Source organism: Terrapene carolina, unplaced genomic scaffold (genome assembly GCF_002925995.2).
Source record: "Terrapene carolina triunguis isolate 2854851 unplaced genomic scaffold, T_m_triunguis-2.0 Scaffold111, whole genome shotgun sequence".
In the NCBI taxonomy this organism is placed as follows: domain Eukaryota; kingdom Metazoa; phylum Chordata; order Testudines; family Emydidae; genus Terrapene; species Terrapene triunguis.
In genome coordinates, this window is record NW_020664462.1 from 25,908,300 (window position 1) to 26,039,081 (window position 130,782).

General features: G+C 44.5%; 1 protein-coding gene across 2 annotated transcripts; it reads left to right on the top strand.

The window, feature by feature from the left end:
- The first annotated feature begins 7,505 nt into the window (after positions 1–7,505).
- Positions 7,506–85,128, top strand: ITGB1 (integrin subunit beta 1). 2 transcript variants are annotated; one of them, XM_024214441.3, is made up of 17 exons: positions 7,506–7,772; positions 41,426–41,495; positions 41,807–41,892; positions 43,956–44,178; positions 46,351–46,521; positions 46,834–47,072; positions 49,152–49,307; positions 53,769–53,864; positions 55,152–55,241; positions 56,046–56,186; positions 56,354–56,556; positions 59,901–60,139; positions 61,585–61,807; positions 67,218–67,450; positions 70,088–70,254; positions 72,251–72,331; positions 83,885–85,128. In XM_024214441.3, exons 1-16 carry the CDS (start codon positions 7,521–7,523, stop codon positions 72,323–72,325), a joined length of 2,664 nt encoding a protein of 887 aa, XP_024070209.3. In that variant the 5' UTR covers positions 7,506–7,520; the 3' UTR covers positions 72,326–72,331; positions 83,885–85,128. The 2 variants fall into 2 exon arrangements, with proteins under 2 accessions (XP_024070209.3, XP_024070210.3); XM_024214442.3 differs by lacking the exon at positions 72,251–72,331.
- Positions 85,129–130,782: the final 45,654 nt, after the last annotated feature.

The following is a 130,782-nucleotide window of genomic DNA, read 5'->3' on the forward strand; positions in this document are numbered from 1 at the left end:
GGAGCCCCTCAGCTCCCATTGGCTAGGAACGGCAAACCGCGGACACTGGAAGCTAAGGGGCTCCGTGCCTGCAGACGCTCCAAGTAAACAAAAAGTCCCGACCCGCCAGCGGCTTACCCTGACGGGCTGGGAGCCAGTTTTCCAACCCCTGAAATATAGGGTCGGCTTATAGGGTCATACAGTTTTTGCTATTGTTACCTAACCATCTTGGGGGGTCGCCTTATAAACGAACGGGCTAATGAACGAGTATATACGGTATATTAAGTTTGCATAAACAGCTCAAGGAATATATTCTCATGTTTTAGAACAGGGGTAGGCAACCTTTCAGAAGTGGTGTGCCGAGTCTTCATTTATTCACTTTAATTTAAGGTTTCGCGTGCCGGTAATACATGTTAACGTTTTTTAGAAGGTCTCTATAAGTCTATATTATATAACCAAACTATTGTTGTATGTAAAGTAAACAAGGTTTTCAAAATGTTTAAGAAGCTTCCTTCAAAATTAAACTAAAACGCTGCGGGAGCCAAAGTTTGCCGACCCCTGCTATATTTTAAAAGCTGGCATCACAAGAAACACTCAAAAGTTTTGCTAGAATTATTTTAATGTAATCTAACGAAAAATCTGTTGTTGTTATAATAATAACTGAACAAATATGTATTCACCTTCAAAATTACAGTCAATATTTAAAATCAGTAAATGGATATTTAAAACAAGTAACTTAGAACAATATGAGACTTTAAAAAGTCTTAACATCCTTCAAAGTCTGAATCAGTCTCTGATTCACCAAACAGTTCATTAAACTCGGCTTCAGTCACAGCTGCACCTGCATTGTCATTGTAGATGTCGGGAGTTTCGTCTTCAGAGTCAGATTCCTTCTCATCATCAGCTTCTGTTGTGTCATCATCATATATGGCATCATCTTCTGACCCGTCGAGTGCATTGCTGATACAGCATTTCCTAAATGATTTTTCTACCATTTCCGAGGGAATGGACACCCACGAGTCCTTGATCCACTGGGCGACCAGATTGATTTCGGGCTTCATATGATTCCTGCCTTCTGTCAACTTCGCCATGCCTGAGCACATCCATTCAGACCACATTTTGCGTAGCCTGTCTTTAAAGGGTTTGTTCAGGCAGACATCAAGCAGTTGTAGAACTGAAGTTAAGCCTCCAGGTATTACAGCCAAAGTAGTTTTCATATTTTTGGCCACATTTTTCACCTCATCTGTCTTGTGTGCCCTGAACATGTCCCAAACGAGCATAGCAGGTTTCTTGAAAAGTGCTCCTGGTCTCTTATTCCACACTTTTTCCAGCCATTCAATAGTCTCACTTTCATCCATCCATCCCTTTTCGTGTGCACATACGATGACACCAGCAGGAAATTTCATGTTTTTAGGCAAGGTTTTTCTTTTAAAAACAACAACAGGAGGGAGCTTTGATCCATTTGCCAAACATGATAAAACCACCGTAAAATGGATTTTTTCATGGCCACTGGTTTTAATTAAAACTGTTTTTTCACCAACACCAGTTACCGTTCTGTTGCTCGGGAGATCGAATGTCATTGGTGTTTCGTCCATATTTCCTATTTGTGACAGTTCAAATGCATATTCCTTTCGATATTTTATAATAAACCTTTGGAAAGATTCAATTTTTTCTTCCAGATCTCTAGGCAGCTTCTGCGCTATCTTTGTTCGCTGACAAAGACAGAGACCATGATGGCTAATGAAGCGAGTACAACAACCCGCTGATGCGACAAACATTGACGGCTTTACTGACTTGTATTTGTTGTCTTTTGACATTTGCAGAGCACGCAGGTGAATTCCAGTTCTAGTGACAATGTACCCATTTTGTCGACATTCAACAACCCAATTATTGAGATCTTTCTCTAGCTCGGGAAATGAAGCGCACCTCGTTGGACATTTTTTCTTGCTTCTTGGTATGTCTTTTAGTGTTGTTTTATTTTTTCACCATTCTCTTACTTGCTTCTCATTGATACAGAATTCACGAGCAGCGGCACAATTATTGTTTGCTTCTGCATATTCAACAACTTTAAGTTTGAACGCTGCATGATAAGAAGACCTTTTTCTTTTGATTTCACTGTTGTTCATTTTAAATACTAGTATGAAAATAGATTATTATGATTGCAGTTATTCCTATATAAAGTCCTACAAAATCTATGTCACCTGCTTTATCACTGTCAAATTATTATTGTTCTTTGTTTATTTCAAAGCAGCCCTGTAGCATGTCTGTAGGGATAACAGGCTATTTCAATTTTATTAGAGATTCCATCGATTTTGCACGTTATATATTCATATTGGCTTGAGACTTATGAGGTCCATTTCAAGCCAATCTAGTCCACTAAACAAAGCCTTTGCAACTTTAAAAGGCTGCAGTATTGACATAGACTCATAGACTTTAAGGTCAGAAGGGACCATTATGATCATCTAGTCTGACCTCCCGCATGATGCAGGCCACAAAAGCTGACCCACCCACTCCTGGAATAATTTTCTCCCTTGACTCAGCTGTTGAAGTCCCCAAATCATGATTTAAAGACTTCAAGTCGCAGAGAATCCTCCAGCAAGCGACCCCTGCCCCATGCTGCGGAGGAAGGCGAAAAACCTCCAGGGCCTCTGCCAATCTACCCTGGAGGAAAATTCCTTCCCGACCCCAAATATGGCGATCAGCTGAACCCCGAGCATGCGGGCAAGATTCTCCAGCCAGACCTTCCGGAAAAAAGTTCTCTGTAGTAACTTTTAATATCCCATCATTGACCATTGTTACTAATTACCAGCGATGGCACATTATTGACCTATTGACTAAAATCACGTTATCCCATCAAACCATCCCCTCCATAAACTTATCAAGCTTAATCTTAAAGCCAGAGAGGTCTTTCGCCCCCACTGTTTCCCTCAGAAGGCTGTTCCAGAACTTCACCCCTCTGATGGTTAGAAACCTTCGTCTAATTTCAAGCCTAAACTTCCCAACGGCCAGTTTATATCCATTTGTTCTCGTGTCCACATTAGTACTGAGCTGAAATAATTCCTCTCCCTCCCTGGTATTTATCCCTCTAATATATTTAAAGAGAGCAATCATATCCCACCTCAGCCTTCTTTTGGTTAAGGTAAACAAACCGAGCTCCTCGAGTCTCCTTTCATACGACAGGTTTTCCATTCCTCGGATCATCCTAGTGGCCCTTCTCTGTACCCGTTCCAGTTTGTATTCATCCTTTTTAAACATGGGAGACCAGAACTGCACACAGTACTCCAAATGAGGACTCACCAGTGCCTTGTATAACGGAACCAGCACCTCCTTATCCCTACTAGAAATACTTCGCCTAATGCATCCCAGGACTGCATTAGCTTTTTTCACGGCCACGTCACATTGCCGACTCATAGTCATCCTGCGATCAACCAGGACTCCGAGGTCCTTCTCCTCTTCCGTTACTTCCAACCGATGCGTCCCCAGCTTATAACTAAAATTCTTGTTAGTCATCCCTAAATGCATCAACAAATGGGTTGGCAAACTTTGGCTCCCGGCCTGTCAGGGTAAGCCACTGGCGGGACGTTTTGTTTACCTGGAGCGTCTGCAGGCCTGGAGCCCCTCATCTCCCTGCAGCTGCGATTGGCCGTTCCCAGCCAATGGGAGCTGCGGGAAGATTCATTTGGCATGCTGTGTTGCGCGGCATAACCAGGCTATGACTGAGAACAACATTAGCCTCTTTGAGAGAGTCTACACAACCAAACTAAGGGTATGTCTACACAGCTGACGTTAAAGCGCTGCCGTGGCTGTGTAGTCGCGGCTCCAGCACTGGGAGAGAGCTCTCCCAGCGTTGTAATAAAGCCACCTCCACGAGGGGAACACGGCTCCCAGTGCTGGGAACACCTCAACGAGAGGCGGAAGCTATGTCAGTGGGAGAGCATCTCCCGCCAACATAGCGCACTTGATGTAACTTACATTACTCAGGTGGTGGCTTTTTCACACCCGTGAGCGACGTAACTTACATTGACGTAAGCGGTAGTGTAAACAAGCCCTAAGATGTTATCTGCAATTGCCTCAGCTTCCTCAAACCTCTCAACCAAATAGAAATGCCAAATAGCATTCACAGCCACCTATATCTGCTAGGAGTCCAGAAGGTAGCCAATTAAGTGCTTTCTGCATCAAGTTTTAGCTGCAAGGACCCATCTAGAACACCTAAACCAGAAAAGACCTTTGCTTTTTATTAAGTCATTGCAGGATCTGTTCAATGTTGGTCAAGGATCACAAAATTATAGAGCTTTATTGAGATGCAAGGAATCAATACATATGTGGAGTTTGCCTGCTTGGTTTTTTTAAACTACGTTGCTGATTCAATCTGTCAGTTCCTTAAGACTCCCATCTTAGTCCTCATCCTCAGAAGAAACCTGCACAACACCTTGAAATGACAAACCCAGGAGCTTACATTCATCATTTTGCTAGATACTAAAAATCATGCACTGAATTCAGACACTGGATTTATGGTTTATTGCAACAATCTATATTCCACTTAAACCCCGACCCGCCAGCTTTTTTTCCTTCCCCCTCCTCCCATGACTGGAGAGGTGTTAATGGGCCACTTCACCTGGAATGGTCCCTTGAAATGTGTATTAACTACTTATGCTAAACAATCTGTTCCATCTTGCATGTAGCTTGACACTCTGAGGGCCAGTCTACACTGGCAAGGCTAAAGCTGTTGCGGCAGCGCTTTAACGTGCCTTGTGTGCTCGGGGCGCAGTGCTGGGAGAGCTCTCTCCCAGCGCTCTAAAAAAACCCACCTCCACAAGGGGCGTAGCTCCCAGCGCTGGTGCACTGTCTACACTGACGCTTTATAGCGCTGAAACTTGCTGCGCTCTGGGGTGTGTTTTTTCACACCCAAGCCAGAAAGTTGCAGCGCTGTAAATTGCCAGTGTAGACAAGCCCTAAGTCTGAGTACATTTCTCAGACCTGAAGAAAGAACTATGTATAATCTTGAAAGCTTGTCTCTCACCAACAGCTGATGATGATCCACTAAAAGATTAACTCACCCACTTTGTCTCTTCAAAATAAAGTTCACTTGTGGAAAATCTTTAAGGCAATCTTTATAAATCATAAAAGATTGGTCTAAGGTAAGGGCACAAATACATTTTCTTTTTCCCCTTTGCCGCTCACTTTTAAAGCAGGATTATTGGGCTTAGAAATGGTGATGAGTCAGAAACCAGCAGCATCCAACTATCAGCTGCTGCTTCAGGACTTTGGGACAATGTGTCCCAGGATGTTGGGTGCTCCCCGTATCATATTGCCTAAAGAGGTGAGACTCACCAAATACATAACCTGTGACTTTAAATTAGAGGTGGAAACTGGAAGACACAAAGCACAGTCCAAATTCTGACTAGTGACTGAAATTAACGTTACAAGGGAGAGACTGAGATAAACATTTTGTACTGCAATTATAAGGAAGTGTGGAAAGACAGTTCCTCAAATTATCAGATATACTAATGAAAAAGAAATGAAGAAAAACTGCCCAACTTTATGAGAAAGGAAAGAGACTTCAGAGAAAACGGTGTTTGACAACTTTGGGAGAAAGTTGAGAGAATACAGAGAGAGCAACCCCACCGGATCAGGGATAAACAATAATGACAAATAGCTATAGGACAAAACTCCAAAGACAATGTGAAGCCTAGGGAGACTGTACTAACAGCAATAATGCCAACTCTAGGTATTCAAAAAATCATGTGTCGGGCCTTAAAAATCATGAGATTAATACATTTTGTGTTCTTTGCATTTATTTTCTGGGTTTTGAGCCTTAGTGTGCAGTCAGGTCACATTTTCAAACTTCTCTCAGAGAAGTCAAACATTCTGCCAACTTTCTAATTGCTGAAAACCAAACACCCTTGCCCTGCCCCCTGCTCACTCCATTTCCCCCCACCCCATCGCTCGCTCTCCCCCACCCTTGCTCACTTTCACCGCAAGGCCCAAGCAGGCATAGGTGCCGACTCCATGGGTGCTCTAGGGCTGGAGCAACCATGGGGAAAAAATGGTGTGTGCTGAGCACCCACTGGCAGCCCCCATCAGCTACCCCCCACCCCCAGTGCCTCCCACCCACTGGCAGGCCCAACGGATCAGCACCTCCCCCAGGGACTACCAGGGAAGGGAGCTGCAAATTCAGAGCATCTCCATCTGACCCCTCCTCCCCAAGCAGCCACCGGCCGCTTGTGGAGAGCAGGGTCACTTAGCTGAGGCGGCTGTTAGGAAGAGCAGGAGGGTGCTTGGGGCTGGAGGTATGGGAGGGAGTTAGGGGTGCGGGAGCAGGGTGTGGGCTGGGGGCAGGAGAGGGTATGGGCTCTGGGCTGGGGGTGCGGGCTCCAGGGTGGGGCCAGAAATAAGTGGTTCAGGGTGTGGGAGGGGGCTCCAGGATGGGGCAGGAGGCTGGGGTGCGGGAGGGGGTGAGGGCTCCAGCTGAGGGCTCTGGAGTGGAGTCGGGGCTTGGGGTGCAGGAGAGGGCTCTGGGCTGGGGGATGGGGACAAGGGGTTTGGAGTGTGGGAGGGGGCTCCAGGCTGAGGCAGGGGGTGCAGGAAGGGGTGCAGGCTCTGGGGTGGGGCCAGGGATGAGGGGTTTGGGGTGCAGGATGGGTCTCCAGGCTGGGGCCGAGGGGTTTGGAGTGCGGGAGGGAGCTCAGGGCTGGGGCAGGGATTTGGGCTCTGGGTGGGAGCTTGGGATGTAGGAGGGGTTCAGGATGCAGGCTCTGGGCAGCTCTAGCTGGTGCAGTTCGCGGAGGCTCCTGGAGGCACTGACCTCAGGCAGCCCCTTCAATAGCAGCCGCATCAGCGCTGCCCTGCCATTTCCTGGGGATGGAGGAAGTCCGCGCGGCTCCCAAGAAGTGGTGGCATGTCCAGCTCCTAGGCGGAGTGGCGACCAGGGGGCTCCGCACGCTGCCCCCGCCTGCAGGAGCTGCTCCAAGCGCCGGCTCTGCCGCTCCCATTCTGCATGGACCTGGGCATGGAGCCTGCCTTAGCCCCGCTGCAGCCAACTGGACTTTTAGTGGTCTGGTCAGCTGCTGACCAGAGCTGCCAGGGTCCCTTTTCGACCGGGCGTTCCAGGCAAAAACTGGACACCTGGCAACTCTACTCTACAACCAGAAAGGCTAGACACTTTTTCTTTTAGCTGAGAGTCTCATACAATCACTTGAAACCAGGTGGTGGGGCCTATAAATAAATAAACAAACAAATGAAGAAAAACCCACCACCAAAAACCGCCAGGCTTGTAATTAAAAGCAGGAGTGTCAGCAACACACACTGCTGCAGCCTGGGAGGGGGATCAAGAGTCTCTCACACTTGGGCAGCACTTGTGTAACTTGCCCTGGCGATACAGTATTACGGAGTGGCGTTGGGGGGTGCCCCTAGGGGTAGGCGAATCGGTCGCACCAGGGCCCTATTCCCAGCTCCCGGGGCCTCCCTGCCCAGTGCCCACGAGGAGCCCCAGCCAAGCTGCCCCCCCGCCCAGGGGCCGGGCCTAGCGGGAGCGGGAAGGAATGCGCTTCCGGAGGCGAAGGAGGAGCGGCGGCTGGGCCCGCACCCAATTCCCACCCCCCTGCGGCCCGCACACGGGGCTCCCAGCGAGTGAGCGCGGCGGAGGGAGCGGCGCCGGGCAGAGACACCCAGGGAACAGCGCCAGGGGCCCCCGCTGCGCAGCGCCCAGCGTCGCACCCGGGGGGACAGACCTGAGCCAGCCGGGCTCCGAGCGCGCCTCTGCCGCCGCCTTCTCCCGCGGAGCCATGGCCAAGGTACGGGGCTGTGGGGCCGCGCTCGCTGCTGCTGCGGGTTTCCGCCCGTTTGATCCGCGGCCCAACACGGGCCCATTGTGCGGGAGCCCGAGCTGCGGGCCCCGCAGGGAGACTCGGGGCAAGGACTGCGTGACCCGCTGCCTGGGACGGGGCTGGCCGAGCGGGATGGGGCAGGGCACCGGCCGGTGCTGCCCCGGGGGCTAAAGTGTGGGGCGCTGCCCGGCTGCGCTGGCTCTGTCCGCCCCGGGGCGCGGGCGGCGTGCAGGGCAGGGAGCCAGTCCCGGCCGCCTCAGGGCAGTGCCAGCGCTGGCTCCCCGGCCCGCTGCAGGGCGGGGCTGCCCCTCACGGGCCCCGGTTAGTGTCAGCGTGGCCAGGGCTCCCGGCCCTAAAGCCAGACAGTGAAACGCCCCGGCTCTTTGTCCGCCTGCCGCCCAGCCATTCAACGCTGTGGGGGCTCGGCCCAAGGTGGCCGCGAAATACCCCGTGGCACTTTCCATAGGGTGGGGGCTTTATCCCACTGCCTCCCTAAAGGATGGGAGCGAGCCTCATCTGCTCTGCTCCCTGCCTTGTGGAGGGTGCTGCTTTTCTGTGGCATTTGTGAAATGCAGTGGGAATCTAGAGGCTGAAGGGAGGCGCTTTGTTAATCCTTGTTCAGTCCAGCAGTACTAGCTAACTTCTTAACTCACTTGGATACTAGCAGCCGTGTTCGTAAGGTGCATTAGAAACAACTAAAAAGACAAGGCCCTTCCCCACGCCCCGAAAAGGTTTTAGACACGGAGGCGACAGACAACAAGAAGGGAGGAAGGAAGGACAGAGCTACAGTAATAAGATCATATAGTGACTCCGTTTAGGAATTTGCAGATCTGGGAGGTTCCCTATCACTTTTAAAAAAATTGTGACATGATTTCCTTGCATGTATTGAAGTAAATCAATGAAAGCAAGCTTGTGTAACTTTTAAATCTGATTTAATACATTGTGATTTTGCCTGATGATGTGACATTCTGATTGCTTGATAGTTCAGGATTTGTTGTTGTTTCTCTCATAAGTGTTTGTTTTTCAGGATTTTATAACTGCCATATAAACTTGTTGCAGTCTGAAAGAGAGCAGGGAATGAATGCTAGGTCTCAGCATGTATTCAACAGATTACATGATTTTTGGAAAAATACTCTAGCTGCAGCAGTATGAAAGCAATATAGTCTTTAAAATATGAATTCTTTCCTCAGTATAGCCTGGTCCTTGGGGAAAATAAGGGGGAGGGGAATTTTTTCCTCAGTCACTGTAGAGCTACTATATATTATGTCAAAATTTGGACTAATTTGGTGGGAAATGTCTAACAAAAAATCCACCCAGTGGTCATTAAAAAAATTTAAAATAAAATCTGAATGGTTTGTTTTATCTACTGTATCTGCCCTTAGTATGCCAGTAAGGCCCTGCTCATGCCAGTACTTAAGCGCCTGAGTAATTCATTAGGTGAGCTGGACTGCTCATGTGCTTAAAATTGAGCAACAGCTTATGTGTTGGTGTGAGTAAGGCTTTACTAGAATACAAATAGGTCCAGGCCATCTCTGGTTTTGATGCATTAGAAATTCAAGAGGAAATGCGATCACATGGGAGAGGAAATTATTCTATGTTAAAAAAAAAAAAAACAGCGAGAAAACTTGAGAAGGATTGAGGTTTTGGATTTTGTGATTTTCCTTAAGTACTTTGACTAATGCCACTACCAAGTAAATTCAGAAATATCTAAATTTAAATAAGCCTTTGAAAATCATGAAGACATGGTAGCAAAGACATAGTTTATACATCCGCCCTACTGATGATAAAACTGATGATTCACTCTCCTGTCACACGCTAAAATTACTTACTTCAGGCAAATGGTTAAGTAGCATTGTGCAAGGCTGCCTAAAGCCGCATGTAAAGCCTATGAAAACAGTGAGCAACTAGCAATAGATAGGCAAGACCAGGTGAGTTAAGGATGACACATTGTTAACTTTAGGCTATGTCTACACTTGCAGAGTTTTTGCACTGTCAGTTTCACCAGTGATAGTGAACCGGTGAAAGAAAAGCGCTGGTTTGTGTACTCAATTCCACAGGTGTCAGAGAGTGTTTCCATTTGCTGCACTTCCATCGCGGCCAATGAGAGCAGCGCACTGAGGGCAGCTATCCCACAGTGCAGCTCTTTCCATTTTGATGATAGGTCTTGTGGGAAGGGGGGGTGATTGCCGGACATCTTGGGTCCCTGCACACTCTCCTCTCCCCAAACACTGATCAGCTCCAGTAGCTCAGCATTGCTCCAAGCAGGGGATCCTTTGCTCTGTGGAGCAGGCATTGTCACCTGGCCAGATGATAAGTGAGCACTTGCCAAGAAAACAGGAAGGGGAGTTTCAAAGTTCCCCGGGCTTTACTGGGGAAGGGGTGGATGTCTATTTACCTGACAGCAGAGCTGCTGGCCAGAATGGTCACCTAGGCACTGTGGAATATCCTGCGGAGGCTAAAAGCCCTGTAAATAAGAACGTGTCTTCACTTGCATATCACTGCAAAAGCATCACCGGTAAGAGCTGTATGCCTTTCATGGAGGTGGTTTTCTTTTTTCGATGAAACTTCTGAGTTTCACCGCAAAAACTCATTGGCAAGTGTAGACGCTCCGACGGTTTTTGCGCAAAAAAGGGACTTTTCTGCTTTAAATGCAAGTGTAGACATGCCTTTAGTCCTTTAAAATGTTTGAAATTAAATATATTGAGAAGTGCAAGATTGACAGCTATGGAGACCGGAATCCTGTCTTAATAAAATCTAGAGCTAGAAAACACCTTTAAGGTTTGTCAACATTTCAGTACTGGAGCTCTGGACTAATGGATTGAACATTCGACTGGTAGTTAGAAGAATTGGGTTTTTTTCATAGAATTATAGAATCGTAGGACTGGAAGGGATCTTGAGAGGTCATCTAGTCCAGTCCTCTGCACTCACTGCAGGAGTAAGTATTATCTAGACCATCCCTGACAGGTGTTTGTGTAACCTGCTCTTAAAAATCTCCAATGATGGAGATTCCACAACCTCCCTAGGCAATTCATTTCAGTGCTTAACCATCCTGACAGGAAGTTTTTCCTAACGTCCAACCTAAACCACCCTTGCTGCAATTAAAGCCCATTGCTTCTTAGCCTATCCTCAGAGGTTAAGGAGAACAATTATTCTCCCTTCTCCTTATAACAACCTTTTATGTACTTGAAAACTGTTATCATGTTCCCCGCAGTCTTCTCTTCTCCAGACTGAAAAAATTGGGTTTGTTTAATCTTCCCCCATGGGTCATGTTTTCTAGGCCTTTAATGATGTTCTTTGCTCTTCTCTGGCCTTTCTCCAATTTGTCCACATCTTTTCTGAAATGTGGCACCCAGAACTGTACACAATACTCCAGTTGAGTAACTTTTCCTGACTGTCATAGTTTTGCTGTGTGATTCTGGGCAAGTCGCTCTGCCTTTGCGTCATTAACCTAATCTGTAAAAATGTTAATTTGTATCTACCTTTGTAAAAGGCTTTGAGATCCAGTTGAAAAGGGCTGCAAGTTATTTTCTGAAGTAGTTATGCATCTTCAGGTATCGCAGTGAATGATTGTTCCCTGAGGTTTTTGTTCAGTCTGGTTTTAAATGCCCCGCTTTATTGAGCTTCAGCCACTTCACTTGGGAAATGATCCCGCAGTTGAATACACCTCAATGTCTGGAAGCTTTTCCCGATGTTCAGAATAAGTCTTCTTGTTCACAGTTTCATTCCTTTTCTCTTAGTTTTACTCCTCTTTACTACACTAAATAATTCCTGTATTACCTTTAGTATGAACATTCTTCAGTGTAAACATATTTGTAAACAGTTGTTATGTCTCCCTTCCTTCTATGTCCTGGCTTAGTAAAAGCTATGTGATACATACTGTGACAGACCAGTGGGGTACAGGAGTCTGGTAGAGGGCAAATATACTGGTCACTGGATGAGTAGTTTTCTGTTTCCTGAGTGACCAGAGCAGGGGCTGCTCTAGAGTAATCAGGAACCTGCTAGAACCAGTTAAGGCAGGCAGGCTAATTAGGACACCTGGAGCCAATTAAGAAGAAGCTGCTAGAATCAATTAAGGCAGGCTAATCAGGGCACCTGGGTTTTAAAAGGAGCTCACTTCAGTTTGTGGTGCGAGTGTGAGGAGCTGGGAGCAAGAGGTGCAAGGAGCTGAGCGGGTGTGCTGCTGGAGGATTGAGGAGCACAAGCGTTATCAGACACCAGGAGGAAGGTCCTGTGGTGAGAATAAGGAAGGTGTTTGGAGGAGGCCATGGGGAAGTAGCCCAGGGAGTTGTAGCTGTCATGCAGTTGTTACAGGAGGCACTATAGACAGCTGCAGTCCACAGGGCCCTGGGCTGGAACCCGGAGTAGAGGGTGGGCCCGGGTTCCCCCCAAACCTCCCAATTGACTGGGACTGTGGGCTCTTCCAGAGGGGAAGGTCTCTGGGCTGTTACCCAACCCACATGGTGAATCTCTGAGGCAAGAAAATCTGCCCATAAGCGCAGGACCCACCAAGATAGAGGAGGAACTTTGTCACAATACTTAATTCTTAAATCTTTCCTAATAAGTCAGTCTTTCTAGCACCGTGATCAGACTTGTTGCTCTTCTCACCTATGTAGCTGTCAATGTCTTTATGGTAACATGATATCTAGAATTGACATTTTCAGTTGTAGTTACACCAGAAAGCCCATTAAGTGGACTGTTAAATGTTTGCTCTGAGAGAGTTTGGTTTGTATAAGCAGCCCAAAACATTGCAAAACTGGTACATAAACAGGACCAATTCCTCCCAGTAGACAGATAAGTCTCCCTCCTATTTCTCATTACTCATTTGATAGGTTAGCTAGCGTTCAATTTACACACACATTCTTATCCACATGGCAGCAGGAGAAAATCACACTTGAACCAGTCTGGCAGAAAGTGGAAAGTCTACAGGAGTGTAGTCTGGGTCTTGGCACTGATAGTTTCTTGCACTAGAACCTTCAAATGAAAGGAACTGAGGGACCATTAGAGAGATGGGTTATTTATATCCTTTTTTTATAGAATATTGCACAACTACTTAGCTATCTGTGATGGATTCGATCACAGAGACCCCCTTGGGACTGTCACCTGATGTGCTGAAATTCCCTCTGAGCCCGTTTTTCCTGCCAGCTTGGGACTTCCAGAACTCTGTCTTGTTGAGCCAGATACGCTAGCCATCCTGCCCAATGTCCCATCTCCAGCCGTGATCATCCCTGATCCTTCAGAGGAAGGAGATAAAAAACTAAACAAAACAAAATAAGTTGTGGGGAGAAAATATCCCCTCCTGATCCCACAGGTAGCCAGCTGAAACCCCGAAGCAAAAGCTTTTAGGAATATAAGACGTAGACTGGAAGTGAACCCTAGGGCTGCTGAGTCTTGCTCCCCACTGTCACAAGTAATCCTGTCATACCGTTGCAGTCATATATTTGCTCATAAATTTCTTATAATTACCATCTGATAGAAAGTTTACTTATAGAAACTATGGCTCTTCAAGTATTGCCTCTGCATATTTCCTCTTGCAAGATGTGCCTCAGAGCCACTGTCAAGCTTGTGCTAATTTATCTGAAAGTAGAAAGATGGACTGGTGTTTGTTTAAATAAGGGATGCAGGATGGTTCTCCAAAGCAAACAGAACTATATGCAGATCAAGGGAGAGTAGTGCTACCTTTGTGTTAAAGAACTTTAGGTAACAGCCCCACAGATTTCATGATAGAGACATTCAAGAAAAGCCATTAGTGCCATCTTAGCTCTAGTAGAGTGAATTTCAAGTCCCTCAGGTACTGACATCCCACCTAAAGCATAACATGTTTCAGTGCATAATTCATTTAAACAGACCCTGAGTGGAATTAGTACCTCTCCTTGAATTTTTTGTAGCTGTTGGAAGTCACCTCACCTAAACTGTGACCCTAAATTCTTAGTCCTATCAAAATTTTAAAACTTAGCTATTATATAGTGTGTCTCATCAATAGATCTCAAATCCCTTTACAAAGGTGGTCAGTATCTTTATCCCCATTTTACAGAAAGGGAAACTGAGGCACAGAGAGGGGACTCAACTTGCCAAAAATCATACAGAAAGCTAGTGGCAGACCCAAGCAGGGAACTGAATCCATGTCTGAGTCAATCTTCACTGCACAGTTAGCCTGGTGATTGGCACCTGGGTGTGAGCAAAGCCATACTAGAGTTACTGTGCCATCACTGGTGTTGCACTTGCCCATGTGTGTTGGTAGAACCTCAAGGGGCATAGCGCTTTGTGCTGCAGTAAGCCGAACCATTCTGATTGTTTCCTAGTGTGTTGTGGGAGATCTCGCCTGTCCATCTGGACACACCAAGGGTTGAGGAGGAAGCTGGGATTAGTGGGAAGGCAATGGAGAACTGTCAGCACTTGAGTTGTTTAGCCTGCATCCTCACTGCAAAATGAGCACAATACCAGCCTGAGTAAAAGCGAGCTCTAGCCTACATTCAGTCTGGCCAGCTAGCCCAGGTTTAAAGCACTACCGAACTCAAGTGAAAGGGTTTGGTGTGTGGACAGGAAGTGGGATTAGGGTCAACATCTGGGTAGCAGCTTGAGTTAACTCTTCCGTGAAGACTTAAGAATGTGGTGTTTAGTAGTGTGATATAAAGAGCACTCTCCAAAAGGATCAAAAGGTGGTGTATCTGCATACTTTGCCAGCACTAAACTGAGATCCCGCATAAGGACAGGTTCTCTTAACTGGTACATTAACCAGACTTTGAAGAATCTCATGATGGTGGGATGGCTGAAGTAAGTGCCCAATGGACAGTGGTATGATGAGCTGGAACACAAGTATTCTTTCATTGATGAAAGGGTGAGGCTAAGAAAGAGACCACTGGGATGATAACTAGTCTGTACCAGATTGAATTAGGGTAAAGCAATACATAGAGACAGATTATTTGACGCCCAAAGAATAGAGTAGACTTTTTTTGCATGTTTTGCTGTTTTTTGTTTTCTTTTCAACCTGCAGCAAGTTACTCATAATTTGGAGTTTATCTTTTGGCTAGTTCATTCATCTTCTCTGAAGTCCTTTCTATATGAGCACAGCCCCGTTAAAATTTTGAACAAAAGAGGGACTGAACAATATTTACAAAAGTTTAGTTTTATACAAGTTTGATTTGGTGTTAACTGAGATACTTTATTCCTGCAGTTGGTTCAAGGTTGTCCTGGTCCTGAGATAAAGGTTGTATGATGCATGTTAGATCAACTCCATTAGTCATGGTAGGCAAGTAGTGCGTGAGCTGCATGCTTGAGGGGGGAATTTAATCTTGGTTCATTAAAGGTATGCTAAATATCTATCCATGTCTAGTTATTGTGTAAGGAGGCAACTTATGTGCATATGCAAAATGTCAGCAAATACAGAACATCTTAAGCACAGAATTTTAAAGTACTTGCCCATTGATTTTACTAAACAGTTGTGGAGCTAGTGTCTAATTATTTTAAAAATAGCCTCCACATGATCCAGAATACACAACTACAACGTTAAGCAGGAAGTTACTGTAATGTTCCTGAAAAATGCTACTTTAAGCAAAATGATGTTAAGCGAATCCAATTTCCCCATAAGAATTAATGTAAGGGGGGGGGGGTAGGTTGCCAGACAAAAGACTCTCTTTTTTTTAGATATATATATATATATAGAGAGAGAGAGTATAAGTTTTAAACAATTTAATACTGTACACAGCAGTGATGATTGTGAAGCTTGGTTGAGGTGGAAGTCAGAGAGTGGAAGAGGGTGGGATATTTCCCAGGGAATGCCTTACTGCTAAATGATGAACTAGCACTCGGCTGAGCCCTCAAGGGTTAAAACATTGTTGTTAATGTAGCCTCACACTCTACAAGGCAGCATGAATGGAGGGAGGTGAGTGAGCATGGCAGAGAGAGACAGACACACACACACACACAGAGAGAGAGACGCGCATTGCCCCTTTAAGTACGCTGACCCCAGTCTAAGTACACTGCCTTTTTAAGTAGATCACCAAGTTGAGCCAACAGCTGCTGACAGCAAGCTCCCTCCCTCCTGAGCCCTGTTATGTCCCCTGCTCTGTGGAGATGGGGCAAAGGAGCGGGGGGGGGGAGGGGGAGACGGAAGGGGACACTCTGACAGCACCCCTCTCCCCTCAGCCCTCACCCCTGCACAGCAAGCAGCTCCAAGGCAGAAGCAGCACACGGCAGTGGGGGGGAGGGTCAGCTGAACTGCCCAGATAGCCTGCTGGGTGGCTGCTGCACAGGGAATTTAGGGGAGCGGGGAGCTGATAGAGGGGCTGCCGCTCCACCCTGCTTCCAAGCCCCCACCAGCTAACTCCAACGGGCTGCTCTTTCTGCAAGCAGTGGACAAAGCAGGCAGCTGCCAAACAACCTTATAAAGGAGCATTGCGCAACTGTAAACGAGCATGTTCTCTAACTGATCAGCAACGTAATAATGTTAACCGGGACGACTTTAAGTGAAGAGTTACTGTAATTGAATTGCACAAAGGCAAGTCTACCACTGTGTGGAAAACAAGCAAGGATGTCAGTGTTACTTTTTCTTGGGTGTGGATATCACTGATCAGAGTAAAAAAAAAACCAAAAAACCGGAAATGACAAATTCTCTTTTTCTGAAGAACACGCTATGCAGGTTATTTGATGCAAATTGTTTAAATTGTATCTTAAAGCAGTATGCTTCATAAACATAGCAATGCCAATGCAGAGAGCTTTTTCTCTTATCTAAGGATGTGGTGGGCAGGCTGTGAATTTGCATCTTTGGGTGCAATTGCTTGCATAGCTTTTCAGAAAACAAACCAAAAACAAGCCATCTTGGCTCACTTAGTGTCTTGGGCTGTATTGATTCTAGCAGTTTTTGCGGAATATTTCCATCCTTGCTCTAGCATTAGTGATTATTTGTGTAGGTCAACCACTGGCATGTTTATGACTGAGGCTGCTTGGAGCTGGTGAAGAGGTAAAATGGCTTACATTAGCACTTACTGTTCCTAGCATTTCCAATGTAAGGAAGGCCCTAATTGTTTGAGTATGCATGTATTTTGGAATTTGCTTCTCAGGGGATGTCTGTTACAGCTGTCTGTCTCAAAGCAGTTTTTAATTGGAAAGGCTGTTGTGCCCACTTGGTCATATAATGTCCTATCTACACAGGGGGTTTCAACTGAGGAACCTCCATCTTATGCCTGGTTAAAATTTAGTTGTGGCTAAATCCAGTTCTAACTGTCTGGCTAGCGTAGATGGAGCCAACCTGAGTTTTAAAAAATGCTCAAGGTCTCTTTTGCAAACTAAAAATTATGCGCTAACCCCGAGGTCCCCAAACTGTGGAGTGCGCCCCCTGGGGGGGACGGGGACACAGAGGAATGTTCAGGGGGACACAGCCTGGGCCAGCCCCCATGGGAGGTGGAAAGGGAATGCTACCCAGCTCCATTCCTGGCTCTGGCTGCTGGCCCAGTGCCCTGGCTGTCAGCCATGCGCCCCAGCTGCCAGTCCTCTTACCCCTGTCTGTATACCCTCCTGGAGCCACAGCCTGGCCCCAGGTGGGGGTGGACGCAAGTGAGGTGGGGAGGTGAGGGGGGTGAGGTAAAGGTTACTTGTTGCATCTTGTTTCAGATTAGGTAAGACCACCTCTTGGAGAGTGACTGTCATTTTAAGTTTTGTAAAGCACCTAGCATATTGGGGCCCCAATCTTGATCTGGGCCTTTGGGTGTTGCCATAGTGCAAATAAATAACTTATTCAAAGGTTAAAGTTGGTTTTCTGTCAGATCAGGTTGTGCTTTCGCAAATAATCATACTAGAATTGTGGGATTACATATTTGTAGGAATCTAGAGTGCAAGTGTTCTGACACTTACAATCAGACAGCTATCTCCACCATGGAACTAATATTCACTGTGAATAGGTAACTGGTGCTACAACGTGTGCATATCAGACATTAGCTCATGGGGCCCTACAACCAATGTAACTGAGATCAGGAAGCAGAATGTCATTTGCTAGCCAGAATTTTAAGGTTATATGTATACATTGGGGATGGGGTGGTCTGAGAGCTTTTTGTTACTTAATGCTCAAATTGCTGAGCATTTACCCAATGGTGTGTGTGCATAGTCTCAGTGTTTCCTGCAAATGCAATTCTAAATCATTTTAGAATAATGAATGATTAAGTTTGCAGTTGAAATCTGGGAAATAAATATCTAATCTTAGCCTTTGAACAATTAATTTGGAGCCTGAAAAGGAACTGGGAATAAATAATTTCAGCCTTGTATTCTGTTCAGTCTCTACCCTGAGCTAGATGGCATGTTGAACTTTTATCCAACCCGAGTTAAACCCAGTCTGGCAAACAACCAAGTGTAGTTTATTAATGACAGTGGTTAAATTCTGTTGAAGGACATTAAGAAGGGGATTTGTTTATTACATAGTGCCTGGATCCCTAGTCAGGATCAGTGCCTAGATGCTGTGCAAACATGCCTAAAGCACTGGTGCTAGCTTTGCTGTAGACCAGCTTCAGGCAATTCACTGCCATATATAATGAAAATCAACTTCAGCTCAGCTGTACCATTACTGGGAAACAACTAAAAAACACTTAGCCATAGAATCACCCTTGTTGCTGTTTCATTCTGCAAATTCTGTGAAGTAGATGTGCTTAAACTTGCAAATTAAGATTGTGAAGATAGATTTTAAAGTAAGTTTGTGGCCTTTAAGTCTCTCTAGGCCAGTGTTTCTCAAATGCATGCACCGTGGCTGCATGTGGTCACTAGGGGCTTTTCTTGCTGCCAAAGCCTCCTGGGCAGTAATTGTGGGCTGGAGGGAGCAGCAAGGTGATGTTGGGCCCTGCCCTCCCTCTTGAGCCACAAACGTTGGAGGACAGTTCTCCCCCTTCCCGGGGGTGGTGGGGCTGTGGCTTCCGGCTTCAGCCCTGCTGTGGCAGGCAACAGGCTCTGGCCAGACGGCAGCGGGCTCTGACCATAGGGCTTTGGGATCTGGCTTTGGCTGCACAGTGGCAGCTCCGTCCCCTGGTCACTGGACTTCAGGCTCACCCCCCCCCTTATTGCACCTGGCCCCCCCACTGCCTCCCTACCCACCTCTCCATCCAAGGCTTAATTTGTCCCCCGTTTGCCAGGGCTGAGTAAGTCTGCTGTGAAAAGTGATAACTTGCATGTTTGTTAATATCACTTTTCACTGCCTCCCAGCTAGCTAACAAGTCTTTGCTCTGAAAAGTGATAACAACAAACATACAAATATCACTTTTCACAGAAGCAGACTTACTAGCTAGCAAGTCTTTAAAAAAAAAAAAAAAAAAAACCCAAAAGCAAAAGAAACAACAACAAAAAAGACAACAACAAGCAAAGCACCTTATTTGTGTTTCTATTCTGTTTAGTCCAGTAAAGAACAGAGACAACTGTATGTTGTTGTTGTTGAGTCTTCAAAAACACCCCCTCATAAATAAATTACTATGATCGGAAATGTATATGTGCATATGTATTTGTTTTTCCTAAAGTTAATTACATATTTTAGGAAAAATTGTCGAAGCGGCCACCCGCAAGAGTTGGTGGCCGCACTCTGAGGCCATCAAAAATTGTTGTGAAAACCCCTGCTCTAGGCAATCCCACTAAAATGGGATGTTTAATTGTTTCAAGGTTGTCTTGTAGCAGAAGAAGCAGTGAACATCCACTAGAACAGAGGTAGGCAACCTATGGCATGCGTGCGAATTTTCAGTGGCACTCACACTGCCCGGGTCCTGGCCACCGGTCCGGGGGGCTCTGCATTTTAATTTAATTTTAAATGAAGCTTCTTAAACATTTTAAAAACCTTATTTACTTTACATATAACAATAGTTTAGTTATATATTATAGACTTATAGAAAGAGACCTTCTAAAAACGTTAAAATGTATTACTGGCACGCGAAACCTTAATTTAGAGTGAATAAATGAAGACTTGGCACACCACTTCTGAAAGGTTGCCGACCCCTGCACTGGAATTAAAGAGGAGTTTTTTGTTAACTGCTACAGAACCACATTGATTTAATCTGGGGATTTGGGTTGTACCTAGGGTGACCAGATCGCAAGAGTGAAATATCAGGACACATTAGGCGGGAGGGGGTGGGGGGGTGGGGAGAGAGACGACGACAGACACACACAGGTGCACAGAGCCATGAGAGGGGGCCCTAGGAAGCTGCAAGAGGGGTTGTACGGCCCCTGCTGCAGCCCGCACCACAAGCCACAGGGCAAGGACTCATGGCCCCAGCTCCAGCCCCCAGTAGAAGCCACAGGGCCAGGGGCACAGGGCTCCGGCTCCAGCCCCCGGCTGAAGCTGCAGGACAGGGGCAGAGGATTCTGGTTGCAAAGTCAGATCCAGTTGCAGGGAATGGGAGTGAAGGGTTCCAGTTCTAGCTTTGGCTCCAGCCGCAGTCACAGAGGGGAGGCCCCCAGTCCTGCCTTCAGCCCCAGCTTCAGCCACTGACAGCTGAAGCAAACTACATCACAGAGGTCTGGAATCAGTGAGTCCTGCTGCAGCACCATAGTGTAGACACTTTCTACATCAATGGAAGGGGGCTTTCCATCACTCTAGTAAACCACCTCCCAGTGTGGTGGCAGCTAGGCTACTGGAAGAATTCTTCTGTTGACCTAGCTGTGTCTACACCAGGGTCTAGGTTGGCTTAATTACAGCGCTATGTGGTGTGAAAAATTCACACCTCTAAGAGATCTAAGTCTAACTTAATTTTAAATGTAGACCAGGGCTATGCCAGAGAAAAGAACATAAGAATGACCATACTGGGTCAGACCAAATGTCCATCTAGCCCAGTATCCTGTCTTCCAACAGTGGCCAATGCCAGGTGCTTCAGAGGGAATGAATAGAACAGGTAATCATCAAGTGATCCATCCCCTGTTGCCCATTCCCAGCTTCTGGCAAACAGAGTCTAGAGACACCATCCCTGCCCATCCTGGCTAATAGCCATTAATGGACCTATCCTCCATGAATTTATCTAGTTCTTTTTTGAACCCTGTTATAGTCTTGGCCTTCACAACATCCTCTGGCAAAGAGTTCCACAGGTTGACTGTGCGTTGTGTGCATCAGGATAGTTTGCCATTGTGCCTTTAATACTGTCTCCTTGAGAAACCCTCAGCTCTCCTGAACTCCTACTTCTCTTAAGATTTCCTCCCACCCCATTTTCTTCCCTACAAATTCTGAGTTTGTTGAAGTCTGCTTTTTTTGAAGTGCACTGTCCTTATTCTGCTGGTCTCATTCTTTCCTTTCTTTAGTCTTTACCTTCACAACATCCTATGGCAAAGAGTTCCACAGATTGATTGTGTGAAGAAATACTTCCTTTTGTTTGTTTTAAACCTGCTGCCTATTAATTTAATTTGGTGACCTCTAGTTCTAAAAACAGACAGAATAGCTAGTCCTTTTGCCACTAAAGCCTAGAGTGACTTTCTGGAAGGCTCAGGCTTATGGCCCACTTAGGACATTATAGTGACTAAAGCCTAGGGGCAGAGTGCTTAGTACCGTGAGTGGGTCCATTGACTTTCAGTGGGACTACTCACAGGAGTAAGGTTACTCGCATGTGCATTTGCAGGATCAGGCTTCAACTATTACCAGTAACTGAACACAAGTTTGTCCAATTAACAGCTTTGCTTAAGACCAGATTGCAACTTGCCCTTGTGCGGGGATGCTGGTGGAGGCACAAAACCTTTCCCCAATGAAGCCCTGCCAAATGGCCAGCCATAGTCACTGCATTTGAGGGACCACAGAGACTGATCCCTCTGTGCACACCCCAGGAAGATAAATCTCCTCAAAGGAAGAGAAGAAGGAGGATTAGAGCAGGATAAGCACAGGACTAGGGGTAGTAGGCTTATCTGGAAGTTCACAGATGGATTGTGTCTCCCCATGGTGAAATCCCTTGCTGAGCTCCCATAGGGGTGTTTCAGCTCTATGTATCTACTCAGGACTGAGGTATAAAGGCACAATCTAGCCCTTCATAGTCAAGTATTGTAAATTAATAGATTACATATCTGTTGCCCTTTCATCAATCTGAGCAACATTTCATTCGATGAGAAGAGTGACATGGCGCCTGTAGAAATCATTAGCAGAGAGTGTGTTGTTAAAAAAAAGAGGTGGCAGTTACTTCAGTGCACTGCGCTACTACAATCTTGTTTACAAGAATATTACATTAATGACAGACAATGAAAGTATGGAGAGTCACAGATTAGGATGAAACATAAAAGAGAGACGAGGGTGCAGTGGTTAAGGTGCTAGCATAGGACTTGGGAGACCTAGCTTCCCTGCTCCATCACAGACCTTGAGTAAGCCACTTAAGGCTTAGATCCTCAAAGGTAAATAAGCACCTAACTACCATTGATCTTAATGTGAGTTAAGGGCCTAAATACCTTTGAGGATCTGGGCCTTAGGGAACTGATGCACAGAGAGGCTATCTGTAAAATGGGGATATTAGCACTTCCCTGCCTCAGAGGGGAGTTGTGAGGATAAATATGTTAAAGATTGTGGAGAAAGTCCAGAGAAGAGCAAAAAAATGATTAATGGTCTAGAAAACATGACCTATGAGGGAAGATTGAAAAAATGGGTTTGTTTAGTCTGGAGAAGAGAAGACTGAGAGGGGACATAACAGTTTTCAAGTACGTAAAATGTTGTTACAAGGAGGAGGGAGAAGAATTGTTCTTCTTAACCTCTGAGGAGAGGACAAGAAGCAATGGGCTTAAATTGCAGCCAGGGCGGTTTAGGTTGGACATTAGGAAAAACTTCCTAACTGTCAGAGTGGTTAAGCACTGGAATAAATTGCCTACGGCTGTTGTAGAATCTCCATCATTGGGGATTTTTAAGAGCAGGTTGGACAAACACCTGTCAGGGATGGTCTAGATAATACTTAGTCCTGCCTTGAGTTCAGGCGACTGAACTAGATGACCTCTCGAGGTCCCTTCGAGTTCTATGATTCTATGATTGTGAGGTGCACAGATACCACAGTATTGAAGGTCATAGAAATAGCCAGGACAGTTTACCAAAGTCCAACAGGGAGTATTAATAAGGCTGTAAATCAAATTTACAATATTTTTTCCATGTGTGAGCACAATAAAGTGTTATAGTTGAAATAAACTGAAAGAAAACAAAGGAGCAGAGATTACAACCTATCTAGATTGTCATCTATTGCAACAGACATGGGCACACATTCAAGTGTCTGAGATATGCACAAATATTAGATAAACTTTCTTCTTCAGCAGTGTAATAAAGCCCCATGTCTGCCTCTGTCAGTGTTTAAATTATGGGCCATCTCCAGGTGTCGTCATATGCATGGAACACCTATTGAATTAAATGAGAATTTTGCATGTGAATTTGCCCCTTAATATAAAGATAAACCCAAAACTGGGAGAAAGGCAAGTGGCTTGTGCTGGTCTCCCCGCCCCGCTCCCTTCTCCACAGCCCCGAACCCTCCCTGGGAGTCCCCCCCCTTTGGCTGCCAGGTAAGGTTTCACACCTGCTTGGCCAGGAGCCCCCCCAGAGGGACCTACCGGGGGCCAGGTGAGTCCCAGCAGTGCTTACTTGCTGGAGCGGCTCCCAGAAAGCATCCAGCAGGCAGGTCCCTCCCTCTGGCTCCTAGGGTCGCATCGCGTTGCTCGTGCGGGTTGGGTTGAGGGGAACAGGGGGGCTCTCTGCCCGGCACCTGCTTCTGGCGTCTACAAGCCCGCCCCCGCCCCGCCGCAGCATGCAGCGGAGTGGAGACCTCCTCGCCACCTCTGTGTGCCTGGGGCTGCGGGGCAGGGCTGCACTCTGTCTGCAGGCTTCTGCCGGCCGGCGGACTGGCACCACCACGCCGGGAGCTGAGTTGCGGGTCGGGGGGGGGTGTGTGGCTCTGCCCAGCGCCCGCTGCTGGGGTCTACAAGCCCCGCCCCGCTGCAGCACACAGCGGAGCGGAGACCTCCTCGCCGCCTCTGTGTGCCTGGGGCAGGGCTGAACTCTGCAGGCTCCTGCCGGCCGGCGGGCTGGTGCCGCTGCGCCGGGAGCTCACCTGCGCTGCCCCAGGACCCAGGAGGAAGAGGTGAGTGGCGCCGGCGGCGCCGGCTTGCTGCGGTCCCCCCGATATCAGGACAAAGTGCATCCCGACCAATGTAAGGTCGGGACGTGGGACAAGTCCCCTAAAATCGGGACATCTGGTCACCCTAGTTGTACCTAAAATTATGGTTAAATGTAAGTCAGTTAAAATCTGGTATTTAGAAAAAAGAAGAGGTTACTTGATCATGTCTTTGCGCCAGTCACTGAAAGGTGAACACTGCTCTGTAAAACAAGATTTCTATTTAAATGTTGGGTTACTCTGTGGTCTGCCAACTGATCGCTTCCTTCAAAATGTCACTATGGTAATATGCAGTGAAATGTTTCTAGACCTTTTTGTAAGAAGCAAATAGCTAATAAACCTGGCTTGCTTAAGATTCTACAGTTTTTAAAAATAAAAATACATACTTTTTCCCTGCTATTTCTTTACAATGAAGGTAGGATAGATAGCTTGCCTTTATGAAGAACAAGGTATATTTCAAAGGCAGAACTGAGTCATGAGCACCAGTTGTGGTCAGCTGTGTAAGAACTATATTTATATGCTGAACTAAATATTGTGTGTGGATAAATTCAGCCTGTAAGGTACACAAAACTAAAATAGCCTCCTAATGGGAGGAGTGGAGGCTGGAAAACATAATAGGATTATTTTATATTGGCACAAAGGACATTCATGTATGCTACTAGAAAAGCATAAATTGCTATGTGGGATTTTTATCTTCTATCCAGCTGAAGTGGAAATGTTAAGATGGAATGTGTGTCTTGCAGGCTAACAAGGCCTCTACAGCCAGGACTTAAAGTGTTAAATACCCAACACAAGCGTCTCCAGAAAGTTATAGTGTCAAATTGCAAGTAAGACTTTAATTTACCATTCCTGGGCCACTTAAATCGAAAGACCTCCATAGGCAAATCCTTGCCCGTAATAGACACAGGTTCAGGATTATTTCTTTCCTGTGACTCATTTATATCAACCTGATTGAACAAAGCTTTAACATCATCCCCAATCAAAAGATCCTTAGGCAGTAACTTCCTTACACCAGCTCTAACTTCATGTTTAACACCATTCCATTTAAGATGGATTCTGGCTAAAAGCACGCTTACAGTAAACTCTCAGAGGATTATAATATTCACACTCTTATTTAGTAAATAATCTTCCTCTTTGACATGATCTGCTTTAACAAGAGTGATGTTAGAAGCTGTAATTTGTCCTAAACAGCTTTTACCATTGACTTTTACATTCACTGCACAAGTTATGGGGTTACCTTCACTCAAGCTCACAGTAAAAGTATTTACATAAAAGGTGGCAGTGTTGGGGCAAATTTGGTTACACACAGACAACCGCTTAGAGTCAAACAACATACCAACATCGTTACAAACTGGATAGATTCTATCACCATCTCTGTTGTTGAGAGGAGCTGGCTTTTCAGGAAGATACAGTTCCTGTTCCTTTATTCTCTTGAGTTGGAGCTTAAGTCTGTCCACTTTTGCCTTAGCTTCTAGTTCCTGCAATTGAATATATGCCATTCTTTGTTCATGTTCAAAACACAGGCGTTGTCTTTCAGCAACTTCTCCTTCCTTATCAACTATTTTTTGCTCTTGTTCAAGTTCTAGCTGCTGGTTTTTCACTGCAAGCATTTTCACTAGGTCTGCTTCCTTATCACTGGCAATTAACAGATTTTTTCAGTTCCTACTCTTGGGACTTTTTCTTAAGACAACCCCCTCTGCGAGCACAATTCTTCGAGGTTTTTTCTGTCAGGATCTTGATCATGGGTCACTCACTGTAGCTGATTTTTAACCCTTAAACTCTGCAATGTCAAAATTTAATTTTGACAAGTGTGTGGTTCTGATCCAAAAACACAACTAACCTGTGATAATGTGTATCCAACCACGACTACGCCACTGTGACCGGTGTAATAGGGGGTCCAGCTATGGTCACTCAATTAGGGTGAACTGCAAAGAATGGGGCGGCCAAATCCTAAAAAGCTGGTGGATATTCCAATACTTAGATATGCCAAGACAGCATAAAACAGCTTCTTTATTATCTTACTGGTTACTTAGAAGTCCAAACAACACAGTTCCCTTAAAATGATCCAGCGTCAGGCTTCTATTTAGGTACCCACGTCAAATATGATGATTTCTGAAAATCTTATTTCATCGTATAAAAGAAAAGGTTCTACCAATCCCAAAGGATCGGACACATTACCTCCCAGGTTATTGAATATTCCAGATCTTACCCAAATACACGCTACAGCCAAGTCTTAACTAAAATTTATTAAAAAACAAGAGAGAGTATGGTTAAAAGATCAATATACATACAGATATGGGTTCAATTCATTGAGGTTCAGATTCACAGCAGTGAGCTTTGTAGTTGGAAATAGTTCATAGGTCATAGTCCAATGTCCAAATCTCATATTCAGGGCGTACCAGCATAACTAGGACCTCAGTCTTGCGACTCAAACTTCCCCTGATGAAGACTAAGCAGATCTGAGATGACAGAATCAGGCCCCAAGGATCTTTCATACAATTTCATGTCCTCTTTGACAAGTTGGGATTTCCTCAAGGAACAAAAGGTAATTAAGATGACTTTTTTCAGAGTAGCAGCCGTGTTAGTCTGTATCCGCAAAAAGAACAGGAGTACTTGTGGCACCTTAGAGACTAACAAATTTATTAGAGCATAAGCTTTCGTGGGCTACAACCCACTTCTTCGGATGAAGAAGGTCCATCACCTGTACTGAGCTATACGAATTAACATAAGGCCATTTGCTTTTTCCTCCACCATTCACAGTACATTTCAAAGAGATGAATACCAAGATATCCTGTGTTTACAATTCATTTAAATGATATCCGAATACAGCATAGACAGGGACTGTTGATTACATTGTAGACCCTACTCATACATATGTAAATACACAAAAACACAAACGTTATCTCCCCACATGTCTTCTGTGGGTTATTTATTTTGCAGGATGTTTAACCCTTTCTAGCCATGCATCACATAAGGACTGACATTATTCTTGTAATAATCCCAGCCCCAAGGAGACTGCAGAATAACACAAGACGGAAGATAACGGAAGTGAGCTTCTTTCTCTTGTTTTCTCTCTAATACAGTGGTTGGATAAGTCATCTGAGTTCTAGGATAGCAAGGACTTTGCATTTGTGAAGTTCCAAAGCAGTTTTTGCAGCAAAGGATGCAGATGCTGCAGTTGAGATTAGACATAAACCACAAGTAAAATAATACATGAATTTGTATCACTAGCATTTTAATTAGATATAACTGGTGACCTCTGCCTGCCATGCTTTTGAACTGCATAGGCTAGGGAAAATATTCATCCTTTTCTTTCTTCACTTACATCTAAAGTACCTAAAATCCAGTTTTAAATGTTGATACATTCAGATTTTGATTGTTTAGAACACAGAAACCCAGAGCTTGTCAAAAGAGAAATGTAATAGTTAATAGAACTACAGCAAATGGCTAAACCCCTGGTTTAAGATATCCGAATAAGAGTAGAAGAAATAAATAGGGCTGTTGATTAATCTCAGTTAACTCACGCAATTTAACTCAAAAAATTAATCTCAAAAAAATTAATTGGGATTAATTGCAGTTTTAATCGCACTGTTAAACAATAGAATACCAACTGAAATTTATTAAATATTTTGGATGTTTTTCTACATTTTCAAATATATTGTATTCTGTGTTGTAATTGAAATCATAGCATTGCAACTGAATTCAAAGTGTATTCGCTTTATATTTTTATTTTACAAATATTTGCACTGCAAAAATAAGAAAATATTTTTCAATTCACCTCATACAAGTACCATAGTGCAATCTGTTTATTGTGAAAGCGCAATTTACAAATGTAGATTTTTTTTGTTTTGTTTTGTTACATAACTGCACTCAAAAACAAAACAGTGTAAAATTTTAGAGCCTACTTGTCCACTCAGTTCTACTTCTTATGCAGCCAATCGCTAAGAGAAACAAGTTTGTTTACATTTACGGGAGATAATGCTGCCTGCTTCTTATTTACAATGTCACCTGAAAGTGAGAACAGACGTTCGCATTGCAAGGTATTTACGTGCCAGATATGCTAAACGTTCGTATGCCCCTTCATGCTTTGGCCGCCATTCCAGAGGACATGCTTCCATGCTGATGATGCTCATTAAAAAAATGTGTTAATTAAATGTGTGATTGAACTCCTTGGGGGAGAATTGTATGTCACCTGCTCTGTATTTTACCCGCATTCTGCCGTATATTTCATGTTATAGCAGTCTTGGATGATGACCCAGCACATGTTCGTTTTAAGAACACTTTTACTGCAGATTTGACAAAACGCAAAGAAGGTACCAATGTGAGATTTCTAAAGATAGCTACAGCACTTGACCCAAGGTTTAAGAATCTGAAGTGCCTTTCAAAATCTGAGAGGGACAGGATTTGGAGCATGCTTTCAGAAGTCTTAAAAGAGCAACACTCCAATGTGGAAACTACAGAACTTGAACCACCAACAAAGAAAATCAACCTTCTGCTGGTGACATCTGACTCAGATGATGAAAATGAACGTGCATTGGTCTGCACTGCTTTGGATTGTTATTGAGCAGAGCACATCATCATCATGGACGCATGTCCTCTGGAATGGTGGTTGAAACACAAAGGGACATATGAATCTTTAGCGCATCTGGCACATAAATATCTTGCAACGCTGGCTACAACAGGGCCATGCAAACAAACGCCTGTTCTCACTTTCAGGTGACATTGTAAACAAGAAGCAGACAGCATTATCTCCTGCAAATGTAAACAAACTTGTTTGTCTGAGCAATTGGCTGAACAAGAAGTAGGACTGAGTGGACTTGTAGGCGCTAAAGTTTTACTTTGTTTTATTTTTGAATGCAGTTCTTTTTTTGTACATAACTCTACATTTGTAAGTTCAAATTTCACGATATAGAGATTGCACTACAGTACTTGTATTAGGTGAATTGAAAAATACTATTTTTTATTTTTCCAGTGCAAATATTTATAATAAATATAAAGTGAGCATTGTACACTTGTATTCTGTGTTGTAATTGAAATCAATATATTTGAAAATGTGGAAAACGTCCAAAAATATTTATATAAATGGTATTCTGTTGTTTAACAGCGTGATTAATCGCGATTAATTTTTTTAATTGCTTGACAGCCCTAGAAATAAAGTATTAACAATTGCACCAGGAATTAAGTCTCAATTCGGTTCTAATTCATTTCCTTTGTGCAGTGTTTATGCATAACTTATAAGCTGTAAAAATCCCCCATGTCTATAAGCAGTACTTCCCTTTCTAACATTGATATGTTTGCCAGAATAACTTCTTAAACCAGGGCCGGGCAAACTTTTTGGCCTGAGGGCCACATTGAGTTTCGTAAATTGTATGGAGGGCCGGTTAGGGGAGGGGTCATGGCCTGGCCCCCGCCCCCCCCCTCTCCTCCCCCCCCCCCCCCCCCCCGCCCCGGGACTCCTGCCCCATCCAACCCCTCCCCCCCCCCATTCCCTGACGGCCCCTCTGGAACCCCTGCCCCATCCACACATCCCTGCTCCCTGTCCCCTGACTGCCCCCGGACCCCCGCTGCCCCATCCAACCCCTCCTCTCATTCCTGACAGCCCCCCCGGGATCCCTGCCCCATCCAACCACCCCTTCTCCCTGTCCGCTGACTGCCCCCTGCCACCCCATCCAAACCCCCCTCCTTCCTGACTGCCCCCCCGGGAACGACTGCCCCCATTCAACCCCTTGTTCCGGACCACGCTGCCGCCGCCGCCACCACCACGCAGCACAAAGCACTGGGTCAGGCCGGGCACTGCAGCTGCACTGCCCCAAGAGCTCACAGCCCTGCTGCCCAGAGCATTGCGCCGGCGGTAGGGCGAGCTGAGGCTGCGGGGGAGGGGAGACAGAATGGGAGGGGCCAGGGGCTAGCCTCCCGGGCCAGGGGCTCGGGGGCTGGGAAGGACGGTCCCGCAGGCCGGATGTGGCCCGTGGGCCGTAGTTTGCCCACCTCTGTCTTAAACCATGGAATCTTGGCTTGAACACACATTTAAACAAAGCAGTATGAAGAAAGTATAGTATAAATAAGACCCTGTCCACATTAGGACAAAACTAAACTGTATAAACCTGGTTAACACTTACACTTATGCAGATTCTATTATGTTAAGTATTAAATTAAATTACTAGTATTATAGTAGCCCTTAAGAGCCTAAGTAATGAACCATCTCCCGTTGTGCTGGGCACTGTGCAACCATTAAAAACAGAAAAAAGGTTATAACGTCTTGAAGTAGGAACAGTGTAAACCACATTGCTCCTTCTAGGAGGCCATTCCAGTGCACTGAATGATGGGGCATATACTGGGATGCAGCCATTGTTCACTGGGCTCATAACAAAGAAACAGGCCTCTGCCAGTTGCAGCGTCCCCACATTGTCCCTTGCAGCCTAGTTCCTTCAAAGGACTGTTGTTCCCAGCTTGTGTGTGGCCCACTTGAAGTTTTTTCCCTTGCTCATTCTATTTCTGCCCTTCTCCCGCCCTGTTTGGGTTTCTCATCTTTCATACTATGCTAATTTTGTTCTCAACATTTTCTATGCCCTCCTTTCCTGTCACTCCGTCCTCCTTACTTCTTTCTGCTTCTCTTGCACTCCTTCTTTCTGCCTGTCATGTACCTATGTTAAGTTAGATACTTCATATTAGAAGAAATTCATAACACACGGTTTCTGTCAACATAAGGGATCTATTTAGGACGCTTCACCAGCTGCAATCATGACAATAATGTATATGGATGTCCTTCAAAGCTGACTAGTTATTATAGCTTTTGAATTATGTGAATATTTCTTTGGACTCTGAATTAGGTGAAGTTTAGCGTCTTCAATTCCATTAGACCAGGGGTAGGCAACCTATGGCAGATGTGCCAAAGGCGGCACGTGAGCTGATTTTCAGTGGCACTCACACTGCCCAGGTCCTGGCCACCAGTCTGGGGGCTCTGCATTTTAATTTAATTTTAAATGAAGCTTCTTAAACATTTTAAAAACATTATTTACTTTACATACAACAATAGTTTAGTTATATATTATAGACTTATAGAAAGAAACCTTCTAAAAATGTTAAAATGTATTACTGGCCCGCAAAACATTAAATTAGAGTGAATAAATGAAGACTCGGCACACCACTTCTGAAAGGTTGCTGACCCCTGCATTAGTCAGTGAATTTCATAGCTTGGGGGTGTGGGGAGAAGAGTAGGTGGGTGTGGGTGAGGGATATTTGGAAATACATAGAAACAAAGTGCCCTGAAGCTAAGTTTACAACTAAGGCAAAACAAATTAATTCTGACCACAATATTCAGCTGGAAAGACTGACTATGCCGTATCCATTCAAGAATCTTGAATATGGATAGAACTACTTTTGAAATCAATGACAGCAAGCCTACAGAGACTTTAACAGGAGTCTGATGATCAAGACATTGTAGCCTGTAACATGAGCTGTTCTATTCTGAACCAACTATATCAGGGGTGGGCAAACTTTTTGGCCCGAGGGCCACATTGGGGTTGCAAAACTGTATGGAGGGCTGGGTAGGGAAGGCTGTGCCTCCCCAAACAGCCTGGCCCCCTCCCACTTCCTGCCACCTGATTGCCCCCCTCAAAACCCCTGACCCATCCAACACTCCCTGCTCCTTGTCCCCTAACCGCCCCCTCCTGCCCCTAACCACCCCCCAGGACCCCACCCCCTATCCAACTCCTCTGCTCCCAGTCCCCTGACAGGTCCCCAGAGACCCCGTGCCTATCCAACCCCCCCGTTCCCCATCTCCTGACCCCTATCCATACCCCTGACAGGCCCCCTGGGACTCCCACATTTATCCAACCTCCCCGTTCCCCGTCCCAGAACCTCCGCCCCATCCAACCGCCCCCTGCTTCCTGTCCCCTGACTGCCCCCGGGACCCCCCGCCCCTTATCCAACCCCCCGGCCCCTTTACCATGCTGCTCAGAGCAGCATGTCTGGCAGCCCCGCTGCCTGGCCGGAGCCAGACATGCTGCCGCGCTGCCCTGCAGGAGCGTGCCGCGCTGCCACCCAGAGTGCTTCCTGTGCGGCTGCGGCGGAGAGGGGACAGCGGGGGAGGGGCAGGGGGCTAGCCTCCCCAGCCGGGAGCTCAAGGACCGGGCAGGATGGTCCCTTGGGCCGGATGTGGCCTCCAGGCTGTAGTTTGCCCATCTCTGAACTATATCCTACATATAAAAACCAATACTCTAGAGACTTCATTTATGAGTAGTTGCAATTCAGTTTTATTGAGCCCTGGTCTGAGTCTGGTGATGTTATAGACTGATATTTGTTTATATATGAATCTTCAATTATGACATCTGGGAATTGTGACACCTGGGAATCAAGATTTAGAAAGCCCCTTAATCCCATTAGGTTCTTTAGTTCCATTGATTTTCAGTGAGACTAAATCACTCAGGCACTTTTAAAAACTTTACTCCCCACATTACTTGTATTTTATAGCAATACATGATAGAACTGACAACATCACTGACTGTTCAGAAGCACAGATTCACATCTAATGATCAGTGCTTCTGATTAAGCTTCAGAGTTATGGACATAGTGCTTCCCTAGTAGGATCTACAGAACCCCTTTGGGTGGAAGGCGTAAGAAAGGGAGGGGGGACAGTTTGTAGAATACCAGAAATCTATTAGTTGGTGGTCTAGTGCTGCTATGGAACATAAAGTTGTTGCTTACAGAACTCACGTAACTTAAGGATACCCACAGTTAGTATCGAGGGTAGAGTAAATTGCAACAGTGTTGTACTCAGGATGGGCAAAAGGTCTTGAACACCTCTCCCACCACCTTAAAATAAATAAATAAATAAACCCTCAGGAATATAAATTCTCTTCTAGGGATTGCCCTGCACTCAGTTCCAAATTTCCCTGTCTCAGTATTTAGTAAACAAAAATCTCTAGTTTTCTCTTTCTTTCAGAAAGATAAACAGAAATCCCAAATTACCTTTAAACCAGGCTTCAAAACAAATTCATTCATTTTAGCTGGATCCTCTTTGAAGGTGGGTAGCCAACTTCACTCCCTGTAGCTGTTCAGCTTTCCTAGTGGTGTCAGCAACTAACTTAATGGGCTCCACCTGCTTCTGGTCTCTGCCCTGGGAAGTTAATGGGCTCCACCTGCTTCTGGTGTCTGCCCATTAACCTTTGCCTCCCAGAATCCTGAAGCTTCCTGATCCACAGCCCAGGCAGGTTGTATACTGTATCACATATACATTGTGTAAAACAAACTTTATATGTGTTAAGACTACAATACTTCCAACAAGCTGAACATATGAGAAGGGATGAGGTGGCTTGGAAAGGTTCATATTTCCATTACTCTTATCCTCTGTATCAAGCACATTTATGCTACCACTAATTTAATAAATGATAGCTAACTGTTTATGTAGTAAAGGAAAAAAAGTTTCAAGATGCCTGGGGTTTCCTGAGGGAGAACCTTGGCACCTAGATGTCACAGGAACTGGCACATTAAACAATATGCATATGTTGCATTCTCAGTTTAAAAATATTTACGTTACAAAGGAGCCTTTATCCTTTTTGTTCACTGACAACTTGAACACTCCTTATGAGTGATTACAAGTAGTAGCCTCAAAACTTTTTCTCTGTTATATTTTATTTTAAAAAACCTTCCAAGTAAACATAATACAGATAAATACAAATAGCAAGGAAACTCAGAAAGCCACATGTCCAAAGACCCAAGGCTATATACAAACCTTCCTCTGTAAAATAGGTACATACACACACTCTGCTAAAATACCATTAGACAGTTGTTAATGTGCAGAAATATTTTAAGTAGGGTTGCCAGGCATCTGGTTTTTGACCAGAATGCCCGGTTGAAAAAGGACCCTGACGGCTCCAGTCAGCACCGCCGACCAGGCCATTAATAGTCTGGTCGGCGGTGCTGTGGGGCTAAAGCAGGCTAGTCCCTACTTGTCCTGGCTGCGCACTGCGTCCCAGAAGCTGCCGGCAGGTCCTGCTCCTAGGTGGGGGCACCAAGGGGCTCCACGCACTGCCCCCATCCCGAGCACTGGGTCCGGACTTCCATTGGCTGGGAACTGCGGCCAATGGGAGCTGCAGGGATGATGCCTGCGGGCGAGAGCAGATCACAGAGCCTCCTGGCCCCCCTGCCTAGGAGCCAGACCTGCCGGCTGCTTCTGGGGTGCAGCGTGGAGCCAGGACAGGTGGGGGCTAGCCTGCCTTAGCCCCGCTGCGCCGCTGCCTGGGAGCTGCCCGAGGTAAGCCCAAGCCCCAACCCCCTTCCCCAGCCCTGAGCCTCCCCCAAACCTAGAGCCCCTTCCTGCACCCCAAACCCCTCATCCCCGACCCCACCCCAGAGCCTGCACCCCCAGCCAGAACCCTCACCCCCCCCCGCACGCCAACCCCCTGTCCCAGCCCAAAGGCCCCTCCCACACCCTGTGAACCCCTCATGACCCCCAGCCCAAAGGCCCCTCCCATACCCTATGGCCCCACTCGAGAGCCTGCACCCCAAGCCGGAGCCCTCACCCCCTCCTGTACTCCAACTCTCTGCCTCAACTCAGTCCCCTCCCGCACTCTGAATCCCTCAGCCCAACCCCCTAGCCTGGAGCCCCCTCCTGCACCCTGAACCCCCTCATCCCTGGCCCCACCCCAGAGCCTGCACCTCCAGCCAGAGCCCTCACCCCCTCCTGCACCCCAACCTCCTGCCCCAGCCCGGAGCCCCCTCCCACATCCTGAACCCCTAATTTCTGGTCCCACCCTGGAGCCCGCACCCCCAGTTAGAGCCATCACCCTCTCCAGCACCCCAACCCCCTACCCCAGCCCAGTGAAAGTGAGTCAGGGTGGGGAAGAGAGAGCCACCTAGGGAGGGGGAATGTAGTGAATGAGGGGCGGGGCCTCAGGGAAGGGGCAGGGCTAGGGTGTTGGGTTTTGTGGGAGTAGAAATTTGGCAATCCTAATTTTAAATCAAGTTCTCATGAGGACATAGTTTAAACTGTTTTTGTAGGAAACCGGATGATTTGATAGCTGGAAAAATTTCTGTAAATAGCAGTGAGGATTCAACCTTTTGCAGGTTTGGTCTTTTTAAACTTAAAATGGTTAAATCAGAAAAAAAAAATCATAGCAGCATTTTAAGAAAAAGCAGATTTATTTAAAAAAAAAAAAAAGTGGTTTATTTAAAATACCTAAACAATGCTCTCATGCATTTGCTGTAGCAATCAATTATATTCTGGGACAGAATCGTGTGGTTTAGTGCTGTGAGGAGCTTGGAGCTTGAGGGTGCTTGTGACTTTGCTAGGAGTGTCTGGATCCATAATTATCAGAGATACAAATCTTTGTTGAAATGTTTTATTTAACAGCCCAGATGGAAAAACTATTAAGCAATACAGTTAAAGGAAGTGAACTAGTATGTATAGGATGGGTAGGCCATTTGTTTCAGGAGAGGCATTGGCCTTCCCATATATGGAAAAAGACATTTTAGTTGTTAACTTTATGAGGAATCTATGCCCAGAACTACATTCATCATAGGGCTGCACTTCCTCAGGAATGTTTCTGTTCCAAGCTGTCTTAGTCATAGCTTCAACAGCGTGTCACATCTTTGTAGACTTATTTATATAGTCTGCATGGATTTGCTGTTCGTCCACAGTTAGGCTGCCCTAAAAAGGTGATCTGCTTAGCATTTCTCATTTCCACTAACGGTAAAGGCTGTGTGGTGCCAGCAATTTAATTCTACTTATTGAATTTAATACAATGAAAAGAAGCAGCATATATTATACGTAAACTGAAGCTTTTTGTAAATTAATACTCAAAAAACTTAATTGTGAAATAGGATTTCTACATGCACAATATATCTGGTACAAACCCACAAAAGCAAGGAAATGCAAAGTTACCTAAGAATACATACCTTTCTCTACCCACAGGCACACTCATTACCATTACCACAGGTACGGTACACCACAGACTACATACTGCAACCTTAACTCTTCCCTTCTATCACACTCCGCACAGACCCCTTTATCCAATTATTTCCCCCAAACATTAATAGTTGTGGATGTTAAGTGACAGACCTGCGGGTGGCAATTTTGCAACAGAAAAGCTTCAAAAACAGACTCCAATGAGAAACTGCGGAGCTTGAATTGATATGCAAACTAGATACAATCAGCTTATGCTTGACTAGAGACTGGGAATGGCTGAGCCATTACAAACATTGAATCTATCTCCCCATGTAAGTATTCTCACACTTGCTTCTTATCAAACTGTCTATACTGGGCTATCTTGATTATCACTTCAAAAGTTTTTTTTCTCTTACTTAATTGGCCTCTCAGAGTTGGTAAGACAACTCCCACCTGTTCATGCTCTCTGTATGTGTATATATATATCTCCTCAATATATGTTCCATTCTATGCATTCAAAGAAGTAGCCCACGAAAGCTTATGCTCTAATAAATTTGTTAGTCTCTAAAGTGCCACAAGTACTCCTGTTCTTTTTGCGGATACAGACTAACACGGCTGCTACTCTGAAACCTGATGTTAAGTGTGATAGTTGGTTTTTGAGAGGGTAATTTGGCAAAGGGTGCGTATGTGCACATGGGAAGTTAGAGGATGAGGGAAGGCTCACACCCCTAGTGGGGTAGAATTCAGGATGCAGTGCATGGTCTCTGGTGTACAGTAGTCGGATATTGGTAAGGTGTGTGGGACTTAAAGGATTATGCACTGTTAGGTAGCTTAGCTTTCCATTTCTTTTTGTGTCAGGTATATTTTGTGTGTGAGAGAGAGAGAGAACCCTAACTGCTGCACAGTTTTTTGGTTTTTTTTTTTTTTTTTTTGGTGTGTCTTAATTTCCTAGTTTTTTGTTTGTTTTGTTTGTTTTTAATTAATGTTTAAATTAGGGTTAGCAGTTTGATGGGGAAGGCAATTCTGTTGGGGACAGAAATGCAGCTCCTGTGGCAGCGTGTGAAACCTTTTCCATTGTAGTATAAAATTGGATAAAAAAGTGTAGATCCTGATGGAGAAGATTTTCAGTCCATCTTCGGTGCACCTATTCCCTATCAATCAGGCTTGGGTACAGAGTATGTAAACTTTCAGTAGCAACTAAAAATGCTCCTAAATCCTTTATAGAAAACAAAAAGCCTATCCCCACTGCCCCAGATCTACTAATAATTCTCTTCTCTTCCAATATTTTTGAAAAATAGACAATTTTAAAAAGAAATCTGTCAGCAAAGAAATGTAAGCCTGCCAAAGAAAATGAGCAGCCAGAGCCCATTTTCAAATAGTGTAATTTAGGGTTACCATACGTCCGGATTTTCCTGGACATGTCCAGCTTTTTGGGCTCCAAATCCCCGTCCGGGGGGAAATCCCCAAAAGCCGGACATGTCAGGAAAATTGGGCCAGCGGGGCCGGGCCGGCCGGGCCGGGGACCGGCAGTGCTGGGCGGGCCGGGGGTGCTCGGCCGGAGGCTGGCCCGGGGCCGGCACCCCAGAGCCCGAGCCGACCCAGGCTGGAGACGCCGGGGGGGGCCAGACTGGGCCGCGCCTCCTCCCCCCACACCCCCCTTACCTGCTTGAGGCTTCCCGCGAATCAAATGTTCGCGGGAAGCAGGGTAGAGGGCGGAGTTGGGGCGGGGACTTTGGGGAAGGGGCGGAGTTGGGGCGGGGGTGTGGGCAGGGCTGGGGGCAGGGCCGGGGCCCGGTGGAGTGTCCTCCTTTTGGAGGCTCAAAATATGGTAACCCTATGTAATTTCTGTTAAAAGTGTTATGAAGCGAAACCAGATAAGAATTACATAGAAAATTTAAAGTGCCTAAGAACTGAAATTTCCCACTGATTGGCTATATGCTTGTAGAGAAAACAGGATCATATGCACCATTTTAGAACACTATGAAATTACTACCAGGTGTTTCCATAATAATTAGGGAAACTAGAAGTCAAATAATTTTCTGGATACAGTGGTTTATAAGGATTCAAATCCTGTTCTTTTCTTATAAAATATGCATAATATGTAGCTTACTCATATTTTTTTAGGGATATCTTTATTAAGATTTGTAGTGCAAAGAAAAGACTTACTTAATCCTTTTTTGTCTTGCCTGATTCCTGACATTTTCAGATCCATTTTAAAGTCATTTTAAAGTCACTCAGAATGAGACATTTCTTTTGTAAATAGTTATGTGAAAATTTTGTTTGTGTTTTTATTTGTAACTGATCACTGAGTCTTATTTTTAATAGTTTCTCTGAGTTTTTACATTTGCACAGTAAAATATCTTACTAAATTTAATTTCTTCCTGCCTAAATTCCATTACATCTAATTTTGGTACTTTGAAGATGTCTGGGAGGGCTTCAAATAACTACCTATGGTATGAAACCATGGAAATAAAAACATTTCATACCTATTTATATTCCAACAGACTGTGGAGCATTATTGTACACACTAGAATCTGCACTCTAACCTGGGATTATCTATATTATGACCTTCTCCAACCTTCATTCTGAGAACAGAAGGAGTAATTTATTTTGAAGATGGTGCATTTATTTAACTAATTTATGGCCATTTGGACTAAATGAAATGACAGGAAAAGAGTGTTTTCATCACTGTGATATCTTCCTAAAATAACAATTGACTGGTAGCTGAATAAGGAGGGAAAACCTGTTAGGTCATATCAAAATGCCGGCCTGTTCTCTTTAGTATATTATACAGTGCCTTTGTCCAGTCTGATTTTAAATAACTGAAAAATGATGCTTCCACAAATTTCCTTGAGAGACTATTATTCAGTCCAACATATCACAAAATCAGGGCATTTTTCTAATGTTTAGTTTAAATTGGTGGGTCTGCTCGATCACCAGGGATAAAGGGACCAATTAAGGATGTTTATAAAAAACTAAATGATTTCTGTGCATCAGTCATCACCACAGGGAGATAACTGCTCTTTTTTCGTAATAAAAATGAGGTACCAGGCCCAAATGGTAAGCTCCATCAAATCTATTGGATGCATAAGTATGAAGTGGTTGAAGCATGGTGGATTGATTTAAATCCACCGATTTTAATCATGACTTAAATTGGCAAGCAGGGAACCTTGATTTAAATAATTGATTTTAATCTTGTTTTGGATTTGTACTTTTTAATTCTTTACCTAAAGAAAGATTGATTCTCGTTGGCTTTTAACCATTACATCATGTTGTTTTACAGCTAAATATAGCCTTTACACTAAATTTAATGCTTCTTTTTGGTAACCAGGAGGATACACAATAACTATACATATTTATTTAAGCAATTATGAAGCATAATTTGCATTTATTCAGATTCTTAATTTTTACATTCTTTTTAATTATGGTAGAAAAAACGCTTATTTACTAGATTGATTTTTTTTTTTTTTTTTTTTATTTTTTGTTTTTTGTTTTGTTTTTTTTGTTTGGAATTTAAAAATCATTTAAAATGCACAAACAGCATTTTTAATTTTGTATTGATTAAATAAAGCTACCTTAAATGAGCTAGATACATTAGAAAAAAAAGTGAGTTAATCAAAACATGTTTTGCATTTAAAATTAACCAATTTATTAAACAAATTAAATATGATCTGTAATTAGTGAATTGAGCTGTTTGTTTGGTCACCATGTCCTTCAAGTTTTTAGAACTAGTCGCTAGTTTAGAACTAGACACACCTAGTTTTTATTCATAAATTGGAAGAGGGAAAACAAGTCTTCCTGCTTTTTCAATTTCCAATTGTTTTTTTAATTTTGAAGGAGCAAGTAATTGAACTGAATTAGTTGAATAAACTGAAATGAAGAAAATATTCTCTGCACCTGCAGGGCCGGCTCTAGCTTTTTTGCTGCCCCAAGCAGCAAAAAAAAGCGCTGCCCCCCCCCCCCCCCCCCCGAGCGCCCCCCGGACCCCCCCCCCCCCTCGTGCCGAGCCCCGCGCTGCTCCCCTGCCGAGCGCCGCGCCGCCAGAGCGCCCCTCCCCCCCCGGAATGCCGCGCCGCGCTCCCCCCGCCGCCCCTTACCAGGTGCCGCACCAAGCATGTGCTTGGGTGCCTGGTGCCTGGAGCCGGCTCTGTGCACCTGCAGAAGAGGATGCTGCTGTTAAAAGCTTGTTTATCATTTCAACAAACTCTGGTTCCAGGTGTTTAGCCAGTGACTTCTACCAGCTCAGTGGTTTGATTTTCTTTAAAACTTAGCAGCAAACATGTACTGCCTAATTTTATTTTTTATAATTAAATGATGTTAATAAATTATAGTAAGTTTAGGTATTAACATAGGTTGATATAATGTCAAAATCAATTTTAAACCCCTCTATTTGATTTAAATTAAAAAAAAAATAATTTTTTAAAAAATCATCTACTTTTATCCAGAGAATTATAGACTAGCAAGCCTTACATCTATACTTGGTAAATTTGTTGAAACAATTAAAAACAGAAAAATAAAACACCAGGAAGATCATGATATGTTAGGTTCTAAAGAATGCGGTTTCTGCAAAGAAAAATCATGACTCACAAATCTGTTAAAATACACTGAAAGTGTCAATAATATAATATATAAAGGAGAACCAACTGACATAATTTATTTATGCTTTTGAAAAGCCTTGGATAAGATCTCTAACTAGAAGCCACTAAATTAATGAAGCTGTCCTTGCATGAGAGGCAAAGTATTGTCATGGATCAAAACCTGACTAAGGGACAGGAAACAAAGAGTAAGGAATAAATTAGCAGTTTTCATCATGGCAAAAGGTAACAGCAGGATATCTCCAGGTTCTGTACTAAGTGCAGTGTTTAATATATGTATTAACAATCGGATGGAGGGGTGAGCAGTGAGGTAGCAAAATTTTGCAGATGACAGCGTTGATTAGGTTAGTCAGTTCAGAGAAGAATGTGAAGAACATCAGAGGGAGCTAACCAAACAAAATGAATGGGCATCACAATAGCAGATGAAGTTCAGTGTTGATAAATGCAAAGTAATACATATTGGAGGGAAAAAATTGTGCTACTTACGGCTTGTCTACGTGAACATTTAGTTTTCGGCAAGCTAGAGTGTGAATCTATCCCTCACTAGCCTGCTGTTCACTAACTGTTCATATAGACCCTGAAGACTTGCACTAGTGGTTAGTATTCTTTGCTCTACTGCTGTTTCAAAGCAGAGTAGATCAGAACACACTGAGGAATTGTTAGTGTGTATCAGCAGGGTCCCCATGGACAGTGAGTGCTCAGCGGGCTAGGGAGGGGCAGATTCACACTCTAGCTTGCTGCAAACTGAATGTTTATGTAGGAAAGCCCTCATATTCCTTACAGGGTGCTAACTTCACTGTATTAAGTCAAGATGAGTTTTAAAAAAATAATTTTGAAAATAAACTCTCCACAGTGGTACCTTCCTAGTATAACATCCAATCTGCATATACTAGAAGTACAATCATATTTTGTTTAACCAGGTCATAACACACTCACCTATCCTATTTGACAAGATTAATTGAGGCATGTCATCACAATAATGTCTGAATCACATTTGTATGTCCATATTACCATGCTGTCCTACTATGTTTGGTATATTAGTAGCTCAACTACTTACATTTTATTTTCCAGACAAATTTCAACTCGCTCATCTGGGTTGTACTACTATGTTGCTCGATTTGGCATGGATTTGCCCAACCAGGTACATCTAAATGTTGTAACAATCTTGAATTCAGCAATAGATTGATTTAAAGTAAAGTTGAACTGTATATTTTTACCACGGTTTCATTTAATATAAATAGCACACTTTTGCCTTCATGTACTTCATGGTAACATGTTAGAGAAGCAGTAATAATAATAAAATAATAGCTCATATTTTGCTTTTTCTTGGTGGCCTGTTTGAACTGGATTAATCTTGAGTTACATGGCTAGCAGCGAGGAATTTATTTAAAATTAAGTGTGTTATTACCAGCATATTTTAAAATGAAATAATTTATTTTTGTTCCCTGATAGGTGGAAGTGATTGTATAAAAGCTAATGCAAAATCATGTGGGGAATGTATACAAGCAGGACCAAACTGTGGCTGGTGCAAAGCGCAAGTGAGTATATTTGTGAAATGCTTTCTCTGATGTTTTGTCTTAGGTGTTTTAGTACCCTAAAAACTATCTATTCTTACCCTATTTTAGGATTTTCAATAGTAGCCATTTACTTCAATGTCTAAATCAAAGCTAAAGAACAATTTAAGTATCTTATGCTAAATAACTGGATGAAATCTGGATTGGCTAGGTCTGCCCATCAGAAAGTGCCAGAGATTTTGATCTCTCTTTCATTGCCAAATGTTAAGGGCACACAGACTTTAGGAGATCTGTCTCATAGTTATTTAAAATCATTCCAGCCTGGAGTCTGTCTGGATGTGTTTAATTATATTCTCCCAGTGACATTAGAGGATTGGTAATTTTAAATACAGACATACTGGAAGAGGGAAGCTGAGAGGGGGAGGTTTAAGAGGTTTAGATAGGTTTTAAACCTGAAATGTTGAAGTTTCAGTATTTGATTCTTAGGGTGGATTGGTGTTTTTGGTTTATATTTCATACAAAAAAAAAAGAGGAGAGAATGCAAGGTTATGTAATTAAGTACTCAAGTCAGGAAGTGCAAAATTTAAGATTGAACGTACAGGGTCTGATCTTATGTATCAAATAATACAATATAATATCATACAATTTATTCTACAGTCTTAGCCACATATGTTGAACTGTTTGTTCCAACTAAAAAAAAAAAAAAAACCTGAACAGGGATCAGGTATGGAAAATCTTAACCTGAAATGTAAATGTTTCAGAAAACTATACAAAACTGAGAACAGGACTTTTAATGGAGAGTGTTTTACGATTTTAACTAGCGTGGTTGCTGCCAAATGCAAGTTTATAATGTAAGTTTCCTGATTTTTAGTAATAAGACTTATACTTAATAAGACAGGAAGCCTTACCTATTTACTGCTCCACACACATACCCTCCGTAAATATTGGAATATATTTAGTAAACTTCAACTTTGTCGTTTTGGTTGCAGATTCATGTAGCTCCTGGCCAGTTTCACATAAATAAATATGTCTGACACATTTTAGGAGCCATGCATAAATATCATCAATTTTTGCTTATGTATTGAAAAAACTTCCCCTTTCTTCCAGTGATTAAAAATGCCTCATACTGGAAGCCATATGAGTGCATGTATTCATACTGTATTTACAGGTCAAAATGCTTTTGTGGATTGTGGGATGGTAGCTTTTGTTCAAGACAAAGTTGTCCAAGACTCTTTAGTTCAGAAGTACATTTCTGACTCTTCCTCCTCCTCATTGAACTTTTCCCAAATGTGTCAGGGGTTGTATACATCACTAAAGAGAGAAGGTGGGTGAGGTAATATCTTTTATTGGACCAACTTCTGTTGGTGAGAGAGACAAGGTTTTGAGTTACATAGAGCTCTTCTTTGGGTCATCAAAGCACTGTAATTCTGTTATAGTCTACCCAAATACTGTGATGTACTATTTAATTACAAGGTTTCCAAAAAAAGCAAAACTAAAGTTCTGTTGCCGCACATATCAATTAAATATGTTCAGTTTCTTGTAGGCTAGTTGAGGAAAGGCAGATTTTCTCATTTGTTGTTGGTGGTTTTCGAGCATCTCAGAGTAGTTAATTGAATAGTGACTTCATGTTTCTGTTGGAAGAATGACTTTGAACACTTTTTTTTTTACCTTGCCTCAGTCACATGCACAGATTTACTTTAGTAAAGTTAACCATGAGCTGCTGTACTGGATAAATTTTTCACTATAGTCATTACTAAATTTAGTAAAACAATATATTTCAGAGTTTTATATTTTACAATTTAAAATACACTTTTTTAAAAAATTGCCAGTGTGTCTTAGGGTGACCAGATATTCCGATTTTATAGGGACAGTCCCAATTTTTGGGTCTTTTTCTTATATAGGCTCCTATTACCCCCCACCCACTGTCCTGATTTTTCACACTTGCTGTCTGGTCACCCTAGTGTCTCAAGAGGTTCTTGGTGCATAAAAATAATGGGGTAAATACCAAAAGTAGTGTTATGTGCTCAAGCCATGTGTTACAGATTGTAAATTGCTGTGAGTTTGATGTTCTTCCCCATATCTTCTAGAAATTTTTACAAGAAGGAGAGCCAACTTCTGCCCGATGTGATGACTTGGCAGCACTAAAGAGTAAGGGCTGCTCTCCAGATGAAATAGAAAATCCTAGAGGTACCAAAGGAGTCCTCAAAAATAAAGAGGTAACAAATCGTAGCAAAGATACTACAGAAAAGCTCAAACCAGAGGACATTACCCAGATCCAGCCACAGCAATTAGTACTGAAGCTGCGAACAGGTATGGAGATTATTAATTCTGATCTTCATATATTTTTTAGGCTTTCAGTATTATTTATGAATTTGATATTTTGAATGCTACATATATGCATTTCTGCAATAATGATGATTGTTGCTAGGAAGCACAGAGATTTGAAGAAGAGCAGTCCCATCCCTGTAACTCCAGGTGCTCAGATAACCTGTGAATGAAAGTAAAGCTTAGCTAGATGGGCATAATTTACACAGAACATTGAGATAAAAACAAAAGATAACAAAGAACATGTAGGGGGCTTGCATTAGTAAATCTATTCCTACGAAAAGACTAGTCTACAGATTAAGACAAAATTGTCCCATTTTGTAGTGCTTTTGACCTGTCATCCTGGAGTGTGTCCATCTGGAAAATAGAGTAGTAGATTAATAATAAAAGCGAGGGAAGATGAAAAACACACAGAATGAAAAGTTATGAGAGTACTGCTGTCTGCCAAAGCACTCTGTGCCCGAAGGCGAAACTATTTGAGAACTAGTTTTTGAGGTTTGGTAACCATGAGAGCAGAAGGCCAGCAGCCAGATTTGCCGATTTCCATATAAGATACCTTGTTCTAGGAGGCCAAAGAAGTGGATACAGACCTAGATGAATGAGCACAAACCACAAGGTAGTTATGTAGCCATTTTCATCCCTGAAATAGAGACTTGGCTCCTTTTGGACAGGAAAACAGAGTTCTTACAAGAGAAAATTATAATAGTACTCCAGAGATCTAGGAATCTGGTAGGCTCAATGAAAAGTCTTGCCATCTTTTGGATAAAATGGAGAATTGATTTAGGAATCAGCTCATCCAAGAACTACTTTATCTGGGTAGAACTAAAGTTAGTTTGCAACTGTCTCAACTAGAATCCTAAGAAACTCTGCAAGACAAAGTAATGGCTGCCAAAATGAGACTTTAAGAGTCAGATGGAGGAGAGAAACTTTGTGAGGGTTTGAATGGTGGCTTCATGGGAGTTTGTGAAACTAAAGTGACTTACCATTGCAGGTGGCACTTTGACTTGAGGCTTCACATTGGCAATAACTTTCAGGAAGTATGAAGGGAAACGGTCAATGTGTCTGTCTTCCTGAGTTTCAGAGCCTCAAAGGCATGGCCTTGGCCTGTGGGTAATTTAAAATAGTCAAGAAGAAACTAGAACCGACTTGTATGGCTCATGAAGGGGAACTAGATTTCACTCTTAACACCAGTAGTAAAAGGTTTTCCAAATCCTTCTGTAGCATCTTAGGGTAGAATCTTTTCAAGACTTTAGAATATCAGTAAGGTCCCGAGCATAGCCCTAAGTTCCAAGTGTCAGTTTCTGTACTTCCAGGCAGAAACCTTCACATTGGTAGGATCTGAGTATACAGAGCCCTAATGAAGCCTATCCAGATCTAAGGGGGACAAGCTGCAATCTTGGAAACCAGTGTTTCCTTGGCCAGAGTTGGCAGTAGAATTCTAAGGATTAGTTTCACTGTGAGACACTCAGTCGACTATATTAGTCAATGTTTCTGCAAAAAGGAATCTTGGAATAAGTCTTTCATCCTTGAATTTTTTCATGTAAAGGGGATCTATCTTTGGATTTTTTTTTTTTATTACATGTTATATAAACTCACCCCATGTTTTAAGACTGTAATAAGTAATCACAACAGGGTGAGATGGGATGAAAGGTAAACCAACTCTTAATTTACTTTAAGTTTTTTTTTACCTCCTTAATTTTACATATGCATAGTCTTTTGTGTTTGTGTGTTTTAGTGGTATAAAAGGAAAAAAAGCTATGCTACTTATCTTGCAGGAACATTATTTGTTGAAATTAATATGTAGGTCAAGATTTCAAAAGTGACTACTGATTTTTGGTGTCACAGATTTTCATGTATTCAACATAAGACAACCTATAGGGACCTGATTTCAGAGAGTTGGCCTTCAGACCTTTCTGAAAATCAGGCTTCTTTAAGGTGTTTCATATGGGAAATGCAAAATTGTTAGCCACTTTTGAAAATCCTGGACATATTAATTTGCAGTTAAACACTTCCAGTTATAGAAGTAACCTTATTCATGGTTGGGGTGAACCTTTTTTTAGGACATTGGTGAAAGACCTTCAATTAAGAATGTATATTTCATGTCAGTTCGGTTACTCTGCATTTTGTAATGAATGGGGTTTATTTTTGTTGGTTTAGGTGAACCACAGACATTTTCCTTAAAATTTAAGAGAGCTGAAGACTACCCCATTGATCTTTATTACCTTATGGATCTCTCTTACTCCATGAAGGATGATTTAGAGAATGTGAAGAGTCTTGGTACTGCTCTAAAGACAGAAATGGAGAAAATAACTTCAGATTTTCGAATTGGTAAGAAAGATTTCATTATTTATGGGCGTGGGAAAAGGGAAAAATCCCATTTCTAGATTTAAAAATAATAAAGTTGAATTTACTGGTGTGTTTTTTGTGTTTTTTGGATTGTCTGAAAAATAGTAAAAGAAAAATGATCAATATTCATATTATTGCTATTCTTCTAGTAAAGGACAGTTTAGAAACTGTTCCAAAAGAATACTTGGAATATTGAGGGGGGAAATTGAAATTTTTTGAACTGTGCACTATTCCATCATGATTATATATACTAGAATTACACTCTGACTGAGGGATTTTGTTGTTCTGTCTTAGGATTTGGCTCCTTTGTGGAGAAAACTGTGATGCCTTATATAAGTACCACACCAGCCAAACTCAGGAACCCTTGTACAGGGGACCAAAACTGTACGAGTCCATTTAGTTACAAAAACGTGCTCAATCTTACCAGTGAGGGAAGACTATTCAATGAACTTGTAGGTAAACAACACATTTCTGGCAATTTGGATTCTCCTGAAGGTGGATTTGATGCAATAATGCAAGTTGCAGTTTGTGGAGTAAGTGTATATCAATTTTATTTACTACTATATTAGATCAAACTATTTTATTGCAATCTGAGTGTATCACTGTTGTTGACCTGAAGTTTAAAAACAATTCTACATTTCACTTTACCAATCAAGACTGAAAGATTTATCCTTAGGGCAGCAGGTGGAGACAGAGCAAACAGAATTGGAAGCATGCACTGACATTTTACAGTATGTACATTCCACTCACTGAAGGCCCCTATTGGGAAATTTGAAATTAGGAATATGAGCCCTCTTTGGAGGGGAGGGCAGTTCATGAACATTATCTTCCCAGAAGTTTCTGTAAAAGAAGAGTCAAAATCATGAAATCTTTGCGGCACATGGATGTTTTTAACAAGATAAAACAAGTGTTCTCAAATGACTTTTGCATGTAATGTATCCTTCATAATTTTCTTTTAAAATATATGCAAAACAATTCTGTGTATTGCACTTTTTTACAAGCTACTTATACTGAGTAGATGGAATTTAACTCTTTTTAATTTTTGCTACTTTTTGGAGGACTTCTATGGACCAGTGGATTCAGAGTTCAAAACGTTCACATGGGAGCTTGAAAAACAGTTGCTTACAAAACTTCCTTGGTTCCTCAGTAGTTTGTTCTGGTTTGAGTTTGGCCAGGGCACAACTTTCTACACTTTTTCAACCCCCTCTTCCTTTTTTAATCTGTCATCCTTATTCAAGTAATTACAGCCTTAATGCCCCAGTAGAGATAACAAAAGGAAAGTGACATCTTAAGTGTATAATAACCTTCTCTTCCTTCCTACTCAACACACTCACAAAAAAATAGGAAAGACCTGTTAGTAATAAAAATATTCTAGAAACCTTTACTTAGAAGCTAATGTAATATGTCATGCCGCTAGCATTCTGGACATAGAAATGTAGATACTCTCTGTCACACAATACTTCTAAAACCACCAACAAAAAAACATTCACTACAGGCCATTTCAATAGTGAAACTCCAGCACTTATTGATATGTACAACCATCGGGTCTACACTTGAAGCTCTAAGTTAAACATAATACTATAAAATAAACCTGAGAGACTGTAATGTGCCTCCTTCTCATTCTGTTATTTCCCAAACAATTTCACCTACAGTTATTGATACTGATACACACCTGCACAATGCAAAATTCCAGAACACAAGCACGAGCTATTGCTTTTTTACAATATCATTGTAATGTTAAACTAGTAAGTCAGAGTTAAGGTTGCTGTTGTTATTTAAAGGAGAAGCCAAAGCATTATTTTAGAATTTCAGCTTTAACTATGAATTTTCTGAGATTCTAATATGGGTATTTTGCTTTTTTTCCCCCTCCTTCTTCAATGAATTAGGACCCCAATCCTGTAATAACTTCTGTAGATGGCCGGGAAAATTTACAGGATTGAGCCCCATATTTATAGGCTCAGAACTTCTGCTGTGCCCAATTTGCAATGGATGGAGTAGAGAGGAGAAGAGCGGATGTCAGGGATCTAGTTATAGCTCCCCTGATTCTCTGGCCGTTCTATGCTGGCTGTGGAACCTGTGCAGTTTAGGGCATCCTAGGGGTTTCTTTAATATCCACTAGCTGATAATGGTCCCCTTGGAACCATCTGACAGTAAGGGCTTGCCAGAGCACACTGTGCACTTTTACCCCAAACATGCTCTCTATCATTGGGCTACAGGGTAGTGGTATGGGAATTGGTTATGTCAGCATTATGTCTTACGGAAACTTCACAGTTGGGGTGATATGGGCAGTTTCTTCATCCTTTGTGCCACTCAGGTAGTGCTTAGAGAGCAGAACAGACAAGAGTCTAGGTCAGAAAGTGTTTTGTTCTCCTGTGATGAAAGGTGCTATACAAGTGCTACTGTTGTTGATAATATTACAGGACAGACTTGAGCAAAATATGTGCATAAACTAACTATAACTTTTTAAGGCTTATTTTAGGGTTGTTGTTTTTTTAAATATTTGTCATGTCTGCCGCCTTGTATTTAAGTCTAAGTGTATGTTGCAAATTAGTGGGGGGGATTAGTTTTTTAAAAAATGAAATAAAAATCAAAAAACTTTTTTTTCCCCTAAGACACAAATTGGATGGAGAAATGTGACACGATTGTTGGTATTTTCTACGGATGCTGGATTCCACTTTGCTGGAGATGGTAAACTTGGTGGAATTGTTTTACCAAATGATGGGAGGTGTCATCTGGAAAATAACATGTACACAATGAGTCATTACTATGTAAGTATTCATGCCTAAACCAAAGTAAATTAATAAAGTTTAAGGTCAGAAAGGGATCATTAGATCATCTAGTCTGGCTGCCTGTGTATCACAGGCCATTAAATTTTACCCTGTTCCTCCGTATTGAGGCTAATAACTTGTGTTTGGCTAAAGCATATCTTCCAGAAAGGCATCCAGGTGTAACTTGAAAAGAGAAAGAGATAGAGAATCCACTGTGTCCTTAGGTAGTTTGTTTCAAGGGTTAATCACAGTCACTGGTTTAAAAAAAATTGTCTGATTTGTAATTTGAATTTGTCTGGCCATTGGTTCCTTGTTATGCTAGATTTAAGAGCCCTTTAGTAGCTGGTATATTCTCCCTGTGAAAGTACTACTACACTGTAATCAAGTCACCTCTCAATTGCCTTTTTAATAAGCTAAACAGATTGATCTCTTTAAGTCTCACTGCAAAAGCATTTTCTTCAGCCATCAAATCTTTTTTGTGGTTCTTTTCTGTATCGTCTCCAATTTTTCAAAAACCTTTTAAAATGTGGCCATCAGAACTGAATACAGTATTCTAGTATCTGTCTCTCAAATGCTATATACAGAGGTAAAATTGTCTCCTTACTCACTACTTCCTTGTTTACACAAGCATCCAAAGCATCACACTAGGAGCTCATGTTCAGTTACTTGTTGACTATAAGCCCTAAATCCTTTTTAGAGTTGCTTCTTTCCAAGATACAGTCCCCCAAATCTGCAGGCATGGCCTGCATTCCTTGTTCTTAGATGTGTAACTTTTCATTTTGCTATATTAAAATGTATTTTGTTTGAATAGACCAATGACTGCCCCTTCCTCATCACTATTTACCATTCTTCTTTGCATGATTGCACATGTGCACACCACTTGTGCACCAGCATCCGAGATCTTTCCCTTAGCCTTACCTCTCCAGGTGGTGCATGCGTCCTCGGCTGCTATGTGCTTCTCTGTGATGTTATAAAGGATGGAGCCAACCCTTACTCCCCCTCAGTTCCTTGTTGCTGCCCATAATTGGTAGTTGGAGTGTGTTAGCTTGCTTTGGCAATGTTTTCCCTTTCAGGAAAATTATTTCTAGAGTATATAGTTGGTACACTTTTTTTTATAAAGTTATAGTTAGTTTAGTGTATGTTTAATTTTTTAAGAGTTTAGTAGATCTGTCAGTTCCCGCTTTTTCTGAGTACTGACACCTGGTACTGGGGAATGCCTCGTTCTCTGGGCTGTACACCTTGCACCAGCTGCAGGAAATCCATGTCAGTAAGTGACCCTCATTTTTGATGTGTGAAGTGCCTTGGTGAGGGTCACATCCAGGACAGGTGCCAGATGTGTAAGGAATTTAAGCCCCGAACCAAAAAAGATACAGAGGTGAAGCTTTATCACTTCTTAAGGTGGCTGTTCCGAGTGATGTCTCGGCAGCACTCTCCTCCCCCAGGACCAAAAAAGAAACACTGGTGGGGTACTTAAAAGGATTCTTCCTCCAAAAGATCAAGATCCCCAGCACTGACATCCAGTAGGCATGCTGGGAAACAGGGTAGAGTGTCCTCGGAAAGGAGGCACTCCCCAGTGCCAGTAGTACCTCATGAAGGTTCGTGGATTCCAGCACTGGGGCCTGTGGCATTAAGACTGACCGCTGCTGGAGCACTGTACCAACCCCTTCCATGCAACAACAACAGCATCAGGTCAGCCCTCTCGGTCCCAATCACACCAGAAGCATGTGATGTGGTGAGATCTCTAGTGCCTTTCGGTACCGGATTCTGTGGTGGTGCAGGAGTTGCTGATCCATTATCAGCTGATATGTAGTCTTTGTTGCACTTACCTACCCCTGTTATTCAGCTCCAGTACCTACTTCAGACTGTCTGGCACCTCCTCGCCAGACACCATCAAAAGGCAAGCCCAGCAAGCTTTCCCTGTTGCTTAAGTCTTTGGAGACGCACTGCCAAACCTTGTCACTGTGTGGTACGGCACCTCCCTGGTCAGGAGACTCGGTCTCTTCCTTAGAATCAGAAGTAGGTTATTATGCCCCTCAATCTTGGGATCGAAGGCATTGTTCACCTTCATCAAGAGAGTTGCGCTCCTGGTATGCTACAGAGGGTCCACATTGGTCCAGAGATTTGGTTCCATGCTCTAGTAGGGGGGTTGGGGACCCCATGCCCTACCAGTGGCTGTATTCAGGACGTTGTTCCCAATACTGATGTCAGTGCCAAGTGAGATCAAATGAGCCTCCTGGAGCCTCCTGCAAAAGAGGTTGAAGAGACTTCTTTTCAGCCACCTTTGCATGCAGCCTCCTCATTACTGGATGATGCAGTGATGTCTAGGGCAGGGGTCTCAAGCACGCGGCCCACGGGCTGCATGCGGCCCATGGGGTTCTTTCGTGCGGCCCGCCAAGCTCCCCACAGCCCACCCCCCCACCTACCCTGTGCTGCCGCGAGCCACGCACTGCTCCCTGAAGCGGCTGAACTACTGTATGTCCCTGCAGCCCCGGGCAGGGGAGTGGGAGGCGAATAGAGGGCTCCGTGCTCTTGCAGCTCCCATTGGCCGGGAACTGGGAACCGCGGCCAATGGGAGCTTTGGGGAGGTACCTGGAGGAGCAGCAAGAGCAGCACATGGTGCCATTTCCCCTCCCGCCCCACAGGGACTTCGGCTGCTTCCTGGAGCGGAGCGGAGCGGGGCTGGGGACAAGGCAGGCAGGCAGGGAGCCTGCCCTTGCTGCAGTGCGCGGCGCTGCCACCCCGGATCCGCTCTAGGTAAGCGGCGCCGGGCTGGAGCCCGTACCCTGCACCCCTTCTGCACCCCAACCCCCTGCCCAGAGCCCCCTGCCGCATCCCACACCCCTCCTGCACCCCAACTCCCTGCCCTGGGCCCCCTGCCACACCCTGCACCCCTCACCTCTCCTGCACCCCAACCCCCTGCCTGGAGCCCCTTGCCACACACTGCACCCCAACACCCTGCTGCACCCCTCACCCCTCCCGCACCCCAACTCTCTGCCCTGAGCCCCCTGCCGCACCCTGCACACCTCCTGCACCCCACACCGCAATTCCCTGCTGTACCCTGCACACCTCCTGCACCTCAACTCCCTGCCCTGAGCCCACACCCCTCCTGCACCCCCTGGGGGCATGGAGGTGGCAGAGTTGGGGTGAGGACTTCAGGGAAGGGGTTGGAATGGGGGCAGGGAAGGGGCGAGAAGAGGTGAGGCGAGACAGGGGCAGGGCCTCATGGAAGGGGTGGAGTGGGGGCGGGGCCAGGGGCAGCAAGTGGGGGGTGTCAGTGATGCGGCCCTCGGGCCAATGCACTAGTCCTCATGTGGCCCTCAAGGTCATCTGAGTTTGAGGTCTAGGGTGTCCTCCCCTCTGCAGGATGACTACAAAGCATGACTACAAGGGTGACCTCGTCTTTGGACATACAAGTGGAGATGGTACAGGATTCCTCCCATAGACTAGTGGACATATTAGGGTCAGCAGGACCTTCCCGTGTGGCTCTATAAGTTTTTCCATAAAACCATGTTGACTGGCATTAGTATTCCTATACTTTAATTATTTATTAATTGAATCCCAAATCAGCGTTTCTATTATTTTGTGTGGCATTGATGTCCGGCTGACTGGCCTACCATTACCCAGGTCATCCCACTGCCTTTTTTAAATACTGGCACAATGTTAGTACTCTTCCAGACTTGTGGAATTTCCTCATTATTCCAAGATTTATTATAAATTAACATCAGTGGGCCAGAGATCTCTTCAGCCACTCTTTTAGGACTTTCAGGTGCAAGTTATTCAGGCCTGATGATATGTAGCATGTAATACGTTTAAGACAAGAGTGTGGTTAACAACTATGGGTTTGTGGCTTTTTGGTAAGTAGATAAAATAAAATGTGTGTAGATAATTAAGTACTTGATTGGCTAAAGACAAGTAGCTGTAAAAAGTGTGTGCATGTACACGTTCCCAAACACATTTTACATAGATTAAAATTGAAACGTTTTGTTTAATACAAGACTACATTTGCTTCACAGTTTGTTTCGTCTTTAAATGGATAAAACACCACACAAGGCTAATGGTTTTGATTTAAGTCAAAAGTGTTATGAAACATGATAGGAGATATGTTTGAGGACACTAATGTTCGAGATTAAATCAGACTTTATAGGAAGTGATTAGGAATGTGAAGATTTGATTTATTTTATATTTATTTTATATTCTAGTCTTGTCTAAAATGTGTTTATACAATACTCAACTGCTGGTAGACACAGTGCTGCCTTAAAGGGTTTTGTGGATTTTTTGTTTTTGGGGGAGTTTTTTGTTTGTGTTTTTAAAAAAGCTTGCCCTTTAGTTAAACTATTGTTGTCTGGTTGGAAGCCTGTGCTTTTTAAATTCAAAAAGCGATTTAATATTATGTAAGATGAAAAAAAAAGATTGTTCTGCATCTGCTAAATTTTGAATTAAGTTTCATGTCTAATTTTACAGGATTATCCCTCCATTGCTCACCTGGTACAGAAGCTTAGTGAGAACAACATTCAGACAATTTTTGCCGTTACTGAGGAGTTTCAGGCAGTTTACAAGGTAAAAAATTTTTTTTTTTAAATCACGTGAGATAAGCTTCTGTATATTTTTCCAGACAGTTGAGAGGCTGATTCTAATGATCCAGTATGCTATCATCAAAACTAATTTGATTTGAAATTAAAATTTGTGTGAAAATGGGTGATCATGAAAGTGATTTTTGCCATGCCTGCTAATTAATAAGCACTCTCTCTTCTTGAGCAGTTGCCTATCCCAATATCAAACCTACCAGTCTGCTTTTATTTTTCAAGCAGAAAGTTATTTAATCTTTCTTATTTTTAGATTAGAAATAACAGTGCAGGACCTACTTTTTGCTTCAAAATACCTGAGGGGCATGGGGAAGCAGAGTCAAAGGAGAATTGTGGGAGGGGCAGAGCTGACCTTAAGGGAAAGGAGTTTTGGAAAAACACATAACTCTTAAACATGTTTTAAAACTAGTCCTGTCAATACCTGATTTAGAGTGCTTGAAAAGGTGGTTTTGCCATTTTTTGTATTTTATGATTTTACCAACAGAACTAACTTGTTTTCACCTTCATTTGATGACAGTTGATCTCCCTCTCCCTATCTGTTTTAATGCAGCAGAAGCAAATATGGCTTATGGCTCTAAAACCTTTTATAGCTACAGAAGTATCTTCTTAATTAAATACTGTCTGAATTTTTTTTAAGTTAAATGAGAGTATTTTAAAAAATAGTTTTTAAGGAGAATAGCTTCCTTTTTTATTCGATCAAAAGGTATGAGAAGGATTTTAAAAGATTGCAGAATTTTCTTTCCAATATTCTAGTCACTGTTTTTATTCCTTCACAAGTTACTGAAACTATTGGCAACATTTTTGTCTTGGTCTTGGGAGTTGTTCCTGGCTGTATACAGTAGAACGTCAGAGTTACGAACATCCTGAGAATGGAAGTTGTTCAAACTCTGAAATGTTCATAACTCTGAACAAACTTTATGGTGGTTCTTTCAAAAGTTTACAACTGAACAATGACTTAACACAGCTTTGAAACTTTGCTATGAGGAAGAAAAATGCTGCCTTTCCTTTATTTTTTTTAAGTAGTTTACGTTTAATACAGTACTGTACTGTATTTTCTTTCCTTTTTTTTTTTTTTTTTTTGGTTTCTGCTGCTGCCTGATTGCATACTTCCGGTTCCAAATGAGGTGTGTGGCTGACTGGTCAGTTCGTAATTCTGGTGTTCATAACTCCGATGTTCTACTGTATCTCTGTACATAATAAAGAAACTTTTAAAGTTTTATATTTGTGTGGAATTTACACTTTCTACTTTTAATATTAAAAGGAACTGAAAAATCTGATCCCAAAGTCAGCAGTTGGAACTCTGTCTGCAAATTCCAGCAATGTGATTCAACTGATTATTGACGCCTATAATGTAAGTTTGTTTTTAATTCACGTAGCTTTTATTTTTGTTCCTCTCAAACTATATTGGCATCAGTTTCTAGAGAAGCCCTCTGAGGTATGCTCTTTTTTAAAAACCTTGTGAATGGAGTAGAAGATGGAATGTTGATAAATGCATAATCTTGTCAAATTCCGATGAAAAGTGCACAGCTGTGTGTAAAGATTAGCATTCTCTCTGCATAATCTTATTGATAAGTCTTTTTTTCTTATTTGATACTTATCTTCTCTTTTCAAACCCATCTAACATTAATTGTATTTTCTTGCATCTGATGTGATCAAGAGGACATGCTTATTTTCCCCTGCATGATCTTTTCTTATTGGCAGAAGAGGAAGAAAGCTGTGCTTTTCTTCACCGCAGCAACCTTTATGTTTAATAATCTTTGAACCATGTTGTTAAGTTCTGGAGGGAAGCTACATCTGGTCCTTGAATGATGATGGTAGTACTTCAAAGAATAGTGAAAGTGGGTTATAACAGAAGCTGTGAATCTTTGGGAACTGTTAAGAAAACACCTTGGGTTGAGAAAGGACTGATAAAACCTAACGACCCTCCACAGAACATTTTGAAAAGTGTCTTCTAATAAGGATATTGTATGTGCAATTTTATTCCTTTCCAGATTTTGTTCTCCTTTACTGTTCTTGAGGCTGGTGTGTAGAGAATGTATTTTTGTGAAAGTCTCTCTTCAGGAAATGCCCATTTAATAGGCTCCACCTTTATTTGTTAACTCTTTTAAAGCTACATGGTAGTTATTACTTAACTAATAACTAATTTTTGTTTTAGTCCTTGTCTTCAGAGGTTATCTTGGAAAACAGCAAGTTACCAAAAGGAGTAACAATCAATTATAAATCTTACTGCAAGAATGGAGTGAATGGCACAGGAGAAAATGGCAGAAAGTGTGCCAACATTTCAATTGGAGATGAGGTAATTTTTCTGTTCGGTTGAAATATACAATACATAGCTGACAACATACATTTTTAATATCTAAAGAATTGAACAAGACTGCAGTTCTCTGAAATATTTTACTTTTTAATAATTTAGGCAGAGCACCTTTTAGTACTGATGTAAGAATCCATTTATTTTGCTTACAGGTTAAATTTGAGATTAGTGTAACCGCTAACGAGTGTCCAAAGACAGGACAAAATGAAACCATTAAAATTAAGCCACTGGGTTTCACTGAAGAAGTGGAAATTAATCTTCAGTTCATCTGTGAATGTCAGTGTCAAAATGAGGGAATTCCTAATAGTCCAGACTGCCATCAGGGAAATGGAACATTTGAGTGTGGTGCTTGCAGGTAAATAAATGGACCTTTTATTCTTTTTGGCAAACGGGAAATATGAGCACATAGTTTCTTTAATCAGACTTTTTTTTATTTTGGGCAGGTTGGCTGGGAGAAACATTTACAGTGCTTGGTCATCTTAGGGCCTTACCCGTGTTGAATACTAACTTGTCTCCACAAATAGTCCTACTGAAATAAGGGGGATTATTCATGTAATAAGGCACTTCCGAGCATGAGTCAAAGTATCAGAATCTGGTCCTTCAAAGAATATGGAGGCCTTAGTATTTTTCCTGTTTCCTTATTTAAATGTTAAGACCCATTTAATATGAAAAATACTGCAAGGATCAAATAAAAGTGGAGCGTAAATCATAATATTCTTGTGAGCTTTAAGAATGACCTAATTTTTACCTTTGTGACATGAAGTCTGGATTTTCTTCCAAGGAGTTTTACAATGCATTTTGTAGCTTCTTGGAAGGAGTGCCTGGCAAGCTGGCACCAGCTGTTCAAGACCAGTGATGAATGAAAATTCAAGGCCAATCAGTATTAACAGACAAGGCTTTTAAGATGCTGTGATTTTCCTCATCTATTTTCTTTATTTTATTTATGCTTAATGTTTGGGGCTCTAATTATGTAGATATTTTCAATTTTTACATGTTTTAAAATCCCTTAGGCTATATAGAACTATGTGTTTATATGTATATTTGAAATTCCCTTTCATTAATTATATTTATTAGTGTTTGGTACAAGCTATGGAAATTAAACTGTAAACCAAATTCTGCTTTATTACACCAGTGAAAGTCAGACTTAATTTGGTTGGCTTTACTGGAGTTGCACTGGATTTTAAAAGAGCAGCATTTGGCCCTAGAACTGGACCAGTTAGACATCAACCCAATAATCCCAGTTTGGGCTCTTCATTGTCAAAGAAACATATCTAAAATAAAGATTATTCCTTCTAGAAAACCTGGAAGACAATCTGACAATGTGGCTCAACTCCTAAGAACTTCACCTTTAGGGAAGCAGGATCCAAGCTCTCAGAGAGTAGTGAACAACACTGGTGTCTGGTCAATACATTCCAAACATTATTTGTATGCAGTATTGTTCTAGTCAGGTTGGTCCCAGAATATTAGAGACACAAGGAGGGTGAGGTAATATCTTTTATTGGACCATCTTCTGTTAGTGAGAGAGAGTCAAGCTTTCAAGCTTACACAGAGTGCTCCTTCGGCTCTGGGAAATTACTCAGAGGATATGTCTACACAGCAAAGAAAAACCCATGGCTGACCTGTGCCAGCCAACTCAGGCTCGTGGGTCTCAGGCTGCAGGGCTGTTTCATTCTTGTGTGGACTTCTGGGTTTGGGCTGGAGCCTGGGCTCTAGGTTCGCACCCCGCAGGGTCCCAGAGCCCAGGCTCCAGCCTGAGCCCAGAAGTACACACAGCAATGAAATAGCCCTGTTGTCTGAGCCCCATGAATCCGAGTTGGATGGCACAGGCAAGCCACAGATTTTCTTTGCTGTATTGACATACCCAGAGTGTCACAGCTAAATACAAGGTGCAACAGATTGTTTAGCATAAGCAGTTAATTCATATTTCAAGGGACCATTCAAGGTGACGTGGACCATTAACACCTATCCTATCATGGGGTGGGGGAAAGCTGGATTAACCACTTCTGCTAAATAAACTGCTCCACCTTGTATTTAGTGTAACACTGGGGCCTGGTCTATACCAGAAAATTAGGTCAGTTTAACTGCATCAGTTAGGGGTGTGAAAAATCCACATTCCCGAGTGGCATTGTTAAACTGACCTAAGCCCCTGTGTAGACACCAGTAGTGCCACCGTAGCATTTTAAGTGTAGACATACCCTAGAGTACATATCTGAGGGCTGGTCTACATTAACGCTGTAAGTTGACCTAAGTTACGCTACTTCAGTTATGTAAATTGCGTAACGGAAGTTGACGTAACTTGGGTCGACTTAGTGCGGTGTAGACACCGCTGTATGTTGACAGGAGACTCTCTCCCACTGACTTATCTTCCTCCTCTCGGGCAGGTGGAGTACAGACGTCGATGGGAGAGCGCTCTGCCATCGACTTAGTTTATCTTCACCGGACCCACTAAATCAACACCGCTGTGTCCATCGCAGCAATGACAATTTAGCTGGAAGTATAGGCAAGCCCTGACACCCGAAGGAGAGCTCTGCGTAAACTTGAAAGCATGTCTCTCACCAACAGAAGTTGGTCCAATAGAAGATACTACCTCACCCATCTTGTGTCTCTAACCATTATTTTTAAATTACGAAGTTTTCAACCCCTTTCCCAGCTCCCTCATATGCAGTTATTTATTAAATACAAACAGCAATAGGTATTGATTTAATGGAAAGTTTTCTGGAGCATATTTAATGTAGGACCTGATTTTGCCAGGATACTTTATATGGAATTCCCTTTGAAGTCAGTGGAAGTGGTGTGTGCACTGAATGCTTGCAGATTGGGGCGTGTTTCTCTAACTGGTAAGCATTTGGAAAGGGGGAGTCATCAAATATTACCTGTCTGAAGTACTACCTGCTTCACTTTCAAGAGAGTTTTTCTCCTCGTTCCCTTTGGATAAACAAAGCAAAGTTCCTATGTTTGCCAGCGGGGGGGAGAGAGAGATTACTTTTATACATCACTGTCACTGATATCTCTATGACTTCACATACAAAGACAAAAAGGATAATGGATTCAGTATTAAGAATAGTTCCTTGCTCTTTTCTACACTTGAATGATTTCCTGATTAAAGCTTCATCTCTGGTTTAAGTGGCTCTCAGATTTGTTTGTGATAACCATAAGAACCCACCTTTTATTCATAAACACTTGTTCCTGATTTTCTGAAGTGCTGAAAACCCATCACTGCAATTGAAATCCTTGGGAGCTGCGGGTGTTCAGTACCTCTGAGAATCCAGCCCTCGAATGCACAGTGTCTAAGCGAGAATGTTTCCTTGATGGAGACTAAGTGGGGTAGAGGTTAATAGCCATAGTAAATAGCCACTGGCACTATTTTTATATTAAAAATAATAAGTAAAATTTCTCATTTTACAGAAATAATGGCTACATAGCCATGTTGTCATAGGTTACAGGACTCAGCTTTTCACCTGGAACAAGTAAGCAGCTCAGAAACTGCTTAATGGCACAGTTAGGTCCCAAGGATGGTTACACTTAAGTCTCAACTGGTATCTAGTTTGAACCTCAAACCATTCCCTGCAGAAACAGTGACTGTGACCACTGCCTTCTATCCTGTTGAATCTATTTCTTGTATATATTATTGTGTGTAAACATTTTCAGTTCACATGAGTTTTACTCAGTTTAAATCTTAGGCATATATTTTTCCTCTAGGTGTAACGAAGGACGTATTGGAAAGAAGTGTGAATGCAGCACAGATGAAGTAAATAGTGAAGATATGGATGCTTACTGTAGAAGAGAGAACAGTACAGAAATATGCAGTAACAATGGGGAGTGTGTTTGCGGACAATGTGTATGCAGGAAAAGGGGCAACACCAATGAAGTCTTCTCTGGCAAATATTGTGAATGTGATAACTTCAACTGTGATAGATCTAATGGCTTAATTTGTGGAGGTGAGAAATATAATTCATAGTTGTACAAAACTTTGCAAATATGTTACAGGGTGAGGCTGACAAATTTGAACAGTGGCTAGGTGACTTAGAGGATGTAATAAATGAAATATAGAGCCATTTGAATCTGGCCTGAGCAGATAGTGTCTGAAAATAGTTACCTAATAATATAATGGCCATCAGTCTATAGCCAAGGGTATGGTATGTACTAGTAGAAATGCTAATACTTCAGATTTAAATATCTTCCCTGCCATCACAGCTTCAGTCTATGATGTAAAGTGAATTTGACAAAAGCTGTGAAATGCTATGAGAACTTCAAAAATTTAAAATTTTGTCTTTTAAAAGGAGACCAGAATTTATTGTACATCTCAGGCAAATACGTACAATATGTATTAATATAAAATGATAAAGTAAATTATAAATGATTAAAAGAGCTGAAATCATAAATCAAGTTTATTATTTGAAAATTTCCAGTGCAATATTTGAGGGAGAGTTTTGCACCTGTTTTTACTACATGTCCCATCTAAGAAACTTTGGGTGGCTCTGACAAGATGGGTATGGTAAATGCTGAGTCAAGTATCTTGATACTGTACTACTACACTGTCTTACTGTAACCTCTACCAGTACAAAATGAGCTGGTAATCTTAGCCCAGATACTAGTGGATATTGTTCACATTGTATAAACTACTGGTGACTATTTGGTATCCTTCCGAGCAGTCTGAGAAGAGGCCAAGGACTTAATCAACCCTGAATAGTAACTGACCTTTTGTCCTGAGACTTAAGCTCTTCTAAGACAAGGTTGAGGTGCAAATTATGTTGTTTACCATATGTTTGTATAGTGCCTAGCAGAGTAGGGCCCCGACCTGATTGAGGCATCTAGGCTACTAGCTTGATATAAATGTTAAATTATTATTAGAGAGAGGTTGCACTGATGCTGCCAATATGCTGATTACCTATTGTGGGGAGGGGGCTTCATTTTATAATGGTCTCCACGAGTGACCTTTCATCAGCCACTCCGGTTCTTTGGTTGTGGTTTTGTGAGGAGGGAAGAGAAATGTCGTTAACTAAAAAACTCTCGAAGGAGGCAACATTCGTTCTACTTGTCATCTTTTTATCTTTGCATCAGTCAGTTTATATTTCTAATATTCCCTGATGGCAAACATTATTCAAAGTGACAGGTTTCAGAGTGGTAGCCGTGTTAGTCTGTATCAGCAAAAAGAACGAGGAGTGCTTGTGGCACCTTTGGGACTAACAAATTTATTTGAGCATAAGCTTTTTGTGCATCTGATGAAGTGTGCTTTATCCCTGGAAAGCTTATGCTCAAATAAATTTTAATCTCTAAGGTGCCACAAGTATTGCTCGTTCTTTTTGCTATTATTCAAAGTATTTCTCAGTGCCACAAAATGCATATTTACTTAAGTTTACTAAAATATCTTTTTAACATGCAGGAAATGGTAACTGCAAATGTAGAGTATGTGAGTGTTACCCCAATTTCACTGGCAGTGCTTGTGACTGCTCTTTGGATACGTCTTCATGTATGGCTTCCAATGGGCAAATCTGCAATGGAAGAGGAACCTGTGAGTGTGGAACCTGTAACTGCACAGATGCCAAATTCCAAGGCCCCACGTGTGAAATGTGTCAGACCTGCCTTGGTGTCTGTGCAGGGCACAAGTAAGTGTCAGTACAACAAAGGCGAGGCTTTTAGAGATGCCGTGTATATGTACATTTTTGGTATTTACATATTCTCAACTTTGAAAATGAGGCCCTTGATATTCATTGCTGCTTCATTCTCATATTCCGATCTGAAATACAGGGATATAATCCCCAGGGGCAGTAGGAGAAGATTAAATAAATTTGAGTCACAAATACACACAAAAAATACACAACTTCAACTAGTTACCTTAGCTAAGATAGTTTAGTCCTTAACTTTCTTCCCTTTATATCACAATGTGCTTTGTGATAAATAAAAATCAGTTCAGACTGGCATTTTTTTGTATGACTCTATTTATAGGACAGTGACTGCTGCATCATAGTTAACCTTGCAACCTGGTTTCTATGTAAAGCCAAAGGTACCCTGGATTGCATCCAGGAGATTGAGTTCAAATCTCCTCATCCAGTGACTGCAGTTAATACTTCTGTGTATTTCACAACCGCTATTTTTGACTAAGGACTCCTATGAGGAAGTTCTATGGCCTGTGCTATACAGGAGCTCAGACTAGATCGTCCCTTTTGGGCTGAGAATCTATGAATATTCCTACCCTAGGGGCAAGGGACCCTCATTTCATAGATAAGATGCCAGAGATTCTTCTTTGCGTAATGTCCAACCTGGAGTGCATGCGCCTTTGATCGGAGATTTTCAGTAAAGTGCCCATTCAGCCAGCGCATGTCCTTTATGCCTCCTCGTGCCCTGCACCGAAGCTATATCGGGCTGCATGGGTGGGCTGTGCTCAGTTCCTTGTCAACCACCTCAATCTGAGATGGAGCCTTTAGTGTGCCCGTTTATAACTGTTCAGAGTTTATTCTTTAGACTAATTATTTTCTGTAATTTTTTTTATATCTCTTATTTTGTAGCGGTTTGCTTTATAATCCCTTCTTCTTAAGAGGGTTTTTTTCCTTTTGGGATCCCTGTTGTCTTGGGATATGCCAGGATCTCTTGGCTTCAAGTGTTGTTTTGCATCATACTGGGAAGCCATCCCAGCTAGTTATGGACACTTCCAGTATATCTGCTGTTAGGGGGAGTTGGATGTCCTTCAAAGCAGAGCGATGAAGAATTGGGAGGTGAAACTTAAGCTCTTAATGATGGAGCATTCTCTCCATCCAGCATCGCATCCAAGCCCAGAGACCCCCACGGCCTCTGAGTGAGCATAGTGCCCCCATCATCATCCGCACGCTCACCCGGACCTACACAGAAGGGGGGGGGGGGGGGGGGAGTGGCCCAGGAACAGCCGACTTCAGTCTGGCTGTAGCACTGCCAGAAGCACGGTCAGCGTGTTGTATCTGGATTCCCTGCTGACCCAGTGGCGGACCACTCCACCACTGTTAGGGCCTTGGATCGGGGCCCGGTGGAGTAGGGTGAGCCTGGGCCCCACCAGCCACCCCACCCATGGGTGGCAACCTCCCCTCGCCAGGTCAAGAGGCCTGCATTTGTCGACCGTCTATTGGAGCTAGGACACTGACCCCTGGGTTTCTTCTCTGTCCCTGCACCAAGGGCCCAGAGCTAATTGACTCCTGGGGTTTTGCTCTGCCCCGGTTTAAAGGGCTCAGAGCTTAATTGACTGTTGTGTCTGCTCTGGCCCCTGCCAAAAGGGCTCAGAGACCACAGACTAAGGTGTTTGCCTGGCCTCTGCTTAAAGGGCAAAGGGGCTATAAACGATTGGCTGCTCAGCCCCGTTAGACCGGTTAGGACCCTAACGCTAATTCCCCTGATACTCGGCGGCGGTCCCAATGGCGTGGTGAGGTAGTGTGGCCTCCCTCCGATCCAAAGGGGGAGGGACGACCACTACATACGCCTACATGTAAACAAACGTTTAGCTGATTTCAAACAGCACAAAGATCCTGTCCCATTTAATTTTCAGGATTTCAAAGTCACACAAAGCTGTCCAGAAAGAAGCCAAGGTTTCAGAGAAAGATCTGTCTGTGACTCAACCATCTTGGTCATAAAAATGACAGTTTTGATGGATTGGTTGAGAGTCTGGAACCACCCCACGTCACCAAGCTGCAACTACACCATTCAACCCCCCCCCCCCCCCCCGCCCTTGCAGACTGTTGCTCCCATTTTCAACTTGTGTGGGAGTAGATTACATCTGACAAGTGGGTGAGAGATTATTAAGCCATGTTATTCCATCCATCCCCCTTCTATGTCCCTTTTCAGCGACCCTTCTCATGAGCACTTGCTGAGACAGGAAATTTACTTCCTTCTATGCATAGGAGCCATAGAACCAGTTCTAGCTCAGCACAGAGGGAAGGAGTTTTACTCCAAGTATTTTTTGATCCCAAAGGCAGACAAGGGATAGAGATCGATTCTAGATTTAAGACTCTTAAACAACTTGGTGAAAAAACAAAAATTCAGAATAGTGACTCTCACTGCTATAATTCCATCGTTGGCATTGGCAGATTGGATCTCGACCTTCAGAACATGTACTTTCATGTCACAATTCATCCTTCTCACAAGAGATTCCTTTGGTTTCTGGTAGGGTCTGCCCAAGAAGCATGTCCTCACATTAACCTCCTAGAGTTGAGGGCAGCCAGAAATGCTTGTGTTCACTTCCTTCCATTAATCAAGGATAAATCCATAAAATTCATAACACAATATAATCTACATGCTCTACATCAACCAGAAGGGTGGGTGGGTAAGATCCACTTTCCTTTGTGCTGAAGCAGTAAAGCTATGGAACTAGTGTATAACCAATCACATCCAATTACCTTCCAGGCCTATAGAACACCAATGATCTCAGTTAGCACTTCTTCCAAGATTATGAATGGGGAGTTGGACTCGTGAACTCTGAATCACATTTTTCTGACCTGGCGATTTCCAGAAGTGGACCTCTTTGCCGCCGCCACCACCAACAGAAAGTGCAAACAATTTTGTCTGAAAGGAGGGTTGGGGTCTCTCACTCTGGGAGATGCTTTCCTTGTTCTGTGGACGAGGGGCCTTCTTTATGCATTCTCTCCAATGCCTTTGGTATTAAAGATGATAAACAAGATCAAGCAAGACAAAGCCAAGATAAAAGGGCATTACACTTTCTTACACCTCTTATATTCATTTAGATAGAATATATGGGCCATAACCCACTTATTGTCCAACATTAAAACAGTTTTAAGCAAGGTTCGGTTTGTTATAGAAAGACCTCACCCTGCTTAGTACCATGGCAAACCCTTTAAAAACTTTTATTAAAGATGCAGAAGAGAAAGAAAAAAAGTTGAAGCATTGTAAACTATTAAATAAGGATTTCATTTTAACAATATCCTTTGATCCCTTTCCCTTTAGATGGAGACAGGTTTTAGAATAAAAAAACCCTTGTTTGACAGTCTTTTAGATGGTATTAAAGAGAGAATCATAGAATATCAGGTTGGAAGGGACCTCAGGAGGTCAACTAGTCCAACCCCCTGCTCAAAGCAGGACCAATTCCCAACTAAATCATCCCAGCCAGGGCTTTGTCAAGCCTGACCTTAAAAACCTCTAAGGAAGGAGATTCCACCACCTCCCTAGGTAACCCATTCTAGTGCTTCACCACCCTCCTAGTGAAAAAGTTTTTCCTAATATCCAACCTAAACCTCCCCAACTGCAACTTGAGACCATTACTCCTTGTTCTGTCATCAGGTACCACTGAGAACAGTCTAGATCCATCCTCTTTGGAACCCCCTTTCAGGTAGTTGAAAGCAGCTATCAAATCCCCCCTCATTCTTCTCTTCTGCAGACTAAACAATCCCAGTTCCCTCAGCCTCTCCTCATAAGTCATGTGCTCCAGCCCCCTAATCATTTTTGTTGCCCTCCGCTGGACTCTTTCCAATTTTTCCACATCCTTCTTGTGGTGTGGGGCCCAAAACTGGACACAGTACTCCAGATGAGGCCTCACCAATGTCGAATAGAGGGGAATGATCACGTCCCTCGATCTGCTGGTAATGCCCCTACTTATACAGCCCAAAATGCCGTTAGCCTTCTTGGCAACAAGGGCACACTGTTGACTCATATCCAGCTTCTCGTCCACTGTAACCCCTACGTCCTTTTCTGCAGAACTGCTTCCTAGCCATTTGGTCCCTAGTCTGTAACAGTGCATGGGATTCTTCCGTCCTAAATGCAGGACTCTGCACTTGTCCTTGTTGAACCTCATCAGGTTTCTTTTGGCCCAATCCTCTAATTTGTCTAGGTCCCTCTGTATCCTATCCCTACCCTCCAGCGTATCTACCACTCCTCCCAGTTTAGTGTCCTCTGCAGACTTGCTGAGAGTGCAGTCCACACCATCCTCCAGATCATTAATGAAGATATTGAACAAAACCGGCCCCAGGACCGATCCCTGGGGCACTCCATTTGAAACTGGCTGCCAACTAGACATGGAGCCGTTGATCACTACCCGTTGAGCCCAACGATCTAGCCAGCTTTCTATCCACCTTATAGTCCATTCATCCAGCCCATACTTCCTTAATTTGCTGGCAAGAATACTGTGGGAGACCGTATCAAAAGCTTTGCTAAAGTCAAGGAATAACACATCCACTGCTTTCCCCTCATCCACAGAGTCAGTTATCCCCTCATAGAAGGTTAGTCAGGCATGACTTGCCCTTGGTGAATCCATGCTGACTGTTCCTGATCACTTTCCTCTCCTCTGAGTGCTTCAGAATTGATTCCTTGAGGACCTGCTCCATGATTTTTCCAGGGACTGAGGTGAGGCTGACTGGCCTGTAGTTCCCCAGATCCTTTTCCTTCCCTTTTTTAAAGATGGGCATTACATTAGCCTTTTTCCAGTCATCCGGGACCTCCCTGAGACCTGAACTGAGAGTAATAACTGTCCTTTTTTGAAGAAAAGAGAAGTAGTTAGTTAAGATGGGCTGGAGCTGTCGTTCCTGTTTTCTTTAAATCGGGTCCTTTTTCCTAGAAGACAAAAACAAGACACACACAAAATAAAATAAAAGAGAAAAGAATAGCAAAGATAGAAAATGCAGCTTTTGTCTCACTTGTAATCTCACTGCTGGAGAAACACAGGCAGAGCACACAGTTTTACCAGGACTCTAAGACCTATCAAACTTGTACCAGCATCAGGCTGTTTAGGGCATTGCTTTTAGTTTCCTCTTTATGGTCACAAGTTTACAGCAATGTTGCAAAATATACAGTCTTGGTCAGCTAAGCCAGACTCTTATTAGACCGAAGTAAAAAGGAGAGTGATAGGAAAGAGATGAGGAAGAAAAAAAAACACATGGGGTTGGGGGGTAGAGGGAGGGGGAGATGATGGATGACAGTCTCACATTCCAGGTGATATTTCTGCCTTCTTTGCCAACAGATTTTTCAGTGAGATGGAAATTAATATACTAGAAATCTCCCTTTCATGAACGTGTTTAAAAGTGGTGTTACTAATTTGTATTTCAACAGGGACTGTGTTCAATGCAGAGCTTTCAAAAAGGGAGAAAAGAAGGACACATGTTCTCAGGACTGTATGCATTTCAACATGACACTAGTGGAAAGTCGAGATAAGTTACCACAGCCTGGCCAGCCTGATCCACTGTCTCACTGTAAAGAGAAGGATGTTGATGACTGCTGGTTCTACTTCACATACTCCGTCAATGCAAACAATGAAGCCATTGTCCATGTGGTGGAGACACCAGGTACAAACCCCTTATTGCATGTTTCCTTCACCTTTGTGACCAACTCTCTGTTGTTCCTTCTATACTCAACACAGTTACATTGACTGACCTTTCTGAACCTTCAGACTGTATCCAAAAGTAGTATCCCTGCTCCCTGCTCTGAAACTAAGGCTGCTTGAGACTGGTGTTTGTGTCTCAGATATTGACACTGTTTACAGACTCCTACACTGGCTGAAACAGATTTGCTCAGATGACTTGCTGTATATGATATATTTAAAGTTTTTTTCTTCCTGTTGACATACTTTAAATCGTGTTTGTATAATGTCTTTTAATCAAGTCCTAAATACATTGATACAAATCTTTCTGGTTTGGCTCAGGTTAGAAACGTGTTACAGGTTAAAACAAAAAAACACACAATTAAGTAAAATGTCACAGTATATGTTGAGCTTTGTACAGAATAGCAAAAACCTCCTTTTGTTTATGCTTGATTATTTCTCTTATCAGTCCTTGCTTTACTCAGACCACTTACCTTCAAGGATGGTTCTGACAGGCCTTTTATTGAATTAATCCATAATACTCAGACTTCCTGGAGGTGGTTTCATCAAATATCTGCTGGCAGAGGAAAAATTGATTCAACTGTGGTTTGATCAATGGTTTGTTATTTTCCGGGAAATTGGCTAGTTTAGATTAGTGGGCAGATGGCTTACTGTCTAATCAAGCTAACATCCCTTCTGAAAAGGACCTTTGCTTCCAACCATACTAGTGGTTTCCTGACTGAGTTAGTGACTTAATATAAAATATACCTTTTATTAATTGTACACGATAGGTAGAAAGCTATGTCTCATTCTGCAGGATTATAGGAATTGATAAATCAGACAAGATCAATAGTCTGCTTAATTCAGTGTCCAAAATCCCCTGTTTCAGACATAAATGTGTTAATGCCCATAATGCATATATTTGTACAATGCTGCAGCTTTGAATGACATCCCTTCCTCAGTTGGTGAAATTTATGCCCTGAAGTGTGAGATTTGTTTATCTGTTTTTTAATTTAATTTTAAATGTTATTTCTGTTTAATGGGAAATTATTGCAAATATCTGCATCAATCTATCTACTCAGTGAAGGCCAGATTTTCCCCTAGTTGCACTAGTTTAGTATGATGTCGACCCAGAGAGCTGTATGTGTTTTGCTCAGTACAGCATTTTAAAGATTCATGGAATAACTTCTCTACAATCGTGAACATTGTATGGAAACTTGCATTAACTCACTATTTTTTTGGTAATGTTCCCAAAATTTCTCCTTTTATGGTTGAAATTTTCCATGGTGAGGAGCATAATTTTGTATACGTTAAAGACAGCTATTTGCTAACTCAAATGACTGAATTTAAAAGCCAACAGTCACTTAGCCTATAGCTGTTACTACAAAATATCTGACCTGGCCACTTAAGGCTCCCCTAGATGGGGAGCAAAAGGGATCAGAGGGGATCAGGAGAGAATAGGGAAAGGAAGAGGAGGAGAGGCAGTCTGTCACTCTGTGCTAGGTGCTGTGCCCATGTGTAATGAAGGTAAGCCTCGTCCCAAAGAGTTTAAGTCTCAGTAGAATGTTCATTTGTCTCAGCTGACTGTCAAAATGTTGTAAAGTTCATTAATGGACTTTCTCATTTTATTTCCTTAAATTTTTTTTAAAAATTGGTTAATAATGTTAGCATTCTGTAGGAATCTCAGGCCAACCAATAGGAGCAGGACTCAAAATCCGTGTCCCTTGGAGTGATTCAGTACACTAACTATGCACCTTGACAGATTCCAGCAGTTCACTTGGGGCTTGATCTTTCACCAGTAGAGTTAATGGGAGTTTTTCCATTGACTAGAAGGGGAGCAGGATCAATCCCTTAGTTTAGGTGACTATTCAGAATTCTGCATTTAGCAAAACAGGTAACTTTTTTACAAGAGTGCTAGTTACCCTTGCCTTACCTTCTCCATACAAATAACTTCCTTTGTATGGTTTTAGTTAATTTTACAAGTATCATTTTTGTTCTGCAATTATTCATCCTTATGAATGAAAATGTCAATCATTTTTGCATCTCCTAGTTCAACAAAGCACTGGATTCCCATGCTGAAGAAGTCTTGTAAAAATCTGTTAACATTCTAATTCCTCTGCTTCAGGGGATCATGCTATTACAATTTGGCTTTGTATAAATATTGCAACTTGAGGTAGAAACAAGGCCACACTTTTTCTATAAAGCGAGGAGTATTTTGGGACTATCTGGTTAATCCATATTTACACTCATAAAGTCAATTTCCCCCCATCTTGTTCATAAGTAGTCTAGAGGTCTAATCTTAAGGCTTCAAGTGCTATGAAATTCTTAGCTCTGTGTGGTCTTAAAAGCTGATTTGGTCAACAGAAGTCATTTCTCCATGGCATCAAAACTTGCTTTCTCACTATCTGTGTGTCTCAAAACTAGAATAAGAATCTTTATATATCTCAGTAGCTCTAATTTAGATTATTATTCACAGATGCATTTTACATGTGAGAAATTATTGTTAGCATTGCTCTTGACAAGTTGGATGCTCTGAATGTTGTACAGTATAATTTAAATTCTTCAGCAATTGTGCTTCTTTTACATTGTGCTAAAACTGTACTGTAATTATTCTATTCCCCAGAATGCCCCACTGGCCCGGACATCATTCCCATTGTAGCTGGTGTGGTTGCTGGAATTGTTCTGATTGGTCTTGCTTTATTACTGATTTGGAAACTACTTATGATCATTCATGACAGAAGAGAATTTGCTAAATTTGAAAAGGAGAAGATGAATGCGAAGTGGGACACGGTGAGTCATGGAACTTAAATTCAATAAAGCTACTGTTGTTACGGAAAGTACAAAAGTTTTTGTTTGTGTGCCCCAAATATTTCAAGGTGCTCCTCTATAGGATAAAAACTGGAATACAAAAAACCTTTGTTTAGAGTTGGTCGTGAACATGTCCTGTACATACTGTCAATAGTGATGAATTGTAAAAGAACATCTTTCGCCTAGGATGTATAACCTGACTAAATAAGCCAGCATGTACTCAGAGATTTAGGTTTTGAATTCTAATTACTTAAATAATTTGGGCCAAGCTTGTAGAAAAGGAAACAGACTGAAGTGATAGTGCTAGACTAGCCCAACTTTGTTACTGTGACATCAGAGTACCGCACCCTGTCTGTGGACCAAATTGTTACCTCAAATAATCAGACCGCTTCCATTAAAAGTTGATGGGAGTTGCATTTACATACTGTAGAAGAGCAAAAATCATCCTCCTTGTTTGAGTGCTTACACATGTTCATTCCACTGTAGGTGTATGCGCATCCTGAGCACAGTCACCAGAAATTTTTCCCTCAGTGGTACCCATCGGGGCAGCTGAGCGTCCTCTGGTGCTGTGTGCTCATAGCACCGTATAAAGGGCCCAGTTGACCCGGCGCACCCTCAGTTTCTTCTTACTGACTGTGACGATTGCTGGAACTGTTCTCCTTGCTACGGCAAGCTTTCTCAGTAGAACCTCCGTACAGTCTTGTTTGGGGATTAGGTGCAGTTATGTCCTCACTCTAGCTTCCTCCCGAAGGTGGTTTCCAAATTTCATAGCAATCAGGCAATCTTCTTACCAGTTTTCTACCCAAAACCACATGCAAATAGCGAATAACAGCGGCTTCATTCATTGGACGTAAGACGTGCCCTAGCATTCTATGTAGAAAGGACCAAACCATTTCGTAAATCCATCCCAACTGTTCATAGCCATAGCTGACAGGATAAAAGGTCTCCCCATCTCTATGCAGAGATTTTCTTCTTGGATCATATTGTGCATTCTCATGTGTTACAAGCAGGCGGGTGTTCCGCCACCAGTTATCCTGACTGTCCACTCCATGAGCGCATACACGTCTTCAGTGGCATTCCTACCACAGATTCCTATTCAGGACATTTGCAGAGCAGTGACTTGGTCGTCAGTACATACGTTCTCTGCTCATTATGCCATTACTCAACAGTCTAGGTATGATTCCAGATTCGGTTGAGCTGTTTTGCAGTCAGCATGTCCATGAACTCTAATCCCACCTCCTATGCAACTGCTTGGGAGTCACCTACAGTGGAATGGACATGTGCAAGCACTTGAAGAAAAAACGGTTTCTTACCTTTCCTGGACTGTTGTTCTTCAAGATGTGTTGCACGTGTCCATTCAACGACTCGCCTTCCTACCCCTCTATATCAGAGTTGACCAGCAAGAAGGAACTGAGGGGGTGTGGGGTCGGCTGGACCCTTTATACCAACACTATGAGTGCATGGCATCAGAGGGTGCCCAAGCCGCCCCAACGGGAACAAGTGAGGGGAAAATTTCCACTGACTGTGCTCAGGGTATGCACACACCTACAGTGGAATGACACGTACAACACATCTCAAAGAACAAGTTGCAGAAAGGTAAGTTTTTCTTTTTTGTTTTTGCAAGGAGACCTTAAATATATATATTCATTAGGGTCTGTGGGGAGGGTCAGTAATGGTTGAACATCAAACCTCAGTGCTGATGTACTGAAATCTTGTGGGACTAAACACCCACGCATCCTTATAAGCAGAGTTATGCTTCAGTTATTTCCTTAAAAGGGCTTTATCCTTGTTTATTGATCTGCCAAGGGTTTTTCAAATTTGTATTAGAGTTCCACTGCCATATAATTTTAAAAGAAAATTACTAACATAATTTCCCTTTAGATACAGCATGATCTTTCCCATTTTTTATGATAGTTGAGAATGTTGTTTTCTTTTTTTCTGTTGAATTATTCGACATTGATCATTTCTTTCACTTCAGCAAGAAAATCCAATATACAAGAGTCCTATTAATAATTTCAAGAATCCAAACTATGGACGTAAAGCTGGTCTCTAAGTCTCAGTTTGTATTTTCTTTTCAATTTCTTCTTTTTCTTTGCATGTCACTTTTAACTCTTTTCAGACTCAGTGTCATTGCCAATTAATCACAGTTTGAGCCTTATTCTGTTGATCTGCTGCTGCTTCAGTTCTGAAATTGTACAGAGTGGAGCTTGAAAATCTTTAATCTGTATTAACAGCAACATTGCTTATTTATTAATATCCTAGTACTTGCTTGAGAACTGAGTTTATATGTGAAGTTGAAGAACAGTATTTTATATAAAGGAAAATAGAATAACAATTTAGATTGGTAGTGGACGAATGAGAATCTCTTTGGGCTTTTCTACAGTAGGGGGTTTTTGACTGTCAATTAACTCAAGGTATTTTTTAGGGACTGTCCAGACTAGCCTTTATAGTTTATCTGGGATACAAATGTTTGTGGCTTTACTGGAACAAACTTTTGGGGAGCATCCAGACTAGCATTTACTAATGTATTAATTACCTCAGTTAATGGGCAGTCAGTTAGCTCAAGGTAAAAAAACAAAAAAGCCTGTCTAAACATACCCTTTAAGTGTGAAATATGTTCATTAATAATTTCATGATTAGATATGCAACCCCTTCCTAATTTTCCCATCACAACTGGCAATATCATAATCCTTTGTCTCTCGGGTGTCATCTCTGGCAGGTGTTGGCAACCTTCGGCACGTGGCCTATCAGGGTAATCCGATGGTGAGCCGTGAGACGTTTTGTTTACATTGTCCGCAGGTACAGCCCTCCACAGCTCCCAGTGGCTGCAGTTTGCTGTTCCCAGCCAATGGGAGCTGCGGGAAGCAGCGGGCCACAGGGACATGCTGACCACCGCGGCCACTGGGAGCTGCAGGGAGCTGTGTCTGCGGACAGTCAACATAAACAAAATGTCTCGCGGCCCACCAGCAGATTACCCTGATGGGCTGTGTGCCAAAGGTTGCCGACCCCTGATCTATGGGAATGAGGGAAGGGCATTTTCTTCCATAGCCAACTGTTAGTCTCCTTCTGCCTCCCTTTCCCTCCTGAAACTATGGCTGAACACTCCAACCTTCTGCTTTAAACTGTTGGCTGCAGCTCTGTGCTGCTGACTGCCCCTGCTCCGCTGTTATAACAGCCACCAGCCATGAGGCAGTGAAGCAGGAGCTGCATCCTTCCATTTGGCTCAGCATTAAGCCCATCACAAGGAAACTGGATTCTGAGATTCTTAGCTCCCATGTCAGATACTGAGGAGAAAGGCAGAAGGAGGTGAATGGCATCAGCCCAAAGATCTTATTTCTTCAACCCTAAAGCACAAGAAGCAGGGACAGTGACAGCCAAACGCTGATGTACAGGTCAGGAAGCCAGAGAGGATGGATTGTCTAAGGGAGATTAGAAGGAAGGGTTCTTAAGTGAGATTGCTCTCCTCCTTCCCCAGGGTCTCCAGAGAGGGGGATGAGAATAGAGAGGATGGGTAGGGAAACAGATGACAGGAGAGAGGTGGGGGAGAGGGAAAGGGGGAGAAAGATGGAAAATCTTGCAGGGGGGGAGACAGAAGAGGGGTCTAATAATGCAAATGGAAAAGGAAGAATTTGTCCATCACAATAGAACCTAGTGCTGCACCTTTTATTTCAAAGTGGTGGGGGTTTTTTGTCGGGAAAGGCTCTGGACCCATAACTTGATTTTCTCCTACCTGGTCTCTTCTCATTTTTTATGTGGTTATACCCTGGTATTATCATCAACTCCTCATTCTCTCCCAGTTTTTCCTTTATATCTCCAAAATCCTTCCATTCCAACCATAAAAAACCTTTCCCAAGCCCTGATTATTTCTTCTCAACTATTGTAATCCTGTCTGTTTTCCTAAACTCTCACCTCATGAAACACACACCTTTTCAATCTATCCAAAACCTAGCTGTAAAAATCATTTACCTTGTCCCTCACTCTGAACCATATCCAGCTCCATTTCCAGTCCCTTCACAGCTCTCCTGAGATTTCTTGAATGACGTTTCCTTGTCCTCCCTTCTAAGACTCTATAGAATCCAGCTCCTGCCTACTTCTTTATCATTCCTTTCCCCCTTCATTGTGCACAAGCCAAACATCTAACTACCCCCTTGGTGTTCTCTTTCCACTCTGTTCCATGCATCTCTGTATGGTTGGATCCCTCTTGGCCCTGCCATGCCTTTTTCTGATTTCTTTCAAAAGACTACTACTCTTTCGTTTTCTCCTCAAGCAGGTGGTAAGAACCAAGATAAAAGTATCTTCACTCTTTTTAAAAAAAAAAAAAGTAAAATAAAAGTCTTGGTTGGCAGATCTCAGATGGTACTAAATGTCATCATTCAGTTTTATGGCTTGGGTCATTTTTCCACCCCCTTTCTTTGTTGATGAGTTATCTGTGTATATTTTAAATTCTTTGAGGCAGAGGCCTTGTATTTCTACCAGCTCATTTTGGCTTGTACAGTGCTGGGGCTAAACAAATGATGATATTCTAAAAAAAAAAAAAAAATTGTTTTAACTTCTAAAGAACAGAGACTTTATTGCAATTTTTAAACCATTAGTGTGTCTTAAATCTTGAGTAAGCTGTTGAAAGTTGTTAAATCAATTTATTACATTTAGCTTATCTGCAATCATGTCTATTGTGAGCAACTTGATTAGTTAGACAGACATCTCTAGGGTATACAAAATGAGCCGAAAATGTTTATTTCCCAAGCAATTCAGAAAACTTTGACATAACCTTCCTGCTGTTACCTAAGAGACATATAGCGTTTTTTTTAGATTGGCTTCTGCCTTTTTGCTGCTTTATTGGCACAAGGAGGCTTGTTTTTTTAAAGTTAACTTTTTGTCTTTTTCTTAACTTTAGAAATATCAGGAATGTCTAGGTCTTCCCTGGCTTTGCAGGATGGCCTCAGCTCTATTGCTGTGAATCTGTTCAGAGCAGGGGACGAGGGTGCCATGGATAGACTGGGTGGGTTTTCAGGAAGGAAATGGAGTGTAGAGAACCTCCCCAGAAATGGATGCTTCACTCGAGTTTACAGTAGCAGTAGGCTTCCATCAATAACTTTTAACTCATGCGGATCATAGTGGTTCCTCTCAAACACTTTGGAGGAGAGTCATATACTGTTGCCATGGCAGGGAAGCTGGCTGCTGTGTAACCACAGGAAGAAGCCACTTCACTCTACTCCTAGGGTTTCCTTCTACAGGGCCTTACCACACGTTCTTCACTGTGATGCTCAGTTTAGATCTGTGTCAGTGAAAAGCACCCTACCTTATCCAAGGGGCTAACTCCTGGCCTCTAGCCTTCCAGCCATGCTTGGTGTGTCTCCTCCTTTCTGTATTCTCTGAAAAAGGGATATGCCTTTTTTGGGAGGGGTGCAATTTCCAACATTGAAGCTTGGCAGGGGATCCACATAATGGTGTTAGTCAAAAAGACCTGATGATATTTGTGAAATGGAGTAGATAGTGAGAACCAGTTCTTGAGCAAATGTCAAAAGATTCTAGAGATAAGTTTCCCACAGTAACTTGGGTCATAACTCAGACTAATTGCACATATCAAGCATATAGTTTTTGTGATTAGATGTTCTGTGATTTGTTTCAATTTAAACAATACGTCAATGGAGAAAAAAGTAGTAAGAAGGCCAATGAAACATATTGTATATAGCAAGGTATTTAACAAACAGTAATCTAAAATGCTACACACTGTGTAATGTAGCAGAGAGAATATTGTTGCAGGAACCTTAATTATATATCTTGTGAGCTTTAAATGATCTATCCTAGGTTTTCTATATCACCTTGATATCTAAGAGGTAGTTAATAGTTTCTTGCATGAACTACAAACCAGTGAAGTGCTTAAAACAGTACTGTTTGGAAGGTATGAATGGAAAAATTACTTCTGCAGTTATCTGCAGTGTTGTAACAGTGTTGGTCCCAGGGCATTTCAGAGACAAAGTGGGTGAGGTAATTCCTTTTATTGGACCAACTTCTGTTGGTGAGAGAGGCAAGCTTTCAAGCTTCACAAAGCTCCTCTTCAGGTCACCTGTGAAAGCCCAAAAGCTTATCTCTTTCACCAACAGAAGTTGGTGCAGTAAAAGATATTATCTCACTCACCTCGTCTCTCTTATACAGCTATGGCAGTTGCAGTTTCCTTTTAAGAATTTTAAACAAAATGGGTGGGAATCCACAAAGAGACTTAGGGATTGCAATGCTGGGCATCATGGCGCCTAGAAAATCTCAGGAACAACACTGAGATTCACACAGCAGGCTCCCTGTACAATGTGAATGGGGGAAGAGAGTCATCTAAGAATGCGATCCACAAAAACAAGCATATTAGGCAGGGATATTAAGCATATTAAGCTAAGCAATGGGAGATGCCAACTGGAGAAGGGGCACTAAGTCCCGCCCCCTCTCAGAGATGGGTGCTTAAGTCTAGGCTGCAGGGAGGATTTTAAATGCCTTCTTAGCACGGCTACCAGTTGGGCTCCACATGCAATTTAAGTGGCCAAATGCCTGTCTTCCCCTGGTTCGTGAATCACTCCGGGGCTTAGGTGGGAGATAAGTGTCCAGATGCTTGTAGGGAGGTAGCAGTGCACATAATCAGATTCAGAAACATAAGCACCCAGGGAAACTTTAACCTGAAAAACTTAGGTGCTGAGTGAGTTTAGGCACCTATAGATTTGACAGGAGTTTTGTGTATTGCAGTGGAGCCAAAACTGGGATTTGGGCACCTAAGTCTGGAATTTAGATACCCAGATCTTTCTATGGATCCCTCCCAATGTGTTAGAGTTTTAATGAGAATATTTTTAGCATAATTTGACTTATATATATGGGGGCAAGTTAATGCTAAAAAATTCTATCTTAGCCAGCCAGTCAGAATACATGTGGGATCTAGACTAATACAGTGTTAAATTTGTAAAGTTTCTTAACTTTTTAGTCTTACTGTATTAAAGATTCTATAAATTAACAAAGTTAAATTAATGAGGCAGATACGAATCTAAATTAGTTGTATTTTTTTTATAATAGAGGATTTCTAAATGGAAAGCAAAAGCTATTGACTTCTGCTAATCCTTGTATAAAAGTGAGCATTATTGATGTGATCGGTATGCCTAGATCAGTGATTCTCAAACTTTTGTACTGATGACCCCTTTTACACAGCAAGCCTCTGAGTATGACCCTCCTTATAAATTGAAAACACTGTTTTTATATTTAACATTATTATAAATGCTGGAGGCGAAGCAGGGTTTGGGGGTGGAGTCTGACCGCTCAGGACCTCCCTTGCAATAACCTTGCAACCCCCAGAGGGGTCACGACCCCCAGTTTGAGAACCCCTGGCCTAGATACTGTTTCAACAGGTGTAGTGTCTATTAACCAGGAAACTACACCAAAGCTCCAATCTTGCACTGAAAAACATGGTCCGTCCCTTACACCTGCATGCAGCCCTTTTTGAAGCCATTGGGGCTCTGTGACATCACAGTGGTCTGCCAGTGCAGTCCCGTTTAAAATGGGACTACATGATCAGTAGGGAACTTTTAGTGCACTCCAATAGGGTCCATCTGGGCAAGTTAGTGCATGACACTCTGGTGAGCTCTAGAATTTACACCCCACCTGGTGCACACTAATGCACCATGTAGATGAGCCCTAAGATTCTTGGTCTCAAGTGAAGTGTAATTAGTTCTACTGTATGAATACGGTGTGAACAGCTAGTGTTTCTAGAATCATTTCAATTAAACTGTGCATGACGTTTAGGTGGGCATGTGATAGAAATGGTTTATCTGCTAAATTTGCATGTTAAATGTGTGCTGATTTTGATTTACACTGTTTTATAAATGAAATATATATCTTCCTTAAATAAAAACTGCAATACACTTATCTCAGAAGGTAAGATATTCTGTGGAACTCCATAGCTAAGAGGTTAATAATGGAAAATAATCGTTCACATCTTAGTTATCAGTCAAAATTCAGCACAGATTGGTAATAACCAAAAGTTGGTACCATCCAATAGTAGCCAATGCGAAATGAGTTTGATCTAGTGAACAGTTGTCCACTACTACATTGTTAGTCTTAACAGAGAGGCTACTGATCGAGTGGGTCACAAGAGACTGAATTATTTGCACATTCCTAGGAGTGGTTACTCCAGCTCAGATCTGAGAGACACAGGTCGGGTAGCATGAGGAAGTTTGCATTATTGTTGCCTATTATGTACTTAATAGAGGACATCAGTCTCTCGCTGGCACTGCACCTAAACACTAAATTCATACAAATGTAAGAAAAGCACAGATATTCTCTGACTTTTTCCCCATCATTGGTCATCTGCTAAATGAAGGGGTATATAAACTTCAAAGCCTCTGATCTCTCTTTTTACAGCATTGTATTTAATATATATCAGCTGATCATCTATTTCCAGAGGATATATGTAGACCGAATATGGATTAGACTCTGGGAACTCCTGAGTTCTAATCCCAGCTCTTACACTGATTCCTATTGTGGCCTGCTGCAAGTCATTCAACCTGTTTGCCTCAGTTTTCTTATTTGTAAAGTGGAGATAATGCTTGCTTACCTCCCTGGGGAGTGTTGAGGGTAACTTATCTGTAAAGTGTTTAGAAGATTTAAAAAGCTACATAAGGGCAAAGTTAAAATATTTATATTGCCTAAGCAGCTTGAGATTCTCCTTCCTTACTAAGGATTATTTGCATATCAAAATTGTTTGCCAGAGTCTGATATGAATGGAGACAGCATCAAGACTTGCTTTGTTGTGTGCAAGTGCATCACTGTTATTGAAGTGTGTATGTTTTATCCCCCTACTACATGTAGTATACACACACTGTACTATAGCCTTCCTTTGTTTAGTTAAATATGAACCCAGACTTCTAGAAATCAATAAAATGACTTGTTCTTTATTGTACTAAGGTCCACAGATCCATTACAAAGGGTTTTTCAGCTCAGGGGAAGAACCCTTTTAGGGACTGGCAGCAATGGAATGCCCCGACCCCTGAAGTTTCTTCCATTTTTATCACTTCCACAGTATCTTAGCCAGACCTCTCTGCTGTAGAGCTTATTATTTCAAATTTCCAACTAACAGTTTAGCTGGCTAATTCCCAGCCATGTCACAGGGCTGCATTTGCCTTTTGCAGAGATTGCCCCTCAGCTCCACTTCAACTTCTGAGGTGTTTGCAGCAGCTGGTGCTTCTGTGGGTTTTAGGGAGAGAGCTTGGCCACAAAAGGCCAGAAGCAAAAGAAAAGGTCTATGTTGTCTGCTTTTACTGCCTGTTAGGTGTCTTGTTGAGGAGCTCAGTCAACTCTGTTGGCAGTAAGCAGTTCCTCCCTCAGCCCAGACCAGGTGGGGTCACCTAGGATCCCCCTTCCACAGGCAGGAAAGGAGCCAGATAGGATTGGAGACGCTAACTCTACTGGGCAAGATGCAGACAGCATCTCAGCAGCCCAATTCAAGTTGCATGGCCAGCAAAGGAGGCAGGCACGATTAGAAAATTTATCTCCCGGGCAAGGAGCTTCCTCTCTCCATGAGACAATGTGGTCTGGAAGCCCTTGAAGACAAATAATGTGTCTTATCGTGAGTTGGCCAGTAACCTCGGTGGAGAGTAAGCGGCTGCAGGGGATGAAGTGGGCCATGTAGGGAATTCCACATTGAAGTTTAGTGAAATGGATATCTAAGGCTTTGCAGGTATTTCTGGGGGGACCAAAGTACCAATGAGCTTGGTTCGAGGTGCTTTGGTATGGACATAGAGTTAACATGAATCCATACAGGCTTGAATTTTGGCCCTCATACAGGGCCAGTAGAAAAAGTGGGAGGTTGCAAAGGAATGCTTAATGACCAAAGTGTGCTGCCAGTGGGGTATCGTGATAAAGATGTAGCATTTCAAAGCCGGGGGAGGCCCTCAGAGATACATACATGCACCTGTTGAAACATGTTACTCCATCATGTTCAGAGTAGTGCATCCGGGTCCCCAAACACTTGAGATGTGGTCCCCAAGCAAGGGGTTCTCCTTAGAGGTGGATCAAACAAGGGAGATCAGAGATCAGATCTTTGTGAACTGCCATGTTGAGAAAATTACTAGCTTTGAGGCAGTATGCTGGCTAAGCAGTTGGCTCCTTGCCTTCCTGGTAGTACTCTCCTTTTTGAAATAAGGCATTGGCCTTCCCATTTTGGGACCCAGGCAGGTAGGTGATGGTTAACTTGAACTCAGAGAAAAACAGGACCCACCTTAGCAGCTTTTTGTTTGAAATTTGGGCCTTTCAGAGATACTCAAGGTTCTTATTGTCTTTGAACACCTGTACAAGTGGCCAAGCCCTCTCAAGGTAGTGGCATCTCTCCTTGGACCTGGTTTTAATTGCAAGCAACTACTTATCTAATATTCTGTCATTGTGCAATCTTATGTAGGAGTGAAATTAGGGGAACTATTTTTCCTGAGAAGTCAGCAATAAATTGCTGATAAAAATTGACACAGCCCAGTGTGTGTTGTAATTTAAGGGGATTCTGGGTAGCTGACCAGTCACAGATGGCTGCTTTTTTGAATCTGAACACCCCCTGGAAAGATGATGTAGCCCAAAAATTTGATGTAAGACTGGTCAAAGAGGCATTTTTCCAGATTGGCATACAAACCATGCTTCCACAGCCTTTCTAGAACAGATCAGATGTGGCAACAGTGTTGTTCTTGGTTCTCTGAGAACAGTAGGATATCACTGAGATAAATGATGACATTCTGCTCCCCTGTGTCCCTGAACACATAATTCATGATGTGTTGGAAAGTTCCAGGGGCATTGGTTAGGCCAAATGGCATTACTAAATATTCAAAGTATCTGTATCGTGTATGAAAGATTGTTTTCCACTCATCCCTGACTCTTATGCACTATTTGTAAGCTCCCTGATGGTCTAGCTTCATGAGGATTGTGGTTGTTCACACACAATCTAGCAATTCCAGGATAAAGAGGCAGAGGATATCAGTTGCAGATTTAGGGCTCGATAGTCCCTGCAAATGCAGAGCACCTTGTCCTGTCATACAAAAAGGACTAGTGCCCCTGCTGGGGAGGAAGATTAACAGATGAAGCCCTTCTTGAGATTTTCTTGAATATAGATGCATAGTGCTTCCACACTCTGTTTTGGATATGGTGTATATTTGTCCATAAAAGGCCTTCACCTTAAGCTGCAATCTACGGGACAGTTATAGTCCTGCTGTGGGGACAGGAGAGATGTGGGTTTTTTTCTCAGAAATGTTAGTGTATTCCTGGTATTTCTTGGGGAGATGGGGTTCTGGGCTCAAGGTAGTTTCTTTCTCACTGGCCCCCACTGTTTTTCCTTGGGTAGTAATATCTGTTCCTGGGGAATAGACATTGGCTAACACAGGGGGTCGCAGGCCTGCTTTTTGGCAATAATCGGAAGAAAAGTCAATGCTCTTCCCTCTTCAGGAGATACGCGGATCACGCTACTCCAAACACAGTATACCAAGTATTAGTGCTGAGAGCTGATCACATTGAAGTATAGTAACATGCGGTGCTCTCCCACTGTGGCCTCTAAGGGAATGTCTACACTGCAGTTAAAAACCTGTGGCTGGCTCAGGCTAAGAACCCTGCAAGCGGGGAGGGTCCCAGAGCCCAGGCTTCAGCCTGAGCCCAAATGTCTACACTGAAATTAAGCAGCCCCTTAGCCCGAGCCCTGTGAACCTGAGTTAGCTGGCACAGGCTAGCTGCAGGTTTTTAATTGCAGTGTAGACATATCCTAAGAGAACAATTTCCTGGGTTACTGGATCAGATGATAGGAGTGACCCATTGATTGTTTCTACCAGGTCTAGTTAAGATTTAGGCCAAAGAGGAATTTGTAGGTTCTGGGCAGCCATTGCATCTATAAAACTATCAATGGCATGAGAGTCGACCATGGCTAACTACAGGGGAATCAACTTCAATCCTCCTAGGACACATAAGTGCAGTGGTACCTGTAAGTGTGGTGAGGCTCTATGCGGTTTAGATTTGGTTCTCTTTAAAGGTGGGGGAACTAGCTTAGGGCTTGGCACTTGGTGACACCCAGGCTGTACCCTCTTACTGGGCCTGGGCTGGTTCATTTCCTGATTTCAGTCTGGATGGACAGGAAGTGAGGGAACATTCTGAAATTCTGCAGTAGAAAGAGAAGTTAAGTTTCCAGTGGTATTCCTTTTCCTCCAGGGTCAAACATTTGCAACCCAGATCCTAAAGATTCTATAGATCTGGGTGGAGTGTGTGTGTGTCATTGGGCCCCCTTTCTCTCACACAGTGAGGTATCAATACAAAAGACAAGATCAATGAAGGCGCTGAGTCTGGTGGGCTCTCTACATGAGCTAGCTCATCTTTTACCGCTTCGCTGCACTGGAACTGGTTGAGATATGTTCCAGCAAGAATCTAGCTGTGTCATTTGTTCTGACATCAAGGATAATCAGTGGATTCTTTCCTGCTCCCATTAGTATCCTCTTCAGCCTCACGTCCACATCCCATATCTTAGCTCCCGGCAGACAGCACACCCTTCTGTTCTCCGAACTTTGTCATCTGGGAACAAAGTCAATCAGAACTACAAATGCGCAGTAACTGAAATTCAGGCAACTTTTATTTAAGAGCCTAACTTCAAGCATTCCAGTTCAAAAAATGTTGAGTGAAATACTCCCCGCAACTCCTTCACCAGTATGTCATGAGATCGAAGATGTAGAGCCTTCGCCTGACCATTGAGCCCTCAGATGAGCATGTGTGGTTCATAAACTATAAGGGAACCATGTGGCGTATCCTAACATAGGAACAGCCATATTGGGTCAGACCAATAGCCCAGCTAGCCCAGTATCCTGTCTTCCGACAGTAGCCAATGCCAGGTGCTTCAGAGGGAAAGAACAGAAGAGGTCGGGATGGCATACCTGAGCCTGAGAAGGAGCCAGAATTTATCTATGTGCATTGCCAAAGAGCCACAGAAATATGTCAGCAGCCCTCCCCATCAAGGCCCCCCCCTCCAGCCCCCAGCACCTTCCACCTGCCGGCAGCCCTGCCAATCAGTGCCTCCCCCTCTCTCCCCACACCTCCCACCCACCGCAATCAGCTGTTTCACGTGTGCAGGAGGCTCAGTGGGGGCGGAAGGGGAGGAGTGAGGGCATGGAAGGGGCAGGGGCCTTGGGAAAAGGGTGGAGTGGGGGCAGGGCCTGCAGCAGAGCCGGGGGTTGAGCAGTGAGCACCCACCAGCACATTGGAAAGTTAGCTTCTGTAGCTCCAGCCCCGGAGTCAGCACCTGTGCAAGGAGCTGCTTATTAACCTCTGAAGAGCCACATGCGGCTCCGGAGCCACAGGTTGGCCACTCCTGGAATGGTAGTCATTGAGTGATCCTAAAGTAGAGATGTGTCCTAACACCTTAGCGTTTATTAGCTAAGCATGCCTTTTACTAAAGTTGATAGAGAAAATCTTGCTCAGTTTAGATGATTTAAGCTAGTATTTACTTACAGCATCTGGAAACACTACAGATCAATGCGTAATGTCATAAAATATGTTTTTGTTTGTACAGTTGTCATAAATGTAGTGCTCGTTGTGTGTACTTTTAATACTAATGTGAACATTTTTCTTTTTTTAGGGTGAAAATCCTATTTACAAGAGTGCAGTGACAACTGTGGTCAATCCTAAATATGAGGGGAAATGAACACTACTTGTATTACTTCACAACACTGTATGCAACGTAGCAATTTTTGTAGTCACAGTAAGATAGATTTAGGGCAATTCTGCAGTGATTTTACTAACTCATTACATATAGGTTTGTTTCCTATGCAGGTTTTTAAAATGTACAATATGTATTTTTTTTTTTTTTTCAAATAAAATAATCAGTGCCAGGGGACTGAGAGAAAACTTGAGACTGCATAGCCTAATCAGCTAAGGTCACATGGTGCCTTTTTGACCTTTTCCTTACTGTGTTGTTCAAATGTAGGTCTTCTGTGGGAAGTGTACGATATTGCTGTTATGTGACTGGGAGGGAAATGGTGAAATCAATCAGTATGAGGGCTCTGCCTAGCAACTGAGTATTAAAAATTAAGTTTTAGCTTTACAAGGTTATCAGGGCTTGAGTTTGCAGACATAGTTAAAATGTTAACTAAATATTTCCTTGCAAACTCTCAGATTTTTTTTTTTTAAGTTGATCAATGACTGGGTATCTGTTAGATATATCTGATTAGAAACAGTAAGATGAATAGGCTTGAAACAAATGGTGCAAAAGGCTGTGAAAAGTGTCTGCATACCTATTATTAAATTGTCAAGTGCCAGGTTATGGACAAATTGAAGGGGTTAGGAAGAAAATTTTAGGAAGGAAAAGCTTTAAAATTTGTGCCATTTTTCAAGAAGTTGCTGCTTAGTATCTTGCATATTTTTTCTTTGTAAATTCAAGCCCTTGCCAGCCTGCAGTACCATGAAGCACTCACCAGGACATCCTCTAAATACATGAGGGCCTTAATTCATATAGTGTCCTTTTTGGTAATGTTTCCTTGCTTTAAAATCTGATGCCTGTCACCTTTCTAATCTTTTAATGTATTTGGTTGCAATTTTTGTAATATTTTTGTATCAGCACAACTTTATTTTCTTTTGCAGTCTTGGCTGTACATTTGCCTTTACCCTGTAGCTGAGATTGCATAGTTTGTACTGTGACATGACTGTCACTGTCAGGTTTCATTTTTGACATGTGCCATGTATATTTGCCTTTGAACATTAAGATTGCATCTGTTCCAAATTGGTTTGTTGTTTTAAGTGCCTTTTTATTTTAACAGATGTTCACTTTTTACAGTGCTATTACTGAAGTTATTTATTAATTAAAAGTACCTAAAAACACCTAAACCGCATCTTGTCTTTCTACACTGGGGATATTAATACTGTTCAAGCAACCTGTACAATCTTTATAATGTACAAAATTGTATCAAACTTAGGGTTCCTCAAAGATTTTTTTTTTTTTTAATTCTTAAATCTAGCTGCCTCAATAGTCAATTTTAGAGTTGAGGGAGGAGGAAGAGAAGTTATATTTATACCAAATATACTTTTTGGACCAAGTATCAGGAAAGTGAGTTAATTATACAAAAGTAAACTCAAAATTATTTGTTCAAAAATAAAAATAAAAGAATTCTTACACTGCACAAAATGAAGGTTGGGTAAGTGTAACCAGAGTTCTTTGAGGTGACTCTGCATACTCCCACTTATGGGTGTTGCACCACCTGGTGCTACCTAACACTATAACCTTCTCCAAGTTGTTACCATTAGAGTGCACATGTGCCCCCTCTCCTCAGTGTTTCTGAACTTTTTGAGGGAGAGGCTATGTAAGGGTGTACTGTGCCCTCTGCTGCCTCAATTCTTTCCACTGCTGTGCCAGAGAAGCTGTCAAGGCTGGATCCCCACTTTGAACTTTAGGGTTCAAATGTAGGGGCCTGCATAAAAACTTCTAAGCTTATCTACCAGCTTAGCTTTGGTCCGCTGCCACCATCACAAGAATTCCCTCCCTGGGAAGCCTTGAGAAACCTTTCACCAATTCCCTGGTGAACACAGATCCAAACCCCCTTGGATCTTAAAACAAGGAGAAGTTAACCATCCCCCCTCCTTCCTTCCACCCTCCTTTCACCAACTCCTGGTGAATACAGATCCAAACCCCCTTGGATCTTAAAACAAGGAGAAATCAATCTGGTTCTTAAAAAAGAAGGCTTTTAATTAAAGAAAAAGGTAAAAATCATCTCTGTAAAATCAGTATGGAAAAGAGCTTACAGGGTAATCAAACTTAAAGAGCTCAGAGGACCCCCCTCTGTCTTAGGTTCAAAGTACAGCAAACAAAGATACACACTCTGGTAAAAAGGTACATTTACAAGTTGAGAAAACAAAGTAAATCTAAGACGCCTTGCTGTCTTTTTACTTACTAGTTTGAAATAGGAGAGACTTGTTTAGAAAGATGGGGAGAACCTGGATTGATGTCTGGTCCCTCTCAGTCCCCAGAGCGAACCACCCGTTAAAACAAAGAGCACACACAAAAGCCTTTCCCCCCCCAAGATTTGAAAGTATCTTGTCTCCTTATTGGTCCTTGGGTCAGGTGTCAGCCAGGTTACCCGAGCCTCTTAACCCTTTACAGGTAAAAGGATTTGGAGTCTCTGTACACAGAGAGCTGTTACCCTTCCCTTTATAGTTATGACAGAAGCCATAATGGGACTCTGAATAAGAGGGGAATGTGGATGGGAAGCGTGACTATGCAGAGTCATTTTGAAGAACTCCAGTTACAGATAAAGCAAGTAACCTTCACTACTTCTTTGAGAGTGTCTGCATAGTCCCACTTATGGGTATTTTGATAAGCAGTACAGAAAACTCAGGAGGTGGGAACAGTGCTTTAATTGAAAAATAATTCAAGTATTGCTCTGCCTAATTTGGCATCTGCTTTTGAAGCCAAATCTAGACCATAATGTTTAGTGAATGGATGTAGTGACTTCCGAGGAGCAGTCTTGTAAATTTCTAAAATAGGAACATATTAAGTGCTGCTACAGCTCTAGTAGAATGAGGTCATAGGATAGTAGGCACAGAAATATCTGCTAACTTGTAACATTCGGTGATATATTGTTTAACCCATCTAGAATAGTCTGAGCAGACACACTATGACTAGAGCCCTGTGCGGATACAAAATATGTATCTGCAATCCACAATCATGGTCCACGGATATCCACATATTTGCAGGGTTTTAGATATAAAATTTGGATCTGCATCCATCCGCAATCTGTAAACATGGTCTGCAGGGCTCTAACTAACCCCATATTATTCTTCGCATAAGAAACAATCTACATGATTGTAAGAAACTCAGATGCTATTTTTGGTAAAAACCTGGGGGATCAAGTCTAAGAACTACCTTATGAAAATCTGTAAATGGCTCATCACCCATTACAGCATGCAATTCACCCTTCTGGATGATAATATAGCAATAATGAATACTGTTTTAATAGATAAATAAAATAAGGAACATTCCACCAAGGTTTCAAATAGTGGTTTCATAAATATAGATAAGACCAGCAAAAGATCCCAAGAGGGAACTGTATCCCTCAAAGGAGGATACATATTAGGTACCCCTTCATAATCTTTTAACTGTATCATCCACAAACAGCAGTCTATCGCTGACCAAAAAACGGTAAGCTGAGATAGCTGCCAAGTGAACTTTAAGAGGAATTAGGTAACTCTTGAGATTTTAAGTAAATTAAATACTCCAAAATACAGGGTGTAGAAGCTGAAACTGGAGAACTAGTTTCCCCTCATCGAAGCAACACTTTCTAGTAGACAGCTTTCTAAAACTGAGCAGTCTGTTCTGCACTAAGAAGGATTGTTCAAGATTAGTCCAAGTCCAATAGCTTAGGCAGTCAAATGAAGAGACTGAGGGACCTGCCTTGCTATTGTGGCAAGAGATTTGGAGACAGAAATGCATCAAACTCTGTGTGACAGCTGAAGCAGGTCCAGATACCACTGCTGTCTTGGACAAGCTGGGACAGTCAGTATCGTTCTTGCCCTGTCCTGATTAATCTTCTTCACCACTTTCAGAATTAATGGAAATGGAGGGAAAGCCCCTTTTCCAATGCACAAGAATGGTGTCTGAGATGGACTGACTGCCCTTCCTGGTCATGGACAGAAGAGACTATACTTTTTGTTGAATCTTGTTGCAAATAGTTTAACAGCAGGCCAACCACAACTGAAGATGTCTTTTATTACTTGACCTTTTAAGGCCACTCATGCCTCTGAAAATTGTCCCTGCTGAGATGATCTGCTAGCACATTACTCTGCTCTGTAAAATGCAAGCCCACCAGATAGACCTTGTGAAGAATGCACCAGACCCATAATCTGACCACTTCAGCACGTAAGTGGAAAAAATGAACACCCCTGTTTGTTCACATAATATGTAATGGTTGTGTTGTCTGCGGCTGCCTGAATAATCTCCCCCTCTACATAAGGAAGGAAAGATCTGAGGGCCAAATGAATGGCTCTTGACACCAACACATGTATATGCAAGCTCGTTTCCTGAAAAGCCCTTTGGCTTCTGATTATGAAATGGCCTAAATGCATACCCCATCCTTGTTGGATACATCTGAAGGTGTTGTGACTGGTGGTGAAAGGGGAATTGAACAGGATGCCTCCAAGAACATTTGGTCTGTCTGTCTATCATCTCAACAAATTGAGGACATTCTGAGGCATGATAACTGTCACGGGGCAAGCACGCCCCATCCCTCTTGGGGTAGGGTCAGGGTAGTTATTTCCCCATGGCTGAGTCTATATGATTCCCCCTTGCCTCAGGATAGTGTGGCATAGAGGTAAAAGTCAATATGGCTGCCCTTTCTCAGGGCTGCATGTCCAATGGTCAGAGTTAGTTTGGCTGCCTTGTTCAACAGGGCTGTGTGGCCTAGTAGTGAATCAGGGGTAGTAGGCCGCCAGCTAGGGGTGGGTGGCAGCTGGGTAGGAGGACCCAGGCCCTCCCTGCTCCACTGGATCCCAGCTTAGGGCCCTAGCAGTGGCAGGAGCACTCACCGTTGGGTTAGCGGGGCATCCATCCGAAACACGATGACGCCACCCAGCACAATGACTAAGTCCCCCTGAACTACTTCCTACCCTGTCCCTGGTGTGGTAGTCCTGGTGTCTCCAAAGTCCATAGGCTCCTCAGCCTGTGCAGCTGTCAACAGCTCCGTTGGCCCTTGGGCGTCCACAGGAGCTTGGGCATTCGCCTGTGTCACGGTGTCTCTGGCCTCCACCGTCTAGTGACTCAACAGTACCTGGACTGGAGCCTGCAGCAGGCATCCTCCTTCCTCAGCGGTCAGTCCCAAATGAGATGGGCTGCTCCCTTTTATACTGGTCTCCAGATGGAGCATGTCCACCAGGGCCGAGGGGGCATGGCCTTCTCAGCCGAGAGAGTAGAGTTCACCCTTGCCGTACCAGTGTGGGCAAGCACACCTTGTCACAACAACAAACATTTGAAGACTGTGACTTGAGACATCTGTATCAGCCTCATTCTGAGATGAGTAAACGGAGTTACATAAGTTGTAGCTGCCATCAAACTCATGAGATCCGGGAAGAGGCCCTCTTTCTGGGTTTGTCAGGTTCGCCTTTGGAAAACAGACTGCTCTATTTTCAGAAACCTGTCCTCTGAGAAAAAGGCGTTCGTGGATATTGAGTCCAATATAGAACCTATAAGAAGAATTCTCTAGGTTGGGCAGAGATCTAATGGTTTTTGTTGTTGTTGTTGTTGGTTTTTTTTGGCATGCAGAAGCAGACCCAAATCTGAAAGGAGAGAGGTTGTAAAACTGATGGGACATAACAGTTCTTCTTTGCATAATGGTCCCTATTGTATTCCACTGAGAGTTAAACGCACAATGCACTCCATGTGTCCGGAGCCAGAGATTTTGAAAGCAGTAGTGTCTGTTGGTCCACACACATGCCCTTGCTTTACCTCCTAGTTTTGCCAAGGCAATAAAGGGCAAGGTGGCCCGACCATGTTCTCAGTTCCTTCTCACTGCTGCATGGTCCAAGTCGGAGCCTCTGCTGTTCTCTCATCTCTTGTGATACACTTTCTAAAACAGATAAAAGACTGTTTTACTCTTGTATATAGGTAATATTTTTGTTGTTTAGGTAGTAGTTTTTAGTGTAGCAGTAGCATTTAGGATTTAAGAACTTTGGACACTGTTTTTCCAGCCACCCATTCACCCCTCAGTGCCCTCACCTGGATACTAGCTTATGCCGAAGAAACCAAGGTTCAAGATCTGCACCTCCTGCTCTTGCACAGTCTCTGTCAGTGACGAGCACCAACACTGCCTTTTCTGCCTGGGGGAAGTCCACATTGCATCCAGGTGCAGTATCTGCCTCTCCTTCCCAAGCCATACCCAGGAAGGCCAGGCCCTCCACCTCAAGAAGCACCTCATGGAGGTCACCATAAGGTGCAGTTGGATCCAGGCCAGGGAACACCCACCCACCCCGTACATCAGCCTGAAGAATCGAAGCATGCATCTCCTATTGAGGCATTCAAGTCTGGTTCCACTGGAGCTATGTATCCCATGACAGGGCCTAGTCATGAGGCTAGGAAGCATATGCATAAACATGGCAGTAAGTCTTCCTCAAGGCTCAAGAAGGACACTGCATGCTTCACAAGTTCCAGCCACGGAGACGTGGCGTGTTCCAAGGCTCACAAACATGACAAGAAGTCACACAGAACACTGGACCTACTGGTCCCAGTCATCAAGCCGTGTACCCCTTCCAGATCAGCACTGCTGAAGTCAAGGGAACTTTTGGTTCTGGGACAGTCCTCTGTTCCAGTTCCAGTTTTGTTTCCGACTGCAGAGTACGTGCTGCTGACACCGGGGAGGCTCGAGTCAGCATCCAGACTTCATGAACTCTTTGCATTGGAAGAGGTGAGGTCTCCATGTCTTCGGGTGCATTAGCCACCTAAGAGAATACACTCCCCTGCTTTGGACTTACCTCCTTCGGGTCATGTTCCTGACCCCCTCCTCTGACTCCCAGGGTTCCAGTGGCACCACCATTTGAACAAGGCTCTGACTTCTCAGCATCAGAGGACTCGGATAAAAGGCAAGGTCCGCCTCTCTTCTTGTACCATCAGCATGACTATCCAAAGGTTCCACCGGCTCAGTGGCAATACCCTCCCTTGTCTCAGCTCAGGAGTCATGGGTACCCCTCTCTGTGGGGCCCTCTGCACCAACTGCCAGATCCTCCTAGTAGGCCGTACTGGGGGTCTTGGCCCCAATATCTGCCTTTGGAACCTTCCCGATCAGCCCAAGAAGAATCCCCCATCTTGCATCTCCAGCCTTCATCAAGTAGGCATTCAGAACTGGGGGCTGGAGGATGCACTGCTTAGCCCAACTCTAATGGTAGCACTGGAACTAGAGCGGTTCGCTTCATCTTCTCCAGATGCAGCAGCATTATCTACTCGTTCCTCCCACGCCGGATGACTACCGTCAGTTCCAGGAAATAGTTACGAAGAAAGTCCCTCACATTCCACTGGAGGAAATGCGGGAGAGCCAAAATCGGTTACTTGATATTGCATGCATCGGTACCTCCCAGAGTGGCACTACCAATCAACGATACCATTCTCTAACCAGCCCAAACTGACTGGCATACTACAACTACTTGCGCACTGACCTCAAAGGGTGCGGAAAAGAGCTACTATGTACAAGCAAAGGGGTCTGAGTTCTGTTTTCTCACCTCCTGCCCAATTCCCTGGTTATACAAGCAGCAACAGAATGGGCCCAACAGCAACATCCGCATTCTGCTCCAGCATACAAGGAGGAAAAGAGACTGGATGTCCTACGTCGCAAGGTCTTTTCTTCATCCAGCCTTCAGTTTCAGATCTCCAAGTACCTGGTATTATTAGCTAAATATGACTTTCTAAATTATGGTCAGTAGTGGACTTTGTGGACAAGCTTCCCCAGCAGGACCATGCTTTCTTACAGACTCTCTTAGAGGAAGGCAAACTGGTCGTCAGAATGACACTGCAGTCTCTGGTGGATTCGGCGGACACATCTTTGCGTACAATGACCACAGGAATTGTAAGGAGGAGGGAATCCTGGTTGCATTCATCTGATTTCCCCAGGGAGGTACAATATACTATTGAGGACCTCCCTTTCGATGAATCTCACCTCTTCAACCAGAAGACTGATGATTCCCTGCAGTCCTTCAGAGACTCCACAGCCGCGCTGCAATTGCTGAGTATCTATACACCAGCACCCATGCTCAAGTTTTACCGCTGCCTCCTGCACAATGGTTCAGAACTCCTCAATTCTTTCATCAGTGCCCTACGAGCCTCCTTGTGAGCATCAGAAGACCTACTGGTACCATCCTCCTGGTCCGTCCACGCAGTTTTCGACACCACACAGTATTCACATAAGCAATATTTCTGAGTGCTTCTGCTGCCAGCTTCTCTGGAACTGCTCACACAACACAATGGCAGGATTGGGCATCCCGACCCACAGATGCTTCACCTGAAGCTTGGGTTTTAGATGGGCAACTTTGCTAGAATGGGAATGTTTGATCGCAGCATTGATGAAATTGCCGTGTGAACCTCTTGCGTCTTGCTCTCTGTCTCTCCTCTCCATGAAGGTCAGCCTCCTGGTAGCTATTACTTCTGCAAGAAGGGTAGGTGAATTGGGGGCCAGGATGGCAGACAACCTCCCCTTATCATGTTCCATAATGACAAAGTTTCCCTGAGCTTGCACCCCAAGTGTCTGTCAAAGGTTGTATCCCACTTTCATCTCAATCAACCCATACACTTACCTGCTTTCTTTCTGAAGCCACATGCGTCAGCAGAGGAACAGTGCCTTCACTCCCTCGATGTCCACAGGGCCCCAGCCTTCTATCTGCGGAGGATGAGATCATTCAGGAAGTCCCCTAAACTGTTTATCACTATAGCAGAAAAGATTAAGGGCCAAGCTATCTCTACTCAGAGGATTTCTAAGTGGGTTTCGGGGTGCATTACACTGTCAATTATCAGGACTGTATCCCTGCCTTGGGGTATGTGCCTGCTCCATGAGAGTGCAAGCATTGACCGCGATTGCACTTCATGACGTACTGCTTACTGATATATACGGCAGCCATGTGGAGTTCAGTATATACCTTTTCTTCCCATTACACCTTGGTGCAAGACTACGATGGATGCCTTGTTCAGCATGGCTGTTCTCCATTCCACGGTTCCATCATCTTACTCGCACTCTTAAATTGGTACTGCATGTTAATCACCCTCAGTGAAATACAGTAGGGGCCATCACAACCCTACTGTAGAAGAGGAAGTTACTTACCTGTAACTGCAGATTCTTAGAGCAATTCCAATCCCGCCCTTCTTCCCTCTGCTGCAGATTTCTTGGTTTACCATGGATAAGGAACTAAGGGTGTGGTCGATCCACCCTTCCTTTTATCACCTCAGACGAAACCATGAGGTGGAGCAAGGGCACATGCATGAACCAATGGACACTACTACTTTCAAAATCTCCGGCTCCAGACGGATGGCATATAACCCTCAGTGAAATACAGATAGGGACCACACATCTTAAAGAACCTCCAGCTACAGGTAAGTAACCTCCTCATCTTTGTGTATGGCAGCCTTTACCCATATTTGAATGATTGCTAAACAAAAGTACCCTGTTTTCTCAGATGTGCCACTACCACAGAAAGGCATTTTATAAAAACTCTTGATGCTGTGGTCAGGCTAAGCAGGAGGACTTTCTACTGAAAATGCTGTTGGGCTATTACAAAATGAAGATTTTTTGACTACTGTGTTGGATAGACATATGAAAATATGCACCCTTTAAATCGAGAGTTGAGAACCAGTCCATAGTTGTAAGTGAGGGAATTGAGACTAGGGTTAACAAACATCTAGACATTCTGATTTCATATCTGTTCAATTTTCTTAAATCTAAAATAGGATGAAAATGCCATCTTTTTTCTGTCCTAGGAAGTACTTTGAATAAAAACCCTGACCACACAGATGTTTGGGTATCTCCTTGACAGCTCTTATCTGGAGCAATTTGTATACTTCTGAAAGTAGAATAACCCCATGAGAAGGTTCCCTAAATAGGGAAGCATAGGGGGAATGGAAAGAAGGTTGATTTTTTTTAAACTGAAATACATAGCCCTTCTCTTTAATTTCAAGGACCCATAAATCCAATGTAATCAGCCTTCATTTATTGATGAATTGGGCTAGCCTGTCTCCAAATAAAAGATAGGTTAAGTCCTCACTAATTGGCCCATGACTCTCAATCCTCACCTCACATCTGAGGCTTAGTATTCAATGAAGATGAAGAAGGAGGAGCAGGCTGTTTCATCTTAAATCTAGAGACAGACCTCTTTTTGTGCTGGCTCTGGAAAGAAGACATAGGTGGCTGATGCTGTTGCCCAATATCTCTGATTTGAGAAGAAATAATAACAACTGAGAGTAAAATTGCCTCTGTCAAAAAGGAGTAGAAGTTCTCCTTTTGGTTGAGGGATAAAGACCCACTGAATGAGCAGTGAATCTAGTTTCCTTTAATTTTTCCCACAGTTCAACAGTTTTATTGCTGAAAAGACCACCCCCTTTTAAGGAGAGATCTTCCACTTTAATTCTAGTGTCTTCAGCCATGAAAGATGAACAGAGTGAAGCATGTCTCCTCAAAGTAACAGAAGAGTCTGAAGCATTAAGTGATGCTCTGTGGGCATGCTTTGCCACATTCTGTCCTTCTGTCAAAATAGCATTCACCAGTCTTTTATCATCGCACAAATCTTGGGCAAACACAGCCATCCTTTCCCATAGATGGAACTGATGATACACCTGGACCGCTTTGATAATTAGCCACCCTAATAGCAAGAGAAGCAGAAGAAGTTGCACCAGTGTGCAACTTGCCACCATCTAGCACAAGGTGTTTTTGGAAGGGTTTGCAATGCCTCATTGGGGCAAATGAGTCATGCAGGGATGACTGTGAACATTGTTTCACCATCCCATGATGCAGTTTTCTCCATCCCATAATTGTATCTGCATCCCAGAATGTTTTGTGCCTCTTTTCAAAAGCCCTGTAAACCCGCATATCTGCTATCTCTGTGAGAAGCATGGATCCTGCACAGCTCTGCACTACTGTGATAAGCATTGCGAGCACAATGTGTCTGATCCTGAAGCATTTGCAGAGCTGCCAGATGAGCCATGGGGAACATGACGATGCCTTGAAGTCTAGCTTGCTGTGGGACACAGAAAGAAACAATTCAAGATTGTTAAGTATCAGAGGGGTAGCCGTGTTAGTCTGGATCTGTAAAAGCAGCAAAGAGTCCTGTGGCACCTTATAGACTAACAGACGTATTGGAGCATGAGTTTTCGTGGGTGAATACGTCTGTTAGTCTAAGGTGCCACAGGACTCTTTGCTGCTTTCAAGATTGTTGGCATTCATGGAGCAGCTGCAGACAGTGCAGCACTGGTTCTGGGCCAGAGAAACAAACACTGACTGGTGGGATTGCATCGTTATGCCGGTATGGGATGACAAGCAGTGACTGCAGAACTTTCAGATGTGCAAGGCCACGTTCCTGGAAATGTGTGTGGAGCTCGCCCCCATCCTCCGGTGTACCGACACCAAAATGAGAGCTGCATTGACAGTGGAGAAGCAAGTGGCGATCGCTGTGTGGAAGCTTGCAATGCCAGATTGCTACTAATCTGTTGGGAATCAATTTGGAGTTGGGAAATCCACTCTAGGGGTTGCTGTTATGCAAGTGTGCACCTTGACAGCAGCAAGAAGCGCTTCAACTACAGGCTCAGCAGGTGCAGAATGACAGTTGAATGTGCATTTGGCCATCTGAAAGGCCACTGGCACTGTCTACTCACAAGATTAGATCTCAGTGAAAAAAATATCCCAATGGATATAGCTGCCTGCTGTGTGCTTCACTATATCTGTGAAGGAAAGGGGGGAAAGTTTCTGCCAGGATGGAGGGCAGAGGTGGAATAACTGTCTGCTGATTTTGAGCAGCCAGATACCAAGGCTATAAGAAGAGCTAAACAGGAAGCTATATGGCTCAGGGAGGCTTTGAAAGACCAGTTTAATAGTCAGTCACAGTAACATGTGTTGCTGCAGTGTGCTCTGCCTGGCATTGATTTTTTGTATCCTGGTATGAACCTTGTAATGAGTGCTGTATATTAGTAATATAACATTGCAAATGCACCAATTGCTATTATGTGTGAATAATGTCAGCCCCAGCCAGCATATGTTGTGAACTAATAAAGATTATTTAAGTTTCCATAAATAGACTTTTATTCCAAACCCATGCAAACAGACAAATCTGAAACTAAATGAAACTTTAGAAATGCAGGGGAAAGAACCTTTGAAGAAGAAAGAAAATTCATTTTCATTTCAAAAACACGTTCACCAACCATCTCTCTCACAGGTCTGTGTATGTGTGACTATGATTGCACTCTTCCTATGGTGTGGAGCGGTAGGGGTAATGCAGTGGCCCTGGATGCCACACAGAATGTTAGGATGGGGGTGTGTGCAGGGAGATCACAGAATGCAATCCTCTATGGGCTGCAGAGTGTGGTGAGAACGGGACTGTTGAACCTGAAGTCAACAAGAGTCTCCAGCATGTCTGTTTGCTGCTTGAGAAATGCTAGCATCTCCTGCTGTACATCTCTCCCCTTTTCCTGTACTTTTCTCCTATCTGTTCTATCCCTGTCCATTCTGTCTGTGAGGGTGATCCTCCAAGCCCTGTGCTTGGTATCCGAAGCATCAGAGTCTTGCAGGATCTCTAAGAACATGCCCTCTCGTGTCCTCTTTCTTCCTCATCTGACTGAGCCGCTCCACTGGTGTGGATGGAGAGATCCTCAAGGCCACGTTTCCAGCTGCATGGAAACGTGGTGTGCTGAACTCACTCTCCTTGATCCACACAAGTTACAAGCGCTACATTCTCACTTCTCCTTGCGATTCATAGAGCATGGCGGCAGTCCCAGCTATGATGAGTACAGCCGGGCAAAAGAGGTGAAACTCGCAGGCATGAGTATATGTGGATAGGGCTGTTGAACTGAATACTGGCACCATTTTCCACAGGCAGTGGTGATTTTAGTTGATGCCTCACTCTTGAGAGTAAAAGAGGCTGAAATTGAACAGATCCTGCATGCATCCGTCTGCAGACCAGGTCCATATGCTGCTAGTTTGTAAGCTGCAATGGTGCCTGCTGAAGTAATTGCTGAATGGCATGGGAAAGTGTCCTACAGTGGTGGAAGAAATAAGGCAACCCTCTCCAGAAACCTTCTGCAGAGGATTGCAAACTACCTTGAGGAAAGTTTACTTCAGATCTCTATAGAGGATTCATGGGACATCCTGTGCACATAAACAAACTGTTCTGCAGGGCCCCCTCTGCCTACCTGTACACGGGAATGAGAAGCAGATAGTGACTCTACCTCTATTGGTTATTTCACTACCTTTTCTAGCATGATTAAAAAAAAGTAAATGAACACGTGTCCCTGCAATATCAAAGCAAACTGCATACTTACCAGAGGTTCCTTCTCCTGCATCAGGCTTGCCTGTGACGTAGTATAGGGACTGGCTCAACTGCTCTGGAATCAAAAACAGGTCTGGCTCACTGTGCCATTGGATCCCCTGGTCGCCTGTTCCCCATAGTCCTCCTCTTCCTCGTCGAACACCTCCTCCTCACTGTTCATTCCAAGGGCCTGTGACTCCAGCTCACCCAACGTATCCAGGGGGCTCATAGCGGGGGTGGTGGGGTCTCCACTGAGGAAGGCATGCAGCTCTTTGTAAAAGCAGCATGTCTGCAGCTCCGCACCAGAGCGACTGTTAGCCTCGCTTGCCTTCTGTAAGTCTGCCCACAGCTCCTTGGCTTTCACATGGCACTACTGTGGGTCCCTTTTGTAGCCCTGCTCCCCCATGCCCTGAGCATTCTGCTCCTAGATATCGACATTTCTAGAGCTGGACCGGAGCTGTGCCTGCACAGCCTCTTCTCCCCACAGACCCAGGAGATCCAACACCTCCTGTGTACTCCAGGCAGGAGTGCTTCTGCAGCATGGAGCTGGCATGGTCATCTGGGTAATTGCTAGGTGAGCTCTCCACACTGAACAAACAGAAAATGGAATTTCAAAAATTTGCGGGGCTTTAAAAGGGGAGGGGCGTGTACCTGGCTGCCGGGTAGCGGAGTTCAAAACGGTGACCCGAGTGGGACATTGTGAGACACCTCCTGGAGGCCACTAAAGTGGACATAAGTAACGCAGTGTCTACGCTGACACTGTATCGACCTAACTACATCAACTTAAGTGCTACACCTCTCACAGAGGTGGAGTTAAGTCAGAGTAGCAGGCGAGTTATATCGGTGGGAGTGACATTTGAATGTAGATGCTTACAGAGTTAGGTCAACATAAACTGCCTTGTGTTGACTTAACTCTGTAGTGTAGTCCAGGGCTAAGCCTGGTACTGGCTGCAGCCACAGCCAGGGAATTAGGCACAGGATGGGTATGAAAGTAAGAAAACCCTTCGTGGGGTATCCGATACAGTTTCTTCACTTTTTTGGAAATAAGATGGCAGGAAGCAGGAGTTGACCAAACAGTCGTAGCAGGCTGCAAAAGACCATCCAGAAACTACATCATATTTGTGGCGGTAGCTCCAAGGATGTCAAATAGTGGGTGGGAGGTTTCCTCCATAGCTACTGAAGTTAAGTTCAGTGGGGATACCATGCAGTCCACCAAATCATGGAACTGCAAAGCATCCTCAGAAGTGGAAGAAGCAGAAGCTATGCCACATGTTGATCAGGTGACAAATCAGGAACTCACCAATGATGATCCCAGCTTCCTGAAACCTTTAGACAGCTCAGCCTTATTGGAGTAAGCTACCAGAGCTAAAACAGGCTTCTTAGTTTTGGATCCAATGATCTTCGGGAACAGGATGGTTTAGAAGCAAAAGCCCCCTTAAGCAGAAGCACCTGCAGCCTGTTCTGCCTCAACTTGTGCACTCTGAGAAATGAAAGTCTGGCAAATAGAACACCCAGAAGGAGAGTGGTCTTCCCCGAGGCACATAAGGCACCTAATGTGGTTGTCACGGCCAGGGAGACAACTGGGCATGAAGCACATCTCTTAAAACCTGGTTTCTTCCTCTATTCTGGTTCTGCCATTATGTGGAACTGACTTTACAAACTATACTAAACTATCTTATACTAAAAAGAAAGGACAACTATAAATCATCAAAGGCACTTATAAATGGGGAAAAAACACCCTTGATCCCAATGGCTCACTTCCATCTGATGCAGAGGTTGGAAGGAACTGAGGCTATAGAGGGCACAGTGCCACCTTATATAACTTTGTCCACAGAATGTTCAGATATGCTGAGGAGAGGGGTAGGAGAGAGTGCATGTGCACACTAACAGGTACTGCTTGGAAGGTTCTACCATCAGGTTCCACTTGAAGATGATGCATAGAGTCTAACACAGCAGTGTTTATGCCGTATTCTATAGTAATAACTTGTGTAACGTGACCACCTTTTGTTTCATTTACTTCAATCTTAAATTAGTCCTGAAAAGTCTATTCTAGTAATTATACCATTCTTTTCTGTTTGTGAACTGGTACTCTTGATTATAGGGAAATACATGAATTATAGTGGTGACAAAAAAAACAGAATAATGCAATGTGAAGAGTATTGTGGATTTAAATGTGGTGATTTTGTTGAAAAAAATGTATTCAATATTATACTGTAAGGCTTTGCATATCCAATTTGTGCTGTATACAAACCGAGATTTTTCTAACTGTTAGTACTGCAAGCTTCTCATGATCCCTGAAAGTGAGATTCATGAAATCCCTCCTATGCATTTATTCAGCAGTAATATTTGGCATCTGAAACAGTTATTAATATGGTTTATGCACACTGTAAAGTAGCATGCAACTTGCTCTTGAGTAATTGTCCACATGGATCCCATTTCTGGTGTGCATATGCCCCCTTCGCAGGTCCTGCTGTGGCGTGGAGCCCCAGACAATTGCCCTGCTTGCTACCTCCTAATACTGGCCCCGGCTATTATATGCAGAAAAGCAGTTGTGGTGGCACAGATGGGCCATGGAGTTTTTTTAGCATGTTGGGCGGGGCTCAGAAAGAAAAAGGTTGAGAACCCCGATCTAGATAGTATAGTTGTTAGTTTCTCTGATTATTTTTATGTCTGTTGCCTTAAAAAAGAAAAGATCTGTTAATATTAAGGGCTTCCATGGTAACAGGACCCATCGGCTCCACAGTAACCTCCATGGCTAAAGCTAAGTTCCTGGAGTTCAAATTTGCCTCTTCTTATGATGTGGCTAGTCCAATGAACAACTCTCGGTATCTTTTTTTTTTTTTTAATCCATTACCCCCAGTATGTATTCAATTTGTCTTTCTTTTTCTAAAAGAACTGAGAAGGTGAGAGAGGCGTGCCTTAAACTTAATATTCCTGGAGTGTTCTATCAGAACCTCCTCAAATCCAGAGGGAAAAAGCTCTAATAGGCTTCATTCCTGAGTGCTCCTATGAGCTACAGCTCAACTTTGAGCTCTCAAGCTCATTTGTCAAAGAAGTGCTTCTGAGAGTGGCAGAGCAACTTCTCCTCCAGAACCAAGACTTAAGTCACCCCCTCTGGTGTTTATGAAAGCAAGACAAAAAAAAATATCATGTGTTAGTCTAATCTCAGATGCCACAGTCAAAGAAGTAGCCAATGGCCTAAGATGGGTCCTTCTGATGCCTTAATACTGACTGTGAAACAAGTGCCTGTGCTATCAGCTAAATCTGCAGACCACATCTGTCCTGGCACCAACTTCCCAGTACCATTATCACCACAGTACTGCATGAAAAAATTGTGATACTGGTACTAGCTCCTTCACCCTCACAGGTAGAAGAGATATGGGCACACTAGCACCCCAGAAAAGGTGGCCCCAAAGGCTTTGCAAAATAAATTCTAAAACAATCACTCTTTGCTTTAGCCAACATACACACACAAAAAATACAGAGCCAGATAAAACATCTATGCACACGGCCTTGCCCCTGTACCCTCACTACTCTTGACCATACACAATTAGATTGACTTACAAAGCAAAGTGGAAGAGGTTTTTCTATTTGGGTATCCAAACATCACCTGCCTCCCTTGAAAAATCCTATTTCTGCTGTTTTGGTCTAGTGACACCTTCCATCAGTCTATAACGATATATTTAGCACCAATTTCTGCAAACTCCCGACAATGTTTCCCCTCCTGGGGTATGCCCGGGTCTCCAGGGTTTAAGCTCTGCGAGGTCTGTGGCAAGTTTATGACCAAGAGTGATCCTCACTCTTCCTGCTTGCGGTGCCTTGGTGAGAGTCACCAGAAGGAGAAGTGCCGTATCTGCAAGGGTTTCCATCCCAGAACCCTCAAAGACCGTGAACAAAGACTAAAACTTCTGTTGATGGAGGCGGCATTGAGGCCACACTCCAACCCGGGACCCACCGAACCAGCACCGAGCATGTCCTCATCAGTGTGCAGCGCTCCAGCACCAACGGCACGCAAAACGGCCCCGACTAAGGACTCTAAGGCCCCCCCGGCACCGCAACGGCTCAAGCCATAAGAAGTCGGCCTCAGCACAGCACCGCTATCCATCCCCGGTGCCAGTAAAGAAGAAGAGGCCGGTAAGGGGTCGATCACCCCTCTCGAAACCTAAAGGGTCTGTGGCGTCCACGAGTGTGTCGGGACAGACCATCCCCTCCTTGCTTCCGCCCAGGTCTCATCGACGCCTGCCCTGGCCGGGGTCCAGTTGAGAACCCTCCTCGGTCCCTGGACCACCAAGGGGACATACAGCTACCGTTGATACCGGAGGCGTTCGAGGCGGCTACAGACCTGATGCACCTCCCGGTGCCATCCTCCCCACAGAGGAGGTGCAAGTCGCCGGTGACCGTGCGCCCCCCGTTCCACTCCAGGACCCTGACCCACCATTCTCCATCACCAGCACCCCTGGCACCGCCTGCACAGACAGAAGGGCCGCACCATTCCCCGGCTTTGTGGCACCGCTCGCCGGCGACCCAGGGTCCTGCTCCTCCGTGGTCCTCCTACTCTGAGACCTTGGAGTCGGAGGCGGACTCTTACCGCTCCAGCAGATTGCGGAGCAGGAGGTCCAGGTCTTGATGGAGTTACCAGCCATACCCAGCACTGTGGCAGCAACAGTGTCAGCCGTCTGCTCAATGGCCCTTCTGGACACCCTGGGCTTACCATCAGAGCCAGGTTCAAGTCCACGGTCTGCGATCCAGGACTGCATCGGTGTCTTTGGCATCTTTTGTGCCACAGACAGCGCCAGCACTGCCACCAGAGGCACCATCGTCCAAGAAAGTGGCACCTCTGGCCCAGTCAGCTCCGGCACCATCTCTCCAGGCAACGGCACTGCCGAGGACTCCAGCTTTGATCCCGCTGGCACTATCGGACTTGGCACCGCTGGATTTGTCGGCCCCGGCACCATCAGCACCGGCACCGCAGCTCGAGTACCGTATGCCGAGAGACCCCAGAGGGGCCGAGGGTAGTGAACAGGGCCCGCTACCAGTCCTCTCATCCTTGTCTTCACCTGATGAAGCGGTCACGGGGACATCGACGGCCCCGGCTCCCGAGGTCAACCGTGTTCTCCAGCAGCTATTGAGATGGGCAACTCAAAGCCTGGGGATATAGGCCGAGGAGGTGGAGGAGGATTTGGACCCTGTTGTGGACATCCTTGCTCCCTCCAGCCATCCAGGGTTGCTCTGCCACTGATAAAAACAGTAGTTGACACGTCCAAATATCTGTGGCAGACCCCCGCTTCTCTGGCCCCTACGGTCAAGAAAACTGAGCGGCGCTACTTCATACCATCTAAGAGGTATGAACACCTTTATACCCACCCTCCCCCAGATGCTTTGGTGGGCGATGCGGCCAATCAGAGAGAGCGCCAGGGGTTCCAAGGCTCCACCCCTAAAAACAGGACACTAAGAAGCTGGACCTATTTGGCTGAAAAGTCTGTTTGACCAGGGGCCTGCAGCTCCGCATAGCCAACCAGCAGGCCATTGTAAGCCGCTACCGACATAACACCTGCTCAGCAATGGCTAAGTTTACAGAGCTCCTTCCTCAGGACTCTCGGGTGGAGTTCTCCGCAAGCAGCTCTGGACGCGGCGGATGCAGCCTCGCATACACTGGCCACAGGGGTGGTGATGAGGTGAAGCTCCTGGCTACAGCTCTCCGGACTGTCCCACGAGGTTCAGCAGACCATACAGGACCTCCCCTTCCAGGGATCCTCCCTTTTCTCTGAAAAAACAGATGAGAGACTTCACAGTTTGAAGGACTCTAGGGCTACTCTGCGCTCGCTGGGGTTCCACACGCCAGCTACCCAGCGCAGACATTTTAGGCCTCAGCCTGCCCCTCGGCCTTACCAGCTGCAGAACTACCAGGACGCTCTGCGTAGGTGAAATAGGAGTGGTAGGAGGAGGCAACATCCCTCCTCTGGGAAAACTGTGGCCAGCCCAAGCCTCTGCCCGGGCCTAGACCACCCTTTTTGAAGGTGCGGTCGAGGAGGGCTCACCAGTACAGACTCTGGATCCTTCCCTCTTACCTTCTCATCCCGTCTATCCCCTTTCTACCATGCCTGGTCCCGAATTACTTCAGACCGCTGGGTGCTCCGCATGGTAGAGAGGGGATATTCCATCCAATTCTGTGCCCCCCCCTCCCCCGTCCCTCTTCAGGGACCCCTCTCACAAGCAACTTCTAATTCAAGAAGTGCAGTCCCTCCTTTCGGTGGGGGCAGTGGAGGAGGTTCCTCAGGAACTAAGGGGCAAGAGGGTTTACTCACGGTATTTCCTAATACCAAAGGCCAAAGGGGGCCTCAGACCCATCTTGGACCTGCGGCAGCTCAACAAGTTTGTAAAGAAACTCAAGTTCCGCATGGTCTCACTAACCTCCTTTATCCCCTTACTGGATCCAGGAGACTGGTACACTGCTCTCAACTTGAAGGACGCATATTTTCACATTGCAATAGTCCCACATCACAGACGCTACCTCAGATTCGTGGTGAGCAGTGGCCACTGTCAGTTTGCCGTCCTCCTGTTCGGACTGTCAACAGCTCCCCGAGCATTCACAAAATGCATAGCAGTCGTCGCGGCATTCCTGCGCAAGAGCCAGATACAGGTTTTTCCTTACCTCAATCACTGGCTGATCAAGGGTCGCTCCAGAGCCCAAGTGGAGGGTCAGGTCAACTTCATGAGAAGAACCTTCCTCGAATTAGGTTTCCTCCTAAACGAGGCCAAATCTACTCTGTCCCCGATGCAGAGGATAGAGTTTATAGGCGCAGTCCTAGACTCAACTCAAGCCAGGGCATACTTCCCAGAAGCCAGGTTTCGCTCACTAGGGGACCTCAGGACTCAAGGCCTCTGGTCTCAGGTGGACCTCGCTCGGCACATCAATGTCAGAGAACTGAGAGCGGTGCGCCTGGCATGCCACGCTTTCAAAACCCACATAGCAGGCAGTCCTCACGAACAACACCTTGGCGATGTTCTATATCAACAAACAGGGGGGTGCACGCTCCTCTCCCCTTTGCCAGGAAGCCCTTGCGCTCTGGGACTTCTACATAGAGCACTCGATCCACCTGCAGGTGTCATACCTCCCAGGAGTGCAGAACGAGCTGGCGGACAGTCTCAGCCGGACCTTCCACGGCCACGAGTGGTCCCTCCGGCTGGACGTGGTGAGCTCAATCTTCCGTCTCTGGGGCTCTCCCCAGATAGACCTGTTCGTCACTCATGGCAACAGGAAATGTCAGCTATTCTGCTCCCTCATGAGTCACAGTCCGGGGTCCATTGCCAATGCCTTCCTTCTCCCGTGGGGGGGGGGGGCCGGCGGCGCCTGCTCTATGCTTTTCCACCAATTCCGCTGCTCCACAAGGTGCGCCTCAATATCCGCAGGGACCGGGCCCGAGTCATACTGAGAGCGCCAGCGTGGCTGTGCCAGCACTGGTTCACGTTGCTCCTGGGAATGTCTGTAGTGGCACTACTCACTTTACCATTGGTCCCGGATCTGATCACGCAGGACCATGGCCTACTCCAGCACCCGAATCTAGAGTCGCTCCACCTCACGGCCTGGATGCTCCATGGCTAAACACCGTGGAGCTTTCCTGCTCGGATCAAGTCAGACAAGTCCTCCTTGGTAGTAGAAAGCCCTCCACCAGGGCAACCTACCTTGCCAAGTGGAAAAGGTTCTACATCTGGACAGAGCAATGCAGTCAGTTGCCGTTGCTCGCCCCCATACCATTCATACTGGACTACCTCCTTCACCTAAAACAACAAGACCTGTCCCTGTCATCAATAAGGGTCCACTTAGCCGCCATCTCCTTCTTTCATCTGGGCACAGATGGCTTCTCGGTCTTCGCAAACGCTCTAGTCAGTTGTTTCCTTAAGGGCCTGGACAGGCTCTTCCCACAGACGCGTCAGCCTGTCCCAGCCTGGGACCTTAATCTAGTTCTCTCCAGACTTATGGGCCCTCCATTTGAACCACTGGTGACGTGCTCCCTGCTCTATCTCTCGTACAAGGTCGCATTCCTCGTGGCAATTTCCTCGGCTAGACGGGTATCGGAGCTCAGGGCCCTCACGTCCGAGCCCCCTTACACAGTTTTTCATAAGGACAAGGTCCAACTCAGACCTCACCCAACCTTTCTCCCTACGGGTGTCTCCCAGTTTCATATGGGCCAGGACATCTTCCTCCCAGTGTTTTATCCCAAGCCACACTCCTCCGATAGGGAGCGCAGGCTGCACTCACTGGATGTACGTAGGGCCCTAGCCTTCTACATAGAGAGGACTAAGTCGTTCCCAAAGTCCGTCCAACTCTTTGTGGCTGTGGTGGACAGAATGAAGGATCTCCCTGTCTCTTCTCAACGCATCTCGTCGTGGATCACATCCTGCATTCCTGTGTGTTATGGCCTGGCTAGGGTGCCCGCCCCGCTGATTACACCCACTCTACCAGGGCCAAGCCTTCTCGGCGGCGTTCCTGGTGCAAGTCCCAACCCAGGAAATCTGCAGGGCAACTATGTGGTCCTCAATACATACGTTCACAACGCACTATGCAATTACACAACAGGCCAGAGACGATGCGGCCTTTGGACATGCTGTGCTCCAATCCGTGCATGACTCCGACCCCACCTCCTGAGCTTTGGCTTGTGAGTCACCTGATTGGAATGGACATGAAGAATCACTCGAAGAAGAAAAAACAGTTACTCACTTTCTCGTAACTGTTGTTCTTCGAGATGTGTTGTTCATGTCCATTCCAATACCCACTCTTCTACCCCTCTGTCGGAGTAGCTGGCAAGAAGGAACGGAAGGGGTGGAGGGTCGGCAGGGCCCTATATTGGGCGCCATGAAGGCGCCACTCCAGAGGGCGCCCAGGCTGACGCTACGGATGCTGCTCAGGGAAAAATCTTCTGGCTGGCATGCACGCAGCGTGCACACACCTGGTTGGAATGGACATGAACAATACATCTCGAAGAACAACAGTTACGAGAAAATGAGTAACCGTTTTATATATTGAGTGCCTGGATGCCTATAATTTGGCCCAAGCTTTTTATTTATTAGCTTGGAAAGATGGTAAGGAAGGGGAAAAACCCACCACATTCTCTTAGCCACCTGCATAAAATACAGCATATGTTGCAGCACTTCCCAATTTGCTGTGATATAGTCTTCATGTACAATAGCTGTTTTTCTAAAATCAGAAGTATTTGGCAAGAAAGCATTTAAGGACCATAGACTTACTTCGGAACCAACTCTAAAATATGTATTCTCAATCAGTGTCTTATCCTAGGGCAGGAGGTGCCATACATGACACAAAAATGCAAGTCTGGTTAAGAACTAGTATAATCAAATCAATTCTGTTAAATCATTAAAAATAAAAGGATGGCTTTACTCAGCTTTTGTGTTCAGGTTCTGTCTGTTATAATTAACATTTCTGTGCAAGTAGTTTCTTCCACAACTGTCATAAGAGCACTGAGAGCCAGATTGATCTATACGTTCATATGTAAAGTAATAAGGCTTCCAAACCAGAGTACAGTGACAATTGACTTTATTTACACTATAAGCTTGTAATCATTGAACTGTTCTGCAATGCGCAAGTAAGATAGAACCACCTCAGTAATGTTTTGGATCCTTTTTTAATTCTGAAGACCTTGAGCTCGGCACACTATAACCCTTTCCAGAAATACAAAGTGTTTCCTGAAAACAAAACAAAGTTTTGCTGTATTTTACAGAACTGCAAAATGTACAGAATACCTGAATATATATTTAAAACCACACAGTTTACTTTCTCACATAAAAAAATTGTCTAACAGCAAAGGTTGCTGTAGTGAATAATGACTCAGAGGGGTTATTGTATTATTTTGTTATTGTCTAACTCAGTGGTCTCCAACCTTTTTATGCCCAAGATCACTTTATGAATTTAAGGGCAACCCAAGATCTACCCACCCTCTTACCCTTCGCCCTGCTCACTCCATGCCCCCGTCTATCGGTCTCTCACTCTCGCCCACCCTCACTCACTTTCACCGGTCTGGGGCAGGGGGTTGTGGTTCGGGAGGGGGTGTGGGCTCTGGGCTGGGGCCGAGGGGTTCGCAGTGTGGGAGGGGGCTCTGGGCTGAGCCTGGGACAGGGTTTGGGGTGCAGGAGGGGGTGAGGGGTGCAAGCTCAGAGGGAGATTGGGTGTAGGAGGGGGCTCCAGGCTGGGGCAGAGTTTTGGGGTGCAGGAGGCGGTTTGGGTGAAGGAGGGGGTTTTGGGTTGGGGTGCAGGAGTGGTTATGGGGTGCAGAAGGAGGTACGGAGTGCTGGCTCTGGAAGGGGGCTCAGGGCTTGGGGTGCAGGAGTGGGCATGGGGGGCTGGCTCTGGGAGGCTGCAGATTGGGTGGTGGAAGAGAAATGCTGGTCCAGCAGAGCTGGGCCTGATGTACTCATGCTACTCCTGGTCTTAATGCTGCAGAGCCACTCAGAACCTGCCCATTGAAGGGGGCGGCAATTACCTCGGGTGGCCCCGATCCCACACCGCTCCCGGAAGGGAACAACGTGGCTCCGACCCCTCTCTGCAGGCACCGCCCCCGCAGCACCCATTGGCCACAGTTCCCTGTTCCCGGCCAATGGGAGCTGCAGGGGTGGTGCTTGCAGGCAGGAGCATCATGCGGAGACCCCTGCCCCCCACCCCCAGGGCCCCAGGGCTGCGCTGGCTGTTTCCAGAAGCGGCGTGGGGTCAGTACAGGCAGGGAGCCTGTTTTAGCGGCAGCCTTGCCACACCACCAGAGATCACACCTGCACTCTAGAAGTCTCACACCACCCTGCACCCTAGTACACACGTACACATCCAAAGGCATAAAGGGCAAAGCAGGTCCAACCATCCCTCTGTTCCTTCACCAATTCAAAATCCCAAAAGAGTAGGGCAGTTAACAGAAAGATACGGCAGGTCATGGAATCTATGTGGACAACACATCTGGAAGAACCAGAGTTACTGTAAAGGTAAGTAATCCTTTTTTCTTTGATTGTCCACATGGATTCCACTCTTGTCTGTGTGCTTGGAGATGGGTACTAGGTGTCCTACTTAAACAATGACTGCAAGATAACCCTACCATCCGAGCATCCAATCTGGAATTTTCTGCCAAAGAAAAATATCTTGTGAATGTGTCGTCTGAGGTTCAGGTAGCTGCCCTTCAAATTTCAGAAACAGCTGCATTCATCAAACAAGCAGCAGAGATGGCCTGAGCTCTAGTGGAATGAGTACTAATGTGGTTAATGTGGATCTAACTTGGCTGTCTTGTAACTTGTTCTTATATAGTTGGAGATTTTAATGAGGATATTGTCCATCCTTAACCCTATCAGCAAAGGCCACAAACAGTCTAGGTATGTTCCTGAATAATTTTGTCCTGATATGGTAATATAACAATGCCCTTACTACATCAAATGTATGGAGATTCTTTTCCCAGGGTTGAATGAGGCTTGGACAAGAAAACTAAGAGATGAGTAAACTGATTCACCTGGAACTCTGAAACAGCTTTTGGCAAGAACTTGGGATGAGGCCTGAGAGTAACTCTGACCTTATGAAATGCTATATAAGGGGGACCCACTATGAGGGCCTGAATCTCCCCCCTCCTTTGAGCTGATGTAATGGCTACTGTCAATGAAAAGTGCTTTTTAGTTGGTAAAGAGAACAGATTGCTAAGGATTCAAAGGGGAGAGGGAGCATCAGCCCTATTAATACTATACTGAAGTCCCAAGGAGGAGACTCCTGAACTGTGGGGGAAAACATGAATAAGGACCTTATGGAATCTAGCCACTGTAGGGTGAAAAAGATACATTGTGGGCCTGGATTGGAAGATTATTTGCAGATATTGCTGCTAGATGGACTCTTATGGATCTAACAAAGTCCAGATTGTTCCAGCGTTAACAAATAGTCCAATATTCCTGAAATGAATGTTCTCAAGGGAGACAGCTAGCACTGAGAGTCCCAAATAGAAAACCTTTGCCACTTAGTTTTATAATGACAGGTTTCAGAGTAGCAGCCGTGTTAGTCTGTATCCGCAAAAAGAACAGGAGTACTTGTGGCACCTTAGAGACTAACAAATTTATTAGAGCATAAGCTTTCGTGGGCTACAGCCCACTTCTTCGGATGCATATAGAGTGAAACATATACACACATACAGAGAGCATGAACAGGTGGGAGTTGTCTTACCAACTCGGAGAGGCCAATTAAGTAAGAGAAAAAAACTTTTGAAGTGATAATCAAGATAGCTCAGTACAGACAGTTTGATAAGAAGTGTGAGAATACTTACAAGGGGAGATAGATTCAATGTTTGTAATGGCTCAGCCATTCCCAGTCCTTATTCAATCCTGAGTTGATCGTATCTAGTTTGCATATCAATTCCAGCTCAGCAGTCTCTCGTTGGAGTCTGTTTTTGAAGTTTTTCTGTTGTAAGATAGACCTGCGGGTGGCTACCTGCGGGTGATACTGTATATGCCCTGCATACTGAAACACTAGGTACCAATGTGCTGGGAACCCAGGAACATGATTCTGAGGTGACTGATACCGAAGCACGGGATACTAAAACACCAGGTACCACAACATCTGTACCAAAGGGTTGATGCAAGAGAAACACAGTCCACAGCTTTGGTGAGGGCCACTGATGCTTCAAACTGGGTGCCAGAGGGGGCTTTTTTAGGTTATTATCCCTTCAACTGTTAATCCCGATATGAATCAGATGCATACTAACTCTTGGGTCTCAACTTGATAGGCACCAGAGAGGGTGACCCATCCCTTGACAGGTTTCTGGAGTGTTGCCGTTTCCAACCCTGAGGTCATCAATGACTGAATGGAGGTGGACAAGGAAAGGTTACACACCTGTACAGTAACTTGAGTTCTTTGACATATTTTGTCTCTCTGGGTGCTCCACCATAGGATGTGTGCACACCTGTGCACTCTTGACTGGAGATTATAAATAACAGTGTCTGCAGGTCTGGATCTGTGCAGAGTAGTGCCTTGCACTCCCATAAGAGGGCATATAATGAGACACGGACCTACTGTCACTCTAGCTGCTTCTCAGCCATGAAGCCAAAGACTCCACAGCAGATGGGAAGGAGAGCAGGACAGGGGCAAAACATTTCAAAGCATTCAAGTTACTGTACAAGTAGATAACCTCTCCGAGTTACAGTGGAGCACAAAAAGGGACATATAAAGACTCCCAAGCAGTAATTTAACATGGAGTGAGTTCTCAGGCAGTAAATCCAAGACAGTTCAGAGGACTACATCACCAACGGTAATCTCAGCCCCAGAAGCAGGTAAGATGGCATAATATTTGGCAAACACGTGAACGGAGGATCAAATTACAGTCCTGCATATTTCTGCTATGGGAATATCCTTCAGAAGGGCTGTAGAGGTGGACTGAGTGAAGTGAGTTGTCACTCTATGAGGTGGGCATACCCTAGCAGCTTCAGGGTAGGCCAAGATACAACCCGGAACCCGGTTCGACTGTCTGTGAGTAGAAAATGGCTGTCCCTTCATCCTTTCAGCAAAGGATACCAAGATTCTGGAAGAAGCCCTAAAAATCTTAGTCCTGTTGCGGTAGAAGGCAAGAAGAGCCCTCCTGTCATCTAGTGTGTGGAGAGTACCTTGCTCCCTCAGAGAATGAAGCTTTGGATAAAATACTGGAAGACAAATCTTCTGATTGATATGAAATTCCAATGAGACTTTGGAGCGGAAGCGAGGATAGGGGCATAGCGTGACAGCATATGGAGCGTTTGTCATGAGTGCCCTAAGTACCCCCATTATTCTTGCTGATATGATAGCTATTAAAAATGAAATTTTCAGGGAGAGATGAAAGAGAGAGCAGACAGGTAGTCATTGGCTCGAAAAGACAGTTACCTTTTTCGTAACTGGTGTTCTTCAATATGTGTTACTCATGTTCATTCCATATTAGTTCTGTGTGCTCGCCATATACACCAGTGCTGGAAGTTTTTCCCTCAGCAGTATCCATAGGGGACTGGCTCTGGCACCCTCTGGAGGGGCACTGCTGGCTCCCTCCTCTCCCAGTTCCTTCTTGCCAGAACCTCCAACAGTGGGGAAGGAGGTCAGGTTGTGGAATGGACATGAGCAACATATCTCGAAGAACACCAGCTACGGAAAAGGTGACTAACGGTCTTTTCTTCTTCGAGTGCTTGTTCATGTCCATTCCATATTAGGTGACTCCAAAGCAGTACCCAAGGAGGTGAGTAGGAGTTCACGGATGTGTAGACTGCAACAGAGCTCTGCCGAACCCAGCGTCGTCTTTGACCTGATGATTGATGGAATAATGTGTCATGAACGTGTGAACAGAGGACCACGTCATGGCTTTACAGATGTCCTGGATAAGGATGTGCACAAGGAAGGCCACTGAGGATGCCTGAGCTCTAGTCAAGTGGGCGCTGACAATCGGCAATGGTGGGACCCTTGCCAGGTCATAACAGGTCCTTATGCAGGAGGTGATCCAATTGGAAATCCTCTGTGACGACACTGGGAGGCCCTTCATCCTATCCGCTGTAGCGATGAAGAGCTGAGTTGATTTATGGAAAGGCTGGGTACATTCTAAGTAAAAAGCCAAGGCCCTTCATACGTCCAGCAGGTGAAGACGCCTCTCTTCACTGGTCTTGTGCGGTTTGGGACAGAACACCGGGAGGAAGATGTCCTGGCTCATAGGGAAGATAGATCCCACCTTCGGCAGGAAGGCTGGGTGGGGCCGCAGCTGAACCATGTCCTTGTAGAAGACTGTGTAAGGTGGTTCTGAGGTCAAGGCTTTAATTTCAGAGACTAGTCTCAGCGACATCACCGCCACCAGAAATCCAACCTTCCATGACAGGTGGGGAAGGGAGCAGGAACCCAGCAGCTCAAAGGACGGGCATGTGAGCCTAGAGAGGACCAAGTTAAGATCCCACTGTGGGACAGGAGTCTGTACCTGTAGGAAGAGTCTCGAGTCCTCTCAAGAATCTGACCATGTCATGAGAAAACACCATCTGACCTTGGATCGGCAGGTGAAAAGTGGAGATGACCAGGAGATGCACTCCAATGGAAGAATGTGCCAGGCCCTGGTTCCTCAAATGAAGCAGGTAGTCCAAGTCAGCCTGGATGGGAGAACGTGGGGGAGAGACGCCATGCTCGGACGCCCAGGGGGAAAACCTCATCCATTGGCCAGATAAGTCAGTCTAGTTGAGGGCTTCCTACTTCCCAGGAGGGACCTGTTGGACCTCCTCCAAACAGGTCCGCTCCTCCCAGTTCAGCCACGCAGCATCCATGCCGAGAAGTGGAGGGACGCGCGGTTGGGGTGTAAGAGCTGACTGTGGTCCTGTGAGAGCAGGTCCAGTCAGTTGAGCAGGAGCCAGGGAGGGGCCACTGCCAGATTCATGAGACTGCCGAACCAGTGCTGGCTAGGCCACGCTGGGGCGATCATGATAACCTGCGCTTTGTCTCTCTTGATCTTTGCCAGGACCCTGCTGATGAGTGGAATTGGAGGGAACGCATACAACAGGCTCCCTGATCACGACAGGAGGAAGGCATCGGAGAGGGAGTCCTTGCCCAGACCTTGCTGAAAACAAAACCGGTGGCATTTCCTGTTCTGTCTGGTGGCAAACAAGTTCCCCACCTTTGGAAGATCAAGCAGGCTACCTCTGGGTGGAGCAACCATTCATGGTGAGAGGAGAAGTCCATGCTGAGCTGGTCCACCAGCGTATTCTTGATGCTGGGAAGGTGACAAGCTTCCAGGTGGATTTTGTGGTTGATGCAGAAGTCCCATATAAGGAGTCCCTCTTGACAGAGGGCTGACGAGCATGCTCCCCCTTACCTGTTGATGTAGAACATCAAGGCTGCATTGTCCATCAGGACTCGCACCACCTTGCCCAACAGGTGGGGCAGGAAGACTCCGCATGCCAGCTGGACCACTCTAAGCTCCTTGACATTTATGTGTAGCTTCACCTCCTTCGGGGACCACATCCCCTGAGTCTGGAGATCAGAGGTCTCTGGTCCCCGATTGGTCCTGTGATTGGTACTGGGCCCTTGGAGACAGTCAGTTCTTGTTGGGTGGTGCATGCCTCAGAGGGTCTGTGCCAATCTATCGTCACGGTACGCCTCGAGTCTCTCAATTGGTGCCCCCTGCATGGGGACCGTAGAGGGTTCCACCGAGCCTGCCTTTCTAGTCCTGAGGCATGATGGCTTCGGGCGGGCGAGTGATGACGGGACATCCCTCTCCATGGGGAATGGTGCCGCTGAGGTGGGGACACACACATAGGTCCCAATGTGGGTTTTTCCCCGAGACTGGGGTACCACTGGAGCCAGTTTGGGCAGCATCGGGAGCATCAGGATCTCCTGAGCTGCTTGAAGGGCTTCGGGTGTCGACAGCACCTGAAGCTGCCCAGGGCCTGCACCGCTATCTGGAATTGCAGGCGAAGGATGGGATGGGCTGCACCGCTAGACTTGAGCTGGGGCCCGACTTCCCGAAGGGGGCATTGAGCTCCCCAGCACAGGTCTTGGCTGGCCCCCAGCCCTCTCCTTTCCCTTGTGGGAGATAGGAGATCTTCCCCTCACAATCTTTTTCGGCTTCTTGACTGGCGCCATGGAGGGGGACCAGTGCCGGCTCGTGGACAGCGCCGGCGAAGCACTGTGCACGGAGGCGATGGTGCTTGGTGTGGAGTCGGACCGCTGCTCTGGTGCCGGAGTGAGTGCCAACTCCATTAGGAGCGCCTTTAGATGGATATCACGCTCCTTCTTCATCCTAGGTTTGAAGGACTCGCAGATACGGCACTTGTCCTTGCAGATTTGAAGGACTTGCAGATATGGCACTTCTGTGCCCCTCGCCCAAGCACCTTAGGCAGCTGATATGTGAATAGCTGATGGGTATAGGCCGTTTGCAGTGATCGCAGGGCTTAAAGCGTGGGAACTGGGGCATGCCTTGTCCCCCGGCTGAGTCCCGTTCGGGACTAGAACTTGAAGAACTATTACTAAGGGTAACTAATTCAACTACTAACAGTATGCAACTATATTACAGGTTTTTCAAAGTTCACAAGAACGGAGAACAAAACAATGCTAGCCAAAGCAGCAGATGTTCCAGCACTGTCACTGGCAGCAAGAAGGAACTGAGGGTCGGGGGAGCCGGCAGCACTCCTTATACTGCACCATGTGGGCGCCACTCCAGAGGGTGCCAGAACCAGTCCCCTACGGATACTGCTGAGGGAAAAACTTCTGGCACGGGTGTATGTGGCGAGCACACACACCTAATATGGAATGGACATGAGCAAGCACTCGAAGAATGGGGGATTACTCAAGGCACTGAGAACCAAATTAAGGCCCCATGGGGAAGCAGGGTTCCAGATAGGAGAAATAAGTTGTGTAAGCCCTTAAGGAAGCTAGCCATAGTTGGGTGGGCAAAGACTGAAACCCCTTCAATAGGTGAATGGAAGGTCATGATAGCAGCCAGGTACTCTGACTGAACTCATTGACAAACCTTGTGTCTTTAAATCTAACAGGTACTTTAGGATCTTTGAAGGCAGAGCTTCTGAGGCTTGCAAAGAGTGGTGAGAGCACCAGGAATGGAAATGTTTCTACTTCTGCTGGTAAGTTTTGTGAGTAATAGGTTTCTGCTAGACTAGAGAACTGACTAAACATTAGCAGAACAGTTTAACTCTGACTGAAAACCATCAAGGAGCCAAGCCTAAAGGTTCAGAGTCACGGAGTTGGGATGGTTCAGGGTGCCTGAGTTGTGACAGGAGATCTTCCCTGAAGATGGAAAGGGGTTGCCACAGACAGGTGATGGAGGTCTAAGTACCACGCTTGCAACTGTCATGAAGATGCTATAAGGATAACTCTCACTCCTTGTTGTCTCAGTTTGAGCAAGGTTTTGAGGTATTAGAAGTATAGCCAAGTAAGCATAGAGCAAAGGCCCAGATATTAGAAGGGTATTCCCCAAAAGAGTTGTGGCCTATTCTCCCCTGGAGCAGAAAGTGCAACATTTACCATTGCCTGAAGTTGCAAAGAGGTCTACCTTTATGAGGCCCCAGATAGACTCAGGCCACCTATTTTGGGAACCAGGAATTATTTGGAATGAATTCAGGGGTAACCGGCTAGATCACCCCCCAGTTGCAGGAGGGACTGGATTACCTGCTTTAGGAAACTCTTGAGAGGCACTGAAAAATCCTTAGGGCATCCCCTTTTGCCTAAGTTGGGGTCTCTGTGATACACATTGAGTTAAATTGTCCATTTGTGTTTGGAGCTCTGTGGGGGCTCTTGACTCCCACTGCCCTAGTCACTTTAGTATGGTCCCAGATTCCCGCACCTCAAAAGGGGTAGAGGTAGCGGTACCCAACTGCCTAACAGCTCACCTTTCGGCTTGCCCAACCTATCTTACCCAGCCAGTATACCAGGGTCATTGTCTCCACGTAGCTGAGGTCAGATGCCAAAGTCAAGGGTCAAGCCAGAGTCAGGATCAGAAGTCAGAGGCCAGAGTCACAACCAGGACTGGTCAGTGAGGATTAGAGGTGAGGTGTAAGGGCAGGAGGAGAGGCCAGGATCAAGCATGGAGCAGGAGTACAGTGGGAACAGGAATGAGGGCAAGGGTAATGCAGGAACCAGGAGGCAGTCACAAGCAAACAAATACAGCCACAACAGACCACCTTGTTGCTCAGACAAACTTCCTGTTCCTCCTCCTGGCTCAAATAGCATAGTTGGACTGATGGTTGGAGCCTGGAGATTCTCCAATCAGAGTTTCTATGGATGGTGCCTTGGCTGAGGCTATAGCTCTAGTAGTTTCCCAGCCAACCTATTTTCAGTAGTTATTGGGTGGAGGCCAGGATGTGGCAACTGCCTGGGGAGTCCCAGGCCTAGGTTCAAGACCCAGGACATCACGTGGGGAAGCTTTTGCAATCAAGTGACACTCTGAACTGAGAGCTTGAAATTGTTTCCTTTGGTCTTGTGGTGGATGTTCAATAAACTCAGTCAACTTTGAATAGTTGTTAAAATCATATTTTGCCATCAAGGCCCGGTAATTCACAACTCAAAATTGAAGGACCACTACCGAATAGCTCTTCCTACCTAGGAGATCTAGGCGTTCAGATGCATTGTCAGAGGGAGAAGGTCTGGAACATGCTTAACGATACCTTTTGTTGACCATGCCTACTACCAGGCAGTTGGAAGTGGGAGGAGACCCCAGAGGAGCAGGAGCCACCAAACAAAGGCTCACCCCCTTTGGTCAAGTCCTCCTCCTCCCCTGATGAAGCAGTAATGCCACCACCACTCTCCTAGCCGAATAACTTTACGGCTCTTACACCACAGCTGAGAGCAAGATTGCCTTGCCCATTAATGAGGTATTGCTATCGCCTATGGCAAACATCTGCCATTATTCTGCCCACTTGTAAGTGGACAGATACAAAATATTACATTCTGGCCAAGGAAATGGAGTACTTCTTTCCCCATCCCACTGCCAACAATAAGGCAAGAAATTTGCATAAGTTGTGTTAAAACTGGAAAAAATTAACTAGAAATGGTAACTACATACAACTTTTCTCTTACTTTTTATTGTTTTTATGTAAGTGGCAGGAAAGCTGCAATTGCTCCATCTTTAGCCACAGGTAGTTGAGAAGGAACTGAAATGGTCGCAGGATTACGCCTCATTATATGTCCCCACCTGGGAACATGAGGTGCTGTTCTGCGTCAGCACCGAGCTGTGGCCATTGCTATTTATAATCCCCAGTTGAGAGCATACGGACGTACGTGCACTCTATGCTGGAGCTTCCATAGGGATATATACTCAAAAAGAAGAATTGGAGTCTCTGGATCAATGTGGCACAGGAGCTCATGGTGGAGTTCCTGCTCAACATGGCACTCATGGAGAGGGACTGACCAGAAGACTGAGGTTAAGCAAAAATCCTTCCTTTTAGGGTTCCTGGTGGCTTGCATGGAGCATTCAGGAGGAAAACCTTTAGGCAGGCCTCTCTAGCTGTTTGAGAAGGCGCAACAAATGGAACATTACTCAGGAATATGACCTACATAAGCGGCACCTGGAGTGAAGCAGCAGTGAAGCTTCACACAAGAGGCAGGTTTTGAATCCTGGAGATTTCACTCCCACCCTATTGCTCCTGCATGCAAGGGGAGGTCTAGCAGCTAAACTAAATATCTGACAAAGTTTCTGGGGGATTGGTGTTGTTTTGGGACAATGGGCAAAAAGACTATCATTACCAATTATTTAATTAGCAATACTCAAAGCTAACACTAATGCTATCACAGTGCACAGAGAAGGTGGCACATACTGACAGGGTTCTCTCTTGCAGTCACAGGTGGTAAGAAGTAACAGAGATGGTTGGGCTTACTCTATCCTTCATGCCCTCAGATATAGGTATGAGAACATCTAAGGTACAGGGGTGGTGGCCCCAAAAGACATTGATGGTAAAAAAAAAAAATCTAATCTGACATGCTTAGGGCACATGGAACAATCACACAAAGAAGAGCCAAACTTAACTATGATCCACAAAACAAGTTTAATAGTCATAAATGTACATAGTACTGTTATATGTCGTGAAAGTGTTTGAGACATCCCTTGCAAACCTGGAGGGCACCATCATTTGCAAGTGTACCATCTGCAACAGATCCAAGGGTAAGAGAAGAACAATAATTTTCCAGGATTACTGGTTATCAGAGGAGCTGTCTTTTAATCCAAGCACAGGGAGTCATGCAGAAACATTTTAAATGTCTAAGTCTGGTCACAAATTTCTCCCAGAGTGCTCTTGAACTGATGTGTTCCTTGGTTCACCTGACCAATTCTAATCCCTTAAAGCCACAGATTTTCCCTCCTAGTCCATATTTTCTAGTAGGGAGGGACTGAACTCTACATGTCTTATCACAATTGTTTTCTTATAAAGTACGTGACACCCCAAGCACCACAGTCATTTGCTAGCTTTTCCCTTCCAGTACAGCTGTCACAGAGGACAAGAGAAAGGCCACAGATGGTAGAACTATGACCCTGGCACTAGAATTAGGATTATGAGAGTAAATATATAGTTTAAATACTCAAAGCATCTTGAGTGACTCAGTCTGTTCTTCAAGAAGCCCATCTCAATTGTGTTCATTTATTTAAAAGTGCTGTTTGAATTAGTGCAGGTGAATGATAATGTGTTTCTAAATAAGTTGTATCTACTCACCTTGCCTGTCCCCCGAGGACTCAGTAAGGCTCCTGAAGTCAAAACAAATACTTATATCACACCCAGCATGGAAGCTTATCTATACCTCTCAGTATTTTATGATTTGAGGTAATAAAAAGGATAACTGTTGGTTTAAAAAACTTATATAGTACAATATTAAATCTTACTGTAATATAAATATTAGTATTAAAATATTCTGGTATGCTGTAAAATTAATGCACATTAGTTTTATAGACTGGCATGCAAGTTAATTTAAAACACTTTTATTGCATGGAATAAATATTTTACAATGAAGTCAGCCTTATAGGTTCTACAGCCAGAACCCAGTGCACTCACTGGGTAAGAATGTTTCAGTCACCATGCTTATTTAGCATCTCTCAGGCTAATTGTTGTTTATTCTAAGTACTGACAATAAATAGGAGCCCAGTCCCAACTAGAGTATGTCAAACTATGCATGTGCTTCAGAAGTAGTTGAGGATAAGTGCTTGACTGTGTTCCCTCATGACACTCATGTGACTCCATGAAGAAGTTGAGGGGATCTATCATATCTCTTCTGGTTCCATGGAAAGAATAAAGGTGGGTTCCCTCTTACTCTTTTCCCTCCCAGCCCTGTGGCTGGATGAAGGATGTCCTTCTTGTCCCTGTCTCATCCTCCTGGCCCCATATAAGCATGGGTATGTTTGTTTCAGCCACTTCTGTCTCTCCCCAGACCCTGCAGAGAAGCAAATGGGGAGGTCCCTTCCTGCCCCCTGCATCTCCTCCAGGAAATACGAAGGATGTGTATGCCTCCTGTTCCCACTGCTCTGGGCTACCACCACCCGCTGTTACTGGTCTTTCTCCCCAGGGGCCCTTACTCATTTCTGCTGCCCTTTCTGCCTCACCTGGCCTCATAGAGGTGTGAAGGGGGCTCCTCCTCACAGGCTCCTGGTGCCTCCTGGGCCAATAAAGGGCTGGGGGCAGGGGGTGAAAGAACCCTGTTATCTAGCCCCTGCATTACCCTTGCTGAATACAGTGCATGGGGTTCAATGGGTCCATGCAGGAGCCCAGCTGGTGAAGGAGTCTCCTACCTCCATTAAGTTCTGTGTGCTCCCTAGGATTTGGGAAGTGAAGGTTTTATACTGACTCCTCAAGGCCCAATGATTCTCCTAGCCTTACATTAGGCCGTGGAGCCTACTGGCTGTTTTTCTCCCCACTTCCCTTCCTCTTCATCTTTCATCCAGCTTGGAAAGGCCAAGGGATGGAAACAGAGCCAGTCTCACATTGCTCCTCCCTCTCCCACCTCACTGTATAATTAGGGGAGGGAGGAATGATATCCTCCATGGCTTAGTGAAGGAAACAAGGGCTGAGAATAACCTTGTAGGGGTCCTGGGAGAATGAAAAACTATCCTCCTTATTGATCCTGTTCCTTTCCCAGAAGTCCAGGGAAAACACGGCTTCCTTATAGTCCCAACAGCACTTCAGTTGCTGTGTTACTATTATATAGTCTCTTGCATGTGTGGAGAAGCACATACCCATGATCTCCTCCCCGAAACAATTCATAATGTTAATGTCACTAAGCTGGTGCTTAAAACTAGGATGTGAAACAGATCAACACAGCAATAAAACTCTTCTCAGAGCATTGTCCAATGCACAAATAAATACACTGACTATAACTATTTCTTTCTAATCTCTCAATTTTAATAATCTCTGGTGCTACACATTAGAAAAGATGGTAAAACATTTTTGGACAAGTGGGATTTTTAAAGTGACAGTGCCCCTTTAACACTAACTAGAATACAAAATGAGACACAGCTTGAGATTTTTGTGCAGTAATGTTAACATAAGAAAAAGGTTACCCTTATTAAGGTCTTTATTGTGTGAAATGGAAGATTTCTTTACTAGCTTTTTCTTCTGACAAATTTCAGTGTCTGGTAACTGTTGAGCTTCCTCCCCTGCATATGGTATGTAAAATCAGATAAACAGAATACAGTACATTGACACTTTGTTTAAAATTAACACAAACAAAATGAGGTAAATCTAACCTAATCATTTTAAAAAATGCTGTGTTTCAATCCTTTAAAATTAATAGTTTGGTTTAACTAGTTACACAGTCCATTTTAAGAAGAGAAAAGCTACACAACACACCAATGTCATGCACAAACTCCCATTATCAAAATTAACTAATTTCCATTAAAAACCATGGGATTGTAAAATAACTCATCACCATTCATTTTTATGGCCCAGTCTGCACTTGGATTAAAATGCTAGCTGAATCTATTTATAAACCAAGTGGTGTATACAAGAAATCTAGGTTACTTACCTCTTGGCCTCCTCCTGCAGGTGAATGCTTTTCTGGCACACTAGTCCCGACATATACAATGGGTGCAATTGCAGCTTTTTGCACCCACAGTTTGGATTTTGTCCATTATGTGCTTTCTTTCATCGGATAAAAACTGAATTTGCTTTCTGCTTTAAAAATCTGTCTATTTCTCACAGAATTGGCTTCATGTGTTACCTGAAGCGACTGAGCACTGAAGGAAAACCAGGGAACCTTAATAGACTTGGACTTACATCTGATGTTATACAGATAACGGATGGTGTCATCTCTTTGCAGTAGTGCTCAGTTGATTAAAGTATAAAATAAACTCTAGTAAATGATACCATATGGGATACAATTACTCAGATGATATCAAATAATTCTAATAAAACAAAAATATACTAAGAGAAGGATTGTGTTTAAAATGAAAAAAAAACAGGTGAAGAATTTTGATGGTTAGTATTCCAGAGGGAGTAGCCAGTAATTTTATATGCCACAAAAGAAGTAGAGCACTGCTAAAAATCTGATATATGTCAAATCCTGTAGCAGGAGGGCCACATGCAGGCCACGGGGGGGGGGGGGGGGGGGGGGGGGAAAGAACAGCATTGCCTGTATGAAAGAGAGTCAGAGGAGGTCAGGAATTTTTGACAAATGGGAATGAAAGTGGAGTGAAAAATACAGGCGCAGGTATAAATACACGAAAGGATGGGGGCTGCTTTACCAAGTGTGAGGTCAGTAACTGTTACTCACACCTTCTTGTCAACTGTCTGTAACGGGCCACTCTCTTACCACCTCAAAAAAGTTATTTTTCCTCCCTTGGTATCCTGCTGTTAATTGATTTAGCTTATTAGACTGACCTCACACTTGGTAAAGCAACCTTTCATGTATTTATACCTGCTCCTGTATTTTTCACTCCATGCATCTGATGAAGTGGGTTCTAGCCCACAAAAGCTTATGCCCAAATAAATTTGTTAGTCTCTAAGGTGCCACAAGGACTCCTTGTTGTTTTTGCTGATACAGGCTAACACAGCTACCACTCTGACACCTGTAAATACAAAGACTTTGTCTTCTTAGATGAGCTGCCATGACCAATAGGCACTTGGTAAACAATCTTGGTGCCTTGGAAAGTCCAAAGGGAAGAACTCTAGTGTGCATTTCCCACCATAAGACAGAGTGATTTCCCATGTGTTGGATGAATGGACACCTAGAAGTATGCATTCTAAAGGCTGAGAGTTATGAACCAATCCTGAGGAGCTAGGGAAGGATTTATGGAAAGCAGGGTGCCAATCCTGAACTTGAAATGATGGATGAGTTTATTGTCACTAGGGTCAAGAATGGGATGCTATCCTTCTCTCTCTCTCTTTTATTTTTTTTTTGAATAAGAAAATGAGAATAAACCCCCCTGCTCCTGAACTGAGAGGGCACTGCCTCCACTGCCCCAAATTGTGAAAGGGAATCTACCTCTTGTTTTAACAATGTCTCATCAGAGGCATCCCTGAGGAGAGACAAGGAAGGAGGGTGGTGGATTCGCAAGGACCGAAACTGGACCGAATAGCCGTAGTGAGGACTTCAAAGACCCATAGTGATTCTAGCCCAGGCCTCTGAGGTGAATTAAAGGTGGTTGCCAAATGAGGTGGGGAGAGGGGCTACAGATGCACAGATATCAAAACAGGGCTCTCAGCTGTGATGTCAAGCTTGCTGCCTAGATGAAGACACAGACGGAATGGTAGCTGAGAAAGAGACTGAACTACTTCTTTTCTGGAAACAAGATTTTTCTAGGAGGTTCAGTGGATTTCTGCTGGTAGCAATATGTCAATTAAGGACACTGTCTAACGGAGCCTCGAGATCTATTTTGTGTCCTTGTAATAGGTTGCACACTCACCATGGCGATTCCTGCTGGTTGCTCCGGGAATTAGCTCTGTCCTAGCTGTGGAGCGCCCTCTGCGGGTGGTATCCCGCCCGTTGCCCGCTCGGCTGTGCTATCTGAGACCCGCGTTGCTCCCTGGCTTGCGGCGTCCTCTTCTGGACACAGCCTTCTGGCTGTGCCTCCCCAAAGTCTAGTCCCTTGCCTCAGTGACAAGGCACAGTCCATCAGCCTGCAGGCCCTAGCAGCCAGCCAGGAGCTCTCTCTAGCTTGCAGCACTGCTCTGTCCAAAGTGCTGGCACTCCTTCTTCCTGCTGGGAGCCTGGTCTGCTCCCACAAGCTCCAGTCAGCTACTGGATTCTGATCTGCCCTGCAGCCCTTCTTGTATGAGCCTGCATGGCCCTGATTGGCTGCTCCTCTCAGCCCCTTTCTAATAGGCTGCTCTGGCGCAGTCTCTCTAGGGCTCCTTTTAACCCCTTTTCTGCTAGTGTGGGGGCAGCCATCCCATCACAGTGAGGAAGAGTAATTTTCTTCAGAAGGTGAAGCTGTTTTATCAAGTGCCATCTGTTGGCAAAGAGATCTGGATAGAGGGGCCATCAATGAAGCTTGGTGGATGGAGATTTTCAATTTAGGTACCTTAAACTCTGGTACTGATGGATTAAGAATTACTGCTATTGCCAGGTTATTTAGTGGGGAACTCTGTCTCTGGAGTAATGGTAAGGTTCCCACATACTATGAAGGCAGTCAGTGCCGTAAAGGTTTGTACAAAGGGTATTGATGTGGTGGGTAACGGCATGGAACCTACCAGTGCCAAGGACATATGTGCTGAGGACATATGAGTCAAGGAACAACAGTCAAAGATTGGAATCTGTGGCAACGATGATCAGTGTGTAGTTGGTGACAAATCTCTAGCCTGATGTTGGTGTCAAAGCCAGAGCAAGATCTCTGCTAGTGGTCAGGTTTCAAGGATGGAACTGTAGTAGAACCTTTATGGTGACTCTTCTGTCTTTTTTGTCAATACCAGGATTGAGAGTCAGTCTTAGAGCATTGAGCATTGAAAATCAGCATTGAGAACCAGTCTTAAAACAGTACTCCTTCCTGCCATGGTCAGTAGAAGTTACAGGTTGATCAATGGGGACCTGGGTGGATCAATGCCCCTCAGGTGAGGAGTTATGTAGAGGCTTGGTTACTAGGGGTGGAGTCCAGTCACACTGGCAGAATGGGACTTTTGAAAGGAATGTCCCTTGTGTAACTCACGGCTCTCTGAGCTCAAGGTACCTTTAAGAGAACACTCCAACAGCAGCAACTTGAGATTGGCATACCTCACCGTCTGGGTTCATTTGGGCAACAATCTAGGATGTCAAGTATCAGAGGGGTAGCCGTGTTAGTCTGAATCTGTAAAAAGCAACAGAGGGTCCTGTGGCACCTTTAAGACTAACAGAAGTATTGGGAGCATAAGCTTTCGTGGGTAAGAACCTCACTTCTTCAGAATATAGGATGTGGCTCTCTCCCAGACAAAACAGGCATTTAGTGTCCCTGTTGTTTAGGAGTATTAAAGTATCACAGGATGAGCAGGAAAAAGATGGTTACTTACCTGTATTGTAACTGTTGTTCTTCAAGATGGGGGTGCAGATGTGTATTCCATTCAGGCATGTGTATGTCTAGCGCACCGAAGCTGTAGAACTTTGCTTAGTTGGGATGGTGCTAGTGCCCTCTGACCCTCATAGCTCCTCCAATGTCTATATAAGGTTGGCACGGCCCCATCCCCTCTCAGTTCCTTCGCACCAGAATCCAAGGATGGAGATGCCAATGCACAGGGGATGGAAGGGGGGGCATGGAATACACATCCGTACCCACATCTTGAAGAACATTTACAGTACAAGTACATAACCACCTTTTCTTCTTCAAGTGGTTGTGGATATGCATTCCACTCAGGTGACTTACAATCAGATGCAGTAGGCAGTGGGGCTTGGGGTCTACTTAAACAATGACTGCAGATCTGCCTTCCCAATGTTTGCATCTGACCTAGATGCCATTGTACTAGCATAATGTTTGGTAAAAGCATTCATGGAAGATCATGTAGCAGCCCTACAAATGTTCAATATTGAAACATTGCTGAGAAATGTGATTAATGTTGCTTGGGCTCTTGTTGAATGAGCCCATAATGCCCATGGAGGCATAGTCAGAACTACTCCATAAACCATAGTAATACAGGAAGTTATCCACCTGGAAATCGTATATGTGGAGACCAACTGACCTTTCATCCAATCCGCATAGGAGACTAAGTCAAGGTGATGAACAAAATGGTTTAGTTCTTTCCAGATAGACTGCCAAGCACCATCTCACATCTAATGCATGGAGACGCTGCTCATCCGCATTTGAATGTCTTAGGCCTTATCTACACTACAGTTTTGTCAACAAAAGTTATGCTGCTTTAATTAAAGCGCTTTAATTAAACCGCTGTTGCATGTCACACTATGCTCCTTCTGTCAGCAGAATGCATCCACATTAGTAGCTCTTGCAGCGACACAGAGAGCAGTGCACTGTGGGTAGTTCTGTGCAACTGGCTGCAGGATGCTTTGGGAAGGATTTGCAATGCCTCATGGAGCAGGTAGAGTGTCACGTGATGCGGGTTTCTTAATCACATTTTTCAATGGGCATTCCACTAGATTGTCAGCTGCTTTTCTACTAAAGCGTTTGTGCGGGGGAAGGGGGAAGAGTGTGTGACACGTTGTCTGTGTGTGTGTGTGTGTGTGTGTGTGTGTGAGAGAGAGAGAGAGAGAGACACACACACACAGACAGTGTGTGTGTTGGCATGCTGTCTCTAAGTTCAGACAGCAGCCTTAGCAACCAATCCTGAGTCAGGGGGAGGGGGGGCACCCCCACACATCAGCCCCTGGCTCTGCACAGCACAGCAGTATCTCCCTGCTCCCCACCCCATAGCAGCAGCCCGCTCTGCCTGCCGATTCCACATTAATGGTTCTGTGATTCGCGTTCTCCCACAGCCTCCTCAGCCTCCTCCGAGTTCTCCCACAGCCTCCTCAGCAACACGAGTGGTGTCCTCAGCAGCTTTGTGAGCATTCCAGGCTGAGGAATGTCAAAGCTTCCCGGAGCTTTGAAAGGGGAGATGCATAGCGAGATGCAGGGCAGCCGAGTTCAAAGCAGTGAACAGAGAGGTCACAGCGGGCATTGTGAGATACTGGGGGAGGCCAGTTATGGCAACGTAATGAACGGCAACGTCTACACTGATGCTTTGTTGCTTTAACTTTGCCACAAAAAGCTCTATGCCTCTTGTTGAGGTGGTTTCGTTTTGCCGCCAAAAGTAGCTTTGTACTGTGTACACCTCCACTGTTTTATTGGCAAAAGCTGCCTTAGAAAAGACTATAGGCAAGTAAATAACCTGGGTAATGTTAAACTGTGGAACCACCTTGCACAAAAACTTTCAATGTGGACTTAAAGACACTTTGTCTTTGAAGAAATGAGTATATGAGGTTGTGCCATTAAGACTTGTAATTTACTGACTATTCTTGCAGATGTTATGGCCACAAGAAAGGCTGTATTTTGGGAACGGAAAGACAATGAACAGGTTACTGTCTGCTCAAATGGAGAACCCATGAGGTTGGCCAGCACAGTGCTAAAGTACCACAATGGGACCATTTCCTTCACAGGTGGAAACAGGCAGACAATACCTTTCAGAAACCTCACTATCATGAATTTTGAAAAAAAATCAGAGGACAAAATGCTGAGATTGCCGCCAAGTGAACCTTCAAAGAGCTAAGAGCCAGACCCGAGGACTTCAAATGTAACAGGTAGTCCAAAATGTCCTGAACATGAGTTGACATGGGTTGAATTCCCTTAGACATTGACCAAACCAAAAAGCATTTCCACTTAGCCAAATAAACAGACCTAGTAAACGGTTTTCTACTATTAAGGAGGTTCCTCTGAACTGCTTCTGAGCATTGCCTTTCCTCCTCATCTAGGTCGGGAAAGAGAGGAAGAGATTTGGGAGGTCAAACAGACAGATTGAGGTCAGAGAACCAACACTGTCTTGGCCAAGCTGGCATAATAAGTACTAATTTGGCATAGTCCAACTTTAGTTTGAGAATAACTTGAGAGATTAAAAGGACTGGGGAAAGGCATACATCAGCTCTGTTCCCCAGTTCAGATGGAAGGCATCAGTCAGAGAGCCTGAACTGAGTCCCACTTGGCAATAAAATTGACAGCACTTCTTGTTGTCCTTTGTTGAAAATAGGTTGACCAATGGGATGCCTCAATCCTGAAAATGAACCTCATCACACTGTTCTTTAGAGACTGCTCGTGATTAAGGTTAAGATTTTGTCACCGTTATTTTTGGCAAAAGACAGGGACAGGTCACAGGCAATAAACAAAAATTTATGGAAGCCTGTGACCTGTCCCTGACTTTTACTAAAAATAACTGTGACAAAATGGAGCTGATGGGGAGATGAGAGCCCAAGCCCTGCTGCAGGAGAGAAGGAGGGAAAGTCCAGCATTTGCCGCCACTGCGTGACAGCTCTAGGGTCCCCCGACTGCCAGCAGTGGCTCAGAGCTGCGGGGCCAGTGGCTCAGAGCTGTGGCATCCCCCACTGCACATGACAACTGAGAGCTGCTGGGGCCCCCTGCCACCCACGGCAGCATGAAGCTCCAGGGGCCCCCCATCATCCGGGGTCCCCCCGCTACCCACGCTCAGAGCTCTGGAGCCAGCAGCTGGGAACTGCGGTGTCCTCCCACCCCCATGGCAGCTGAGAGCTCCATGGCTGGCGGCTCGGAGCTGTGGGGTCCCCTCGCCACCTGGGATCCCTCCACAGCCTGCAGTGGCTCAGCCAACCAGGGCTGCTGGGGCCCCCTGCCACCCACAGCAGCAGGAAGCTCCAGGGGCCCCCCATCATCCAGGGGCCCCCCACCACCCATGCTCAGAGCTCCAGGGCCCGGGGGGGGGCAAGTGGGGCAATTTGCCCCAGGCCCCGGGTCCCACAGGGGCCCCCACGAGCGTTTTTCGGGGCCCCTGGACTGGGGTCCTTCACTCACTCCGGGGGCCCTTGAAAACTCTCGTGGGGCCCGGGCCCCCAGAGCTTCTTCCACTCCGGGTCTTCGGCGGCAATTTGGCGGCGGGGGGTCCTTCCACTCCGGGACTCGCCACCGAAGTGCCCTGAAGACCCGTGGCGGGGGGTCCCCCGCCGCCAAAGACCCCAGGCCCCCTGAATCCTCTGGGAGGCCCTGCAGAGCTCTGGAGCAAGCAGCTGGGAACTGCGGTGTCCTCCTGCCCCCCATGGCAGCTGAGAGCTCCATGTCCGGCAGGTCGGAGCTGTGGGGTCCCCTCACCACCTGGGATCCCTCCGCAGCCCACCGCAGCTTGGAGCTCCAGGGTCTTCACCCGCTGACAGCTCCAGTCCCATTACCCTGGGGCTGAAGCGGAAAATGTCACAGAGATCTATGGAAGTCATGGAATCCATGACCTCCATGACATAATGCTATCCTTACTCATGATTGTTGGAGAAAGTCCTGGGGAGATGGTTGGCCAACAGATTTTGAGAGCCTGGCATGGGGATGATGTCCTCCTCAATGCAGAAGGGCCAAAACTTTATTGCTTCCTAACAAAGCTGGTGGGAGCGGGATCCTCCCTGCTTGTACACATTGCAGTGGTATTGTTGCATAAGAACATAAGAACGGCCATACCGATGAGACCAAAGGTCCATCTAGCCCAGTATCCTGTCTTCCGACAGTGGCCAATGCCAGGTACCTCAGAGGAAATGAACAGAACAGGTAATCATCAAGTGATCCATCCCCTGTCGTCCATTCCCAGCCTCTGGCAAAACAGAGGCTAGGGACACCATCCCTGCCCATCCTGGCTAATAGCCATTGATGGACCTATCTTCGATGAATTTATCTAGTTCTTTTTTGAACCCTGTTATAGTCTTGGCCTTTACAAGATCCTCTGGCAAGGAGTTCCACGGGGTTGATTGTGTGTTGTGTGAAAAAATACTTCCTTTTGTTTGTTTTAAACCTGCTGCCTATTAATTTCATTTGGTGACCCTTAGTTCTTGTGTTATGAGAAGGAATAAATAACACTTCCTTATTTACTTTCTCCACACCAGTCATGATTTTATAGACCTCTATCATATGCCCCCTTAGTTGTCTCTTTTCCAAGCTGAAAAGTCCCAGTCTTATTAATCTCTCCTCATATGGCAGCTGTTCCATACCCCTAATATTTTTTGTTGCCCTTTTCTGAACCTTTTCCAATTCCAATATATCTTTTTTGAGATGGGGTGATCACATCTGCACGCAGTATTCAAGATGTGGGCTTACCATGGATTTATATAGAGGCAATATGATATTTTCTGTCTTATTTATACCTTTCCTAATGATTCCCAACATTCTGTTCACTTTTTTGACTGCCACTGCATGCTGAATGGATGGTTTCAGAGAACTATGCACAGTGGCAGAGATAACTGGCTCTGTGGATGAGGGGAAAGCAGTGGATGTGTTATTCCTTGACTTTAGCAAAGCTTTTGATACGGTCTCCCACAGTATTCTTGCCGGCAAGTTAAAGAAGTATGGGCTGGATGAATGGACTGTAAGGTGGATAGAAAGCTGGCTAGATCGTCGGGTTCAACGGGTAGTGATCAATGGCTCCATGTCTAGTTGGCAGCCGGTTTCAAGCGGAGTGCCCCAAGGGTCGGTCTTGGGGCCGGTTTTTTTTAATATCTTTATTAATGATCTGGAAGATGGTGTGGTCTGCACTCTCAGCAAGTTTGCAGATGACACTAAACTAGGAGGCGTGGTAGATACACAAGAGGGTAGGGATCGGATACAGAGGGACCTAGACAAATTAGAGGATTGGGCCAAAAAAAACCCTGTTGAGGTTCAACAAGGACAAGTGCAGAGTCCTGCACTTAGGACGGAAGAATCCCATGCACTGCTACAGACTAGGGACCGAATGGCTAGGGACCGAATGGCTAGGTAGCAGTTCTGCAGAAAAGGACCTAGGGGTCACAGTGGATGAGAAGCTGGATATGAGTCAACAGTGTGCTCTTGTTGCCAAGAAGGCTAACAGCATTTTGGGCTGTATAAGTAGGGGCATTGCCAGTAGATCGAAGAACGCAATCGTTCCCCTTTATTCGACATTGGTGAGGCCTCATCTGGAGTACTGTGTCCAGTTTTGGGCCCCACACTACAAGAAGGATGTGGAAAAATTGGAAAGAGTCCAGCGGAGGGCAACAAAAATGATTAGGGGTCTGGAACTCATGACTTATGAGGAGAGGCTGAGGGAACTGGGATTGTTTAGTCTGCAGAAGAGAAGAATGAGGGGGGATTTGATAGCAGCCTTCAACTACCTGAAGGGGGGTTCCAAAGAGGATGGCGCTTGGCTGTTCTCAGTGGTGGCAGATGACAGAACAAGGAGCAATGGTCTCAAGTTGCAGTGGGGGAGGTCTAGGTTGGATATTAGGAAACACTATTTCACTAGGAGGGTGGTGAAGCACTGGAATGCGTTACCTAGGGAGGTGGTGGAATCTCCTTCCTTGGAGGTTTTTAAGGCCCGGCTTGACAAAGCCCTGGCTGGGATGATTTAGTTGGGAATTGGTCCTGCTTTGAGCAGGGGGTTGGACTAGATGACCTCCTGAGGTCCCTTCCAACCCTGATATTCTATGATTCTATGATTCTAATTACTCCAAAATCTCTTTCTTGAGTGGTAACAGCTAATTTAGAAACCGTCATTTTATATGTATAGCTGGGATTATGTTTTCCAATGTGCATTACTTTGCATTGATCAACACTGAATTTCATCTGCCATTTTGTTGCCCAGTCACCCAGTTTTGTGAGATCCAGGGCCAGTGCAACCCATTTGACGACCTAGGCAGTCGCCTAGGGCACTAGCATTTGGGGGGCGGCATTTCGGGTCCTTCGGCGGCGACCGCGGCGGCCGGATCTTCGGCCGCCCCAGTCGTCGTCGGCATTTAGGCAGAGGGAGCTTGGGTAGGGGGGCGCGGGGAGGGCCGCCTGCAGCAAGTAAGGGAGGGGGCACGCAGGGGAACTCCTCGCCCCACCTCACCTCTGCTCCGCCTCCTCGCCTGAGCACGCCGCCCCGCTCTGCTTCTCTTCCTCCCAGGCTTGCGGCGCCAAACAGCTGATTGGTGGCACAAGCCTGGGAGGTGGGAGAAGTGGA

Bases quoted from the DNA above. Each gene is read 5' to 3' on its own strand.
- ITGB1 (XM_024214441.3), top strand. From the start codon at position 7,521: ATGCGCTTCCGGAGGCGAAGGAGGAGCGGCGGCTGGGCCCGCACCCAA. The intron at 41,496-41,806 runs GTACATCTAAAT...GTTCCCTGATAG, and splicing joins GCATGGATTTGCCCAACCAG to GTGGAAGTGATTGTATAAAA. The intron at 41,893-43,955 runs GTGAGTATATTT...CATATCTTCTAG, and splicing joins GTGGCTGGTGCAAAGCGCAA to AAATTTTTACAAGAAGGAGA.